The 144,179-nt window shown below is 38.5% G+C and overlaps 2 protein-coding genes and 1 pseudogene across 7 annotated transcripts; 1 reads left to right on the top strand and 2 right to left on the bottom strand.

Moving 5' to 3' along the window:
* Positions 1–34,020: 34,020 nt before the first annotated feature.
* On the bottom strand, positions 34,021–99,368 carry CLINT1 (clathrin interactor 1). 6 transcript variants are annotated; one of them, XM_032626299.1, is made up of 12 exons: positions 99,107–99,368; positions 63,595–63,699; positions 62,961–63,057; positions 61,284–61,392; positions 60,168–60,332; positions 56,921–57,098; positions 53,124–53,370; positions 50,993–51,062; positions 43,659–43,733; positions 39,586–39,878; positions 37,526–37,676; positions 34,021–36,292 (listed from the first exon to the last, which is right to left on the bottom strand). In XM_032626299.1, the coding sequence occupies exons 1-12, from the start codon at positions 99,145–99,147 to the stop codon at positions 35,946–35,948; spliced, it is 1,878 nt and encodes a 625-aa protein (XP_032482190.1). In that variant the 5' UTR covers positions 99,148–99,368; the 3' UTR covers positions 34,021–35,945. The 6 variants fall into 6 exon arrangements, with proteins under 6 accessions (XP_032482190.1, XP_032482187.1, XP_032482188.1 ...); XM_032626296.1 differs by having other exon boundaries at positions 37,526–37,730; positions 99,107–99,363; XM_032626297.1 differs by having other exon boundaries at positions 37,526–37,730; positions 39,586–39,872; positions 99,107–99,333.
* On the top strand, positions 56,314–56,514 carry LOC116752404 (annotated as a pseudogene).
* A 19,636-nt stretch (positions 99,369–119,004) lies between the features above and the next one.
* Positions 119,005–120,137, bottom strand: LOC116751009 (RNA-binding motif protein, X-linked 2-like). The gene is given in 4 exon segments (XM_032626500.1): positions 119,005–119,187; positions 119,189–119,614; positions 119,616–119,993; positions 120,048–120,137. Coding segments are annotated over 4 exon segments (1,077 nt in total).
* Between the last annotated feature and the right edge of the window lie 24,042 nt (positions 120,138–144,179).

The raw sequence follows: 144,179 nt of genomic DNA, 5'->3' as shown, positions 1-144,179 counted from the left end.
TTGAAACATAATATTTTAATGAGACAAGAAAAGGTTAAATATAAGCAGACCCCTATATTAATGAATAATTATTTTGGTGGGTGAAGTTCTGTCGGAGTCAAATGAATCTTTGTTCTTTCCGTCTTTACCAACCCAAGATGGATGCTAATCATGAATGTAAGTGAAAGGAACGTACTAGTGATACTCTAGTATTAAGGAAGAGAGGCGCTGTGAGTTTTGCAGTGAACTTGGACAATAAAAAACCAGTTCTGTGTATCTTTCATGTCCTCGAAGGAGACTAGAAGCCATTTTCCAAGTCTTCATGAAAGTCTATATTTTTCATTCTCATGGTTTTCTCTACCTACAACATGGTTCAAAATAAATTATTCAATTTTTGTTCCATTAATCACTAGTATTGTAACAGCACTATAATCTGTAAATTGTCATTGCAAATGTCTATTTCTGCCATATTGAGTATTAAATAGATCTCTTCTAAGAAAATGAATTACTATAAGCCATTTTTATAGAAAAATTAATTCTGAGTTATAGATGAATACTAAGAAGATTTGGGAACCCAGTCCATTTATGGCTTGGGTCTTCTTTCCTTTTTGAAATTTGGAACTGGAACAAGATGGTTGGGTTTTGAGATCTCCAAAGGACTGTAAAAAACAGCATATGATCCTTCACATGTGAGGGTGACCTCTTGGACACACATCTTTTATTCAAGGGTGGCTTCTTCAGGGTCTTCTGCCCTCTCTCACTTCACCCTTCCTCAGGGATAGATAGGGGTAGAGAGAACAAGCCTGCCTAGAGAAAACAGGTCGCAAATACACCAGTAGTGCAAGTCCTAGATCTAATCAACCCCTTTCTCACATCTGGTAGTAATCATACCTTTTTGGTTGAATGTCCTATTTGTAAAATGATGTTTAGTGTCCCACTCCCAAATGTGTACACTTATAAAATAGACATCTGCTCTTTTGTCAGTCTGTGTATTAATCATTAGCAAATTTATTTTTCTGTATTTTATTTTATTTATTTATTTATTTTTGCGGTACGCGGGCCTCTCACTGCTGTGGCCTCTCCTGTTGCGGAGCACAGGCTCTGGACGCGCAGGCTCAGCGGCCATGGCTCACGGGCCCAGCCGCTCTGCGGCATGTGGGATCCTCCCGGACCGGGGCACGAACCCACATCCCCTGCATCGGCAGGCAGACTCTCAACAACTGTGCCATCAGGGAAGCCCTGTATTTTAGATTAAAAAAATACAAGTAGATATTCCAGCCTTGTCATGCCTTGCGGATCCTCTGGCATTCACCCAGGGCCTGTGTGAACCTACCTTTGAAGATCACTGCACTGAACAATTGATGTAACTTGTGGTAAATAACCAAGGGTTCTTGAAGAAATGTGCCTTATGTTGATGGGGAACAGATCTACTGCTAGGAGCACCTTAAGAAAATTCGGGGCATTTCTTGAATAAGAATCTGGATGGAAAGTGCATTAAACAGAACATTTTGGCCTTTGACCTTCCCTGGAGTTACTTTTGGGATCACTGGTTAAAGCTTTCAGAGATGTGCAGTTATTTCATATGCCAGTGTTTCCCCAAGTTCTGCCCTGCTCATATTACCATCACAATTTTTACCTTGTCAAAGTACCATGGTATTATTATTTTAGAAATACTTGTCTTTAAATTTTCTTATTTTCACTTAATATATTCAAAAAGATTTTTTATATCACTGCCATAAATGGAATGCCAACCTTACTTGCCATAAATAGGAAGAAATTTTTTTAAAAAACTAAGTGTGTAATTATTAAATGTTTTAAAACCACAATGAGATGTCCCCTCACACCTATCAGAGTGGCTATTATCAAAAAGACATGAGATAACAAGTGTTGTCGAGGGTATGGAGGAAAGGGAACCCTTGTGCACTGTTGGCGGGAATATAAATTTGTGAAGCCACTGTGGAGAACAGTATGGAGGTTCCTCAGAAAATTAAGAATAGAACTACTGTATGATCCAGCAATTCTGCTTCTGGTATATATCCAAAGGAAATGAAAATAAGATGTTAAAGAGAGAGCTGCACTCCCATGTTCACTGCAATATTATTCATAATAGCCAAGATATGAAAACAACCTAAGTGTCTATCAATGGATAAAGAAGATGTGGAATATATATACAATGGAATATTATTCAGCCACAAGAAAGAAGGAAATCCTGCCATTTTGAAAGCATGCATGGAGCTTGAGGACATTATGCTAAGTGAAGTGAGTCAGACAGAGGAAGACAAAACTGCATGGTATCACTTATATGTGGAATAAAAAGTCAAACTCATAAAAACGAAGAGTAGAAAAGTGACTGACAGGTGCAAGAAACAGGGAGAGATTGGTAAAAGAGTATAAACTTTCGCCTGTATGGAGAATAAGGTCTGAGGATCTGATGTAAAACATGGTGTCTGTAGTTGATAACATTGTATTGTAAAATTGAAGTTGCTAAGAGAGTAGAACTTAAATGGTCTCACCAAAAAAAAAAAAAGTTAAATATGTGAGGTGATGGATGTGTTAATGAACTAGATGGGGGAGAATCCTTTCACAATGTGTATGTGTATCAAATCACCATAATGAACACTTTATATAACTTACAATTTTGTCAGTTATACCTCAGTAAAGCTGGGGGGAAAAGGCTTTAAAAATGCCCCCCGCAAAAAAAAAAAATCTTCCGTGTGCTACCCCAAATAACCAAACCAACTCAAACAAGCAAAAAACCCAAAGCACCACATGTTGGGAAAGATTGCCTTAAGCTATTTAAAAACTAACAATGTATCTGCTAGACCTTCTTTAAAGGGTTTTGCTGGCTATCTTGACACGTGTAATCAAGCAACAGATTATATCCTCAGCTCCATGACGTGCTTTCCTCTTCCATTTGGAGGCTGTAAAATTTAGTTCTCAGGCTCCTCCTAGCTCTGCCATTGATTGACATGCTGTGTGATGCAGGACCTTGCTTCCCCCAGCCATTCACTGATCTGAATCACTGAGAAGTCAATATTCTCAGCTCTGTCAATGCCAATGGTTCTCCTCCCATATCATAGATTTCTGTTTAAAAAAATGATCTCATTTGGTGTTAGCAGTGCTAAATATTTGAGAATTCACTTGTATATTCTCTGGAAATATTTAGTCCCAGGTTTTCTCCTAGCTCTATTAAGAACGTTATGGGACCTCAGTTTCTCCTTCTGGAAAAGGAAGTTAACGCACTTACTAGTCAGCCTAGGGTAACTGAAGCATCATGGGCAGAAGAGTCCCTTTTTTAAAAAAAAATGTTATTTTATTTATTTATTTATTTTTGGCTGCATTGGGTCTTCGTTGCTGCGTGCGGGCTTTCTCTAGTTGCGGTGAGTGGGGGCTACTCTTTGTTGCGGTGCACAGGCTTCTCATTGCAGTGGCTTCTCTTGTTGCAGAGCACGGGCTCTAGGCGCGCAGGCTTCAGTAGCTGTGGCACACAGGCTCAGTAGTTGTGGCACACGGGCTTAGTTGCTCCGTGGCATGTGGGATCTTCCTGGACCAGGGCTCGAACCCGTGTACCCTGCATTGGCAGGCGGATTCTTAACCACTGCGTCACCAGGGAAGCCCCCACTTTTTTTTTTTGAAAAGAAAAAAGTACGCTGCCTGGTGAAGGAAGAACCAATCTATGTAACACCCAAACACCCAGACAGGCATGAATTCTGGCAGCCCAGCCATCACATTTCCTCAGGGCTGTGTCCCGAGTGCCGTGGCAGGCCAAGTCAACAGGGTCTGTACACTCCACACATTCAGTATTGTGGAGGAAAGACGATGGATAGCCACAAGTCAAGGCAGCATGTGGGAAACATACTCAAGCGCAGCTAGAAGGGGCCATACTCCACACCTTCAGCAGCCTGGTTAGCAGCGTGAGCTTGGGAGTTAGAGCTGGTGCAACTGCGGGGGCTGCCAGAACTGTGAGCCATTTTCTCCAGCCCTGCTGAGCCCCAGTTTGCTCCTAATCTGGAAAATAAGGCGTACACAGTGGATTTGCATGTTACTTCAGTAGCACTTGAAAGAGTATAGGCTCTTTCAAGGCCCTTTCTTCTTCATGCATGTTTGGCCTGGAAGGGATTATGGGAGACCCAAGTCTGCTGTTTCCTCTGCTGGGTTCAATTTCCACCTGACTCTCATGTGAACTTCGAGTGTGTCCTAGTGTTTAAAGACTCAGGGCCGGGAATTCCCAGATGGTCCAGTGGTTAGAACTCCACGCTTCCACTGCCAGGGCCTGGTTTCAATCCATGGTCAGGATTATGCTCCACTTACATATGTTTATTATATGCTGTATATAACGCTATATGTTTATGCATATATAGTTATGTAGGTTTATGTACACAAAACCATGTACAATTTAAGGGATTTTCAAGGGCAATTCTGACCCTACCCAACATCTACCATATTCCTGCTTCTACAGTCAGACCTCCACAGGAGCTGTAACTTCATTGTAAGACCAGCTGACAGGACATCATGAGAATTCAATAGGAGAATGTATATAAACTTTTTAGCATAGTGCCTGACATATAGCTAATACTAAAGGTTAATAGAACCATGATTATAATGTTATTATTGTTTTCCATCCAGAGAGGGAAATATCAGCTGTAAGTGCCTACTGGTTATTATTAATATAATTATCTAAGGAAAGAGAGACAGAAATCACTTCCCCTGGGGTTACTCAGTCTTCTCAGAGAAGTATGGGTATTTCAACTGATAGACACTGAGTCCAGGTGAAGGCCTCCAGGGTCCTGGTTCAGGAGTGGCCTGGAGCAGCAATGGGGAGGAGAACAGGCACTGAGTGTGCCAGGACTGGGGAGCAGTTTCCTTTGGTTGGCACATGAGAGCAGAGCCAGTGGATAAAATCTGGAAAAGTACCCTGGGGTTAGATGGCCTTGAATATCTAGACTTGATTCAGTTGGGAGTGGGGAGCCACTGATGATTTATGAGCGGGGAGAGATGCACAGGATATCTGAAGTGAAGGTTAGTGAAGTTAGAAAGTGAATGTTAGAAACATGGGAACCAGTTAGGAAGCTGTTACAAGGTGTTTGTGAGAAGTCTTTCTGAGCTCAAACGAGAGATGGCAGAAGGAATGGAAAAGATATTAGTTGATTCAGAGCGATTATAATCCTGTATATTTCCTGAGCAGATCTTGGATTTTTTATTGTTCTTTTTTGCTATAAATAGTTATATATTCTCATAGTTTCAACCAATAACAAATTTTTAAAAATCCTTTTAAAGTATAAATATGTAATTTTGAAAGCTGCAATAGGAATTTAAATAATGAATTAACATTACTGAAGAATTTTACCAACCCCAGCACCGATGGCTGAATCCTGAGAATGCAAGTGGGAAGCCCATGGAAAAATCCCCAATGTGGGGACCATACTTGCCATATAACAATAAGAACATAACATATAACCTTGGCAGAGAAAAATACCATCATCTCAGATTACACTCCTAACTGAAACCAAATGAACATATTATCTGCTCCCAAATAATTTTGTAACGTGGTGAGGTAAAGGAGGAATAAAAGAATAATAAAAGGAAGTTGCCTTGCAAATATGTTACAAGGGGTGAATGAATATTATTATTTACATTGTCTAAGTCATTTATTTGTTAGTGTTTAAGATATGCAGGTGTACGTACAAGATGCAGCACAATTTTTAAAGAAATTTTTTCTTTAAAAACAGAAATTTAATTTTTGTAAAACTTGTATTGAAAATGCTACAGGTATGATTGCATCTGCCTAATAGTGTCAACCTGAGTATGGCCTTGGAATTCCTTCAAATAAATGTCTCCCCTCCCATTCAGAGTTAGAGAATATTATTGCATATCCAAATATATGATTTCCTACTAGTTTGTGGTATAGAATATTGTCATAGTGAAATGAACAGTACAGCCTGTCCTTCCCTACAAAACTACTTCCATCCAGCACTGAGCCAGTCCACCATTTGAAATTTTTAGTGTTTGGCTTTCCAACTGTAATGTGAGCATATTAAATGGGGTGGTAGTTGTGGTGTCAATTTTTATAGAGTTTTGGGGGGAAATAGATCTTACATTCCTACAAAAAATGTTATAATTTCTGTGTAGGAATTCAAGGTGATGTTTTATTTAACAAAGGAGTCACTCATACAACTGAGAGATTACAGACTTTTACATTTGTATTTGATGTATGGGTTCTTTCAAAGACAACAAAATTCTCAGCTTATAACAGAATACCACATTTGTAATAAATCATTTTCCTGTTGCGGGCAATGGGGGTGTCTTAATTCCCATTTTTAAACTTATTCCCATGGTGTGCATTTTCATTTATTTTCCAGCCATGAAATGAGAAGAAAAATCAAAGTAAAAAGAATAAAGCCTAAGGTTGTATTGGGCTTTTTCCTTGAAAAGACCAAGGGGAGAAAATGGAACCTGATTAAGGGCCGCATATCAAGGTAAGATGAACAGAAATCCAAAATAAGCCAAATGACACTTCCTAAAACATAGAATTATTACATGATCCAGTAATTTCATTTCTGAGTGTATACCTAAAAGAATTGAAAGCAGAGATTCAAACAGGTATTTGTGCACCCATGTTCATGTTCACAATAACCAGTAAGTGGAAACAGTGTACATTTAATTAACAGACTAAAGGATAAACCAAATGTGGTATGTACACACTATAGAATATTATTCAGCCTTAAAAGAAATGAAATTCTGACATACTCTAAACCTTGGATGAGCTTTCAGATATTCTAAGTGAAATAAGCCAGACGCAAAAGGACAAATGGGATACGAATCCATTTTTATCAGGTCTTTAGAGTGGTCAAATTCAGGCAGAAAGTAGAGTGGTGGTTTCCAGAGGCTGAGGTAGGGGCGAGTGGGGAGTTAGTGTTTAATGGGTACACAGTTTTGGTTGGGGGAGATGAAAACGTTCTAGAGATGGATGGTGGTAATGGTTGCATAACAATGTGAATGTATCTACCAGAACTGGACGCTTTAAAACAGGGGTCCCCAACCCCCAGGCCGCAAACGGGTACCAATCCACAGCCTGTTATGAACCGGGCCGCACAGCAGGAGGTGAGCAGCGGGCGAGTGAGCAAAGCTTCATCTGCCGCTCCCCGCCGCTCCCCATCACTCCCCATCGCTCGCATTACTGCCTGAACCATCCCCCCACCCCCATCCATGAAAACAGTGTCTTCCATGAAACCGGTCCCTGGTGCAAAAAAGGTTGGGGACCAATGCTTTAAAATGATGAAAATAGTAATTTTTATGTTATTTTACCACATTTATACACATAAATTCACCACATTATACACATAAAATATGTATCTTTTACCATAGTTTAAAAAGAGAAGCCAAGTGAAATAGAGAAGGTAGTTGAATTGAATTTATGAGAATTAATGTCCAATTTTCCTCATTGCCCGTAATGTTCTCCCAAAATATATATGTAAGCAAGTACTTCAGTGAGAACAGAGTGATGGGTACACATTTAGTTTTGAAAGTGCCAGCTCTTTTAGGTATAATCTCCCCTCATCTAGGATATAATCTGAAACAAGTCTTCCATGAATATGTCCCTCAAGAAATCTCATTGATAAACTGGGGAAGTATGGTCCTGATCACACAACTATTAATATTAGGTGGGTGTACCACTTACTTGAGGGTCTCATTCAGACAGGTTATCAATACCCGACTGGCTGCCTGCTCGGGGAGTGAAGGGTTCCCTTAGAGAGACCCAGCAGTGCCCAGGTTACCTGCAGACACACAGAATTTTCATTCTAAATAGTTTCTAATTCACTGCAAGTCCATCTTGCACCAACTTGACCCTGATATTTCCTGCCTTTCCCATCTGGAAAAGTCTCCTTTGTTTTAAAAGAGTCTTGGCAAACGTGTTGTTTAGTGGAATAAAACGGAAGACATTTTTGAAACACAGACATTGTAAGCCTCAAATCAGGTGCGTAGGAGAAAGAAGTGGTACACTGGAAACGTGGCCACCAGTTTGGAGAGAGTGTTAGCACGAGTGTACAGCTACAAAGACCTGAGTAGCTAACGGTGGATTATTAACCTCCCAAACTCGATTCAATGTGACAGTGACACTTCACAGCACATTGCATCCAATCTCATTTGAAGCTGACAAAGATTGTTTCTACTTTACATCTATTGGTTTATTAATGGTCTACAGCCTCTTAAGCAGATGCATATTCATTAGGTAGCCAGCTGTTAGGAGGTTCCCAGGTGTCAAATGTAACTCTGTCTTGGAACATTTTTTTTTTCCTTATCATGAAACAAAGTAATTGAGGCCTTATTAAAGAACCAGTTAATTACTAAAGCGATACCTTATGGCACCTTTTTATCATTCAAATTTGAGAGCTCTTGGGACATCTAAAAAATTTGGTAAAGAGATAATATTTAAGAGCCAACCTTTATTATATAATTATAAATATATAGAGACTGATATTGTATGTGTGGAGATATACATACACACCCTTCCATGTTGGAGAAATTAAAAGTAAGTGAAACATTCCTAACAACTGAAAAATTTCAGCTACAATATCCTTTCCTTGGTTCATTATAGGAATTAGGTCCAAAGGACAACACTGATGAACCTAGTAAATTAATTAAAGCTACTTTAATATTTCTTTAATCTTAATCACTTTCCTATAAAAGATGACTTAAAATGGGTTTTTGTGTAACTTATGCTTCAAACTTACTTCTTTTTAATTTAATTAATATATTTTTTATACAATAGGTTCTTATTAGTTATCTATTTTATACATATTAGTTTTTATGCATCAATCCCAATCTCCAATTCATCCTACCACCACCACCATCCCCCTCATCCCCCCGCTTCCCCGCTTTGCGTCCATACGTTTGTTCTCTACATCTGTGTCTCTATTTCTGCCTTGCAGACTGGTTCATCTGTACCATTTTTCTAGATTCCACATATATGCGTTAATGTACAATATTTATTTTTCTCCTTCTGACTTCACTCTGTATGACAGTTTCTATGTCCATCCACATCTCTACAAATAACGCGATTTCATTCCATTTTTATGGCTGAGTGATATTCCATTGTATACATGTACCACATCTTCTTTATCCATTCGTCTGTTGATGGGCATTTAGGTTGCTTCCATGACCTGGCTATTGTAAATAGTGCTGCAATGAACATTGGGGTGCATGTGTCTTTTTGAATTATGGTTTTCTCTGGGTATATGCCCAGTAGTGGGATTGTTGGATCATATGGCAATTCTATTTTTAGTTTTTTAAGGAACCTCCATACTGTTCTCCATAGTGACTGTATCAATTTACATTCCCACCAACAGTGCAAGTACATTCCCTTTTCTCCACACCCTCTCCAGCATTTGTTTTTTGTAGATTTTCTGATGATGGCCATTCTGACCAGTGTGAGGTGATACCTCACTATAGTTTTGATTTGCATTTCTCTAATAATTAGTGATGTTGAGCAGCTTTTCATGTGCCTCTTGGCCATCTGTATGTCTTCTTTGGAGAAATGTCTATTTAGGTCTTCTGCTCATTTTTTGATTGGGTTGTTTTTTTTAATATTGAGCTGCGTGAGATGTTCATATATTTTGGAGATTAATCCTTTGTTGAGTCGTCTGCAAATGTTTTCTCCCGTTCTGAGACTTGTCTTTTTGTCTTGTTTATAGTTTCCTTTGTTGTGCAAAAGCTTTGAAGTTTCATTAGGTCCCATTTGTTTTTATTGCCATTCCTCTAAGAGGTGGGTCAAAAAGGATCTTGCTGTGATTTTTGTCGAAGAGTGTTCTTCCTATGTTTTCCTCTAAGAGTTTTATAGTGTCCAGTCTTGCATTTAGGTCTTTAATCTGTTTTGAGTTTATTTTTGTGTATGGTGTTAGGAAGTGTTCTAATTTCATTGTTTTATGTGTAGCTGTCCAGTTTTCCCAGCACCACTTATTGAAGAGACTGTGTTTTCTCCATTGTATATCTTTGCTTCCTTTGTCATAGATTAGTTGACCATAGGTGAATGGGTTTATCTCTGGGCTTTCTATCCTGTTCCACTGATCTATATTTCTGTTTTTGTGCCAGTACCATATTGTCTTGATTACTGTAGCTTTGTAGTATTGTCTGAAGTCAGGGAGTCTGATTCCTCCAGCTCCGTTTTTTTCCTTCAAGATTGCTTTGGCTATTCAGGGTCTTTTGTGCTTCCATACAAATTTTAAGATTTTTTGTTCTAGTTCTGTAAAAAATGCTACTGGTAATTTGATAGGGATTGCATTGAATCTGTAGATTGCTTTGGGTAGTATAGTCATTTTCACAATGTTGATTCTTCCAATCCAAGAACATGGTATATCTCTCCATCTGTTTGTGTCATCTTTGATTTCTTTCATCAGTGTCTTATAGTTTTCTGAGTACAGGTCTTTTGTCTCCTTAGGTAGGTTTATTCCTAGGTATTTTATTCTTTTTGTTGCAGTGGTGAATGGGATTTTTTCCTTAATTTCCTTTGCTGATATTTTGTTGCTAGTATATAGGAATGCAAGAGATTTCTGTGCATTAATTTTGTATCCTGCTACTTTACCAAATTCATTGATTAGCTCTAGTAGTTTTCTGGTGGCATCTTTAGGATTCTCTATGTACAGTATCATGTCATCTGCAAACAGTGACAGTTTTCCTTCTTCTTTTCCAATTTGTATTCCTTTTATTTCTTTTTCTTCTCTGATTGCTGTGGCTAAGACTTCCAAAACTATGCTGAATAATAGTAGCAAGAGTGGACATCCTTGTCTTGTTCCTGATCTTAGAGGAAATGCTTTCAGTTTTTCACCACTGAGAATGATGTTTGCTGTGGGTTTGTCATATATGGCCTTTATTATGTTGAGGTAGGTTCCCTCTATGCCTACTTTCTGGAGAGCTTTTATCATAAATTGGTGTTGAATTTTGTCAAAAGCTTTTACTGCATCTATTGAGCTGATCATATGGTTTTTATTCCTCAATTTGTTAATATGGTGTATCACATTGATGGATTTGCATATATTGAAGAAACCTTGCATCCCTGGGATAAACCCCACTTGATCATGGTGTATGACCCTTTTAATGTGTTGTTGGATTCTGTTTGCTAGTATATTGTTGAGGATTTTTGCATCTATGTTCATCAGTGATATTGATCTGTAATTTTCTTTTTTTGCTGTGTCTCTCATTTTGGTATCAGGGTGATGGTGGCCTCGTAGAATGAGTTTGGGAGTGTTCCTTCCTCTGCAATTTTTGGAAGAGTTTGAGAAGGATGGGTGTTAGCTCTTCTCTAAATGTTTGATAGAATTCACCTGTGAAGCCCTCTGGTCCTGGACTTTTGTTTGTTGGAAGATTTTTAATCACAGTTTCAACTTCATTACTTGTGACTGGTCTGTTCATATTTTCTATTTCTTCCTGATTCAGTCTTCGAAGGTTATTATACCTTTCTAAGAATTTGTCCATTTCTTCCAGGTTGTCCATTATATTGTCATAGTGTTGCTTGCTTATGATGCTTTGTATTTCTGCAGTGTCTGTTGTAACTTCCCCTTTTTCATTTCTAATCTTACTGATTTGAGTCCTCTCCCTCTTTTTCTTGATGAGTCTGGCTAAAGGTTTATCAATTTTTTTTATCTTCTCAAAGAACCAGCTTTTAGTTTTATTGATCTTTGCTATTGTTTTCTTTGTTTCTCTTTCATCTATTTCTGCTCTGATCTCTATAATTTCTTTCCTTCTACTAACTTTGGGTTTTGTTTGTTCTTCTTTCTCTAGTTCCTCTAGGTGTAAGGTTTGATTGCTTATTTGAGATGTTTCTTGATTCTTGAGGTAGGATTGTATTGCTATAAACTTCCCTCTTAGAACTGCTTTTGCTGAATCCCATACATTTTGGATCGTCATGTTTTCGTTATCATTTGTCTCTAGGTATTTTTTGATTTCCTCCTTGATCTCTTTGTTATTTAGTAGCATATTGTTTAGCCTCCATGTGTTTGTGTTTTTTACATTTTTTTCCCTGTAATTTATTTGTAATATCATAATGTTGTGGTTGGAAAAGATGCTTGATATGATTTCAGTTTTCTTAAATTTACTGAGGCTTGATTTGTGACCCAAGATGTGATCTATTCTGGAGAATGTTCTGTGTGCACTTGAGAAGAAAGTGTAATCTGCTGTTTTTGGATGGAATGTCCTATAAATATTAATTAAATCTATCTGGTCTATTGTGTCATTTAAAGCTAGTGTTTCATTATTAATTTTCTGTCTGGATGATCTGTCCATTGGTGTAAGTCAGGTTTTAAAGTCTCCCACTATTACTGTGTTACTATCGATTTCCTCTTTTATAGCTGTTAGCATCTGCCTTATGTATTGAGGTGCTCCTATGTTGGGTGCATAGATATTTATAATTGTTATATCTTCTTCTTGTGTTGATCCCTTGATCATTATGTAGTGTGCTTCCTTGTCTCTTGTAACATTCTTTATTTTAAAGTCTATTTTGTCTGATATGAGTATTGCTACTCCAGCTTTCTTTTCATTTCCATTTGCATGGAATATCTTTTTCCATCCCCTCACTTTCACTCTGTATGTGTCTCTAGGTCTGAAGTGGGTCTCTTGTAGACAGCATATATATGGGTCTTGTTTTTGTATCCATTCAGCGAGCCTGTGTCTTTTGGTTGGAGCATTTAATCCATTCACATTTAAGGTAGTTATCGATACGTATTTTCCTATTACCATTTTCTTAATTGTTTTGGGTTTGTTTTTGTGGGCCTTTTTCTTTTGTGTTTCCTGCTTAGAGAAGTCTCTTTAGCGTTTGTTGTAGAGCTGGTTTGGTTGTGTTGAATTTTCTTAGCTTTTGCTTGTCTGAAAAGCTTTTGATTCCAGTGTCTTCCTGTCAGTGATTGTTCAGCAGTTAGTTGTGATTCCGTTGCTCTCGTAAGAGGGAGCCCAAACTTACTTTTATATTTCATTAAAATTAGTATTTTTTCCCTGGCAAAAATAAGATAGTTCAGGGCTTCCCTGGTGGCCCAGTGGTTGAGAGTCCGCCTGCTGATGCAGGGGACACGGGTTTGTGCCCTAGTCCGGGAAGATCCTACGTGCTGTGGAGCAGCTGGGCCCGTGAGCTGTGGCTGCTGAGCCTGTGCATCCAGAGCCTGTGCTCCGCAACGGGAGAGGCCACAACAGTGAGAGGCCTGTGTAACGCAAAAAAAAAAAAAAAAAAAAAAAAGATAGTTCAATTACTGGCAATCAAACTAGTGTTTTCAAATCGCCAAGTATTTCTAAATGCCTTTATATCAGTGTGTGTGTGTGTGTGTGTGTGTGTGTGTATATATATATATACATATATAGTTTTAAGTTGGTGATCTGTTGATTTCACATGCACTTTTAAATTTTTATTTATTTGTTTATTTTTGGCTGCATTGGGTCTTTGTTGCTGCACACGGGCTTTCTCTAGTTGCTGCAAGCAAGGGCTACTCTTGTGGTGCACGGGCTTCTCATTGCACTGGCTTCTCTTGTTGCAGAGCACGGGCTCTAGAGCACAGGCTCAGTAGTTGTGGTGCATGGGCTTAGTTGCTCTGCGGCATGTGGGATCTTCCCAGATCTGGGATTGAACCCGTGTCCCCTGCATTGGCAGGTGGATTCTTAATTACTATGCCACCAGGGTAGTCCCTCAAATGCAATTTAAAAACCCTGCATTTGAACTCTCCTCCCTTCATGTTTACTGTTTTTGATATCATATTTTACATCTAATTGTTTTGTGTATCCCTTAACTGCTTGTCGTGGATACAGTAACTCTCCTACATACATACGTTCTGTTCTGAGAGTGCGTTCATAAGTTCAATTTGTTCATAAGTCCAACAAATTTAGCCTAGGTACCCAACTAACACAATTGCTATATAGTACTGTACTGTAATAGGTTTATAATACTTTTCACACAAATAATACATAAAAAACAAACACAGAAAATAAAGAAAACATTTTTAATTTTATGGTACAGTACCTTGAAAAGTACAGTAGTACAGTACAACAGCTGGCATACTGGGGCTGACATTGAGTGAACAGGCAAGAAGAGTTACTGACTGGAGGAGGGAAAGGAGGTAGGAGTTGGTAGAGCTGAAGGATCATCAGCAATAGGAGATGGAGGGCAAGCTGCAGTTTCACTCACACCTGATGTTGATGGCACAGGTTCTGGTTCCTTGCTGGATTCAATTCTATCTAACCTTTTGAAAAAAATGATCCAGTGATGTCTGGGTAGCAGCTCTTTTATTCTCATCATAGATGACACAGTAGCACTGGTTTGCATTCTGAACAGCTGCTGCAACCTTTGTGTACTGTTCTACGTTCGGGTCCTGTGCCTCAAAAACTAACAGTGCCTCCTCAAATAAAGAATATCCCCTTGGGGCTCCCCTGGTGGCGCAGTGGTTGAGAGTCTGCCTGCCAGTGCAGGGGACGCGGGTTCGTGCCCCGGTCCGGGAGAAACCCACATGCCGCGGAGCGGCTGGGCCCGTGGGCCATGGCTGCTGAGCCTGCGCGTCCGGAGCCTGTGCTCCGCAACGGGAGAGGCCACAACAGTGAGAGGCCTGCATACCTCAAAAAAAAAAAAAAAAAAAAGAATATCCCCTTGCCATTTCCTGCATCGTGAATCTCTTCGGTTCTTCAGTTACTTCTTCCTCTTGTCTCTCTTCGTCCTTTCTCTGGGCCTCTAATTCCGTCAGGGCTTCATTAGTAAGCTCCTCATGTTGCACAGCAAGTTCCATCATTATCACTTGGCACTTCTCAGCAGTACCAGCTATATCACCACTGCTTTTACACTTGCTTCTGGACATCCTGGGCTTGAAATAAAGATACTGTATAGAGTACAGTACAGTAAAGTCCACAAAAGCACAACCACTTATAGTAGATGTATATAGTACATCTACTATAGTAGATGCATATGTGACAACATACACCAAACAAGGGAAGTAACTTATGTGATTGGACATGAGAACACAGGTTCCCATCTTTGAAAGTTTGCAGCTTGAAGGTTTGTATGTAGGGGACTTGCTGTATAGATAATTTTACTATTTTTGGATTTTAACCTCCCTACTAGCTTTATGTGTGGATGATTTCCTACCTTTCCTGTATGTTTGCCTTTACTGGTGAGCATTTTAATTTTATAATTTCCTTGTTTCCAGTTGTGGCCTTTTTTTTTTGCCTAGAGAAGTTTCTTCAACATTTGTTGTAAAGCTGGTTTGGTGGTGTTGAACTCTTTTAGCTTTTGCTTGTCTGTAAATCTTTTGATCTCTCCATCAAATCTAAAAGACAGCCTTGCTGGGTAGAGTATTCTTGGTTGTCAGCTTTTCTCCTTTCATCACCTTAAATATATCATACCACTCCCTTCTGGACTGCAGAGTTTCTGCTGAAAAATCAGCTGATAGCCTTATGGGAGTTCCCTTGTATGTTATTTACTGCTTTTCCCTTGCTGCTTTTAATATTCTCTATCTAATTTTTGTCATTTTGTTTACAATGTATCTTGGTGTGTTCCTCTTTGGGTTAATCCTCTATGGGACTCTCTTTACTTCCTGGACTTCAGTGACTGTTTCCTGTCCCAGGTTAGGGACGTTTTCAGCTATTATGTCTTCAAATATTTTCTCAGGCCCTTTATCTCTCTCTTCTCCTTCTGGGACCCCTATAATGCAAATATTACTGTACTTGATATTGTCCCAGAAGTCTCTTAAAGTGTTCTCATTTCTTTTCATTCTTTTTACTTCTTTCTGTTCAGCAGCAGTGACTTCCACTACTCTGTCTTCCAGCTTGCTGATCCGTTCCTTTATATCATTTAGTCTACTGTTGAGTCTTTCTGGTATATTTTTCATTCAATTATTGTATTCTTTATCTCTGTTTGATTGTTTTTTATATTTTCTAACTCATTGTTAAAAACTTCTAACTTCTCTGTGTGTCCAATCTTCCTACGAGTTCTTTGATCATCTTTAGATCATTACTCTGAAATCGTTTTCAAGTAGATTGCCTATCTCCACTTCACTTAGTTCTTCTTCTGGGGTTTTATCTTGTTCCTTCGTCTGGAACATGTTCCTCTGCTGCCTCATTTTGCCTTAGGTGCTATTTGTTTTTTTATGTCTGTGGTTAGTTACATTTCTTGACCTTGGAGAAGTGGCCCTCTGTAGGAGATGTCCTGTGTGTCCCAGCAGTACACTCCCCTCTGGACACCCAAGCAGTATGCTCTATGGGGTCTCCCTAAGAGGGCCGTGTGTGTCCTTCTGTTGTGGCAAGCTAAGTATGTGGGTGGTCTGGTAGGCTTGGTTGGCCCCTAGCCTGGGTGGTTGCCAGGCCCTGCTTTGTGTGGGTGCTGCTGGCTGCTGGCTAGCAGGGCCTGGTCACTAGGCAGCTGACTGTTGAACCCTAGGAGGTCCTGGGGCTAGTGCTGGCTCACTGATCGGCAAAGTCAGGGTCCAGAAGACTCTGGGGCTGTTGCCCACCCACAGGTGGGTGAAGCCAGGTCCTGGGGTTAGTGCTGGACTACTGGCAGAGCTGGGTCCTTGAGTCTGGCTGGCTGCAAGGCTCAGGGATCCCAGAGCCAGTGTCAGATCACTGCAGTAGAGGCCGGGGGAGGGGTCTGGTTCCTGGCACACAGTTGGGTATGGGGTCTGGGGTGTCCTGAAGCTTGCGTTGGCCTGCTAGTGGGCAGGGCCAGAACCCAGCTGGTCTCACGGCAGGGTCTGGCCTGCTATGGGTGAGCTGGGTTCACAGGCTGTGGGATTGTGGTTTTCTTGTGCCTGGTGTCTGCCCCCTGGTGGGTGAGGCTGGTCCAGTGGCTAGTGCAGGCTTCCTGGAGGGCAGGGCTGGTGCCTGCCCACTGCTGGGTGGAGCTGGGTCTTGGCCTTCTAGTGGGCAGGGGCGTGTCTAGGGGTGGCTGCGTGCTTAGGAAGACTTTAGGCAGCCTCTCTGCTGATGGATGGGGCTGTGTCCCCACATTTTGTTGTTTGGCTTGAAGCATCCCAGTACTAGTACCTCCAGGCTGTTGGGTTGGGCCAGGTCTTGGTGCTAATGAGCTAGAGGGAGGATTCCAAGATAGTGGCCACCAGCAGGAGTGTCCATGCAGTAGATAGTCCCCAAATATGGCTGCCATCAGTGTCTATGTCCCCAGGGTGAGTTGCAACCAGCACCCTCCCCCACCTCACCTCTCTGGGACACTCTTCAAAACCAGCAGGTAGGTCTGGCCCAGGCTCCTATCAAATTACAGCATTTACCCTGGGTCCCAGTGCATGTGAGATTTTGAATGTGCCCTTTAAGAGTGAAGTCTCTATTTCCACCAGTCCTGTTGGACTCCCCAAACTAAGCCCTTCTGGCCTTCAAAGCCAAATGCTCTGGGGGCTCATCTTCTTGGTGCACGACCTCCAGTCTGGGGAGCCCGACTTGGGGCTCAGAACTCTCACTCCTGTGGGAGAACCTCTGCAATTATAATTATTCTGCAGTTTGTGGGTTGCTTACATAGAGGAATGGGACTTGATTATATTGTGAGTCTGCCACTCCTACACATCTCATTGTGGTTCCTTCTTTATGTCTTTAGTTGTAGAAGATCTTTTCTGGGAGGTTCCAGTCTTTTTTTATCGATGGCTGTTCTGCAGATAGTTGTGATATCGGTGTGCTCGTGAGAGGAGGTGAGCACACCAAGACTCAGGGTCTTTCTACTCTGCCATCTTAACCCCTGAATGTCTCTAAATGCCCTTTAAAAATCCTATTCTAAAGATGTCAATTCAAATATTCCCTTAAGAGCAACTTAAATCTACAATCTCCACTTCTACTTTTATTTGGTGACTGGGCATCTCAATTCTATTTCTCAAGTGCAAGAATCAAAGGAGCAAATTAAAAATAGCCTAGAGCACATAATCTTTAGAAAACATTGCAGTACTCTTTTTAAAATCCTAAACAAGTAATCCAAGACCATCCAACTGTACTGTGGCTTGCTCTTAATATGTCTTCCCATCCCTTGAGGAGCCATTGTGTTACACTAGTCCAAATCTGCTGGAATTTTCTGCCTTTGAGGTTTTTTTTTTTTTTGCAGTACGCGGGCCTCTCGCTGCTGCAGCCTCTTGCATTGTGGAGTACAGGCTCCGGACGTGCAGGCTTAGCGGCCATGGCTCATGGGCCCAGCCGCTCCACGGCATGTGGGATCTTCCCGGACCGGGGCACGAACCCGTGTCCCCTGCATTGGCAGGCGGACTCCCAACCACTGCGCCACCAGGGAAGCCCTGCCTTTGAGATTTTTTACACATTATTTAGTTAATTTATTTATTTTTGACTGTGTTGGGTCTTCATTGCTGCACATGGCTTTCTCTAGTTGTGGCAAGTGGGGGCTACTCTTTGTTGTGGTGCGCGGGCTTCTCATTGTGGTGGCTTCTCTTGTTGTAGAGCACAGGCTCTAGGTGCACGGGCTTCAGTAGTTGTGGCACGTGGACTCAGTAGTTGTGGCTCACAGGCTCTAGAGCGCAGGCTCAGTAGTTGTGGTGCCTGGGCTTAGCTGCTCCGCAACATGTGGGATCGTCCTGGACCAGGGATTGAACCGATGTCCCCTACATTGGCAGACAGATTATTAACCACTGCACCTCCAGGGAAGTCCCTGACTTTGAGATTTGGTTAATGTCCTGTGCAAGTTATATCACCATTCCTGCAAAAGAAATCAAAGGCTTACTCTTCAGAATAGATCAGTTTTTATTCACTCTGTGGCTCATCTCCAGCTGGTAACCTTTAGAAAATGTAAAAAGACTTCATAAACATTCAGTACTTACTTAAAAAACATAATAGTTAACCATCTACTAGTGGTCTACTATGTGTGGCATCTGGGACAATGTGGTCAGAGATCAGGGATATGTAACAAAAAGCTGACAGTACATCTGTATGGCATGTACAGTCTTTAAATTGAAAGGTCTGAAATATTAATAGAGAAGTAATGAGGGATAGTGGAATAAAACTGGATTTGGATTCCAAAAACCTATCCTAGGAGACATGGCTTCACTGACAGCTTTGCTCTCTTGGAGCCTGTTTCCTCATCTTTAACAAGGGGATAATAACTGTTTTACCTTCTTCGCTTAGGGCTATTGTGAATATCAGGGAGGAAATGAGTGTGAATCCATTCTGTAAACTAATATGCAAAGGCAAGTTATGACTATTTGAAATACTCAACTTGTCTTTATAAATGCCCCTTAGATACCAAAAATTCATATCTTTCACATATAAATTCACTATTAATGTATTTCAGGTTCAACAATAAATATAAAACTTTTGCCATACAATTTTCCACTCAGGTTTTTAAAGTCCAAGTAAAGTTTTTAAACGGAGCCCTGTGATACTCTGTAATGACCTATATGGAAAAAGAATCTAAAAAATAATAGATATATGTATATGTATAACTGATTCATTTTGCTGTACAGCAGAAACTGATACAACATTGTAATCAAATATACTCCAATAAAAATTTAAATATAAATAAATAAAGTGAGCCATATGACAACCATGGCAATGAAAGCAAGGCATGCCTTTAGAACAAACCACCTATGGTGGTCATAGTTCCCTCTGAGGAACTTTTTTTTTTTATATTTTATTTTATTTATTTATTTATTTTGTGGTACACGGGCCTCTCACTGTTGTGGCCTCTCCCGTTGCGGAGCACAGGCTCCGGAAGCGCAGGCTCAGCGGCCACGGCTCACGGGCCCAGCCGCTCCGCAGCATGTGGGATCCTCCCGGACCGGGGCACGAACCCGTGTCCCCTGCATCGGCAGGCGGACTCTCAACCACTGCGCCACCAGGGAAGCCCCCCTCTGAGGAACTTTTGAGGACAGTGGAGTAATCACTTACCTCAGTCCCCAAAGCAGCGATTATTTCTTTTAAGCTTTTAAACTCTAGTACAAATTATTAAGAGTATAGGAGACCTTCAAGATGGCAGAGGAGTAAGATGTGGAGATCACCTTCCTCCCCATGAATATATCAGAGATACATCTACATGTGGAACAACTCCTACAGAAAACCTACTGAACGCTGGCAGAAGACCTCAGACCTCCCAAAAGGCAAGAAACTCCCCACGTACCTGGGTAGGGCAAAAGAAAAAAGAAAACACAGAGACAAAAGGATAGGGACAGGACCTGCACCAGTGGGAGGGAGCTGTGAAGGAGGAAAGGTTTCCACACACTAGGAAGCCCCTTCACTGGTGGAGACTGCAGATGGCAGGGGGTGGAAGCTTTGGAGCCACGGAGGAGAGCACAGCAACAAGGGTGTGGAGAGTAAAGCGGAGAGATTCCCGCACAGAGGATCGGTGCCAACTGGCACTCACCAGCCCAAGAGGCTTGTCTGCTCACCCGCCAGGGCGGGTGGGGGCTGGGAGCTGAGGCTCGGGCTTTAGTCCAATCCCAGGGAGAGGACTGGGGTTGGCTGCATGAACACAGCCTAAAGGGGGCTAGTGCACTGCAGCTAGACAGGAGGGCATTCGGGAAAAAGTCTGGAGCTGCCTAAGAGGCAAGAGACCATTGTTTTGGGGTGCATGAGGAGAGGGGATTCAGAGCACTGCCTAAACGAGCTCCAGAGACCAGTATGAGCCGTGACTATCAGCATGGACACCAGAGACAGGCACGAGATGCTAAGGCTGCTGCTGCAGCCACCAAGAAGCCTATGTGCGAGCACAGGTCACTATCCACACCTCCCCTCCCTGGAGCCTGTGCAGCCCGCCACTGCCAGGGTCCCGTGATCTAGGGACAACTTCCCCGGGAGAACAAATGGTGTGCCTCAGTCTCTTGCAACGTCATGCTGGCCTCTGCCACCACAGGCTCGCCCCCTGCCGCCTCAGGCTCACCCCGCGTTCCATACCTCTCCCTCCCCCCGGCCTGAGTGAGCCACAGCCCCCTAATCAGCTGCTACTTTAACCCCGTCCTGTCTGGACGGGGAACAGACCCCCTTAGGTGACCTACACGCAGAGGCGGGGCCAAATCCAAAGATGAACCCCAGGAACTGTGTAAACAAAGAAGAGAAAGGGAAATTTCTCCCAGCAGCCTCAGGAGCAGCGGATTAAATCTCCACAATCAACTTGATGTACCCTGCATCTCTGGAATACCTGAATAGACAACGAGTCATCCCAAAATTGAGGCAGTGGACTTTGGGAGCAACTGTAGACTTGGGGTTTGCTTTCTGCATCTAATTTGTTTCTGGTTTTATGTTTATCTTAGTTTAGTTTTTCGAGTTCATTATCATTGGTAGATTATTTTATTGGTTTGGTTGCTCTCTTCTTTCTTCTTTTTTTTCTGTTTTTTATTTTTAATTTTTTATTTTAATAAATTTATTTTGTTTTTTTCTTTCTTTTTTCTTCCTTTTCTTCTGAGCCATGTGGCTGACAGGGTCTTAGTGCTCCAGCCAGTGTCAGGCCTGTGCCTCTGAGGCGAGAGAGCTGAGTTTAGGACATTGGTCCACCAGAGACCTCCCGGCTCCACATAATATCAGGTGGCGAAAGCTCTCCTAGATATTTCCATCTAAACGCTAAGACCCAGCTCCACTCAACGACCAGCAAGCTACAGTGCTGGACCCCCTGTGCCAAACAACTAGCAAGACAGGAACACAACCCCACCATTAGCAGAGAGGCTGCCTAAAATCATAATAAGGTCACAGACATCCCAAAACACTCCACTGGACGTGGTCCTGTCCACCAGAAAGACAAGATCCAGCCTCATCTACCAGAACACAGGCGCTAGTCCCCTCCACCAGGAAGCCTATACAACCCACTGAACCACTGGGGGCAGACACCAAAAACAACAGGAACTACGAATCTGCAGCCTGTGAAAAGGAGACCTCAAACACAGTAAGTAAAGCAAAATGACAAGACAGAGGAACACACAGCAGATGAGGGAGCAAGGTAAAACCCCACCAGACCAAACAAATGAAGAGGAAATAGGCATTCTACCTGAAAAAGAATTCAGAATAATGATAGCAAAGATGATCCCAAATCTTGGAAATAGAATGGAGAAAATACAAGAAATGTTTAACAAGGACCTCGAAGAACTAAAGAGCAAACAAACAATGATGAACACCACAATAAATGAAATTTAAAATTCTCTAGAAGGAAACAATAGCAGATTAACTGAGGCAGAAGAACGGATAAGTGACCTGGAAGATAAAATAGTTGAAATAACTACTGCAGAGCAGAATAAAGAATGAAAAGAATTGAAGATAGTCTCAGAGACCTCTGGAACAACATTAAACACACCAACATTCGAATTATAGGGGTCCCAGAAGAGGAAGAGAAAAAGAAAGTGACTGAGGAAATATTTGAAGAGATTATAGTTGAAAACTTCCCTAATATGGGAAAGGAAATATTCAGTAAAGTCCAGGAAGCACAGAGAGTCCCATACAGCATAAATCCAAGGAGAAACACGCCAAGGCACATATTAATCAAACTATCAAAAATTAAATACAAAGAAAAAATATTAAAAGCAGCAAAGGAAAAACAACAAATAACACACAAGGGAATCTCCGTAAGGTTAACAGCTGATCTCTCAGCAGAAACTCTGCAAGCCAGAAGGGAATGGCAGGACATATTTAAAGGGATGAAAGGGAAAAACCTACAACCATGATTAGTCTACCCCGCAAGGATCTCATTCAAATCTGACGGAGAAATTAAAAGTTTTACAGACAAGCAAAAGCTAAGAGAATTCAGCACCACCAAACCAGTTTTAAAACAAATGCTAAAGGAACTTCTCTAGGCAGGAAACACAAGAGAAGGAAAAGACCCACAATAACAAATCCAAAACAATTAAGAAAATGGTAATAGAAACATACATATTGATAATCACCTTAAATGTAAATAGATTAAATCCTCCAACCAAAAGACATAGACTGGCTGAATGTATACAAAAACAAGACCCTGGGCTTCCCTGGTGGCGCAGTGGTTGATACTCTGCCTGCCAATGCAGGGGACATGGGTTTGTGCCCTGGTCTGGGAAGATCCCACATGCCGCGGAGCGGCTGGGCCCGTGAGCCATGGCCGCTTAGCCTGCACGTCCAGAGCCTGTGCTCCACAACGGGAGAGGCCACAAGAGTGAGAGGCCAGCATACAAGAACAACAAAAAATAAATAAAATAAACCAAGACCCATATATATGCTGTCTGCAAGAGACCCACTTAAGACCTAGGGACACATACAGATTGAAAGTCGGGATGGAAAAAGATATTCCATGCAAATGGACATCAAAAGAAACCTGGACTAGTAATTCTCATATGAGACAAAGTAGACTTTAAAATAAAGATTATTACATGAGACAAAGAAGGACACTACATAATGATAAAGGGATCAATCCAAGAAGAAGATACAACAATTGTAAATATTTACGCACCCAACATAGGAACACCTCAATACATAAGGCAAATGCTAACAGCCATAAAAGGAGAAATCGACAGTAACACAATCATAGTAGGGGACTTTAACACCCCACTTTCACTAATTGACAGATCATCCAAAATGAAAATAAATAAGGAAACACAAGCTTTAAATGATACATTAAACAAGATGGACTTAATTGATATTTATAGGACATTCCATCCAAAAACAACAGAATAAACTTTCTTCTCAAGTGGTCGTGGAACATTCTCCAAGTTAGATCATATCTTGGGTCACAAATCAAGCCTTGGTAAATTTAAGAAAATTGAAATCGTATCAGTTATCTTTTCTGACCACAACGCTATGAGACTAGATATCAATTACAGGGGAAAAATCTTTTAAAAATACAAACATATGGAGGCTAAACAATACACTATTTAATAACCAAGAGATCACTGAAGAAATCAAAGAGGAAATCAAAAATACCTAGAAACAAATGACAATGAAAACATGACAACCCAAAACCTATGGGATGCAGCAAAAGCAGTTCTAAAAGGGAAGTTTATAGCAATACAATCCTACCTCAAGAAACAAGAAACATCTCAAATAAACAACCTAACCTTACACCTAAAGCAATTAGAGAAAGAAGAATAAAAATAACCCCAAAGTTAGCAGAAGGAAAGAAATCATAAAGATCAGATCAGAAATAAATGAAAAAGAAATGAAGGAAACTAAAGAAAAGATCAATAAAACTAAAAGCTGGTTCTTTGAGAAGATAAACAAAATTGATAAACCATTAGACAGATTCACCAAGAAAAAAAGGGAGAAGACTCAAATCAATAGAATCAGAAATGAAAAAGTAGAAGCAACAACTGACAGTGCAGAAATACAAAGGATCACTACAAGGAACTATATGCCAGTAAAATGGACAACCTGGAAGAAATGGACAAATTCTTAGAAACTTCCAAGACTGAACCAGGAAGAAATAGAAAATATAAACAGACCAGTCACAATCACTGAAATTGAAACTGTGATTAAAAATCTTCCAACAAACAAAAGCCCAGGACCAGATGGCTTCACAGGCGAATTCTATCAAACATTTAGAGAAGAGCTAACACCTATCCTTCTCAAACTCTTCCAAAATATAGCAGAGTGAGGAAGACTCCCAAACTCATTCTACGAGGCCACCATCACCCTGATACCAAAACCAGACAAAGATGTCACAAAGAAAGAAAACTATAGGCCCATATCACTGATGAACATAGATGCAAAAATCCTCAGCAAACTACTAAGAAAGAGAATCCAGCAGCACATTAAAAGGATCATACACCATGATCAAGTGGGGTTTATGCCAGGAATGCAAGGATTCTTCAATATACGCAAATCAATCAATGTGATAAACCATATTAACAAATTGAAGGAGAAAAACCATATAGGATCATCTCAATAGATGCAGAAAAAGCTTTTGACAAAATTCAACACCCATTTATGATAAAAACCCTCCAGAAAGTAGGCATAGAGGGAACTTACCTCAACATAATAAAGGCTAAGTATGACAAACCCACAGCCACCATCGTTCTCAATGGTGAAAAACTGAAACCATTTCCACTAAGATCAGGAGCAAGGGCTTCCCTGGTGGTGCAGTGGTTGAGAGTCCACCTGCCGAAGCAGGGGTTTGTGCCCCAGTCCGGGAGGATCCCACGTGCCGTGGAGCAGCTGGGCCCATGAGCCATGGCCGCTGAGCCTGCGCATCCAGAGCCTGTGCTCCGCAACGGGAGAGGCCACAGCAGTGAGAGGCCCACGTACTGCAAAAAAAAAAAAAAAAAGATCAGGAGCAAGACAAGGTTGCCCACTCTCACCACTCTTATTCAACATAGTTTTGGCAGTTTTAGCCACAGCAATCAGAGAAGAAACAGAAATAAAAGGAATCCAAATTGGAAAAGAAGAAGTAAAGCTGTCACAGTTTGCAGATGACATGATACTATACATAGAGAATCCTGAAGATGCTACCAGAAAACTACTAGAGCTAATCAATTAATTTGGTAAAGTAGCAGGATACAAAATTAATGCACAGAAATCTCTTGCATTCCCACACACTGATGATGAAAAATGTGAAAGGGAAATTAAGGAAACACTGCCATTTACCATTGCAAGCAAAAGAATAAAATACCCAGGAATAAACCTACCTAAGGAGACAAAAGACCTGTATGCAGAAAACTATAAGACACTGATGAAAGAAATTAAAGATGATACAAACAGATGGAGAGATATACTATGTTCTTGGATTGGAACAATCAACATTGTGAAAATGACTATACTATCCAAAGCAATCTACTGATTCCATGCAATCCCTATGAAACTACCAATGGCATTTTCCAGAAAACTAGAACAAAATATTTCACAATTTGTATGGAAACACAAAAGACCCCGAATAGCCAAAGCAATCTTGAGAAAGAAAAACAGAGCTGTAGGAATCAGACTCCCTGACTTCAGACTGTACTACAAAGCTACAGTAATCAAGGCAATATTGTACTGGCACAAAAACAGAAATATAGATCAGTGGAACAGGATAGAAAGCCTAGAGATAAACCCACGCACCTATGGTCAGCTTATTTTTTGATAAAGGAGGCAAGAATATACAGTGGAGAAAAGACAGCCTCTTCAATAAGTGGTGCTAGGAAAACTAGACAGCTACATGTAAAAGAATGAAATTAGAACACTCCCTAATACCATACACAAAAATAAACTCAAAATGGACTAAAGATCTAAATGTAAGACCAGACAGTATAAAACTCCTTAGAGGCAAACATAGGTAGAACACTATGACATAAATCACAGCAAGATCCTTTTTGTCCCACCTCCTAGAGAAATGGAAATAAAAACAAAAATAAACAAATGGGACCTAATGATACTTAAAAGCTTTTGCACAGCAAAGGTAACTATAAACAAGATGAAAATACACCCCTCAGAATGGAAGAAGATATTTGTAAATGAAGCAACTGACAAAGGATTAATCTTCAAAATTTACAAGCAGCTCATGCAGCTCAGTATGAAAAAAAAAAACCCAATCCAAAAACGGGCAGAAGACCTAAATAGACATTTCTCCAAAGCAGATATACAGATTGCCAACAAACACATGAAAGGATGCTCAACGTCACTAATTATTAGAGAAATGCAAATCAAAACTACAATGAGGTATCACCTCACACCAGTCAGAATGGCCATCATCAAAAAATCTACAAACAACAAATGCTGGAGAGGGTGTGGAGAAAAGGGAACCCTCTTGCACTGTTGGTGGGATGTAAATTGATATGGCCACTATGGAAAACAGTATGGAGATTCCTTAAAAACCTAAAAATTAGAACTACCATAAGACCCAGCAATCCCACTACTGGGCATATACCCTGAGAAAACCATAATTCAAAAAGAGTCATGTACCACAATGTTCATTGCATCTCTGTTTACAATAGCCACGACATGGAAGCAACCTGAGTGTCCATTGACAGATGAATGGATAAAGAAGATGTGGCACATATATACAATGGAATATTACTCAGCCATAAAAAGAAACGAAATTGAGTTATTTGTAGTGAGGTGGATGGACCTAGAATCTGTCATACAGAGTGAAGTCAGTCAGAAAGAGAAAAACAAATACCATATGCTAACACATATATATGGAATCTACAAAAAAAAAAAAAAAAGGTCCTGAAGAACCTAGGGACAGGACAGGAATAAAGACACAGATGTAGGGAATGGACTTGAGGACATGGGGAGGGGGAAGGGTAAGCTGAGACGAAGTGAGAAAGTGGCATTGACATATATACACATATATACACATTTTACACCAAATGTAAAATAGCTAGTGAGAAGCAGCCGCATAGCATAGAGAGATCAGCTCGGCGCTTTGTGACTGCCTAGAGGGGTGGGATAGGGAGGGTGCGAGGGAGACGCTAAAGGGAGGAGATATGGGGATATATGTATATGTATAGCTGATTCACTTTGTTATAAGGCAGTAACACACCATTGTAAAGCAATTATAATCCAATAAAGGTGTTAAAAAAAAGAGTATAAAGTGTTTGTGCATTTTTAAAGGGAGGGACTGTGACTCCTTTTTTAAAATTGAAGTATAGTTGATTACAATGTTGTGTTAATTACTGCTGTACAGCAAAGTGATTGTTATACACATATATACATTCCTTTTTTAAAATATGTATTTTTTTCCATTATGTTTTATCATGGGATATTGAATATAGTTCTCTGTGCTATTCAGTAGGACCTTATTGTTTATCCATTCTATATATAAAAGCTTACATCTGCTAACCCCAACCTCCTACTCCATCACTCCCCTGACCCCCTCCCCCTTGGCAACCACCAGTCTCTTCTCTATGTTAGTGATTCTGTTTCTGTTTCATAGATAAGTTCATTTGTGTCATATTTTAGATTCCACATATAAGTGGTATTATATGGTATTTGCCTTTATCTTTCTGACTTACTTCACTTAGTATGATAATCTCTAGTTGCATCCATGTTGCTACAAATGATATCATTTTGTTCTTTTTTATGGGTGAATAGTATTCCATTGTTTATAGGTACCACATCTTCTTTATCCATTCATCTGTTGATGGACATTTATGTTATTTTCATGTCTTGGCTATTGTGAATAGTGCTGTTATGAACATAGGAGTGCATGTATCTTTTTGAATTATATATTTATCCAGATATATGCCCAGGAGTGGGATTGCTGGATCATATGGTAATTCTAATTTTAGGTTTCTGAGGAACCTCCATACTGTTTTCTACAGTGACTGCACCAACTTACATTCTCACCAATGGTTAGGAAGTTTCCCTCTTCTCTACACCCTCTCCAGCATTTGTTATTTGTAGACTTTTTAATAATGGCCATTATGACTGGTGTGAGGTGGTACCTCACTGTAGTTTTGATTTGCATTTCTCTAATAATTAGTGATGTTGAGCATCTTTTCTTGTGCCTGCTGGCCATCTGTATATCTTCTTTGGAGAAATGTCTGTTTATGTCACCTGTCCATTTTTGGATTGGGTTTTTTTTTTGTTGTTGAGTTGTATGAGCTGTTTATATATTTTGGAAATTAAGCCTCTGTCGGTTGCATTGTTTGCAAATATTTTATCCCATTCTGTAAGTTGTCTTTTGGTTTTGTTTATGGTTTCCTGTGCGAAAGCATGTAAGTTTGATTAGGTCCCATTTGTTTATTTTTGTTTTATTTCTATTGCCTTGGGAGGCTGACCTAAGAAAACATCGGTACCATTTATGTCAGAGAATGTTTTGCCTATGTTCTCTTCTAGGAGTTTTATGATGTCATGTAATATGTTTAAGTCTTTAAGCCATTTTGAGTTTATTTTTGTGTATGGTGAGAGAGTGTGCTCTCACTTCACTGATTTACAGGTGGCTGTCCAGGTTTCCCAACACCACTTGCTGAAGAGACTTTTTTCCCATTGACCCCTTTGTCAAAGATTAATTGACCATAGGTGTGTGGGTTTATCTCTGGGCTCTCTATTTTGTTCCATTGATCCATATGTCTGTTTTCTGCCAGTACCACACTGTTTTGATTACTGTAGCTTTGTAGTATTGGCTGAAGTCTGGGAGGGTTATGCTTCCTGCTTTGTTCTTTTTCTTCAGGAATGCTTTGGCATTTGTGGGTCTTTTATGGTTCCATATGAATTTTAGGACTATTTGTTCTAGTTCTGTGAAAAATGTCATGGGTAATTTGATAAGGATTGCATGAAATCTGTAGATTGCCCAAAGCACCTATTATTACCATGTCCTTGCTTATCTCCCCAGTCCCACTCCTTCTACATCAAGCTCTGGGCACACCCTACTAAACTTCTGATGTTTCTTGTCCACTTGGGGCGTTCACATGTGTAGTTCACAGGGATGGCTCCTTCTCATCATTCTTCAGATCTCTGTATGCATAAACACATGGAAGAATATGTGGGTGGTGGTCCTCTGGTTTAGTGGCTTATTACCACATTGTAGTCTTGTTTCGTAGCTGGGAGTGTTTGGACTTTCTACACTTTTATCATGACTGTTTTGTGATTGTTTTCCTCAATTTAAAATTTTGATGACGGAGAAGTGAAATATCATGAAAAAAATCTAGGAATACTGGAACTCAGTCTACTACCTAATATTTTAGCTACATTTTAGAAAATACAGTCCAATAAAACTGGTTTTTAAATTACCAGACACAAAAGATCAAATCTTCAACACTTCATTCATTAACAAAAGCTGATTCTGTGACTACTATATGCATGTTTCTAAAACAGAGCTCTTCTGATATGGGAGGGAATTCTGCCTAGGATTTCCTTCCTATTTCCATGATTAAAACTCTGCCAGGGGCTTCCCTGGTGGCACAGTGGTTGAGGGTCCGCCTGCCGATGCAGGGGACGCAGGTTCATGCCCCGGTCTTGGAAGATCCCACATGCCGCGGAGCGGCTGGGCCCGTGAGCCATGGCCGCTGAGCCTGCGCATCCGGAGCCTGTGCTCCGCAACAGGAGAGGCCACAACAGTGAGAGGCCCGCGTACCGTGAAAAACAAAACAACTCTGCCAGGCATACTTACTGAAGGCTGACCATGGTGATCTGTTACTGGAAATCTGTTTTGGGGACCCTGCACAACAATCTTTGCAAAGCTACTTTTGGTTAATTTGTTCCTGACATGCCTGTTCTTTATCAGAGGGAGGTCATTGTTCCATAGGTTATGACAATGAAGGGAGCTGATGTATATAAGGACGGAGCTAGCTACCGCCATTTCATGAAGAGGACGGAAATTTTGCTGGATTCCTCCTCTGTTAGGGATAAAATTTATCTAGGATTCATAAGGAACACTATGAATGTGGATGCACTATTTCTATAGCCATATCCTTCTGTGAAGTATTTAACAGAGAACAGTGTACAAAGTTGCCAGGACCCCTTGCAAATAACTCCGAGGCCTTCAGGTTTGATCCATTTTACTCTCTCTTCTCAAAGGATAGAAAAGGAGGTTCAAAAGTCTTATAATTCACAAAGCACTCAACACCCAGTCTCTCAATCTAAGCTTTCCTAAAAAAACCTAAAATGGGTAAGAAACTCACTTCTTCATAATTATAAAAAGCTAGTAAATATGCACTATGTATCAGAATAAATAATGTTGAAAACTGAGCAAGAGCTCTGGTGTCACCAATTTTTAATATTCAGAGTCCAGAGAGCAAGTTCATGACATGCATTTTGCTTGTGACTAAAGTGAAAGGCAAAACTAAATTTTTTGTACCTTAAGCAGATCACCTTATAAACAGAATAAATCAAGTAAATGGATACATAGTTACTAAGAAATACTTATCTGTTAATTCTCAACAGACAGGAGCAGTTACCCGTGGCCTGAGGACAACTGGGGACCCGTGAGACCCATTCAGGGGACCTGCGAGGTTCCACCTTTTCCAACCACATATTTCTGGGGCCGGACTATTTTCATGTATTTCCACCAAAACAACATGGCACAGCAGATCGAATGCAGAAGCAGGTAAGAGAATCCAGCTGTATTCTATTAAGCAGCAGATCGAATGCAGAAGCAGGTAAGAGAATCCAGCTGTATTCTATTAAGCCAGGTAATAAAGAGATTTTCAGAAATGTAAAACAATGCCACTCTTCTCACAGATTTTTATTTTGAAAAAGTTTTTAATAAAACTGTAATTTGGCAGGTGATGGGCTTGTTACTATAAAGCCAATTAATATTTTAAAAGTTTCTCAGCTTTTATTTCAAATTTTAAAGTTCCTCACCTTTTATTTCAGTTAGTATTAACAGATATGACCCACATAAACAAAAGTTCTTTGGGGTCCTCATTAGTTGTTAATGGCATTAAGGGCGTCCTGAGGTCAAACTGTTCCATATACCAACTCCAAGCACTCTTATCTCAAATGGAAGAAATGTGCTTGGAGCATTTGAAGAACACAGATGGACAGTTAAGAAAAATCAAATGGAAATGTAGGGTTCCATAGTCCAGAACTCAGTTATTTAAAGTAATGACATTTATGATTTTTTTTTTTTTTTTTGGCTGCACTGCACAGCTTGCAGGATCTTAGTTCCCTGACCAGGGATTGAACCCCAGGCCATCGCAGTGAAAGCGCCGAGTCCTAACCACTGGACCTCCAAGGAATTCCTGACACTTGTTTTAAAGGGTAACAAATGAAAATTATGTTTGCCCATCAGGACTTTCAAATCCATCCAAAATCCCTGGGAAACTAAGCATCTGAATTGGCTGCATGCTGATTCTTCCCCCACTGGGGTAATCCAGTGCAGTGTGAAGGGGTGCTAGGAGTTACTTATTATGTCTGTGAGAGCAGTGCATTAGCAAGGCTGCCATTTTCATAGAAGGAAGACACATAAGAATTAAGGTCATAATGAGTTAAAAGTAAACATAAAATCTTCTTTTAGGGACTTCCCTGGTGGTCCAGTGGTTGGGACTCTGAGCTTCCACTGCAGGGGGTGTGGGGTTTGATCCCTGGTTGGGGAACTAAGATCCTGCAAGCAGCCAAAAAAAAAGAAAAGAAAAAGAAAGAAAATAATCCTCTTTTATGTTTTTGTTTTTTTAGTTTTTATATCAGATTGCTTCTCTGGATATTAGAATAACAAGATCTTAGTCAAGAAAATTGCAAGAAGTCAATAGAAAAATTGAGATCTCTGCTGCTTCTAAAAGCTGAGAACATTCTGAGGGTTATTTGTGTGGCAAGTCAAGAGCTCACTTTCATAGTTCTCTCCCTCACATCTGCACTAATGTGGTAAGTGTAAGTGACTCAATACATTCACAAAGCAGTTCATTTACAATTTGCTTGTCGGTTAAAAAAAGAAAGTAGAATTAAATACAGGCAGATAGGAAAATCCTCAATTAGAAATCAGCTTAGTAACAGTCTCTCAGGCTTTCTTTTTTTTTTTTTTTTTTTTTTTTGCGTTACATGGGCCTCTCACTGTTGTGGCCTCTCCCGTCGCGGAGCACAGGCTCAGCAGCCATGGCTCACGGGCCCAGCCGCTCCGCGGCACGTGGGATCTTCCCAGACTGGGGCACGAACCCGTGTCCCCTGCATCGGCAGGCAGACTCTCAACCCCTGTGCCACCAGGGAAGCCCTCTCAGGCTTTCTTTTAAACTTTTTTTTTTTAATTTATTTTTGGCTGCATTGGGTCTTCGTTGCTGCGTGCAGGCTTTCTCTAGTTGTGGCGAGCAGGGGTTACTCTTCATTGCGGTGTGGCGGCTTCTCTTGTTGCGGAGCATGGGCTCTAGGTGTGCAGACTTCAGTAGTTGTGACATGCGGGCTCAGTATTTGTGCCTCGTGCACTCTAGAGCACAGGCTCAGTAGCTGTGGTGCACGGGCTCTAGAGCGTAGGCTCAGTAGTTGTGGTTCACAGGCTTAGTTGCTGTACAGCACGTGGGATCTTCCTGGACCAGGGCTTGAACCCGTGTCCCCTGCATTGGCAGGTGGATTCTTAACCACTGCAACCAGGGAAGTCCCTCTCAGGCTTTCTTAACTACACACTCCTTTTAAGAGTATGAGGTTTTGGGGTTTGCTATGCAGATTAAATGACGTGCATGTGAAACGGTTAGCACAGTGACTGGCACATAGGAAGTTCCTGATATGTAAGCACATTTGCATAAATAATAAAAATGAGAGGCAGAGAAACATTTACAGTATATGTCAGTGCTGCTGATCTCACTTATTTTAATTATCCAACACTTCCAGATTTTAAGTTAATTTTAGAAAAAATGTATTAGGGCCCAGAAAAGTCAGATCAATTGATCAAGGTGTCACACAGACAGTGAGGGCTTGAAATAGGATTAGATCTGTCTGCTTCCAAGTCCATGCTCTTTCCACAATGCAGTGCTATCTCCCAGGAGAGCTGAAACACAAAGCCAGTTTATTTCAGAAATCTATTTACCATAAGGTATGTTCTGTGCTTAGGACAGTTAGCTTTATTCTAGTGTTTCAAAAATATTTGAGAAGAAAAAGGTATTAACCCTTCTCTCCAAATATAAGTAACTATAGGCCTCAACTTATTAGTGACTAGCTCCTAACCAACGGCATTATGGGTATCATTCAGGCAATTTATTTTAAACAAAAAAGTAGACATCCCAAGTACTGTACAAGAACACTGTGTCTATTTATGGTTCCTGAAGATCATATCAGAGAAGTAAAAAACATTTTAAGAGGGAAAAAAATGAATCTGGAATGGCAGAGGAGATTCACACATTATATGTAAATTGCAAGAAGAGTAATTCCTTCTCTCCACAAAATAGTAGGCAAAATGAAAAACAGATACAACAGAGAAGCTATTGAAAAAGGAAAGAGGTACAGGATAGGCAAAAGGGAGCCCAAAAGACTATTAAAGAAGAGTATTTTCTTGCCAGCTCCAAACTATTTTGGGGTATACAGACCTTTCTTTAGGTATCACTTAATAACCCCTTCAGAGACAAGTCATTAAATTGAATGGAACCCCAATGAGGCAATTCTTGTTTTCTTCTTTCAAGGGCTCTGAAACAAAAAACACTGGTAAGACAGCAGACTGTATGTTGAGGTACAGTAATAACTAAGGTAGGAGTTCCCTTCTGTCTTCAGAATACAACATTGGAAGAAGGCATAGTAGTAAAGAAAATGCTTTAGAAATAAATCAGTTTTATTGGAAAGAAATTTTAAACACAAAAGTTTAGAAACAAAATATTTATTTCCTTTAAGAACCATACATATTCGAAAAGGTGATGCCATACCTCTCAATTTAAAGAAAAAATTCATTTAAGATTGCGGGTTTTAAATATCAGTGAAGATATTCTCCAAGCTGCCACCAGAGCCTGGCTTGATTGCTCTGAAGTAACAACACTTGAAAGCTCCTATTCTTTGAAACTAATTTAAACACACTGAATTCTTGAAAGATTAAAAACCACAGTCAGCTAATTACACTCTCTCTCATCTCTTATTCAGCAAATGAATCACTTTTCATTACCACTTAGCTGAAGTACATGAATTTCTGCCTAATTAGAAATGTTGTAGATGGAACATTAGCAAGAATGGAGCAGGTCAGGATATCTTTGCTGCTTCATTTTTAATTCCTAACAGCAGTCTGATAGGAAGGAATAGAGAAGTCATTAAATAATTTTAAATTATTTATAAAAATTACTTTGCCCAAATTATAATTATTTCTTCCCCAAACGGTCTCTAATGTCTAACATAATGAAAGAAAAAGCAGTTCAACATTGATTTTAATGAACATTTTAATGTTATGTATAACAGAACTATATTATGAATACAATGGAAACAAAGTTTTATCAATAAAAAAAATTTCAAAACAAAGTGGAGAGGTAATAATTTGATGCCTATATTATAGTATTTCTTTTAAAAAATATTCCCAGCTTAAGGGTGAAACAATTTTGCATTCCAAACTCTAGAATCATGATTTTCATGTGACCTTAATGCAGAATTACAGCAGGAAAACAATTTAATTAATTTCCTTTATTTGCCATTAAATCAATAAAATCTTTGACTGCTACAGGTCTCCTTTAATAATATATATATTTAACTCCTCTCTATTGGAACCATATTGCTAATGCCATATTATATACACTCAAAACCAAAACAATACTGTATAAAAATCTAAAAGCCAACATTGTTGAGTTCTAACATTTATATTTAAGGTCTTAATGGATTTTTACCCTTTTCAAAACTTTTTTGAAGACACCAAAAAAAAAAATATATATATTTTTCTTTTTGACTGTTCCTGACTATTACATGGTGGCTACAGGGATAAACACAGAAGGAAGCCTTGCCAAGTTATCACTGCAAAGTGTAAATAATGACTGCTAAGAACAAATAAAAATACTGGAGGATTTTTTTTTTTTCTTTTCTTTTAAAGGAAACCATAGAGCAGTCCTGAAAAAAATATTTTTCCGAGTTCTGCACAGGATAATTATAGCAGAAGAAATGGAAAAAGTCCCATAGCTATCACCAATTGCTTAAAGAGGTTTTGTTACAATAAAAATTTGGATAGTATAATAGCAGTATTGCTGGAACATCAGCAAAAGTATATACATTCCAGTTACCTTTGATTTAGCCATAATCACATATGTATGCCTTTTTTGGACAAAAATATATATTTTTATAAAAAACTGATCATCCAACTTTAATGATTTCATATATGGACTCAAGAGTGGTAGTAAAAGGAACAGACCCAATTGTGACAAGGCAATTTAGGGACAGAAAAATCAAGTTCTTCAGGAAAAGAAAAGTATAAAATTAGAGATTCAAACACATTTATTCAGCCCTATTCTAGTATTCCCACATATTATGATATTAAAATGAGCTCCTCAATTTATAAAGGCTTTCAGTGGTCTCACTGCCCCATTTGTGGTCTAGTCTCACTGGGAAAAATGATTCTGACTGCCTCATCTGAAGCGCCCTTGCCTGGCCATCTGAAATACTAGATACTTTGCTTTTATAAAACAACCTTTTTGGTTCTTAATGTAGGTTTATTTTAATTAATTGATGAAAGAAAGGGGAGTTGACTAGCATTTTCCATCCCAACATCACCTATCTGCACCACTAAAAATCCTTCATTCAATCTGCTCCTTTACAATCTCTTACTTGCTAAAGTTGGCGAAATTTGCAAAGGCATCTTGCTTGGGTTGCACAGTTCCAGAAGTCATGGCTAAGTTGGGCATGCCCATTCCCATTGTGCCTGTCAGGCCCATCCCAGCAGTTGACATCCCTATGTTCATGTTCATGCCCATCATGCTCTGGTTCATCATTGGACTATTTCCAAGAGGGGCCATTCCCATGGTGCCAGTCATCAAACTGGGCATGCTCATAGGCATGGGTCCCCCCATCAGAGGGTTAGTTTGGGGCCGGACAGGAAGCACGTTCGATGGAGAACTGAGGTTTACAGCTCCGAAACTTTGGGTCATCACATTCATAGGCTGTTGCATATCTAACAGCAGAAAAGAGACAAAAGAACTTTATCACACTGAATTCTTAGATTCACAGAGCAGAAAAATAATACAATCTTCCTGACCATCAATACTTGTAAGCTCCAATAAAATTACTTTGTAGTGATTTTTTTATAAGAGAAGTCAATTAACTTGTATTGTTTACTCTTGAGAAATATTCAGTGGCTGTTAGCTCTGATTTCCCCAAGATGTAGAAACAGTAAGAGTGGGCTGGCAGAAAATATCAGGCACTTTAAAACCATTCCTATAAAATCTATTACTGAATCCGACCTAACAAGTTGTCAAGAGCTACTGTGTATCAAAAACCTTAAAAAGTTTATATCCTTTGACTCGCTCTATTTTTAGAACGTTATAGTAAGGGAAAAAATCACAAGTAAAAAGATTTATACAAGACCATGGAGTTATTTATAACAGGAAAAAAGCTGGAAACAACTGAAATAACCAGCAAGAGAGGAAATGCACACTAATATGATGGATAACTATAAAGATCCAAAAATCACGCTTTCTTTCTTTTTCTTTTTTTTTTTTTTTTGCGGTACGCAGGCCTCTCACTGTTGCGGCCTCTCCCGTTGCGGAGCACAGGCTCCGGACGCGCAGGCTCAGCGGCCATGGCTCACGGGCCTAGCCGCTCCGCGGCATGTGGGATTTTCCTGGACCAGGGCACGAACGAACCCGCCCGCGTCCCCTGCATCGGCAGGCGGACTCTGCATCACTGTGCCACCAGGGAAGCCCCACGCTTTCTTTCTTTAAGAATATTCAACACAGAAAAAACAATAATGTTGAATATGAACTGCAAGAAACAAAATATAGACAGAATGATCTCAAGTATTAAAAATGTGGTTAGAAAAGATGTACTATGAAGAAACATGAATTAATGGTGATTATCCCTGGATTATGGAGTTCAGATGATTTTTGTTTCTTGACGTATCTGCCTATATTAAAAATTTTTTCTCAACAAATACTTTTGTTTTAGTGATCAGGCTCCCAAAACTCACCACCATACAATAAATGTTAACATGTCAAGAGCAGAATACTAAGCAATTCAATGTGCCAAGAGGGATACCAGGTATTATGTGAAAACACAGTTAAGTGTTAAATTCAGTGAATACACAGTTGCTTTCAGTACAGTTTTATTTCATGGCTTGAAGTAGTCCTGGCATAAGGGCAAAGGATTACAAATACACAAAGAAATGGGATGTCTTGCAGTAACTTACTCTGTTGTTGAATCATTGTATTGAGTGATGGCTGCTGGGGTTTGGAAGGCTGCATACCAGGTAGTAAGTTGTCTAGGCTGATGTTTACGCTGGGGTCAGACCAAGTAGAAGGCAGGGTTTTGCTGACTGACTTCTGGACCATATCTGTATTCTGATTATAGAGAGGATTAGGCTTCTGCAGCACTGTGCTAACATTTTGCAAAGGCTGGAAAATAGAAAAATGCTCTAAAAATTAAGCATCTGCTCTATAAAGATTACCAGACGGCAATTTAATCATAGTAACTCCAAATATATACTAGACTTTGTAATAAACTCTTGAAACCAATAAGAACAACAAATGTTCTACATTAAGGTCTTCAATATCCTGAATCACCAGCTTCCCATAATATTCCTCTGAAGTCCAAATCATGTTTGGGGTGGGGAAAAAACATATGTACACTAACAGTTATCCTCCCATCACCCCAAGTCTAGAAGCCACAATCCTGGGGCAACTATTAACTTCGGGTTAGTACAACTTTAAGGAAATATACAAGTGGAAATTTATTCGTACAAAATGGAATTCGGGGTATGATTTCTCAAGTTAAAAAAACAAAACCATCAAAACAGCAAATTATATTCCACATAACCTGACTGACATATCCCTGCTCCATGTATATTTCTATTGCCTAAAGCAAGCAACACTAGTGGAATTTGGTACAGTATGGACCAATACAGAAGAAAAGAGAAATTCAGGAAAAAGCAGCAGAGGTGCCTGGTAGTTACTACCAGAATAATTGTAACAAGGACAGAAAAAAGGGAAATAAATACAAATAGGAAGGATAATTTAAAATGGACCAATGCAAAGACTCACAACACAGTTGCAATTAAGATCGAAAATTAGTAGATTGGCTTTATGCTTAGACCATATGAAAGAAACAGTGAACTGTAGTTCAATTTAATGGTACTGGTATGGCTTTCATGTCCTTTTTCTTAATGTTAGGTCTAATATCTGTTATACAGATCAGTCACCTTTCTGCTTCTTTCTTCTCTTCCTTCATCCTAACACCCAAAATAGGAGATTCTACATATTAAAATGAATAATTAGCATCATAAACAAATATTGAGAATAGCCTGAGTCAAAAATAGCAAGTTCCTGATACAACTCAGACACATATATTCTGCACGTGTTTGAATTCTAAGCTAGTATTAGGTAATTTAGATTTAATTTTAAAAAATGAATTTAAAAGTTCCTGTTTAGTTATTTTCCTTTATGAAAATAAGAGTTGAAAGAAGAGCCTATATAAACATTATATGTAGAGCAGGTCCAGAATAGGGAAGAACATTCATTACTTTAGAGAATAATTTTCTATATTAGCAATATATCTCTATTCCTTCTTCTTCTCGTTCTTTTTTTGTTTGTTTTTTTTTTTGCGGTACGCTCACTGTTGTGGCCTCTCCCGTTGCGAAGCACAGGCTCCGGACGCGCAGGCTCAGCGGCCATGGCTCACGGGCCCAGCCACTCCGTGGCATGTGGGATCTTCCCGGACGGGGGCACGAACCCGTGTCTCCTACATCGGCAGGCGGACTCTCAACCGCTGCGCCACCAGGGAAGCCCCTCTTCTCTTGTTCTTAATGTCTTTAATTTTTTATTTTTAGGCCGTGCTGCACGGCACACGGGATCTTGGTTCCCGAACCAGGAATTGAACCCACATGCCCTGCAGTGGAAACGCAGAGTCTTAACCAATGGGCCACCAGGGAACTCTTCTATTCCTTAATCTTAAAAACAATTTTTTAAACTATTAAATTCCAATTTGTTTATTAGTTCAATAAATGTTCAACAAATGCCTCCTCTGTGCAAGGCATCACACTTGGCTTTGCATGGACAGCAAGATGAGTGAGAAGGCCTTGCCCTGGAGAACCCAAATGACTATTCCAGGGTAGGGACACAAGGTAAACGCAATGTACAAAAGTAATCTATGTGTCACTTGCTTATTTTTCTGTTTTATGTTAATCTGCCATTAGATAGTTAGAGCATCTCAAAGATTATGAATCACAATTTCCAAGGGAGGCAGACAACTTACCTGTGATCTTGACATGGGCAAACCCAGACCTACAGTATTAGTGCTCATCATAGAGAAATTCATACTCTGGGAAGATGTCATTGTTGTCTGCGATGAGCCCATAAGATCAAATAGGTCTGAAGAATTTGAGGCAGCTGGAGGTGGGCCTAAAGCTGGTTGTGAGCTACTGACAAGCTCTACAGCTGGCTGTGAGGCACTGCTGAAGAGCTCACCACTGGCACCAACAGGGCCTGACGGGGCTTGGTTGAAGGCACTCCAGTCACCAAAGTCTCCATTCCCACTTGCTGCTGTTACTGAGAAAGAAAAAAGGGTAAGAAAGTTTCTGAAATGCACAGAACACATATGACAGTCTTCCAAGTGAAACAAATTAGAGCTGATCTGTGTCCATCCAGATTAACATCTGCAGGTACCATCTCCATCTGGACATTATTCTTTCTCATGAATATTCCACCAGTGTTAACAAGGTGGCAAAGAAAAAAAACTTCCACATATAAAGTAAAATCCATCTCTTGGCACTGGCAGGTCTGAGGTGACACAAAGAAATTACAGAAACTAAAACTTTCCTTCAACCTAAGTTTGCATATCAAATAAGTTTCTAGCTAAACAAATATGAACTAGCCTGAGATCCCCAAAAAACAAGAAAAAAACCTCTAAACTGGTTAAACTCTTTGCTGGGAGATCCAGAATCTTCATGCAAGGAGTAACTCAGTAAAATCAGACAGTTCAGCTCATTTTGTTCAATCATTATTTGGAAAGGTTCAAAGAGAAATCAGACTATGATTTATACCATCTCATGTAAATAAAACCCCAAATTCATTAAAAAGAAAAACCCAAAAACTCAATAAAATTAAGACTAGGATTACTAAATTTCTGTAAGGAGTTCTCACCCATTTGGCCATGCTTCCACTGACAACACAAAGGCTACAGAGAGCCATGATATATAACCTTAGGACACTGTTTACTTCAAATGGGACTGTTCAATCTATTTAAGTAAAAAGCGGGGTATAGTCTTAAGAGGGGAACTCATGCTAATATTTAAAAAGAGAAACAAAACTATCACTATGCTTCAAAGTATAATTATAACAAGTTTAAGATTTAATGCATAGAAAAGATTTAATGCATTTAATAATATAAAAATTAATAGGTTAGGGCTTCCTTGGTGGCGCAATGGTTGGGAGTTTGCCTGCAGATGTGCGGGACGTGGGTTCGTGTCCCGGTCCGGGAAGATCCCACATGCCATGGAGCGGCTGGGCCCCTGAGCCATGGCCGCTGAGCCTGCGTGTCCGGAGCCTGTGCTCCGCAACGGGAGACGCCATGGCAGTGAGAGGCCCGTGTACCGCGAAAAAAAAGAAATTAATAGGTTAATTAATAGACTGAAATATTTAAGAGAACGGATTTTGTATTTTACTGGCTGTGTGATCTTACTTAACCTCTGTGCCTTTGTATTTTTATTTTATTTAAAGGAGAGCTTTTATTTATTTATGTGGCCCCACCGTGAGGCATGCGGGATCTTAGTTCCCCAACCAGGGATCGAACCCATGCCCCTGCAGTGGAAGCACGGAGTCTTACCCACTAGACTGCCAGAGAAGTCCCCCGTGCCATACTTTTTAAAAAATCTAAGTTGCGAAGACTGAATAACTTAATATATAGTAAGTGCCATTTGAGGTTTATTGTTACTTTGGATTAATTGTGAAAAGACAGAGGAGAGGCAAAGCATCACACTTTCTTTCTTTAGGTATGCCATATAAAAGTATAAGTCAAGCTTCTATAAATTCTGCATACATAATACTATTTGGAACACAATAAATATAAAGGCAAGTGATACTTGCAAAAAAATTTTTTTAAACTAGGCTATACTAAGTAAACAAATCTTGCTTTAAGAAAGGGACAAACAGATAAATATGAATTAATGGAAGTTGAAAAAAGCAAAGGTGAAGAAAGAGCTACATATAAACTGTCATCTGAAAGCGAACAGTATGTAGCTCAAGTTAATTTCTTTGCACTACATGTTCACTTACAACTAGGAAATACATTTTGTCTAGCCTAAAAGGTAACCACCCACTATGATATTGTGATATTGTGTCTCATTATGCTAAATATCAAGAGAACAATAACATTAAGTCTTTAAAATTATATGTTCTATTACCATTTTGTAATGTAAGCACCCTCAAAAGAGAAAATAATTCACTTAGAAACCCCAAGTTCTACCAACAATTTAATATAAGAACTGGGCTGATATTCATTACTTCCGGGTTTTGCTAAAATATGTCTTTGATCTAATTTACAAAAAAGACTGAATTAAGAGTTTTACAATTAGTTCTATGTATTAAACAATTTAAACTAATTTAAGGAAGACTGCTGGATAAAGGTAAACTTTATGTTGATTTTCTATCTGCTTGATCTAGAAAACAGAATAAGAATGGAAACTGGGGCAAAATGTGTTGCCCCATCTGAAAACTTTATCTGAGATGATTAATCATGGGAGGAAGAGATTTCTAGTGAGGCATATATTGTTCAGCAATCATTAATCATTGTTGCAACAGTTTCAGCCCCTTGCGTAATGGTGATCAGGTTATGTTAATCACGTAAGATGAAGAGATGTTATCACTTAGCAACATTAACATATTTGAATTATTTGCATAGTAGGCAACTTTATATACATAAAAACTTTGAGAATTACACAGCCAGTCTGTAAAATTAGGGCAATGTTCATTTTCCACTTTGATTTGCCTATAGCAAGGTATTAACCCTTACAAGGTATAATCACACTTCTAAAATGAAGCAGTTCATTACTCCACAATCCTGGTTTCTGGGAAATACTTGGAATTTACACAAGTGGTCCAAATAACCCAAATCACATTAAAACCTATGCGTCTTTCTTCCTAAATCCTCACTAACCTAAACTAGACAGTACTAAATATAAATTTTAATCCAATTAATGGGGATAGATGACTCTACTTGAAATGAATAATAAAACTAATTCAGTTAAATATTTCCTCCTTGCCTCACCTCATGTTTATGATTTTTATAGCTAAATTTTTTATATTATCTCTCAAACTTCAGACTGACCAAATTTTATGGAAAAAAACATTAGAACCAACCCCTTTACAACCTAAAAGACACTTAATGAACTCAGACCCTATTCTACACGTCTCTACAGACGTTACTCTATCCTTATAAAGAACCATGACAAGTAGCATTATTCCCAATTTTAGAAAGGTGGAGGCTCAGAGGCTTTCATAAAGTTAAATAGCTACCAAAGTATATGGCAGAGGTAGTAAGATAAAAATATTAATAATAAGGGGGAAAAATACAAGCCCTTCACCTCAGTCCATTATGTTTAAGCCTATATTCTGCTTGGATGTTGGCTTTTTTTTTTTTGCCATTTTAAAAAAATTGAGGGTGTTAACTGACACATAAAGTTATATTAGTTTCAGGTGGACAACATAATGATTTGATCTTTACAAATATTGTGAAATGATCACAACAAATCTAGAGTATTTTAAAATTTCTAATTTAACATGGAATGAGGAATTCTTTTTTGCCTGAGGTTCAACTGCTCACATTTAAGGATATGCCAAAATGAAGTTCAGTTATTTTTCATAAAAATTCTTTTAAGATATCTAAATTATAAAGAAATGAATTTTGGTAAGATGGTCTGCCCAACTCCAATGTCCCTGAATTTCATTCAAGAAAATCATATAAGCTAAACATAAACCATAATATTCTTGCTGCTAAAATGAGATTTATACTTATTCACACTCCCTACGCACCTACTCCCTGCCCCCCCCCCGCCCCAAAAAATAAAACAAGAGTCACTTATGAGTGAGGGCAATTTTATTTAGGTGTACCTGAGTAGTCTGCAACCAGATTAATTCGTCTGGCACATTTAGGATACTGGCCCAATAAAGTACCTTTGTGAATAAATTCTTTGGGAATTGGGAATTATAAATACTACTACAAGTAGAAAATGGCCAAAAGCAGCAGATGGGGGTGGGGTGGTGAAGGGTTGTTTTGTTTTGGTTAACATTTCCACTGCCCCTAGATTTCTGGCCAATCAAATCATATCGTACCTTGGGAAGGGAAATTGCTTGATGCAGCGGCTGAGCCAAAGTCAGCAAAGCCTCCAAATAAATCAGCTGATCCTCCTAGAAATTAAGTATGAGGAAAAAAAACTGTCAGAACCACAGCACAACTGATAGCACTTTTAGGAAGCCATTTTAGCACTGCACTCAAAAAATACCCAATACTAGAGCCCCAAGACCCATCATAAACAGCTAGTTAGTTGATCCAGCTTTTCATGTCACCATGTTCCCTTTAAGCTACCACAGGACAGACTCTCTTACAGTATCCCTCAGTTCTATAACTAGTAATATTAATAGATACTACAACTGTGGTTACAGTTACTCCTTACTCACATTTCACGAACATAATGTAGGCATGTAGTTTATCTGGCCAATTACGCTCTTTATAAGAATCTTCGGTGGATGCTAAAACCTGGGTAAAATGTTGCTGGGTAATCCAATCATCACTCCACAGATTAATTACAAATAAAAAGAGATTAAGCTACTTTTACAGTGCAGAAATCAGATAGATACCACCTTAAACAAGTGCTCAAACTTAATGTCACTAATAATCGGACAAAATAGCATTCATGGGTCTTCTAATATAAAGGGACTAAAAAAGAAATCATCATCCAAATTCTTCCCAAAAATATTTAACCTGACTCCAGTCATGAAGAATGAATTAGACAAATACAAATTGAGGGACATTCTGCAAAACAGCTGTCAAGACTCTTCAGAAAATGTCATCATAAAAGAAAAAGACTAGGACCACTCCAGATTAAAGAAGCCTAAAGAAACATGGCAAGTAAATGAAATGGGTGATCCTTGACTGGACTCTGGATATTTAAGTAAGTGCTATACTGAAATGATGTAATTGAGACACCAGGGAAATGTGAATATGGTCTATTATACAACAGTACTGTTTCACTGTTAAATTCCCCAAATATGATAATTATATTATGATTGTGAAGGAGAATGTCCTTGTTGTAAGGAGATATATACGCTGAAGTATTTTAGGGGCAAAATGTCATGATGTTTGCAATTCTCTCAAACTGTGCACAATAAATAAACAAAACCAAAAAAGAACTAGAGAGAGACAAAGAAAATGTGACAAATTTTCTGCAGTTTGACTTTTTTTTAAATAAAAGGGGAAAAAACCCCCAAAAAAACCCTTGAAGTTGATCTGCATAGTAATCAGTTTTAATAGCTATAGGAAGAAAAATGAATGCAATGATTTAGGTGGACTATTTTTTCCTACTGTTTAGTTGCAAATATTTGCAAAACACTTCCATTTTTAATCCTTGAAAAAAAAACCAGTAGCTTTTTGCTACTTCCAGACTGGTGTTTTTAAAGGGGTGAGATTCAAATCATAAGGCTGCAGATCAATCTGCATGCATAACATCACATTCTCATACAAATTTTCATTTGTAAACACTAAATAGGTACGAATATTTACTTTTATCTATAATTTGAACAGTAACATTGTTAAATTTTATATTCCACTTCTCCTCAATTCAGTTATCAATGAAACAGCAATAGTCAAAGGATCTAAAACCTTAAATAGTTGTCCTTATTTTTGTCCTTAAAGATTTCACCTCTTAAGAGTCACAACCTTAGAAATTTAGAGCGGCAGTTCAATTATAGTGCTTTTACTGTTATGTGAACATTATATAGGTTACATCACAGCTGCTTAGCCTGCAGTGCTTAGAAACTAGCCAGGTGGGACTGGAACATCTGGGCTGCACTCAAATACCACCAGGGACAGCTTCCAACATCTGGTGCCATTTCTGAATTGTCTTATCGCTGCAAGACATTCTGTCCCATCTGCTACACTCAACTGGGTTAATTAAACTAGAACCATCTCCCCTTCTTAATAAATAGCCAGCAGTAATAAAAGGAACAAATCAGTTCCTGACACAGGTGAACTTGGTATTTCTTTTTAAGGCACATTTACTGTAGTCAGCTATCAGCAGGCGTAACAAATTCCTTATTCCTTCACCTCATTACAGATGCACATATTCACATGTATACTCACTCACCGTGAACTAACTTCCACCAAGGCCAAGGTTCTCTACTCCTAGCAACAACTACAGCTCATATGTCTGCTTTTGCTTTATCCAAAGGAAAATATCACAGTGATTTTTCTCTTCTTTAAAGGTACATATGTCATAATAAATGTGACAATAGGTACAAAAGATCAATGAGCTATATTTTTAAACTATATAAACAAGCACATATATTAATAAAATCTAGCAGGGAAATCAATGGTGTGAACACTTGCTGCTTAATATTCATAAGTATGTCTTCTGTAATATTCCTTCCTGTTAAAAATATTGATCAAAGTATACTGTTAGGTAACAGAATGATAGTTCATCTTTTATTATAACATTAAGGGATTTGAAAATAGGGGATTATTTTCATTTTCTTCATCCAAGCAGTGAATAAACATCAATATGTTGAATAAACATCAATATGTAATTTATTATGCCAAATGAGTTTGGAATTTTCAAACCTTATCCAGTCTGGGCTACAAAGAAAATTCATGCTGTGGAGTATAGCACTGAATACTGTGAATCACATCTTCAAACTGGGTGACATATTTTATTTTTGTCCTATCCTGAATTTAACATTTCAAATAATTATTTTGTTATTCTATTGCTCTACATTCTAACATCTAAGCTAAAATTATACTATGTTCATAACTTGTCTATAGCAAATATTATTCTTTCCATCCACACTACAGGGAGTTTAATTTCAAACATGACTAATTTAAGAACACTGGAGGTAAAAGAGTGGAAACACACCTAAGAATTTAACAAACAGAAGCCACCTTTCCTTGAAAAGGATTTAACTTTTCTCTATCTTCTGAAGTGCCACAGATTATACTTCTACTGTGTTTTACATAATGTGATCCTCAACTTTGGAAACTATCTCAGAAATTAAAAATCTCTGATTTCAATTAGGAAAAGTTTCTCCCTCCTAGGAGGGACTATCCAAACCTATATGCATGATGTTATTCATACCAATGCCTTAAATTTAACAGACATTTTCTATACTTAAGCATTTTTCCCAGATAACTTCTATCTAAGGGAATTTAAATAAGAGTCTACCAAAAATTGCTGCATGTGGAAGACTGCTAAATTTCACAATAAGAGCTACCCTTCAAGATTCCCACATGAGAGGTGTCATTATAAATGAACCATTTCCATCTGCCTTTTCAGGGAAGCAAGGAGGTTATTTACAATCACCAGCTGGGAACATGTATTTTCCAAAGCAACATTGTGAACAGGAAAAGTATAGTTGAACTAGACAGTGCTTTAACTATAAATGGAAATATTCTTTAACGAAGAATTTAATCTAGATTACGTTATGAAAACTTTTGCACAAGGAGTTCTAATAAATACAAAATTAATAGAAATGACAAAAAATTGTAAATATATGATGAAGAACTAATATAAATAAGTTTTTAAAAAATCGATAAGGATAAACAACCCCAATTTAAAAAAAAAGGACAAAGGACATGAATAGACAAGTTACAACTAGCAATATAAAACCATGAAAAGTTTCAAAGTCAGTCATCAAACACATGCAAAATAGAATGAAATATTATTTTCTCCTTACCAAAATGGAAGAATTTGAAAGATGCTACTTCACTACTTTATAACAGAGAGAAGTTTGGAAACAAATCAAAACCTAATGTCCAAAAAATAACAGGCTGACTGGTCAAGTAAATTACAGCATATTTACACAATGTTAAGATTATAAAGCAATTAAAAGGTCTGTAAAATACCAACTATAATAAGGAAATGGTCATGAGATTTTAGATGAAAAAGTTTACAAAAAAATATAATAACAATAAAATCTTTATCTAGAAGCCTGAAAAAGATTTGCAACATAATATATGCTTAATTTACAATGCTTGGTGTCAGTTTATTTATCTCTTGTAAAAATAAAATACAGTATGTGTGTGAGTTGTGAAAAATAAATAAATAAATGCTTAAATAAATATATTGACTGATTATATAGAAAATGTTTAAAGAGAGACTATTCACCAAAATTATTAATAGTTAACTTTATGCACCTAAGTTACGGTGAATTACTTTTTTTCCATAACATTTCTAAAATGAGCACACACTACTTTTATATTAGTGAAAACAGAATATGGTAAAACATTTTATTCTTAGTAAACTTAGGTTAAACTAGAGACAACGCCCATGAAAATTCTAATATGTAAGTTGGGTTGTAATAACCAGTAACTTGGCTATAACAAGGTGGTTCACATCCATGTAAATATCCTCAACTAACTTTAGTGATAACGGAGTACAAGGCAACAGGTTCAAATGTAAATGTAATGAACATTTTGGATTTTATACACGTTAATCTTAAAAGATATTTTTTAACAACCAAAAATTCAAAAGATATTGCAAGCCTTGTAAAGTCTTTATATTTTCTCTTCAACCTCATTCATTGTACTAGAAACAACTTATGTAGTAGTATGTTAATCAAGACCTAAATTCCTTAATTACAAAAGGGACAAAAGAAGGCAACGAAAACTCTGAAGACGAGATATACTAAAAATGAAATGGAATGGTTCTTGGCATTATATTTGTAACTGGCTTATTTTCTAAATACATTATTATTCATTTAAAAAATGTTTACTTAGAAACATACTATGTATAAATGTCACCAAAATATCATTTGAGTACAGATTTTAAAAGAACATCACCAGAGTGGGACATTTATCATCAGAGTCTCAAGAAAATCTTGATGAATGGGTTTCACATGTGTACTTTTAAACTTGGTTGATATTCCACAATGATTTTACCACATATACTTTTGAAGATGCTAACAAAAAGGATGAAATAACACATAAAAAAAGAAAATCTGAGCATTTTCTCCAAGGAGACATTTATCTGGTGAATGGTACAGAAGCTGTACCTGCTTAGGTTTACAGTTCATGTCCATATTACTTGCATGACAGCAGTATTATAAATATAGGCACATATGGGAAATGACACCCAAATGGCATACCAAACAGCAATGCTAATATGGTAGAGTCTTAGACTTTCTTACATGTAGGTGCTAAAGATTTAACATCCAATTTTTTTTCCACTGCTGAATTCAATTTAAAATATATTACTACTAAAATATTTAAATAGAAATTCATAGTAATGAAATTCATCTTACTGATTGGAGGGGGTTCTACACAAAGTGGTTAAACTGTTTCAAATAGGAGTGAACTTTAAAAAATAATTATGGGGACTTCCCTGGTGGCGCAGTGGTTAAGAATTCTGCCAATGCAGGGGACACGGGTTCGAGCCCTGGTCCAGAAGGATCCCACATGCCGCGGAGCAACTAAGCCCATGTGCCACAACTACTGAGCCTGCGCTCTAGAGCCCACGAGCCACAACTACTGAGCCCTGTGCCACAACTACTAAAGCCCACACGTCCAGAGTCCGTGTGCCCCACAACAAGAGAAGCCACCTTAACGAGAACACAACGAGAAGCCCGCACACCTCAACAAAGAGCAGCCCCCGCTCGCGGCAACAAGAGAAAGCCCGCGCGCAGCAACGAAGACCCAACGCAGCCAAAAAAAAAAAAAAATTAATTAATTAAAAAAAAAGAGTGACCGTAATAATAAACAGTGAACAATTTTTAAAAAATTATGATGTCAACCCATTTTCGGTTGGTTTTTAGAAATTATTAAGATAAAAACATTAAGGCAAGAAATATTCCAAATTTCATTCAGACTTTGTCTCAATTACTGTATTAATATTAATTGCTACTTCTATTTAATTAGCCAATCTACTGCTTGCACTGGAGAAGAAAAACCACTCAAAGGTTTCTTGCCAAGCAAAGGAAGCATGCTGGTATTTAATAATTCTCTCTGTTCAAAGCAATCTGGCTAACACCAAGGAAAAAAGTTAGATTCACTCATCTGACCTTCCTAGTTAATTCTTCTCTGATTGCTCCATTAAAAATTTTCACAGATGCATGAAAAGGGCTCTTTAATATTTCATACCAGGAAATCCAAAATAGTTGATATTCTGTGACACTAAGTCTGTATTATATGACTACATGCTAACTACCAGTTAATACTACTATGAAAATCTTCAATGTACAAAAAGACAGCACATAAATTGTTAAACAACTAATGTAGTTGTTTGCAAACTTGGGCATGACAGTTCAATAGAGTTTAAGGAATAATTTTACGAAGTTACATTTACAGAAAAAAGGGAGTGGGAACTGAAGAATCTCAGAAATTGGATTGAACCAGACACCCTAGTAAGTTCACACCTAGTCTAAGAATTAATTTTATGATAGCAGACAAGGACAGGGAGAAAATAATAGGAGACTTTAAATTAATCATATGTACTAAGCTATCAGTGAGAAGTAATTTTCATCATAAACACTAATGTAAATTTTTAAAACAATTCAGTTTTGAAAAATTATTACACACAACTAGAAACAACAGATTTACTTTGACATTATTTCTATGCCAACCTCGCCAGTTACATTTTAATGTGAAATGAACTTTAAACATAAGTTTTATTTCTTAAGCTGTTTTGACTTGCAGTACAGTTTATTACGACTCCATAATCATCAAATGCAACCTAAAATAATCAATTTTCTTGAAAACAATTTATAGGGAATTACTCAAAAAAATCTAGCACATACTGGACATCAAACTGAAGAAAGCATTAATCTTCTCTGTGAGAAAATCTTGGTAAATGGACTATTCTTTTGCTGCAGCCCTCTTTAAAATATGTCACACTTTCACAGAATGCCCCTTTCCTCCAAAGCACTCTGTATGTTTGTAACTAGGTAACTATTTGTGACTCTTTGGTTAATGATTACTTCCTCCACTTGACCTTACTGTGAGGGCAAGAACTGTTTTACTAAGCATTATACTGCAAGCACCCAGGCCAGTGTCTGGTTCGATAAATGTTTAGTGAATAAATGAATGAAAAGTTTAAATGAACTGTAGGCGTGGGTAGTTTGACAGCCAGAATTAAGATTTATGGAAAGACAGTGAAATGGGCAGAGCAGTCCATTTTGCTTATAGAAAAAGCAAAGGGACCCCAAATACTCAGTGCCGAAGAAATTGAGAGACATTACTGAATTACCAGTCAAATATTTAAGTGCTCACCTTCCTTATTTAAGGCAATTAAACACTTCCTCCCAAATAATGCTCAAAGTGAATTAATTTCACATTAAAAATAAATCTAATGCAAAAAAAATTTTTTTTAATTTTCATTCCATCTTTTATGTGCCATTAAAAAAAATTACTCTGAAACCAAGAATACTATTGATAAAAAGAAAAAACCAATATGGAAGCTTACCTGTTGATTGGCTGGTGCCATCAAACAGATCAACAAGGTCACCAGATGACTTGCTGCTAGGCACTGAAGTCTGAAAACACACACAGAACTAAATAAGCTTAGAAAACATATTTCTACTATTTTTTAAAAAAAATCTGCTCTACTCATCTTTAATTCCCAACTGAGACACAAATACCTGTAATTATCTTAATAAAGGTAGATTTCCTTTTCTGATAAAAGAGAAGTGACCTTGAATCCTTATGGAGAGATAGTATTTTTAAATGCCTACCATTGTAAAAGTCCCTAACATCCACACTCCTCTTTTCCCTAACTCACTTCTTTTGGGAGATCAGACAAGATTAGGCATGTCCACTACTCCTGGGTTACTTTCTCATTTCTTACTGCATTTCACTCTGAAAAAACATACCTTCCAGATCCCACTCAAATCTTAACACAGAATCACTTGAGAAGCATTAAAGAAATATATACGCCCAGCTCCATCACAACATACTGAATCATAATTGCCCAGGTTGGGATCTTCGTCTGTACAGTCTTAGAAAGCTCCTTTAAGTAATTCCAATGTATAAGAAGGTCTGAGATCTACTGGACTGAAGGCCAACATCCTATCTAGCTCCTATCTAGTTCAGGTCAGTACAATTCTATGTTGGTCTGATATACCTTGACATCTGTTTTATATTTAGTTCCCAAACTAAACTGTGGGGCTGGAGTTGTAATATGATTTTTCTCCTATACATAGTTCTAAGCACCCTAATGCATAGGTCCTCAATGTTCAATACATACATGTTAAATTAGAACAGAAGTGCTAGGCAATAGGAAAACACTGTAAATTCCTAGGCATGTTAATTTGAGCTTTGAAGATTAAAACACTATATACTGTGGTTCAAAAAGGCCTTGAGGTTGAAAGAGATCTGAAGCAGCTGAGTAACTTGCTGAGAACTTCAGAGTTCTATGCATTTTTTTGGTAATAAAAACAAAGTCAAAAAGCTTACACTATAAAGTATTTATGGCAGTGACATACATTCAGGCTGTACTACATATTGATACTTAAAATCCTAAGGTATAAAAGTCTCAGTTTACTGTTAAAAAAAATTATACAGGTTGGATGATTTTCCCCATGCAACCATAAATGAACTCTTCATATAACAGCCATCATGTATTATTTGGGTTTTAATTATGACTATCTACCAGATCTTAGACCGTCATCAGTAAGCAACTGTATCCACAGTAGGGGAAAACTAAGACCACAAGAAAATAACACATCCATTTCCCCCTTTTAACTACAACTAAAGTTGACTTGTAATTTTGAGGTTTTCCTCAAAACTAAAAAGAACACAATATGGGTGAAATTATACACCAGAAGATATGTGGGAAAACTTGACACAGTTCTTGACACTAAGTAGGACTAGCTTTATTTTTAGAGTCCCCTGCAATTTGCAAGATACATTAGAAAAATATTTTCCCTAGCTTTCAGCTACATTTGATGCAAAGATACAAGCTGGGTGAATACTAGTGGGGGGAGAGTAACAAAACAACTATTGAGGCTTTCAGGGCAAACCTCCCTCTTAGGCAGATTTCTGTCCAAAAGACTAGCTTGCAGCCAGGTATCTATCAGGTGGATTTCATTTCTGTGCGGAATAAAAAGTGAAGACAGTTACAAGAATTAGTGCTGCTACTGATCAATACTGACCACAGGGCAAATAAACCTTCTTTTCAGAGGAAAGATCTCTGTATTAAATAAGACCAGTTCCGCTATATAACTACTTGTCATATATACAAGTGGTCATTTCTTACAATTTCCAAACACTACCATGTTTTCCTTAGTGAATCTCACACTTGGTACCAGTGGTGGTGTCTAGAAGGAAACAGATGCACTACATTCTGATTCACAACCTTTCCCAAGTGAACCAAGAGTGTTATTACTATTTTCATAGAAAGTACATAGATAATCATTCAGCAATTGGACAGGTTTCTTCCTCCAAAGAGATTTCTTATTATTAATGACTAATACATGCCAGATGATCTATAATTAATATGATTACCTAGAAATGCCTGAGACTACTAATGCAGTAATTCTAAAAGTAACTTATAAGAATAAAACTGTGTATAATGTGTAAACTCGTGCCATTCCCACCTTAACTGAAGACTGAGGTGTATGAGCTGAAGCATTCTGATCTGGACTTGCTTTGTCCCCTGTGTAATGTGCTGCTGCTCCAAGATCAATGGTTTTGGAAGGATTTGCTGTGCGCTTGTGTCTTGTGGTGGTGGTCTCTGTGGCCTGTGTGATATGGATATGTTTTGTCGTCACAGTCTCCTCTTCATCTTTGAATTCACCTTTGGGAGATCTGCCTCTTCTTGCTTTCTTTTCCTCATCACTGTCACTAAAAGATATTAAAAAAGAAGGAAAATAATAAGACTAGGGATTACTTTAAAATGGAGCCCTCAGTGATTTGAGCTAAAGAATTTCAAATGCAGTAACTCCAAAATTCCACACTTTGACTATTTGACAGGGATCAAGAGAATGTTATCTAAGCTATCTGAATAATCATATGTATGCACTGGGGAGCGGAAGTGGGAACCCATCAAATTCCCCAGTTAAGTCTAAAATACTGCTACAAAAAAGTATTTACATAAATGTGTACAAATAAAAAAGCCTGAAATAATTCAAGTGCTTATTTATTATAGATTTAAAGCTTAATTAAAAAATAAAATAGCAGGGTTATTCTCATATCAGAATCAATTGATTAGAGTCTAGGAGCTCAAATAGCTGCATTTGATAACCATTTTCTTGAAATGGACTGTGCAACAACTACAGTTCCATTTATATAACATGATCCTGTCACTGACTCTCATATACTAATGCAAATATATAATAAAATACTATAATTTCAATGGATATCTTTTAAATATTATCCTATCTGCATTCAAATGATTAAACTCTCATCTGTAAATGCAGAAAAATGAGGTAATGCACTTTACAAGAACTGTGCTCTATTTTACTATATAGAATCACGAGATCAAACTTTCACAAAACTAAGAAAACTGCTTTACAGAAAATTTAAATATATTTAAAATATTTTAAAAGAATTCCTTTTCAGGCACATTCAAAGATTTTTTCCTCTTCTTAACATGCGAAAGGAAAAAAATACAGAACGAGTAAAAGAACTGTGTTTTTCATATGCCCCAAATTAAGTATGTCAGTACTAGTGTGCTCTCCAGTAATGACGCATTGGGTTTTTTTTTCTGGTGCAAGTAGGACAGAGAGAGAAATTGCCTGAAATACGTTCCATTACCTATTATTTCTTAATTTCAGAGTAGGTGGTTTAAATTATAAATATTCTGAAGTAAAATACTTAAAATTCTCCTTAAAACTATGACTATTATTACTGATGCAATTTAACTCGGACTAATCTAAAGCAATTTCTACTTAAATATAAATCAATTTGGAACCTGTATAAATCAAGAATCAAGAAGAATGGCTTCCCACACTGAGCAAAGGGGTTAAATGTATTTTTATCTATAAACATTTTAGGGAATCTACAAGTTCTGATCAAGTGTTCAAAACCCCTTGTCACTTACTAATTTCTCAGCAACAAATGACCTAAAAATTACCACCATCAGTCCTATATCTAAGACTAAAACTTCTTACCTTTCTGATGTCCAATTTGATTATAGTGCAAGATAATTTCTTTACAAGGTGAGAATATAAACCTGACTAGCACACAATGAAATGAAAGCTTCATATATGATCAGTGTTCAAGAATTCCTGAATCTAATAATAAGCTAATAAGTCTAAAATTCTGATAACATGCCAGATAGGTCCCATGCAACTTTGTCTAAAAATCTATTCTTCTCTCACAAATACTCCAAGATGTTAAGTCCCTGGTTTGCTCTTTAGTTACTAAAACAAATAACATACACTACATTTTCACTCTTTTAAACCTGAATATATAAAAGATTTAGGAACTCTAGCAGATCCTGTCTTAGAGGCAAATGTAGAAAAGAAAAAATCAAGGAAGAAACAGAAAAAAAAAAAAAGAATAGGAAGACAAAGCAAGTAAAGAAAAATTGTGGGTGGAGGGCAAAGAAGAGAAAACAAAACAAGAAGGTACACAGTTAGATTTCTAACCAGCCTACCTACCTGATTCCCATACTTCTTCAGGAAATAGCAACAGAATTTGTGGCCACTATGTTTTCTAAGTCAAACCAAAAGTGTGAACACAAAGGCCACAAGAACATTAAAGAGGGAAAAACAGCACAGAGTATTTGAGGTAGGCAGCGTTTTCCATAGTTTAGTTATTTATTATTACCATATGCATATACCTTCAGTATAGAAGAGCTAGAAATATAGTTGTAAAATATATTCAAAGTATTAAAAATAAATTCTGGTTCTTCAAAGGTCATATTCCAGAAACAGACAGGAATTCCACAGATTTAATAAATATGGAAATGTAATGAGAAGACACTAAAATATTTTAGAATCTGAATAGTTTCAAAATTATTTTTATTTCTTTTTAATGACCCCTAAATCTGAACTGTTAAGATTTTTTTATAAGAGAAAAAGAGATGGTACTTAGTTACAAGAACTCACTTGAAGTTTTGGTTGCATCTCTGCATTACTTTAGGCAAGTTCCACACAGCCTGATTGGGCTTCAGTTCTTACTCCCCAAAAATAATGGTAAAATCCTTGCTCTAGACTATCTAATAGAGATACAGTGAGGCACAAATGACAAAGATCTTATAAAACTTGCTTTGCAAATTAAGTGCTACATATATTGCCCTTATAACTGGCAGAAAAACTAGTTAATAGCTATATTGGTAGGTAAGAAAAAGTGAATGCTAAAAGGTTCCTAGTACTGTTCTATGTAAAACTAAATACAAATACCCCACCATTAGAAAATGTAATCTATGAAAATATAGGTCATACTCGAAAACATTTTAGTCCAAATATCCATCTGGATTTTTTTTTTTCTGGTATAAACTGACACAGAATCTTAATGAAATGTCACAGGAAGAATTTTCAAACCCCTAACTTTTGTTTAAATCTAATAAAATAATAAACTTCATTATCCCTCAGCAATACCTTAGATCCCTGGATCATCAGATGCCCAATTGCAAAATAAGCTATCAAAGTTCTTCCTGGGAAAAAAAATTCCAATAAATGGCCTGAACAAAAACATACAGGAAATGTGATCAATTTTAGAAATAAATGGACACAGACAAGGAAAGTGTGTCAATACTAAATGCAAATGTCTGACATAGCATCTTATAAACAGCTGCACTGTATATATGTGTGTGTAAATACACACACACACACTATATATATGTATAAATCAGCAGCAAATATACTAAAAATGGAACAATACAGTGAAAATTCACGTGACCTGGGAATTCCCTGGCGGTCCAGTGGTTAGGACTTGGCACTTTCACTGCCATGGTCTCGGTTCAATCCCTCGTCAGGGAACTAGATTAGCCTGCCCCCATGCAAGGCTGACATGCAAATTCATGAATTTTTCCATGTTTTTGCACAAGGCATTTTTAGGGAAGTGAAACTACTCTGTATGGTTCTGTAATGGTGGATACTATGCATTTGTCAACTATACAACACAGTAAACCCTAATGCAAACTGAAGAGTTTAGTTAATAATATTGGTTATCAATTGTTAATAAATGTACCACACTAATGCAAGATGTTAATAACTGGAGAAACCGTGTGTGTGTGCATGCATTCTTGCACTCGGAGAGGTGGGGTTATGCAGCAACTCCCTGTAGTTTATGCACAATTTTTCTGTGAAGCTAAAATTGCTCTAAAAAATAAATTAAAGAAACAAACAAATAAAGCTGAATTTCAGATAATGCCAACACCCAAGACCCAGCTGTGTCAATTTAGTACCCTTTCCAAGAGACCCAGGAGACAAAGTGTTAATAATACCTGCATCTTTCTGGAGAGTCTTCTCTATCTTTCCTCCGGAACTTGCTGATGGTGTCGTCAATTGTGCTTCCAATTTTATCACTCAGTTCACCTAATTTATCACTGAATGGAAAAGCACTCTTGCTTTTATCCCAGTCCTCATCCCATTTTGATTTAGGCTCAGGATCATATCGTTCACCTATATAAAGCATTAAAAAAAGAAGCAACTCTAAGGACATTAAATTCAAAAGGTGTCTATAGTCCTTATTTCTGAAACTTTTCCTCATAATAAAATAGTTTTCAAAGGAAAACAGAAAGCTCCCACAGTGCTGAATCAACACAATTGCAGCAAGGCACAGCATGTAGTGCCAGTCATTAAGTGGCAGGAATGCAGATTCAAAAGCTTTTGTTTATGAAAACTAACACAACCTTAATGCACAGCACAGCATATCAGGAAGTTCTTAAGGGCTGCTGAAAGTAGAGGAAAACACAAAAACCAACACGAGCTATATAAGCAAAAGAGAAATGGAAATCTTTTGTTTTCACAAAAGTCACTTAATGCATTATATTTCATTCCCATTTCTTAATGGTTTTTCAATTATTAGAAAAGCACTGGACAGCAACAATCTCTTACAAAACACAAACTACAGGAAACACTACTCTGAATGCTACATATCCCAATATACTGTAAAGACTCATAACTGTCATTCTTTACCATCAAACTAGAAAAATAAATGTAATTCATGGCATGGGAAAGCATCCTTCAATTATTTTAAAAAGAAAAGAATATTCTAACTACCAAAAACTATACAGACTAGAATCATGAAATATGCTCAAGCAGTTCAGAACAGTGATGATCTATTCAAAAACCAAGTCCAAACATTATGCTGGGACTGGCAAAACCTAGGGAGCCTGTGTGTGAATTTGATAATGGAGATAGTAGATCACTGGCAGTGAAAAAAAGCCCCAAAATGTCAAGATTTGTTTTAGTCCTTGAATTTGAGGGCCTAAAGAAGAGATAGGAATTACAGGCGCTAAATGGACCCTTTTCCATTTCCATTTTCATGTCCAAACTCAACTTAAGAGGCAAGAGTACAAGGTGCAGAAAAATCATGCGTGGTTAAAAAGAAGACCGAAAATTAAGGCAGGGTGCAGAGAAAAAGGAAAGACCAATGAGAAACAGCAAAATAATCAAAAGGTGGATAACTGAGCTTTTGTTTAAACTTTGATTAACAAGTTCTGATGGCATACATACCCTTTGGAGATCGAACAAAACCATTTTGCTGAATTACTCAGTAAAACTGCAAAGCCAAAATTTTCTGTGAGAGTTTGAGGATTTAAAAATACGTCTACTAAATCTGAAAGTGACCACCAACTTAAAGAGAACATGAAAAAAATGTTTCCTAGACAAAATTTAAGCCAGGATGGTATTATAAAAATGAATGGCTCTCCAACAATATATATGTACACTTCAATAACAATGTGATGAACTAGACTTTGAAAAGAAACAAATTTACAGGATAAATGAAAGCAGGTGAAAACTAAATTAGCACGGTGGACATCATACTAAATGAGTGCCAGAGATACTGGATATTGGCAAAACATTACCTAATGTCAAAATAAAAAGCATGTAAAATAGCTAAAGTTGATTAAGTCTCTGAATAATATATATAACATTAAAAATAATTTATAAAAGAAGGCGATGGGGGCTTCCCTGGTGGCGCAGTGGTTGGGAGTCCGCCTGCCGATGCAGGGGACGCGGGTTCGTGCCCCGGTCTGGGAGGATCCCACATGCCGCGGAGCGGCTGGGCCCATGAGCCATGGCCGCTGAGCCTGCGCGTCCGGAGCCTGTCCTCCGCAACGGGAGAGGCCACAGCAGTGAGAGGCCCGCGTAACGCATAAAAAAAAAAAAAAAAAAAAAGAAGGCGATGCACAGGACATTCAACTCTATCTCTAATGCAGATGATGTAATTAGTTCACTCTAAGCCTAAAAACTTACTCAATTGTCTAAATTTATCTAATTATATATTGTGCTGATTAAAAAAAGGACTACTAGCAAGCAGAATGAGGAAAGGAGTCACGAACAGCTCTTTCTACTCAAAAACACATTAAACTGCTAAAGCTACTTTGAAAAATCTAAAGAATAAAATATTTACTTGGGTAAATAATTGAAAGACTTCTTACTCCCCTAAACAAATAAAAACTCCAAAACATATTTATGTGATTTATTTAAGAGAAACGTTTTTGCCCAATTCAAGAACTGACTTAAATGAGATATGGGACATTAAAAAAAGGAATTTTTCTGCTGTTAGAAACATTAACCAATTAAGTGCAGTATTTTTAATTTGAGGGCAAGAAAGCAGAGGAGCAAAGGAGCGAAGACATTTTATAGATACTCGCAAGGTAAGAAATAGAAGATTTTTACACAGTTACAATGAAGGAGCTACGAGATCTCAGTATAATTCAAATATAAACAAACTTAGATGTGGTTGGGGGGCAGTTAGAGATCCCCAATATGCAGCTGCTAAGTATACGTGGCACTGGCCTGTCTGTGTATATACAAAATGACAAGGGACTGTCAGTGTTCAGAGAAGACAGAACGAGTCCAAAGGAACATGAAAGAGAGTTCTTATTTTCTGTATCTGTTTCAAGCACCTGCCTAGTGATCTATTTTAGGAAAACCATATTATTACATTAAAAATAAACATGAGAGGTGAATGTTCTAGCTGTTCTTAAATATGTTAGAAACAATACAGTGATAGGCCTAGATGAAAAACTGATGGTATTGTCAGTTACCTTTTTCTACATCAAATTAATGCAGTGCTTAATTAAGGGAACATACTCAGGATGGACTAAACTGTAGCTCTATTTTTGGCCAAAAATAGAACTAAACTGGTTTTGAATTAGGAGGATGAATCTCTTCATCAAACTTTTTTTTTAATGCTCTACATGGTAAGTTACAGAAATCCTTTTTTTTCTTAGAATGGGAACCTCAAGAGGAAAGGGCATATATCTATTTTATTCTCTGTATGTCAACTCAAAGTTTCGTCATTCAATAATGCTTAATGGTTAAAATCATATTCTTGAAACACAAAAGTAAAAAATAGAAAGATTCCCAAGATCCACAGGAGCCAAAATGAGTATTACATATATCTCAGTATTGTATGTATTCAAAATAGCATTTTTGTCTTCTGTATTTCAATGATTCTTAAAATACACCCAAGAAGCTAAACTGATGCTTAGGTGCCAGTCTGTCTTTGATACTCACTGTATCTGAATCCTCCAACACTGTCTGAGGAAACCCCAACATATTTGTCTTTGTTCTTCTTTGCTTTCTTTCGCTCTTCACGAAGCCTGTCATCATCCTGGGCAAATTCAACCAATTCTTTCACCTTCTGGCGAATATTTATACCTTGATCCTTGCCATGCTCATCTGTGACGATGGTAAGGGAGAAACAAAACCTTAAGAATTCAGTTAATATGTATCAAACTCTTTAACACACACAAAAAAGACATGAAAATTTCAACACAAGAAACCAACTTCAATAATTTAAAGTGAATAAAAAGAGGCAAATTGTGTTATTGAATTTTGTCATTTCCTCATCAAATCCTAAGTCTTGAGATGCAATTTTGGCTTATAAGAGAGTGCAAAGATGAACTAAAAAGGACCACAGATAACGGTTCTATGCAAAATCAATTAAAGATCCACTAAAAATGATTACTAACAATAACCATACAAAATGGACTAATATCCAAAAATGTTATTTTCTTTTTCTATGGTATTTTAACAAAACAAAACAAAACGTACATTTTAATGACTGAAAAGCACCCAAACGCCTTCGTCTCCCCAATACAAGTTTGGAAACACTAATTACCAGGATTTAGTGTAGCTGAAAAACTGAATTTTTAAAATGCTTTCAACTGGGGTATGCTACACAATGAAATGTGGTTCATTCTGTATCCTCTTTCACATTCAAAACACACTCTGGCCTTGCTGCCTTTGCACAGTAAATATTATTTGGTGGGAGGAAAAAAAACCCCCAGCTTCAAACAGATGTGTGTGTTTTGGAGCTCTAACCTTTTCTTCCCATATGATTAAAGCTATTCCTTTATGGACACCACAGGGGACCAGTCTCCAGTGCATATTTTAATATAAACCCGAACACTCATGTTGTGTTGGTTCTGTTGTTATTAGCCAGTATTTTCTGCAAGTTCTTGTCTTCACTAATTAATACTCTAGGGCCCCACGTCTTGGATTCTGCACTCGTCACACAACCAGCAACAGTCACATTCTAATTAGAGCGGAGAAGCTTCTAAGCTGGTTCAGGTGACTGACAACTCCAGCTACTGTTTTAATTTGCTTATAGGTTTTTCCATTGCTCACCTACAAAGTGGTAATTTTCCAGGGATCGCAAATCATAAATGTGTTCTCTGGCACTTGTAACAACACGCTCTGATCCATTCCTTATGAGGTAAGCTAGGAGCAGCAATGACTGTAAAAATACAAAGCACCAAATGAGATTTAATGAAATAAATTCTGGTAGAGCTCTGGTAAATGGCTAAAAAAAAAAATTCTAACATTAGCAAATAAATAATCTTTGTGTGCGTATGTGTATGTGGGTTCTTTACCTTACATTAGACTTTAAAAGTACATTTAAAAACTCTTATTATCAATTTAAAGTTCCTCTTATACCAAGCGTACTAAGTAATTATAAACTGTCCACTGGATACACGTGTCAAAAGATTAAAAAAAAAACTTAGATGTTAAATATCTGAATGTATGATATAAATGAACACTAAGCTTTTTAGAAAGCTGGTTCAGTTTTAGCGTTAGAAGCATCAGTTTAAAGAGAACAATTATTTGGTAATTATATGACCTCACAGCATTTTTCCCAGACAAAATTTAATTTGGGAGGTTTATGATGTGGCTTTTGTTTAAAAGACTTGCTGCTTGCTTTGGAAAATATAGATATTTTCTGCTAAAAAGGTGATTTATGCTGACACGTAAAAAAAAAGAATCAAAGGAAAAAAAAAACTCGCTGCCAACAAATATGAGAAAAGAATGTTTACGGGATTTCTTTTTGAATTGATGAAAATGTTCTGGTTTAGACATTAGTAACTACTACACAACTTTGTGAATGCACTAAAAACCAATGAATTATGAATTCTGAACTTAACTTTCTTTGGAACAAACCTCACATAAAGATGATTAGATCTATGAAAATCTAGTTAGGTTGAAGAAATTGAGGGGCAAAAAACCCTCATTCTACCAGGAGTTTATTCGTTAAAAAAGTAGTTTACCCAAGAATTATTAAAACAAACAAAAAGCTCTAATTTAAAAAATTAATTTATAGAAATTTAAACTATTTCATCACTACTACTGTATAAGCTAAAGGAATGACAGTGAATGTTTTCAGAGACAAACAACATCAAAAACATGGAACTAAATAAAGCATTGATTTTCAATACTGAAAGCCAGAAATGTTGCTTTCAAAGTTTCAAATATAAATATAATAACACCATTTTGGAAAGCACAGAAAAACTTTCTGAGCAGCAAGAAAATATCGTGGGGATGGAAGAACAGATTACTATCTTGTTTTAGAATTCTACATTATATGATGAGATCAGTATTAAATGAAAAGAATCTAATAAAAGAGTACATATTTGCAAATTTTAAAAAGTTAGAATTTTAATGCTTTAGAATCTCCTGTTATGCTTAAATTTAACACATATTTTTGGTGTACAATACTGTAATAATACTGGCAAATTTTTATGTAGAGATGACAAAGCATATTAGAGGGTGGTTTTCATCTTAATTGCTCATACACTAAACATGCATACTACTATAGATTCATTACTTTCGATATGGACAAATATATGAAGAGTGGTTTATGGTGACTAGAAAACAGAACACAAACAGCAAATCTACTTCTTTTACCTGTTTTAGAATATTCTATTCTAGGATTCAACATCCTTCATAATCACTTATGTATGTACACCTTAAAACTTCAAGCATTTGTCTTCAACGTGTCAAATAATAAATACAGACTAAAACCCATACCTTATAAACTCTTCTCCAGTTTTTTTTGTTGTCTTTTAACATTCGTGACCAAAGCATGTTCATAAGTTCTGGAAATTGTTCGTACATAAATGTAGCCCTGAAAAAAGAATAATTTTCCTTAAGAGTTTGCAGTGTGTTAATTCTGACAGTAGATGGCAGGCTTGTTCTGTGTTTTCCTAAAGAGCTTTAAAAAATTAATAAGCTTAATTCAAAAAACTTTAGATATGCTTCCTTAAAAATGTCTTTCTTATATTTTATACAATATTGAGCACATTCATAAGTCCCACTAATTAATATCATATTTTACAAGCCCTTCATTCACTGGCATAATCGTCCAGATGTTCATCAGGAAAAAATTTTCCTAGCTTTATTTTAAGTCATTTTATATGCATTTGTCAAAATTTTAACAAAGTTTGTCTAAACTTCATTGAAAAAGAAAAATTTTGTTTTACTTTTCTGAGTTAATATCTAAGGGGAATGGATCCTCTGTAAAACTTCCCCCACTAATATATGAATGATTACATGCAAAATTTATATCTGGCAGCTAAACAGTTTAAAACTGAAAGCAAATTTCACATTTCTGGGTGAAGATAGCTGCATTCTTTCTGCACTGCTGAGTCAAATTATCACTTACTTGGCAATCTCTCCCATGAGTTGCCCAGAAGGTCCCCAAGGATCGTCATTCGTTGCTTCTCGAACCTTAGACTCTATCTCTGAATAATTCATAACCACATTGGTGCTGCAGAGAAAAAAAATGCATGCACATACGCACAAAGATTAGCATCAAAACTGAGAAACACATGAAAACTTAATAATGACACTACTGGGTGTCCTAATGAGATACCTCTACAGGGTGGGAAAGAAAACATCTTTTGTGCACAAGCTACCCTGAGGACACTATATAACACATTTAAGTTATCTTTAAGAAGATTTTACTATTCCATTAGGCTTCAAGAATACAGATGAGAGATTACATTAGAGCTGGCGTAAGTCCAGTAAGAAATGGCTTTAGGTCAAATTAAAAAGGAAATTGAACATGCTACAGTCTATTATAAAGCTGTCATTTTGCTGGCCAGACCTGGTTTACATGCAGTCTTAGGTTTCCTGTTCACAGAAATTCTTTAATGAGCAAAATTATATAAAAGCTAAATGTTATTTATACTGTATAAAAAAAGCAATGAAAAATCAAAGATAAGTCTAAAGATGTTTAGAACCACTATGAACATTTAACTGTAGTCCCTGTCTTTTTTCACTTACTGTACCACATGTGTTTTCTATGTCACTGTGTAGTCACTGTAACCCTCAGTGGTTGTTTTTTTTTAATTAATTAATTTATATTTTGGCTGTGCTGCACAGCATGTGGGATCTTAGTTCCCCAACCAGGGACCGAACCCGTGCCCCTGCGGTGGTAGACGCGCAGAGTCTTAACCACTGGACTGCCAGGGAAGTCCCAGCCCTCATTTCTAATGGCTACATAAATATTCCATCTGGAGACTGTATCATAATGTATTTAACTTTCACTTAAGACTTCAGCAGTGGTCAAGAACACGGACTCTAGGAGTCAGAAAGATCTGACTCCAATTAACTTACTTTGTGATCTTTGGCAAAATTATTTTGTGGGTTGGCCAAAAAATTCGTTCGGGTTTTTCCCATAAGATCTTACAGAAAAATCTGAATGAACTTTTTGGCCAACCCAATACTTCTCTTAATGTTTCCTCAAATATAAAATGGGAATAAGGAAGAAAACTACTACTATCTCAAAGGGTAACATACCAAATGATACACAATGGTACAGTGTCTGACATATATAGGAAGTACTCAATAAAAGTTAGCTATTATTATTAGAGATCACCTATTAGAATTTTAAAATATCAATATTAAGTAATATTTTTATAAGAAAGAACTAACTTTGAAAAGAATACCTTACAATTAAGAGATGAGATGGCAAAATGTGTGGTTGTTAAAAAAGAATTTCTCATGCTTATATGGATTGAAGAATTCAAAGACATTCTGAGGAATACATACTGTGGAAATGTGACATATTATAGTAGTACTCATTTGACATGTAACACTCCAATTATTACTGAACAATTGTTATAACAGATGCCTGTAAATATGGTAATTCAAATCTTCCACTTAAAATTGAGTTTTAGAAATAGTGAAAAAATAAGAATTTGGTAACTCTTATTAGTTATATCTACCCCACTTTTGCTGTACGGTTTTTCAGTCATCAAAAAGTTGTTTTAAATAAGGAAGGTTTGATTATAATTGGCACTCGAATCTCTCAAATATAAATTTCAAATTTATTACAAATACTTCAATCAATAAACTAATTTTAAAGGAACCATTATGCATATATATGAATTGACAAATCACAGAATAAATATGGCTTCTAGATTTACATTCAGAATACTGTTCTATTAAGGTAGAAAAGCAAAATCCTATTACTTTCTTTCTCCTAAAATATCAACTGTTTGATAACAAATACAGATTATTTCCATGGCACTAAAATAAATCCCTGGTCTCCACTGCCTCCTTCAAAATTTAAGACTATTAATGAATGGATTTTTATAAAAACCCCATAATCATTCTATTAAAAATTTTATGTATAAATATAAAGAAATAGTAACTTTTTTTCTAATTTTGTTAACAACTGAATCAAAATAAAATTAAGGCAGGCAATGACACATTTGCAATTTAAGATGCCACAAAATAATGGATTTCAAAATGTTGTTTATCCTACTGGCTGAAGAATGCACGGCTTAGGCAGTTAAAAGTGTAGCTGTGGGAATGAACAACAGCAATTAGAATTATAATTCATCCAAGCATTTCATGACCAAGAATGCACTTGAAATTGTTTGCACTGTTTAATTTGTTGGAGAACAAGATGAAGAGTTAATCTCTAGCTCATGTACATGAAATATTTTTACTAGAGCCTTCATAAATGCTGTAGCTTTCCGAACACTACTTTCCTTGTTCAAGCTACAAAAACCTATGGGTCAAATGAGAAAGGTCCTGTTTCCCTAACCCTTCACAAGATTCTTAGCTGAAGGCCTATATGTGTGTTTAAGAGGAAGAGGTGGCAGAGAGCCAATAGCTTAAGAATCTCCCTATTTCCTTGGTTGAGAAACCATGGGAACTATGTAAAAGGACAATTTGCCATTAAACACACAACATAAAATATAAAGTGGCAACAACATGGAAAACTATGGCAACAATAGTAACAAAAAGTAACAAAGTTAGAACACCTCCATGAAGAGTATCAGGCTCTATTTTAAAACCATTTTCTAACAATACCGCTGCTTTCCAGAAACTGGAATGCTCAAGATGAGATCCGATGGCATAAAGAATTCCAAAACAAAGTATTTTTAAGCTGCACTTAATTCAGAAACAAATATAAACTAAAACAAAACAACACTGTATAGTTTGGCCTTATTCCAGGTCATTTAAAAATAACTGTTTCTAAAAAGGTAGAAATGGCATTTTGATCCTTCCTTTCCCATGTTTTCTATTGCCCTCAATCCACACCCTACCCATAATTCCAGTGCCCTTTTTAAGAAAGGAAAATAACTCCTCCCCTCTCCCCCAAAAAAGAAAAGTTAAAAAAAAAAAAGTTATGTCCAGATGTGAAAGGAAAAAACATTCAGCTTAATTCCTAAAACTTCTTATGACTGACACAAATGTTTTAAGAATGGATAATTCAGACACTAGAGGGGGATCTCTCATCAGTTTTTTAAAACACAAAATTCAGACAAAGGTCAAGGATCTGTTCTGCAAACAAAATTAAAGGAAATTACCAGGGAGTGACCAGAGTGAAAAATATAAGAAGCTGCTCATGTTCTGAAGATTTTTACCTTAAAGTAATATTGAACCACTGCTTTTTTTTTTTTTTTGCGGTACCCAGGCCTCTCACTGTTGTGGCCCCTCCCGTTTCAGAGCACAGGCTCCGGACGCGCAGGCTCAGAAGCCATGGCTCACGGGCCCAGCCGCTCCGCGGCATGTGGGATCCTCCCGGACCGGGGCACGAACCCGTGTCCCCTGCATCGGCAGGCGGACTCTCAACCACTGCGCCACCAGGGAAGCCCCTTCTTTTTGTTTTAAAGTTATTGTAAAGACTTTATTCATTCCGAGCTCAGGAAAAAATATTCAGCAGTATTTTCTATTAGGTGGTTAAACTTGTGTTTTTACATACGAACATCCACACTTACAAACACAGGAGAGTCAGAAAAACAGAGGCAGCAAGAGACAGAGACAAATACAGCATTCAAAGTAATGGCTTTAAATAATGTATTTTTTCTTCAAACAGTGTTTTCTTTTTTTCTATATTTTCCAAAATTTCCCCTATGAACATTATATTGTAACCAAGGGAAAAGTATTAAAATGCCATTAAGAATACAAATCGAGTACTGTATCATCATTAGCAACATTTTAACTATTTATAGGCAAATAAGCATCATGGTAGACCAAATTAGTATTATTTGTACTTCCAATGTCTTGTTATCAGGGTAGTAAGTGTAGCAAACTAGTAACTAAAATATATGTATACAAACTAAAATATGTATACCAAATGCTATGTGTGTAAAACCACAGGGACAACTTAGGTACATAATATTGAAATTAATGTGATTAAAAAAAAACTGTATTAGGGAAGAATAATTCCCAACATCAAAATCTATATTTAAAAGTGACCTCTTGATCTTAATGCCACAGATTTCAGAAAATACTTTTACGATACAGGTAAAACTATTACGCTCCCTCTAAAAATATCAATCTTTAAGAAACTTTTTAAAAACAATAAAATACCCTTAAAATGAACAGTGAAAAAGACAGTTTTCTCAGGTAACAAATTACTTATGCCAGAAAAATCTGTTCCTTTTTTGTTTGTTTTGTTTTTTTGCGGTACGCGGGCCTCTCACCGGCGTGGCCTCTCCCGTTGCGGAGCACAGGCTCCGGACGCGCAGGCCCAGCGGCCATGGCTCACGGGCCCAGCCGCTCCGCGGCAGGTGGGTTCCTCCCGGACCGGGGCACGAACCCGCGTCCCCTGCCTTGGCAGGCGGACTCTCAACCACTGCACCACCAGGGAAGCCCTCTGTTCCTTTTTAAAAATGTTTCTAACCAAAAGAGCAGAGAAACAGTTTTAAGAATACTTGCTCTAAAAGCTAGATAATGGACCATGTGACATTCATTTTTCATCAGGGGATGATGGTCTTCACCACATTACCCTTATCTGCAAGGTGAACATTTACAGGTTCAATACTCATATTGCTACCCATCCAAAAAAAAAAAAAGCTTTTTCTTGATCTGAAAATGAAACACAAAGCAATGAATTATGTCTTAACACAAGCAATGGTTCAGTAGAAGAATTAATGTTGCTAAAGCAGATGTTATTATCATATTTGATTATACAGTAACATAGTTATATAGCTACAGTGCTAAAGCAAGGAAAAAACTACAGTACTCCATCTGTATCATAAAAAGAAAACTAATGAAATATTGATAAGTACAGAAGAAACAAATAACAAATCTGATGCTTGCCACTTTCTCTCTAGTGCTACCACACTGCCATTACTAGCAAAAGCCCCCCTACCAAAAAATAAATAATTTAAAAATTTGAGTGAGGAGAGAGAGAAAAATATTTAATAGCATCTCCTTAGTAGAGAACTTTAAATAAACTTACACTCAGGATCACATGACTAGTAAATGGCAATAGATGTCCAAATGTTGTTAGGCTTTCTAATTCTAATTAAATGTAGCCCATTTTCTATTATGCCATAATGCTCTAAAATCAGAGAATTAGTAGTATCATCTGAGCTAAAAGTCTATTAATTAATATATAAGATGACATCACAAATTGTTCTACTAAAAGAACTAAATGCTGAATTAATGTTTAAAAAGATATATTCTCGGTCATGGAAATTACATTTTCTTTGGTTTTAGTAAAATTAAAAACAAACTATCCAGTTGAAAAGAAGGAAATCAATGTACCCCCTCTTAAACATACATATTCTTAAAAGCAAGGTAAAGAAAACAGTTTAAATAGGAAAGAACTGAAATTGAAGACATCTAAAACCTGAGGCTCTCAACCATTCTTCTGCAGTAACAAGATTTCAGAAAAGAATAACCTGCTTACTTAAAAAAAAAATGCCCTATTTCAATCCACTTATAGGTATGTAGTATGCTCATGTGCATATTATTTATAACTTCACCTATTTACACGGAGGACTGTGCTGGATTATGTACCTTCTGTTCTCTTCTTCACTTTTCAAGAGGGAACATTAAAATGCTATAATATTTAATTGCTACTTCTAAAAATAATCAACAAGAATATGCACTGAAATATTACACCTCTTCCTTTAGCTATCACAGTAAAAAAATAAATCAATAAACCCAAATAAATATTAAAGAGCAATCTGCTGCCAGGTTTTATTGAGGGAGGAAGGGGGTCCCATAGTCCTTTTTAAAGCTTCTAACTTAAAATATGACATTAAAACCACAGAAAATGTATTAATGTTCAAAACACCATTTTAATTGTTCCCTCCCCACATATTAGTATGAAAAGTACTCCTAACTGACATAACTATTTTTGAAATTCTAATTGTTTTAAGTTGTAAGAAAATTAAGGACTTTATACTCTTTTCTTAATCAAAAGCTATTCTCACATCAATTCTACTACCAAATTCTTTGATCCATTTTGAGTGATGCTGGCCTTCAATTTCAATAAATACTGCAGACCAGTATTATCACAGGGTGGAGAAATGAACTATAGAATTTTAATCACCTGTGATGTTTTACTATTACTGAACACTGTTGATAGATATGGCTCAATATTCTCGTAATCTTAACTCAAAATTTTACACTGTACTACTTACAGATAAAGTGGAAAGATAAATTGTACAAAACTGTTTTCTATAAAAGTATTTTTCATTCCGGGGGGGGGGACAAGGCAAACAGAGAGCAAAATAAACACTAAACACTACTCTGCAGGTAGAAGGAACGATAATAAACCCGTAGCATTCTTGAAAGATGAGCTGAAGACCTTTGTGTATCTTTAAAATTGTGAAAATAAAAATGTTAATGTAGACTCCTGACAATCTCCCAGATTCAATCAAAAATTAAAGTATCCTGTGCGTATTATACTTCTTTAACACAGGGTAACCAATATTTAGATTCACTAAATTTTATCTCTTAGGTGAGAAACTTTTGCATGGCAGAACACTTTCCATAAATTTCTTTTACTGATTCCATATGGATTTGATTGTGTCATCAGTCCAAGGTACTACCAAACCCTTAAATGTGTTCCTCTTTGAATACACGTAATACTTCTATTTTCTGCCTGTGAATCATCATTTTCTTAGGCTCTGCCACATTCAATACCAGTACCAGAGGTTGGCTCTCTTTTTGAGTCGTTTTTCACACACAAAAAGTTAAGGTGTTACCACAGCCCCAGAACTGGAGCACAACAGGGCTAAGCTGCAAGGTGGATGCCAGTGACTGGCTTATTAGCTAAGTGACTAATTCCCATACTGCAAGTCAGATTTGGATCATGACAAAATTATACATTATTTTCTGTTAACAAATCTTCTAAGATCTGTTATAAAAAGTCAAAACTCTGAACAGAAAAATCTATCAAGACTCTACCGTAATTTAGAAAGGAGAACGGTTACACAGTAGGAAATGTAATGTAAAAAAATTTTATCTAAGAACTTTTATCAGTAACTGACACCGACTTATAACGTACTTTCTCTTCCCATCTCTAAAAACAGCCATTACAGATTATCAGTATTCTAAATGATATCTTTATCTAAAGATTTCAAGCTTAAAAACCAGCATTCCAAATCTACACAATTTCACAATGTGCATTAAAAAAATACTTGGGCCCTTGCTTATGTAACAGTTTACCAAACATTCCATGAAAATTTCCAGTATTGATTCAGTATCAGTTTGCACAAGGCAAAATTAACCAGACCCACATCTAAAATTTCTGAGATTCCTAACTGACTTGTTCATCATTTAAGTATAAAGTAGTCCTAACATGTAACTAGCAGAAATAATAAATCTTATGAATTTCCCCCCCCCAAAAAAACCCCCCAGAAAAATCATTATTTTATAGTTTATGTAGAATTCAAGGTAAGGGTACATAAGATGAATAATCATTAAAGAAGTCAATACTCCAAATTTAATTTCAAATGGCAAACTTTGTACCAGACTAGAATGTATACATAAATTGATCACTCAAGAGAGAATTTACAGAAGCAGTAACTAAAATACCTCATTTTATATGAAAGATCATTAAATATTTATAGTCCAACATAAAGTCTTTTGGGAAACACTAGAAACCACATATAATTATTTCAATTTTCAAAAAATACAGGAATTGATCCAAAACAAAAAAAAAACTTAAATTGGGATAGTAGTTGGATTTCTGCCCCTCAAAGTCTGTCATTTAATTCATTTTTCCAAAAGGTACCAACCCCTTGATCACTATTAAGTGTGACTTAAACTGGCAACTTTTCAAGAAAATAGTTTAGTAATTTATGTAACAGATGTGCAAAGGAAAACTACATGGATGAGATAAGCCAAGAAAAACATCCTGATGTCCACAACTAAATTATGACCTGTGGGAGAAACTATAAAACTATTTCTCTTTCCTTACAACTTCAGTGGTTAGCAATAGCAAATTACATAACCCATTTTATAGCAGCCCTTATTCAGACATTAAAATGAGCCTTGACTCCAGAAACTGTTCCAAAACACAAGGGCCACACTAGAGGAAAACATTGCACATCTATGTATTTTCATGATCTGATTCATCTTTTATGGTTATTTTGTAGAAAAGCAAAGTGATATGTATATTAATTGATCAATAACTTATTAGAAATGAATAGGGCTCATATCTTGTCTCAGATCCCTGGACAAATCAACCACTGATGTGTCTCAGTTTCCCCATCTGAAAGGTAGTTCCTATGTATTACAGAGATTAAATGAAATGACATGTAAAGCATTTAGCACACATGGTTACTTTTCTGCCAGTATTTATCATTTTTAGTTTGAAGATATTCTTTATATGGCTCCTTAGAGTACACTGGCATTAATACTTATTACTTACCCATCTCATTCACTGCTGTGGGACTTTACAGTCATGGTAACTGGCAGCCTATCTGACCCCAGTGTGCACACTGAAATGAATATTATTGTAACTATACAACAAGGCAGGATGGCTATTATTTAAAAATGGCCAAAGATCTGGAAATGAGTTTCACTAAGAGACAGGACAAGTATCAATACAAGCCCTAGCACAGAACTGCCATTTTATGCTTAACAGAGTTTGTATTTTGAAGTTCACTCTCCTTAATCTTGGTACACCACCAACCATGAGCTAGGGTTTTATTTTTACATTAAGCAGCAATTTCTCCTGTAGTGATAATCTGACATCATCTGATAATGTCTCTAATTTTTTTGGATTCATTGAACTAACTCATAAATATCAGCTACTGAAGCCACACATCCCAAAGCAAATTACACAAAAAACAAAGACTTTTAAGCTATTATAAGAAGAAACATATTTAGGATGAAGTTTATATCTACAATTTGGGGATACTGAAAAAGTTGCAGAATTCTGAGCTTCAAAGTACCAAAAATAAGGCCCACTCCATGAGGTGTCTAGCTGAACAAAGAATGTTAGAAAAGCCATGACACCCAGTTTCTCTATCCTGTTTCCTCTGTAACAGCAAAATCATTATACTAGGAAATGTCTGGATGTTCACAGATCTTGATGGTTTATATGGAAGCCCTTCTAATGTCTCTCTAGCATAAGCACTGCTAACATGACCTGGGCAGCAGACGATAGGCTTAGAAAAAAGCTGTCCCAACATAGGCTAGTCCCACAATGCTAAGGAGTTATTATTTTCCAGAGAGGCACTCTGGCAGCAGTAAGGTTTGGGAAGGCTGGAAAAAGGGAAGACTTTTTGAGTGGTTCAGGGAAGCAGAATGAAAAGCTCCTCCCAAGATGTTGCAGAAATGGTGCTTGGAACAATGTAGCAACAGAACAGGCAGAGGCAGCCACCACTAGGAAATTCTTCCTTTCATGGCCATAGGAAAAAAGCTCTCACAACACAAAATTGTATGAACATTAACCACTACCAACTATATAAAAACACATGTGCATGTGGACAAAGCCTAAAGGAAAAAAGCCCATAAGAAGTGTTGGGGTGGAGGCACATTTGTTTAAAATTTCACTTACACAATGAAAAAACATGATCTTTTTTTAAAGAAAAGAAAAACAGTACTTGTATATAAAACTTCTTTTCACTTGCAAGTGTCCATTGGCTGGAGGAGGATCAGCTTGCACTCCCCTGCCTCAGCAGCCTGTGTGTTATATCAATGCCCTGTCTGCACAGATAAAAAGCTTTCTAAGAAGACAGCTATGGATGGAGGGCCAGAAGGTAAAGGTATCAGGTTGCTCTCTGTCCCCTGGCTCCTGCAGAACACTGCTGCCTCAACAGGAGACATACCCAAGGAATGAATGCCAGTCCCAACCCAAAACCATTTTCTTATTTCCAGCAGACTTTTTTTTATCACATATCTCTGTAACTGTTAAGATTTTCATTTTCTTTTGAAACAGTACTCTAGTGTTTTGTGAAAAATACTCTGGGAGACATTAATAGGTGTTGTGTGAGAAATGTGTTACGTGGTAAGGTTTAGGAAATGTTATGTAAAACAAAGGCAACTTTATTACTGCAACACTTGTTGGAGGCTTTACTATTCTCAAGTGCATTATGAATCTCCAACAGGGACTATATTAAACATTTCTAAAACTTTGGGGACAAGACACCTTTTCCCTTGGGACATTTTGAAAGTGTCCCAAGAAACCCACTTTGATGTATTTTTTTAAAAAGGCCCTTTTTTCCAAACTTCCAAAAATACTGTCAGTTGATACCTTTTACCTTACCATTATTTTTAGTATCTGTTATTTCTCATTTTTAACCTAATGAAAACCTTTTATGTTTTTAAACTCTTATCTGTTGACTGGCTTTCAGCCTTTTACCTTGCTTTACTTCTTATTTATTTTTATCACACTTAAAAAAAACTCTTGATTGAACTTTATTGTTGATCTAAGTTATACATATACTTTTTCTTTTTTTAAATTTGGCTGTGCCATGCAACTTGCAGGATCTTAGTTACCTGACCAGAGATCGAACCCAGGCCCTGGCAGTGAAAGCACTGAGTCCTAATCACTGCACCGCCACGGAATTCCCTCAATATTATTTTAAGACTCATCTGTTTTACTCTTTTTGTAAAGTCCTTTCTGCATTGGGTTTTAAAAAACTTTAAAACTTTATTCCAACCCCTTCAAAGTTCTCATGTTATTTCAGCTTCAAGTTTTAATTTCTTAATCCTCATTTAATAACCATATGTTAAACATCTTTATTTCCTATATATTTTACTTATTTTATGATATTTTATAATGCACAGCTGAACAAGAAGAACCACAGCAAAGAGCTCAGGAAAAGAGATGGATGGCCTCTCCCCATGGCCCCTTACTCTCACACTGGTAGCTGCTTTTCTAGGCTCCCTCATGCAGAGCTAACATTTTTCACAAGGATCAATTAAATACATATATGAGATACCCCAAAAGAAAGTCCCAAGAGCGGGAAAAAAATGATTATTCTTACAAATTAGTGCTGCTTTTTAACAATAAAATGTTAGTTCCTATGTATTTGGGAGGTAGCAACATGAAGGTAGCTTCACTGTTTTGCATCCTGATATATAATCTCAGGGCACATCATAAAGCTGGGCAGGCTGGGTGCAGTTGTTGGGATGTCTGGAGTCATCTTCAGGAGTCTTTTCCCTCAATGCCTACTTCCCATTAATTTCCAGAACCTGTTCAATCTGCATTAAAAATACAGGCACTACCTCTAGCCTAGACTCCTACAAAAGCATTTAACAATCTCTCTATTTCAGGTGTATTCTCCTTTTATTCATCCTCCAAAGCACAATCAGATTCATCTTCCTAATATTTAGTGTTGGTCATGTTAGTCTACCACAAACTCATTACCACCTTCCCCTTGAAACATCTTCCTCCTCCTGTACAGTGAACAGTACCATCCTGGGTTATGGCTTGAACATCACTATTGATTACTTCTCTCCCGTCTTCTAGCTAGCATCCAATCCATTCCCAGGTCTTTTCAACTCCATTTTCTAAGTATCTCTCAAATATGTCCATCCACTTCTAGCTACACACACTGCCACTACCTTGGTCCAGGGTGACCACCATTTCTCACAGGGATTCCTGCCAACAACCTTGTAACCAGTCTCTCTGCTTCCCCTCTATCTTCCAACAGGCTAGAAACAAAGTGAACTCTTGCTGAAATACAAATCCTATTTATCTCAGCTCCCATTTTAAATCCAGCAAAGTCTTCCTTATTACCTTCAAGATGAAGTCCACATTCCTTCATATGAGATACCAATTTATTTCTTCAGTCCCATCACTGTTATTTTCTCCAGGTCTCTGCACATGCTATTCCCTCTGTTTCTAAATCCTCTGCCCAAACATCCCATCCCCCCCACCTAATCCCACCTTATCATCAGATTTTAGCTTAAATGCTACTTCTTCCAAGAAATCTTCCTTCAACTCTGGGGATCTGCCTATGTGCTCTACACAGCAAAGCACATTATGTGCTTTCTATTACCTTGAACTAAAACTAAAACCAGTGCACTATATAATGGACGTGTTTGTTTACTTGCCTGTCTCCCCTTCTAGACTGAAAACATCCAGAGGACACAAATTGTCTAACTCACTTAAAATCCCCAGTACCAGGAACAGGCTTGGTGACAGCAGATGTTTAATAAATATTTATTGACTAATTAAACAAAAGGATTAAAATCCTTATAGCTTGTTTCCTCTGACTAAAAAAAGTCCTTGTTGGTCATGCAGGTGATCAGGACCTACATAATCTGGACTCAACCTATCTGTCTAGCCTTTTCTCCCACTACTTCTGTTTCATTTACTTTACAGGATAATCATAGTGTATTACTAGTTGGAATTTAAACATGCCCTTTACTTTCTTACCTGAGTAACTGTTCACTCCTGGAATCCCCACCTCTTCTTTCAGTTAAAATCAAGCCTAGTATTAAACAAAGATGTAAAAATGAAGACTTCCTGACTCTTTCCAGCCCATAGTCTCCCTTTCCTATGAAGAAATAAACATTATAAATTATATTCTGCCCGTACAACGGCTATGTATGAATTTATCTTAATTCCCTTAATAAAATATAAGTTTTTAAAAAGCAAGTAGAGTTGATTATTTGAGGACTCTGTATTTGTTAGTTTTTATTTGCTCACTGAAATGTATTTTTAACACCAAAATCAATATTCACAGTGCTTTTGTGGTCATTTGTGAAGAGTGCAGCAAAACATTTGAGTCATCTGTCATGCATTCCCAGATGAAGTCAAAAAGTTGATGCTCTGTCTTCTTGTTTGAGTTCTTGTACTGTAAACAAACATCCTTTCTCTGGTCTATTCAGTACTGCTTTTTCACATCTTTATGATTTTTCTTGATTTCATTGTTTAATATGGCCCCCAAGCTGACTGCTGAAGAGCTGTCTAGTGTTTCTAAAAGTAAGAAGCTTATGATGTGCCTTACAGAGAATATACCTATGTTAGATAAGACATGAAGTATAGTGTACTTGGCCCTGAGTTCAATGTTAATGAATCAACAATATTAGAGAAGGTGACTTTAAACAGAAACACACATAAAAGAAGGTTACTAATTGGTTGATGAAAATGTGACCAGAGGCCTACAGGAAACTAACCTTGTACTTCCCCTATGAACAAAGGTTCAGTGTTTGCAGTGACTTTTTAAAACATAACTACCTCAAATAATCAGAATTGACTGTACTCCATGTTATGCATTTTTGTTTCCCTCTCAGTGCCTAACAATGAATGCCTCACATAAAATGGGTATTTAATAACTGACCAGTGAATACATAAATGAAATCTATGATCTCCTGGTAACAGAGAGGGGTGGATGGAAGATAAGGAAGCTGAGATTAAGATATGAATAGAGAGGACTAAAATAAACACCCACTGATCAACAAATACACAAAAGAGAATGATATAAGAAATACTACCCTCACAAAATTTCTTTTTTAAAAAGCTGACATAGAATGTTTCAATCTCAGGCTTTTTGGAATCACAGCAAGAAAGACTTGTTAATTTACTATATATCCCTTAAAATTAGCTTACTGACCCCTAGCAAAGACTTAAAAAGTTAAGATACCTTGGCATAGGACTTCTGTGTCCCACAGAAACATGTAAAGAGCTAAATATGAAATTGAAGGCTAAAAAAACCCCCCAAAAAACTTCAAACACTTTAAACTTCCTACTCATGCTCAGTATCAACTACGAATTTGAGACCATCATGAATTTCACTTCTCTAGATGCTGGAATTCTAATACACAAGCAGCCCTCCCTTTGCATGGCACCTTGTTAACTGAAACTCATATATACTGGACCAGGCCCTCACTTGGCACAATCTATTACCACAGAAGAACTGAGCAAAGCAAAGACTGCATAGCAGTAATTCTTGTGTGTTCCTTCCAAAGTAACACAAATGGCAGAGGTAAATGAGCACATTTTATTGCCTGCTTCACATTCTATTCCATAAGATGGCCATATATATTTGTTTATTGGTTCTTAAACACTTATGTAACTCTACAGGCCAGGCAATGTCTAAGCCGTTTAAAAACAATTCATCTAATTCTCCTAACAACTCTATGAGACAGTATTATTATCCCCATTTTACAGATGAGGAAACTGAGGTACAAAGAGGTTATCTCACTCTAGGCCACACAACCATTAGTGACCTCAGTATTTGAACCTAGATGATCTGACTCCAGAGATAAAGGTCCAGAGCTTACACTCCTAACTGCTATGCTATAATCATGACTTTAACCAGTGCCCCCCTCCTACTCTTGTCCCCACCCTCAATCTATTATTCAACTCAGTACCAAGAGTAAGGTACATAAGTGAGATCATTTCACTCCTTTGCTTATCAAAATTCCTCACTGGCTTTATACACTTAAAATAAATCCAAACTCCATGGAATGGCCTACAAGTCCCTGAGCCTATCACTTCTCTTCCACATGCTCTTACCATATTGTTCTCTAACTTTCTCACCAGCTCTTTCCCCACTCTGGGTCTTTGCTCACTCCATAATGCCCTCTCTCTGGAACACTCCTCCTTTACTCTGTGTGCTCTCAATTCTTTAAGTCTTAATGTAGATACCATATTCTCAGGTCTCATCTCACCACCCTAATTAAAACAGCCCCATTCATCATTCTCTACTTCAGCCCCTTTTCTTCATAACACTCAAAAAATACGTAATTATTTTGCTTACTTGTTCTTTTTATTTCTCCCCACCAAAACTTGCTTACAACTATACTTCAAGTATCTGAAAGAGTTCCAGATGATCAGTAAATATTCATTAAGTGAATAAGCCAGGTTGTCCTGTGGCTTCCTGCAATCCTTAGTACAACACCTCATTCTCTTTGTTGTATGGGTATCTGACATGAGAAGCACACCTATAATTTGAGTTTTCTCTATCAGAGATTATCTAAGCATTAAGAATATAACTCATTCATTAAAAGATGATCATCACCATTTATTCTAAAAAACTCATCTGAAAATTATCAGTCTAAAGGGAATGTTAATTATGTAGTTATTATTTTCAAATTATTCCTTATAAATCTCAACATGAACAAAGGGATATTACCTATGTTAAATTCAAACACCAGTGTTGTATCTCCAGCAAATTTCTCAAGCTCTTCTAATTCTTAATGTTCAAATTACTTTTATTTAATTATTTAAAATTGTGTAATTTTGCTGCGTTTTAACATTTATGCATATATAGTTTTTTTTTAATTGTTCAGAAAATGAGACTCTCAACATATGGCCAGTTTTTTCCAATTTAAGTCAAAAGCGTTTCATATTCCAAATGAGTTTTATCTATTTGGTTTGGGGGTAAAGTAGGCATAAGTCTACACTTAAGCTATACATCCTAAGATTATCTACAGGAAATTAATCTTCAATACTTATTTCTACAAATATCACAAACATAAGTATTTTACATTTGCTAGCTAAATAAAGCACCAACATCCAGCATTCTAATTAGAACAGTACTGCCATAATTAAGTGAGACTTAAATTACTCAGTAATCAGCTGCTAGTATAAACAATTCAAAAGCCAAACAGGAGATATAATAAAAAGTATGTGAAGTACAGGTAGATGGTTGTAACATGAAATACCATTAGGAAAAGTGTACTCTGTGACAGCATTTTATTGACATAATCAGATTATCTACAGTGTATATACCTGTATAGCAAGTGCTTTGATTTTCGTCTTTTCATACTTAATTGATTCACTGAAAGCAAATTACATTGCTGGATGTGGGAATAGCAGGAGAGAATAGCAATGCAGCATCCTTCACAAATCTTATTCTCTTAAGGTTTAAAAATACGAAAACAAAATGTTAAACTTTAATTATCCAAAAGAAAAATACCATCACCACATTTCCAAAGAGGTCTTTATCCCACGTGCCACCTCTCTGTACTGTAGGTGTTCCTACATGTAAGAAGTTCTAGCAACATCTTAATTATGACAAAAATCTCTCTAATCTACCAAAAAATCACTTTTTAAAATCTGTCCCACTGCTAAAAAGAACCAAAGCCAGGGGTCCTTGCAGAAATGGCTGACTCCAGGGCTGAAGCAGTGAAAATACAGGACAAGCTTGAAACACCTTGTGCCAGAAAGGGCGAAAAAAAATAAAATGGCATGACGAAAGGATACAGGCCAGCTTCACGGGGCTCTCACTGGCTACATCAGTGACAATTTGAGTCCTGAAATAAGTGGCAGACAGTAATGGATTACAATCCACTCAATAAAATGAAAATCCATGAGAGAGGGATGGAGGAAAGAAAAAAAATAACAGCTCTTGCTTAAAGTAAACTGATAACTCTGAAGAGAAGGGGAGGAATGAGCATCACTATTTTTAACCATTATAGTAAAGACTGGCTCAAGCAATCATCTGTAGATGCTAAATCCAGGGGGGGAGTCTGATGAGGAGGGGGTCTCAGAGTATCTCCCCACAGATTGCTTATTACTTGCAATTAGATAAATAGTTACTATATGGTAGAGGAGTCAAACAACACCTTGACTGAGTGACCAAAATTAACATCACTATTGAGCAACATATAGAAATTGTTTTCCCCCTGAAAAGGACACAGCATCACTTAATGTAATTTTCCAGCTCAGAAAACATAACCCGAGGAAGTATCAGCTAAACTTAAATTGAGGAATATTTTATAAAATAACTGGTCTGTAACCTTCAAAAGTGCCAGTGTCATTTTTGTTAGGAAAGAAAGGTTAAGGAACTCTTCATTAAAGGAGAGTAAAGAGTCATGACAATTAAATACATGATCCCGGATAGAATCCTGTACTGGAGTGGGATAACTGGCAATATTGGAATATGGGCTACAGGGAGATAAAATTATTGTTTCAACGTTAAATCTTCTGAATCTGCTAACTATATCATAGCCATATGGAGAATAAACCTTGTTCTTAGAAAATACACTTAAGTCTTGAGGCAAAGGGGTCATGTAACCTACTTTCAAATGGATCAGATGAGTGAGTGAGTGAGTGAGTGAGTGAGTGAGAGAGAGAGAGAGAGAGAGAGAGAGAGAGAGAGAGAAAGAGAGAGAGAGAGAGAGAGAGAAAGAGAGAGACAGAGAGATAGAGAGAGAGAGAGAGAGAGAGAGAGAGTGAGTGTGTGTGTGTGTGCGCATGCGCAGAGAAATAGACAGTAGAAGGAGGGAAATGACAAGTAATTATGGCAAAATCTTTAAAATTGGTGAATATGGATAAAGGGTATACAAGTATTCTCTTTACTATTCTTAAAACTTTGATTTCAAAATAAAAAGTTATTTAAAAATCTGCCTCACTGCACAACACTGTGAATGTGCTAAACGCTACTGGATTCAACACTTTAAAATGGTTAATTTCATGCTATGTGAATCTTAACGGCAATAAAAAACATTTTTTTCCCTAAAACTACTCCTCTAAGTAACACAAATAACTTGGAACAAAGTCAAACTTCATGAAAGGATTGATTGGTTTATTTCTTTTTCATTTCAAGCTGTCATTTTCTTGATTCTATAATTTGGAGAACATTTATTTCAGTGTCAAATTAGGCAGTAACTAGCTTTCTCAAGTGCAATCATTCCTCCATTAAAGCATCGAAGAGTTTTGATAGAGTGAACACTATACATTATGCTTTTAGATATAGAATGCATCAGTTTTAATGTAAAGGAAGTTTATCACAGTTAAAATGCATTATGAAATTTAGGCTCACCTGACTTTTTATAATTAGTATCATTCTATTTTATAATTAAATTATAGTAAAAAAGAACAATTAGTAGCATAGCATATGCAAATCATTCTTTTGGTACACCAACTACCACACACACACCCCAAACCACATTCACATGTCAAGCAATGTTAAGTACTTGTATGAGTAAAAAATCCTCAAGGTTAAACATTTCACACAACTTATAAATAGGCCAATCACACCCTCAAGGACTCTCTTAGGATTATTCTAGTTACAAAGTTCTCATGAAAAACAGTAATCTATTACCATTTTTTTAATGACAAAAGTTAATAAAAGCTAGCTAAATGTTATATTTAGATACAACAGTAATGTTCTATTTATGACTCTAAATAACTAGGACACCCATTCCCACTTGCTAGAAAAACTTTTAGTTAAATATTTAGCATAACGTATTTATTTGAAAATTGTTCTGGAAATACCAGTCATTTCAAATTCAACTGTATATCTTATGACACACGTTAACAATTCAAGCAGAAGTTCCTCAAATGCAACTTCTAATAAATTTTGAAAGCGTAAGCTCCTGAGGTCCATATTTTTTTTAAAGTATGGGAATATTATTCCTATTCAACAACCAGAAACAGTCCTTCTCTACTTTAAGCAGCTTCAGACTTGCATTGTTTTGTGTGTAAGTTTAATTGTGAAACAATCTTTCCTATTGCTGACGGTTGCTTAAGGTCACTTGCTCAGGTTACTTAGTAAATCAATTTTTTTTTCCAAAAAAGAAAGGACAGTGTGATGTTTTTCTTATCAAGAGATGTCATATGTTAAACTGGTTTCAGAAGCAAATCAAATAACCCAGTGTATTAAAAAGAGTATAGCATAAGAATTGTTAGCATTATAAATCCCAATTCTAGTTTTTACAGGTATAATAAAAGAGTAGCTACTAAAATAACAGTAGAAATTTTACTGTTAAAGGGGTTTAAAGTTTATTAAAATTATTTGCCAACTTTTAAATTCCTACTCTTTAGAACTAATCTAAGGAATGACAGTTTTTGTTCACCTATATCTTATTTACTGAGAACACAATGGTAAACCTTTTCACAATATATTAACTCATTTAATTCTCTCAACATTCCTGGAAGGTAGACTTTATGCCCATTTCATACAGAAATGCACAAAAAGTCTCTTGACTTATGATGTCTGCCCTCAAATTACTCCTCCCACCCCTCATTTAAAAATAAAACTGAAACCCAAAGAAGTTTGCTCAGCTTGGGCATACTCATAACAAATTATCTTTTAAAATATGTGGCACCCTATTTAAAATACCCTATTAAGGTAAGTTTATTAACTGTATTATGAGACTCCTTCAGGAAAAAAATCTAAAAGAAAGTACTAAAATTACTTAAGCTTAAAAAAAAGCATAAAACCCTTCTAAGAGAATGAGAAAATTATGAAACATCCTGCACTGGGACAATATGTGAAAACTACATCTTTGTAGACACAAATGCTTGACGTTGTAGTTTGATCACATCACTTATAGATGTTTTCACTTCTATGTGATTAAGTTCAGATGCACTGCCAAATATCAAACACTAACTGAAAGTATATAACTAAGAAATCCTATCAATAGAATAATAAAATGAGAAATCGTGCACCTCAGCAGTGATAAGTTTGTAAAACTACCTGTAAGTGAACTCAAATAATTTAAAATTTTTAAATAAAATTTAAAACTTAAAAATATTAAGTCAGCAATAGTTTTTTCCCCCATTTTCATCCATGATCGATTAAACTTAGATTTACTCAAATGCATTTCCAAATCCCAAAAACTAGGCTCAATTTTTCTGACATGAAGGAAATTGTTTCCAGAACCTCACTACTAAAATTTTGAAGCCTATATAATTTATTTCCCCTCAAACAAACACAAACCAGCAAACATCTACACTTTAAATTATTTAATCTGGACTATGTGATTGGGGTAGAAGGGCGACCTCCCTTTGCAACAGAACAGCTTCTTAGACAGTATTCAGTAATGTCATCCCCTGCTTGGAACCATTTGGGAGTAGGTTCTTATCAGTGAGCCTACATCGTTTGACCTGTGTTTAAGATTTTTCACTCCATGTTTGATTCCTTATTTGGCCTTATCCTCCTTTCAGCAAACACATATTTTGAAATACCAGGATCTATCTTTTTCATTAAGCCTTTGCTCTGTCTTAATTGTTCTTTCCATTCTCTGAATTTCTACAGTATATATACCTATACCCCAAATTCAGATATCATATCATCTTATATTATTCTGTCTTTTTCATGTGCTTGTCACGTGCATCCACTTCACAGAATCATGAGCTGCTATTGGAACCATAAGGTCTGTCAGTCAGTTTACAGTACTGTACAGTGCTTGTTGTAGATATTTAATAAGCACTCACTGAAAGATCCTTATAAGATATGGCGAAGATTAGTAAGGATATCAGTAATGTATTTTCAGTTATTATATACCATTTAAACAAAACCTATGCCAAAAACATACTCCTTGGATAGGTACATAACGAACTAAGGAAAATTATTCCCAAATTATTCAATCTGAGCATAAGAAAAATTGGGAAAAGTTGTACATAAATCAGGGTAATAAGACATAGCACTACAGGCACATCTAACTGACCACAATATAAAGATCAAAAAATTGTGTGAAACTTATTAAAGTTGTGGAAGCTGGCTACAGGGGACTAATTCTGAAACACATACTACAGCTCATGACTGTCATGACATTTTTTTTTAGGATTAATTACAGTGAGCAAGTTCATTACAAGAAAAAAAAGGTTTCCTTTTTCACCTACAACTGTTTGCTTCTCGATCATTGAGGGGCATCCTACTTACATTATTCAGAGTATTACAAGAGGCCAGAAAAATTTTCTTTTATGACTGGTACATATACGGAAGAAAGGAATAAATACTCATTGAATTTGGTTCAGAAGCTTATTATAAACTTTTTTCAAGTAATTTTTAACTTGTTTAAGGCATACACTAGTAATTCACCTCTATTACAGTGAATAATGTCTTGTACAAGTTAGCAAAAACTGTTAAATATATGTTCTGAAAGCAGACACTAGATTTAAATCTAGACTCTATTTTCTAGATGTGTTACTTCGGGCAAGTTTCTGGACTTCTCTGTGGTCATTTTCCTCAACCACAAATTGAGAATAATAATAATGTTGTCACTATTGTTCTTGGCACATGACAAATGCTCAATAACGATTTGTTTTTATTAGAAGTATCTGTACTTAAGAGATTTCCTCAGTAATATAAAACAACTTATCAAATTTAACATACTCATTCAAAAGAATATTTATTGAACACCTACTCTACGTCACACACTGTACTTGGAGTAAGTAATATAGCAGTAAACAAAACGAAGTCCCCGCCCTCAAGGAGCTTATATCCCAGAGGCAGCAGACGGAACAGATTATAGGATTAAAATTTTTATTTGGCTTCATGAGAAATGAGCCACACTTCAGAAACCCATTCAGTACCAAACTTACAACTATAAACCAAACATATCAAACTAAGGATATTATTTTTAACCATTATGGTTTAACTTCAAGTAAAAAGTTTTAATCATACAATATTAAGTCACTTTTAAAAATTACAAGTGATGAATATGCACTGTTCTTTAATGATTTGCTAAAACTGCTAAAACTGCATAGAAACAAATAGCAAGAAAAGTAAGAAATTGAATTTTAAATATATGTCTTCTTTCTATTATAAAAATAAAAGCTACCTAAGGGAATTCCCTGGCAGGCTAGTGATTAGGACTCCATGCTTTCACTGAGAGGGTCCCATTCAAGCCCTGGTCGGGGAACTAAGATTGCATAAGTCATGAGGCATGGCCAAAAAAAAAACCCTATCTGGACGAGAAATTTTTGGAGTGAAACATTTTTAAATGCATACATACACGTTTATCACATAATGGTGAGTTTGTGTGGAAGTTATAAAAAAATTATTTATATTAGAATTAGGTAGAACTTACTCTCCTAAGAATTTCTAAAGTAAATACAATTTGTATGTCAAGAGAAGACACTCCAAAATAATTGGCTAACTAGACTTCTCTTAAGTACAAAACACTCTTGGCTATTGTTGCACATTAACAAAATCACTCATATTTACTACAGTCATAGTCATGCGGAGCTATCAATACATGGGAATGCATTATGTTATTTTACCTGTATGAAATATTCTGGCTAAAGGGCTCTAGTAAGCCAAAAGAATTTCTTGCCAGTTTGGGAGAGTGTACTGAAAAACTGGAAAGCACACTGCAATGTGCTTTCCTTATATATACTGCTCATCCATTATCAGAGATTATGAACTGGATATCACATTTTAGAGGATTCTTTTTCTTGATTTTGTTCAGTTTCTTTAAGGATACACTGTCAACTTCAAATTGCCCTCACAAAATAAATCTTTTTATATTTTAGAAGAAATATTTTAGATTAGCAGCATCTTTAAAATCTTGAGAAAATACAAAACAAGCTGAATAAAAATTAGCAGATGGAAATGCAATATGTCCTTCCAAAGACTTTATTCCTTACTTATGTCTTTTGAAAGAGTTATTTCTGTAATATGCTTTACAATATTCAAGGCATTTGTGATTTGGTGAACACAACATAAGGCATATATTACAGATATTTTTATAAGTTCTCCTATACATTGCTTAACACGTCTATTGAGGTGAATATACATTGAAAATGATGATTTATGGATTAAGACACAGCTCTTATATACTTGTAAATAATCTACTCTGACATTTTCTTTACTCCTTCAAACACTATATTCCTTTCACTTTTTTCTACACGTTATAAATTGTTATAAATTACTTTTTAAACTATACAATAATGACAGTGTTTCAAGACTTTATTTTATGTCAAGTGCTACGCTAAGTGTTTCACATAAATATAATCCTCACAAGAACCCTGTAAAATAAATACCATCCTATTTTATAGATGGGAAAGTTTGGAGATACTGTCCCAATCCCCAAGATCACTATTTCTTAGTGGTGGACGTAAGATTTCAATCCAGTTCCGATCTCTGAACCACACTTCTTCCCAGATCCAGTAAACATCACATGGAGGTGTCTAAATATAAAAGTGTATATAGGACTTCCCTGGTGGCGCAGTGGTTAAGAATCTGCCAGCCAATGCAGGAGACATGGGTTCGAGCCCTCGTCCGGGAAGATCCCACATGCCGCAGAGCAACTAAGCCTGTGTGCCACAACTACTGAGCCTGCAAGCCACAACTACTGAGCCTGCCTGCCACAACTACTGAAGCCCACGGGACTAGAGTCTGTGCTCTGCAACAAGAGAAGCCACCACAATGAGAAGACTGCACCACAATGAAGAGTAGCCCCCGTTCACCACAACTAGAGAAAGCCTGCATGCAGCAACAAAGACCCAAAGCAGACAAAAAAAATTTAATAAAAAAAGTCTGGAGAGCTAGCAAATCACTATAAAAATATATAGATGGGACTTTCCTGGTGGCACAGTCGTTAAGAATCCACTGCCCCATTGCATCATCATGCCAGCCTTGGCCGCCAGAGGCTCGCCCCCCATTCTGTACCCCTCCCTCCCACCAGCTTGAATGAGCCACAGCCCCCTAATTAGCTGATCCTTTAACCCCATCCTGTCTGAGTGAAGAACAGACACCCTCAGGCGACCTACAGACAGAGGCAAGGCCAAAACCAAAGCTGAACCCCAGGAGCTGTGCGAACTAAGAAAAGAAAGAGAAATTTCTCCCAGCACCCTCAGGAGCAGCGGATTAAATCTCCACAATCAACTTGATGTACCCTGCATCTGTGGAATACCTGAAGAGACAACAAATCATTCCAAATTGAGGAGGTGGACTTTGGGAAAAAGATATATATATATTCTTTCCTTATTCTCTTTCTGTGAGTGTGTATGTGTATGCTTCTTTGTGTGATTTCTGTCTGTATAGCTTTGCTTTTACCATTTGTCCTGGGGTTCTGTCTGTCCATTTTTAAAAATTACTTTTAAATTCTTTTATTTTTAATAATATTTTAAAATAACTTTATTTTATTTATTTTCTTTCTTTTTTCTCCCTTTTCTTCTGAGCCATGTGACTGACAGGGTCTTGGTGCTCCAGCCGAGTGTCAGGCCTGTGTCTCTGAGGTGGGAGGCCAAGTTCAGGACATTGGTCCACCAGAGACCTCCTGGATCCACGTAATATCAAATGGCCAAAGCTCTCCCAGAGATCTCCATCTCAATGCTAAGACCAAGCTGCACTCAACGACAGCAAGCTACGGTGCTGGACACCCTATGCCAAACAACTAGCAAGACAGGAACACAACCCCACCCATTAGCACAGAGGCTGCCTAAAATCATAATAAGGCCACAGACACCCCAAAACACACCACCAGACTTAGACCTGCCAAACAACTAGCAAGACAGGAACACAACCCCATTCAATAGCACAGAGGCTGCCTAAAATCATAATAAGGCCACAGACATCCCAAAACACACCACCAGACGTAGACCTGCCCACCAGAAAGACAAGATCCAGCCTCATCCACCAGAACACAGGCACTAGTCCCCTCCACCAGGAAGCCTACACAACCCACTGAACCAACCATAGCCACTGGGGATAGAAACCAAGAACAACGGGAACTACGAACCAGCAGCCTGCGAAAAGGAGACACCAAACACAGTAAGTTAAGCAAAATGAGAAGACAGAAAATCACACAGCAGATGAAGGAGCAAGGTAAAAACTCACCAGACCTGACAAATGAAGAGAAAATAGGCAGTCTACCTGAAAAAGAATTCAGAATAATGATAGTAAAGATGATCCAAAATATTGGAAATAGAATAGAGAAAATACAAGAAACATTTAACAAGGACCTAGAAGAACTAAAGAGCAAACAAACAGTGATAAACAACACAATAAATGAAATTAAAAATTCTCTAGAAGGGATCAATAGCAGAATAACTGAGGCAGAAGAACGGATAAGTGACCTGGAAGATAAAATAGTAGAAATAACTACTTCAGAGCAGAATAAAGAAAAAAGAATGAAAAGAACTGAGGACACTCTCAGAGACCTCTGGGACAACATTAAACGCACCAACATTTGAATTATAGGGATCCCAGAAGAAGAAGAGAAAAAGGAACGGACTGAGAAAATATTTGAAGAGACTGTAGTTGAAAACTTCCTTAGTATGGGAAAGGAATAGTCAATAAAGTCCAGGAAGCGCAGAGAGTCCCATACAGCATAAATCCAAGGAGAAGCACGCCAAGGCACATATTAATCAAACTATCAAAAATTAAATACTAAGAAAAAATATTAAAAGCAGCAAGGGAAAAGCAACAAATAACATAAAAGAGAATCCCCATAAGGTTAACAGCTGATCTTTCAGCAGAAAATCTGCAAGCCAGAAGGGAATGGCAGGACATATTTAAAGGGATGAAAGGTAGAAAACTACAACCAAGATTACTCTACCCAGCAAGGATCTCATTCAGATTTGACGGAGAAATTAAAGCTTTTAAAGACAAGCAAAAGCTAAGAGAATTCAGCACCACCAAACCAGCTTTACAACAAATGTTAAAGGAACTTCTCTAGGCAAGAAACACAAGAGAAGGAAAAGACCTACGATAACAAACCCAAAACAATTAAGAAAATGGTAATAGGAACACACATATCAATAACTACCTTAAATGTAAATGGATTAAATGCTCCAACCAAAAGACACAGACTGGCTGAATGGATACAAAAACAAGACCCGTATATATGCCATCTACAAGAGACCCACTTCAGACCTAGGGATACATACAGACTGAAAGTAAGGGGATGCAAAAAGATATTCCATGCAAATGGAAATCAAAAGAAAGCTGCAGTAGCAATTCTCATATCAGACAAAATAGACTTTAAAATAAAGACTATTACAAGAGACAAAGAAGGACACTACATAATGATCAAGGGATCGATCCAAGAAGAAGATACAACAAGTGTAAATATTTATGCACCCAACATAGGAGCACCTCAATACATAAGGTAAATGCTAACAGCCATAGAAGGGGAAATCAACAGTAACACAATCATAGTAGGGGACTTTAACACCCCACTTTCACCAATGGACAGATCATCCAAAATGAAAATAAATAAGGAAACACAAGCTTTAAATGATACATTAAACAAGATGGACTTATTTGATGTGTATAGGACATTCCATCCAAAAACAAGAGAATACACTTTCTTCTCAAGTGCTCGTGGAACATTCTCCAGGATAGATCATATCCTGGGTCACAAATCAAGCCTTGGTAAATTTTAGAAAACTATGCTGGTATCAATTATCTTTTCTGACCACAATGCTATGAGATTAAATATCAATTACAGGAAAATACCTGTAAAAAATACAAATATATGGAGGCTAAACAATACACTACTTAATAACCAAGAGATCACTGAAGAAATCAAAGAGGAAATCAAAAAATACCTAGAAATAAATGATAACGAGAACACAACGACCCAAAATCTATTGGATGCAGCAAATGCAGTACAAAGAGGGAAGTTTATATCAATACATCCTTCCTCAAGAAACAAGAAACATCTCAAATAACCTTACCCCTAAAGCAATTAGAGAAAGAAAAAGTAAAAAAACCCAAAGTTAGCAGAAGGAAAGAAATCATAAAGATCAGATCAGAAATAAAAATGAAAAAGAAATGAAAGAAGCAATAGCAAAGATCAACAAAACTAAAAGCCGGTTCTTTGAGAAGATAAACAAAATTGATAAACCATTAGCCAGACTCATCAAGAAAAACAGGAAAAAGACTCAAATCAATAGAATTAGAAATGTAAAAGGAGAAGTAACAACTGACACTGCAGAAATACAAAGGATCATGAGAGATTACTACAAACAACTATGCCAATAAAATGGACAACCTGAAATGGACAAATTCTTACAAAAGCACAACCTTCCAAGACAGAACCAGGAAGAAATAGAAAATATGAACAGACCAATCACAAGCACTGAAATCGAGACTCTGATTAAAAATCTTGCAACTAACAAAAGCCCAGGACCAGATGGCTTCACAGGCAAATTATATCAAACATTCAGAGAAGAGCTAACATGTATCACTCTCAAACTCTTCCAAAATACAGCAGAGGGAGGAACACTCCCAAACTCATTCTGTGAGGTCACCATCATCCTGATACCAAAACCAGACAAAGATGTCACAAAGAAAGAGAACTACAGGCCAATATCACTGATTAACATAGATGCAAAACACCTCAATAAAATACTGAGAAAGAGAATCCAGCAGCACATTAAAAGGATCATAGATCATGATCAAGTGGGGTTTATCCCAGAAATGCAAGGATTCTTCAATATACGCAAATCAGTCAATGTGATACACCATATTAACAAATTGAAGGAGAAAAACCATATGATCATCTCAATAGCTGCAGAAAAAGCTTGTAACAAAATTCAACACCCATTTATGATAAAAACCCTCCAGAAAGTAGGCATAGAGGGAATTTTCCTCAACATATTAAAGGCCATATAAGACAAACTCACGCCAACATCATTCTCAATGGTGAAAAACTGAAACCATTTCCACTAAGATCAGGAACAAGAAAAGGTTATCCACTCTCACTACTATTATACAACGTAGTTTTGGAAGTTTTAGGCACAGCAATCAGAGAAGAAAAGGAAATAAAAGGAATCCCAAGCAGAAAGGAAAAAGTAAGGCTGTCACTGTTTGCAGATGACATGATACTATACATAGAGAATCCTAAAGATGCTACCAGAAAACTACTGGAGCTAATCAGTGAATTTGGGAAAGTAGCAGGATACAAAATTAATGCACAGAAATCTCTTGCATTCCTGTACTCTAATGATGAAAAATCTGAAAGAGATATCAAGGAAACACTCCCATTTACCACTGCAACAAAAAGAATAAGATACCTAGGAATAAACTGACCTAGGGAGACAAAAGACCTGTACTCAGAAAACTGTAAGACACTGATGAAAGAAATTAAAGATGATACAAACAGATGGAGAGATATACCATGTTCTTGGATTGAAAGAATCAACATTGTGAAAATGACTATACTACCCAAAGCAATCTACAGATTCAATGCAATCCCCATCAAACTACCACTGGTATTTTTCACAGAACTAGAACAAAAACTTTCATAATTTGTATGGAAACACAAAAGACTCCGAATAGTCAAAGCAATCTTGAGAAAGAAAAACGGAGCTGGAGGAATCAGACTCCTTGACTTCAGACTATACTACAAAGCTACAGTAATCAAGACAGTATGGTACTGGCACAAAAACAGAAATATAGATCAATGGAACAGGACAGAAAGCCCAGAGATAAACTCACACACATATAGTCACCTTATTTTTGATAAAGGACACAAGAACATATAATGCAGAAAAAGCGTCTTCAATAAGTGGTGCTGGGAAAACTGGACAGCTACATGTAAAAGAATGAAATAAGAACACTCCCTAGTACCATACACAATAGTAAACTCAAAATGGATTAAAGACTAAATGTAAGGCCAGAAACTATCAAACTCTTAGAGGAAAACATAGGCAGAACACTCTATGACATAAATCACGGCAAGATCCTTTCTGACCCACCTCCTAGAGAAATGGAAATAAAACCAAAAATAAACAAATGGAACCTAATGAAAGCTTTTGCACAGCAAAGGAAAACATAAACAAGACGAAAAGACAACTCTCAGAATGGGAGAAAATATTTGGAAACGAAGCAACTGACAAAGGATTAATCTCCAAAATTTACAAGCAGCTCATGCAGTTCAATGTCAAAAAAAACAACCAACCCAATCCAAAAATGGGCAGAAGAGCCAAACAGACATTTCTCCAAAGCAGATGTACAGATTGCCAACAAACATATGAAAGAATGCTCAATATCGCTAATCGTTAGAGAAATACAAATCAAAACTACAATGAGGTATCACCTCACACCAGTCAGAATGGCCATCATCAAAAAATCTAGAAACAATAAATGCTGGAGAGGGTGTGGAGAAAAGGGAACCATCCTGCACTGTTGGTGGGAATGTAAATTGATACAGCCACTATGGAGAACAGTATGGAGGTTCCTCAAAAAACTAATAATAGAACTACCATAGGACCCAGCAATCCCACTACTGGGCATATACCCTGAGAAAACCATAATTCAAAAAGAGTCATGTACCACAATGTTCATTGCAGCTCTGTTTACAACAGCCAGGACATGGAAGTAACCTAAGTGTCCATCGACAGATGAATGGATAAAAAAGATATGGCACATATATACAATGGAATATTACTCAGCCATAAAAAGAAACAAAATTGAGTTTTTTGTAGTGAGGTGGATGGACCTAAAGTCTGTCATACGGAGTGCAGTCAGTCAGGAAGAGAAAAACAAATACCGTATGCTAACACATATATATGGAATCTAAGAAAAAAAAGGTAATGAAGAACCCAGAGGCAGGACAGGAATAAAGACGCAGACGTTGAGGATGGACTTGAGGACACGGGGAGAGGGAAGGGTAAGCTGGGACAAAGTGAGAGAGTGGCATGGACTTACAAATACTACCAAATGTAAAATAGATAGCTAGTGGAAAGCAGCTGCATAGCACAGGGAGATCAGCTGGGCACTTTGTGACCACCTAGAGGGGTGGTATAGGGAGGGTGGGAGGGAGACGCAAGAGGGAGGAGATATGGGGATATATGTACAGGTGATTCACTTTGTTATAAAGCAGAAACTAACACACCATTGCAAAGCAATTATACTCCAATAAAGATGTTAAAAAAAAAAATTAGTAGAGGGCTTCCCTGGTGGCGCAGTGGTAGAGAGTCCTCCTGCCGATGCAGGGGACACGGGTTCGTGCCCAGTCTGGGAGGATCCCACATGCCGCGGAGTGGCTGGGCCTGTGAGCCATGGCCGCTGAGCCTGCGCATCCGGAGCCTGTGCTCTGCAATGGGAGAGGCCACAACAGTGAGAGGCCCGCGTACCGCAAAAAAAAAAAAAAAAAAAAAAAATTAGTAGAAAAGAAGGAAAAGAATAAAGAATATTGTCACCAGTCAGAAAAAAAAAAAGAATCCACCTGCCAATGCGGGCCACACGGGTTCAAGCCCTGGTCCGAGAAGATTCCACATGCCGCGGAACAACTAAGCCCCAGTGCCACAACTCCTGAGCCTGCACTCTAGAGCCCAGAAGCCACAACTACTGAGCCTGTGTGCCACAACTACTGATGCTCGCGCGTCTAGAGCCCGTGCTCTGCAATATGAGAATCCACTGCAATGAGAAGCCCGCGGGCAGCAACAAAGCCCCAATTCAGCCAAAAATAAATAAATAAATATATTTTAAAAATATACATATATGCACACATTCACATAATTAGACTAAACAATGAAAGCTCATATGCAGTGACACGTTAGGAAAAAAAAAGAATAAACAGTTAAATACATTGTCCCAGAATGTTAAGTAATGTCAGCTGAGACTAAAGAGAGCTACATCTTTATACATAAGACCCATTACAAGTACTAAAAATGTACTTTGAATCTATGAAGTAGTCTTGCTGCCCCCCAAATTGGAACTTGAATTTATCAAGTGAGTAGATAAAATTACCAAATTGCAGGAAATACAGAGGTTAGAAAAACACTTAAACAACCCTATGGGATCCAATTAGCAAAAACCAAACTGAGGAAAGTACAAAAAACTCAGTTTCTTTAACACGTAAACCTTAAGAGGGAAAAAAAGAAGACAGAGATTGAGCCTACACATTAAAAGAATCAAGAGATATACCCACCAACTCAGAAACATTAAAGAGGAATCATGAGGCAAATGAGAAACAAATGCTGACTGGGCATTTGATATTAAGTAATCAGCCTTTTTAAAAGGTGTGATAATGGTATTATGGTTATGATAAAAAAAAGTTGACCCTTTACTTTTTGTAGATTGATATACTTATAGATGAAATGATACAGTGTCAGGAATTTGCTTCAAAATAATACGGAGTGGGGGTGGGAGGCAGAGGCACAGATAAAGCAAGACTAGTCAGACTGTTGAAATTAGGTCTGTGTACACATAGGTTCATTACAACAGTCCCTCCAGTTTTGGATATATTTGAAATCTTCCATAATCAAAGCCAAAAAGTAAATTCCAACCAGACAGATCTAAATATTAAAGATAGAACAATAAAATTTCTTCAAGACTAAAAAAAGTTATTTAAGCTGCCTATACTCTTTTTTTCTTAAAGGAAATATTAAATAAACATTGGAAATAAGTAAGAAAATAATACAAGAGCATAGAAAAAGGTTCAACTGTGGAGTCATACTGTAAAACCTAGGAGTGAGTACTATTAAGTGGTACTTAAAATTAAAAAGGCCAAATACTTTGAGTGGATGCATAGTAAACAAATGAAAAACTACTTGAAAACAGGAAGGGCACAGGAAAATGTAAGAGGCAGCTAAGAGCTTTTTAAAAGCACCTTGGCAATGGTACTAAACAGACTAATTTGAACTACAGAAAATCACTCCTAAGAAATGCTGGCAAAGATAAAATCATCTTTCTTTGCAATTAAATTCTTAATATCTACTTGTGTCCAGTTACTAGAAGAGAGGAAGGAAGGATAATGAATTTACTGTTTCAGCAATAACAACTGGTTTAAAGAAAAGTTGATAGGGGGAAACTAGAAAGCTGAAAATCACCTTTGTTTTCAAGTTCTAAGAAGCAAACTGAACAGAGATTTACTGGTAAGATAGGGAAATAGGGGGAACACATCCGAGGACTGAAGTGGAAAACCAATGATAAGTTCAAGTGCACCAATTTACAGTGGCAAATTTCTTGAAGGCAGGTATTGTATTTTTCAAGTTCAGAAAATACAGTACTATTCCAAGAAATAATAAATGTATTATCTGTTGAAATAACTGAATGAAATATTTTCTATAAAAGCAAAGGGTTCTCCCTCTGGAGTCAGCTAGACTAGATCAGTAGTTTCCACAGTTCTATTACATTATGTGACCATTTAGAAACTAAAATGCAAATAACACCAAAAAAATCAACTTATGGGGAAAAAAAATGCAAGCTATGCTTAAGAGAATAACTTAAAATGGAGTATCTATAGCAGTTGCCTTAGGACCTTGGCCAGCCCTGTTTGAATCACTATCATAAAAAAAAATAGGGGCCACTGATGAAATAGATTTACTGTTAATACTACTCCCTGCATGAAAGAGAAGAATTGGCTGGGCTTGAACAGTACGTAGCAGTTTGATTGACCACTACCAGGTTACCTTCACTGCATTTCCAAAATCTGAAGAAAAAAGACAACAGAACTGTAGCAACTTTCAATTTATACGATAAACAGAATAACAAAATATAAAAGTGTTCAATTTTATTACAGCCTCAAATAAAGGGAGGCAGGTCAAAGGATGACAATGGTCAAGCTTTTCCCAGTTGGTGGGAGTGGTGCCACTTATCCTCTCCTGCCACAGCTCTCTTTAATGCAACTCGAGTACAAGTGGGAGGAAACTGGCACTCCAAGCTCTGGCTGGCCTATGGTTTTATCTGCTTTTCCTCAGTTCCACAATGTTCTGCAAAACAGAGCCATTTAATACCACCAGCAGGTGCAACAATTGTGGAAAATACCTCCCCAACCTTCCATAAAATCTCAAAAGCCAGTATTTTAAATATATCATTATACTTAAGAACTGCCACCATGCTGGATCTAATAGTAGCTCCAGAGGACACATTTTGAAAGACCACATTTTTCTTTCTGAAGTAAACCTTATTAAGTAGGGATATATGCTAAATGAAAGTCCTAATTTTCCAGAGTCATGGGTTGCACTTATTACTGCATAAAGCATTTAAATATAACATTTATTGATTGCCACATTTAAACAAAATTCCTTTTTCAGCTGAAACTGTCTCTGGAGGATAATGACTTCCTAAAATTTATCTGCTCTTATGAAATATCTGCTCTGTTTCTTTGCCTCCTGATAGAAATTCATGCCTCCAATATGCCAGTTGGCATACTGGCATATTGTTGGCGAAAGTCTTACTCTAGCCCAATCCCATCAATTTAAAGATAAGGAATCCAAGGTCTAGAGAGTCATATGAGTCTGCCTCAGATCAGACATACGGCTAATTTAAAAGGCAGTATCAGAATCTGAACCCAGGTCTCCTAAACCTCTAGCCAGTGCTCTATCATATAAAGCCTCATTTCTATTCAACAAAGCTCTCAGAGCAGTCCTTAGTCACTTCATTGTTTCCTCATTTGCAAGTTTCCTCATCACCTTATCCCCTTGATAATCAGAACAGCGGTTCTGTGGATCTGCTTCACCTTCATTATGGCAATTTAAGGTGAAGAGTCTAAATGCACACAGTGCCACAGGTACTGGTTCTGTAAAATGCTTTCATTTGGGGGGAACAATTTCTTCTCTCCTGCCAGTGAAAGATGAAAATTAAATTCTGAGTATTCATCAGCAAAATAACCTCATGTTGTAATCCTAATATCATGTGTCAGACACCCACGAAATCTTTAAAAAGTCCTTGGTGGCAACGTTCTTACATGTTCTTGAATAACTTGGTTCAAGTCTCCATTCTAAATTGGGTAGTAAAAAGGAAGAGAGAAGTTATTTTTCAACAGCAGCTCTTCCATTAGATTGACTTGCTAACTATTTATGTGACAAATTTAACCTGAAGCACTTGAAAATTAGTAACAAAGGTGTTAAAAACAATATGAAATGAACAATTAAAGCAGAAATATTGCCTTGATTTGTCTCCTAAAAAATGTACAGTCTCTTCAAATTTTTGAGTACTACAGATTTAGTCCCCTAAGATAAGAACGTGTTTTTTTAGTGGTTTTTCTTCCACTGTCCTCTGGCTAAGAAATAAAGAGATAGTTTTGTAGAGGCTTTTGGATTTTTAAAGACTATTTAAGCTGGTATCTTAGACTTACACCAAATATTAAAAAACCAACGAACCTGGATCTGAAAAAAAAAGGCAACCTGATTTTATTTTACCTTTGGAAAGCAAAGGTTATATAAATAGCAAAACAAACCTAAAATAAAGGACTGAGAACTTAACGGTCAAATAAATAGTTGATAAAGCAAAATCACCAAATCACTTTCCAAACATGGAGCTTCTCTCTTAATGAAGTTTAATCTTACTCTTGATGCAGAACATCTGCTATAGTTATCAAAAGCATACTGATCTAAACCTACTGTATTAAGGGCTTTATATGCTATCTAAGTCCTTAGCCCTTAATTCTCACAACAACACTCTAAGTATCTATCATTATTTTCATACTGCACCTGAGAAAACTGGGGCACTTCAAGGTTAAGTAATCTGCCAAGGTTACAGAGCTTGAATCCAGCTCTGCAGGTTCACAAACCTGTGCTCCTTAGGCACTCTACTGCCTTCTTGGTAGCACAGAAAACTTGAAAATATGGTCAGACTCTAAATTCTATCTGATGTATTATCCAAGCCACTGTGAATTTTTTTCTTATTGAAGTATACTTGATTTATAATATTAGCTTCGGGTGTACAACAACAATTAGATATTTTCATATATTATACTCTGTTGAAAGTTACTATAAAATATTGGCTATATTCCCTGTGCTGTACATTACATCCTTGGATCTAATTTATTTTATACCTAGTAGTTTGTATCTCTTAATGAATTATTTTTTCTGGGGTGAAGAAAGCCTCAAGAATTTGCCATCTACAGTTCCTGATTTTAGGTTGGGCGAGTGGCACAAATGAAATGTTTTTGTCACCACACGTTGTATCATCACTAAAACCCGAGAGGAAGGGGAAAATTCTTAAACTTTATTTCCTGCTGGCCTAGCAGACCTTACTTAACCACTGTTATATCTGATACACTCAATTTAAGTGTAAGATACTAAAGTTACGACTTAAATCTTAAAGAAAATCAACTATATATTAGTCTTTTTACCTGTCAGGGAAGTTAAAAGTAGATCAACAGGATATAAACCTGGGTTGTTTCCTTCTTTAGGGGAAATTTCTTGTTAATTCAATGACTTCTTAATTAAACCAAATGGAACAAGTGGCCCTCCAAAAATGAAGTGTAGTGGAAAAGGAAACAGAGGAAAAGAATCACAGTAAGCTATGTGGTGATCTACTCTCACTGATGTTAGAAAAGCGAAGGATGAGTCTCCTCTTGAGTAACTTCAGTCTGACCACAGTGGCCACTTGTTACACCTACCACCCACTCCAACACTTCAGGTTCATTAGGAATTAAAAGAAACCCAGCAAGGTAAAGGACACCTCCCGACCAGGCCTAAGGTCTCTACACCACACTCTGAGGTGCACAGAGAGCCAGTGAAGTGAGTCCTCCACCCACAAGCTTTCGCTGCTGCCCAGGAGTCAAAGCCCAAAGCCTGGGGCCAAGACAGCTCTCCGGCCAGGGCACTGACCCATCTCTAGACAACCCCGCCCCCTCCCCGACCAAAGTGTCTGTGTCTAGAAGGGTGGGGGTAGGGGCAGGGTGAGGACGGCCTGCATAGGAGAGAAGGGGGCTAAGAGGATGTTTCAAACGAGGAAGGGTCCCTTCCCAGACTGGCGGTTCGGGACGCGGCCCGGGGCCGAGGATACAGCCGGACGCCGCCATGATGGGGCCGGCCGACACGGGGGGCGTGACGCGGGAGGCCCCGCGCGCAGACCCGGCTCCCCTTTCCCCCCGCCCCTCCCCCGCGTGGGCCTCGGCCACAACTGACCCCAGATACTCACGCTTTGTCCACCAACTCCCGCACCTTCCACATGTTCAACATCGTGCCCCGAGCGGGCTGAGCCGCCACCTCCCTTTCCTGTTCCCCACGGACCCCAGAACCCTTCCGCGCCGGGACAGATCCAGGCCGGGGTCGCCGCCGCCTCAAACTCCCCCAGTCAGCGCCTTATCGTGCCACAGCCGCGGCGCCGCCAGTGACACGTCGAGACGCGGGGACAGAGGCTCTGCGTGGAGCGGAAGTGCCCGACTTTCCTCCCTCTGCGCGCGGGGCACGCTGGGACTTGTAGTTCTTTCAGCGCGCCAAGCGGGCCAGTTAAGCTGAGAGAGTTCCTGAGGTAAGATTAGTAGGGCTCCTCTTAAACTCTAGGGGTTCTCCGCACCCTCCCCAGCCCCCGACCCACAGAACCGGAAACTTTAGGGGTGAGGTCGGCAGTCTGTGCCTTAACAAATCCTCCATGCTCACATTTCAGAACCACCGGTATAGAATCTCGTCACACAAACTTGTTTTTCCAATATAAAGCATTATTATGTTATGAATAATGATTACATATAAGGAAGTGTGATTGGTATATGTATTCCTCACTGACAGAAGCAACGCTGAATTTGGTTCCAAATGTCCAAATATACTTCCTTCCCAGGGCTTTAGTTTACATCCTTGTAAATTGAAGAGATTGTATTTTAAAACCTATCCCACTCTAATTCTGTGATACGGGGCTCTTATATTTAGACAGCTACTTGATATCCTTGTTAAATACTGTATTATAAAGCTCAGAAATTCAGTTCATACTCCCTGGGAAACTGTATAAAAACAGCAGTACAACACTATGACAGGCCCAAGAACTTGGCAGCTGTATATTCTTAAAGCGTAAGTATACATCCACGCTGCATTCATTGTTTTATTTAAATGGTTGTTGTCATTTTATTTTTAACTTACTCATTTTTGACAGTGTTCATGTTAAAGCCACAAGCAACCTTAAAGTTCATTTGGTCCAACTGCTTAAATTTTATAGTTTTTTTCATTATACAAATTTTTACAGAGCATTTTCTGTGTGCCAGGAGTGGGGAATACAGCTGGGAAGAAGACAGACAAGGCCTCAGCTCTCTTGGATCTTAAAGGTCCTTTGGAGGAAAACATAGTAATCAAGGGAACATTTACGATAATTGCAGATAGAAAGTGCTTGAAGAAAACAGAAGATAATGTTATGAAGAATGATGTTAGAGGAAAATAACATTAGGGAGTATTTAGGGCCTCTTTGAGGACTTTTTTTTTTGGCATGAAGGATCTTAGTTCCCCAACCTGGATTTGAACCCGTGCCCTCTGCAGTGGAAGCCTGGAGTCATAACCACTGGACCGCCAGGGAATTCCCCTGATGACATTTTATTTAAGCTGAAACTTGAATGATAAAAAGGAGCTGGCAAAAAACAAACAAACAACTGCAAGAAAAGAATTCCTGGTGAAGGGAACAGATGATGACTCTGATTCACAAAGGACACCTGAAATTGATTGCTGCTAGTCATGAAGCTAGGTAACAATGATCTCAAATCAAGAATCTAGAACATGTGACCCCTTAGTTAGTTCTTCAGGTCAAATCACCCCTTCATATTGCATCCACTTAATAACTGGAAGCAGCTCTGAAAAAGGGTTTCAGTAAGACTTCCGGGATTTCAACAAGACAAGCAAGTTGAAAGAATTGCCAGGCAGAAAAGTACAAAAAGCAGAAATCAGGACAAAGCTATCTGAGAGCTTTGTCAAGATAGGATTGCTCAGGCAGACAGAAGTAAAGTGAGTTGGAGAGTGGGTGGGGAGGGGCAGGTAAAGAGATAGGCAGAGAAATGGGCCTTTCGAATGAGAAGTTTGTGTTTCGTGTTGAAAGGACAGTCCAGCTCAAGATTCAAAGGGTGGAATGTGGCCTGGGGAGATAAGAAAGGGAAACTGCTTCCCATAAATAAGAGCTCAGCAAGTTAACTTTCAAACAAGCGGGTTCAGGGTACACCAGCAGAATAAGCCTGGCATAAAAATAACCACCTTCCCTGCCCTCGGCCTGTTTGCACATTCATAGTAATTCATAGTCAGCTTCACCAGAGTTACCCAGAGAGTACAATACTGTTATCTACTTTGCCTGATCCAACAAGTTTGAAAGTGTCTAGATTTATTCCAGAGTCGTCACCTGTGGTGTTTTCACAGTTGACCAATGCCGTCTAGAATATAACACAAAAAACCTGCCTGTCTACCTTTGATTTAAGAGAGCCCTTAATGGACTCAGAAGAGCCAGACAAGGAGAGTTTGTTAAAAAGTGCTCTGGTCTCTAAAGACTAATCATTTGCATTTTAACAAAGTGTTCCATTTTTACCCTTTATCTTGCAAGTTTGGGAGCAGTTTCCATAGTAACTTCTTTGTGGCAATTTAAATGTGTCCACAGAAAAATAAACAAGAAAAAGTCCCACCTACCCCTCTTCAGGAAAACATATTTTTCACTAAATGGGCTTTTAGTAAGGCCAAACCAACACAAGGTTTGAAAGCACATGTACTCAGCAGTGTTATTTATGTGCCAGGAGCAATTGTAAACACTGCTTCTCTCCTATGACTGGCTCCTTGGTGTTTCCTCCAGAGGAGTTTGATTCCTAGTACAGGGCTGTGGCAGCCATGGGAAGGCTCCGGCCAGATCTATCTTTAAGAGAACCAGTTGAGAGGAGTGTGGATGACCAGCAGCTCTGACAGCCACTTCTTGGGGATCAGCCACAGCATTTATGCCAAGGCTGTGCTGTCACTGGGCTGCTCCCAAGCAATGACTGAGCAAGGTGTTCTGGAGTGAGGCTGTTTCTGCCCAAAGCAGGACTCCTCTGCTGGGCCAGCATTGCCTTGGGCTCCCCACTGACCTGGCCCACATTTCCTCGGAGCTTTGCTGCAACTGGACAGATTCTCTTCCAAACCCAATCTTCCGTCTCCTTTCTCTCTTGACAGAACTTCCTTGTAGTCTGAAACTCTTCCCACATACTTCTGTTCCTTCTTCCATTTATCCTTCAATAAATCTCTTATACTTCTAATTCCATCTTGGCTTTTGCTTCTTGCAGTATCCAAATTGACACAAGAGGCAAACAGTTGTACCTTGGTTTCAGTATTTGGCCCAGCGAGGGCTGTTTTTGATCACACCTAACTATTTCTCTCTAGAAGTCAGGATACTTGGTTTCGAATCGTATTATGTGGGTTGCCACAAGAGCTATGCAGATTGTATATTGCACGACCCCAGGACCATTTATGTGGACTACCATGAACTGTAAGACAATTAACCACAGGCAGGAAGTATAAAGTAGTGGTTAAAAAGTGCAGATTTTGGACTCAGACAAACCTAGGCCCAAATTCTGTATCTGCTATTCAGTAGCTTGGTCATTCTGAATAAGTTAATTAAACGAGTATAGCATAGTGGTTGTGAACAGGGACGCTGGAGCCAGATTGCCTGGGTTTGAATCTTAGTGTTGCTGCTTACTAGCTATGTGACCTTGGGGAAATTATTTGACATCTCCGTGACTCAGTTTTCTTATCATAATGGGGATAACAGAAACCTACCTTAAAAGCTTTTTCAGACAATTAAGCTAATGTTTAAAAAGAACTTAGAATAGAATCTAACACAAAATAAACACTCAGTAAATGTTAGTAACCTTGCTGCTACTACTACTGCTGCTGCTAGTAATTGTATTAATCTGTAGAATTTATTCAATATTGCAAGTATTTAGTGAGCTCCTACTATGTTGCAGGCACTGTGCTAGGTGGTAAGGTGGTAGATGTATAATTGTAGATAAAACAGACACAGTAAACAAGCAAATAGATATGGTAAACATACTAAATTCGAAGTGATGTGCTGAGGATTGAATGAAGTAATACATATAACTCATTTCACATTGAGTCCTGCATGTAGTAAGTGCTCACTAAATTCTACCTCATCGTTATTATCAAATCCCTTATGTGGATCTCAGCTTTTATCCTTATAAGCTGAGGGGTTGGTCTATCAGAATATCCTAAACCTAGCCATACATCAGAAATCCCTGCACATCTTTCAAAATTTCAGATTCTCTTTCCTAACCTTGGAGTTATTGACTCAGTAGATGTATTAATCCCTATACTTTCGGTCACAGATGACAGAAACTCTCAAAACTAGCTTAAGCAAAGCAAGAGAATTTGTTGACCCAGGAGACAGAGGAGTTCGGAGATAGAATTTGCCTCGGGAACTTAGCAGATATGGTCAGAGCTCTCTCTGATTTTCATTTTCCTTCATTGCAGATAAGTTTCTTCTAGTTGGCAGGAAATAGGGCTACTACTGTGTGGAGAGTGGGTTGCATTTTTTTCGATTAGGCAACCAGTGGGAAAGGGACACTTTAATCTTTCCTCCACTGAGTCTGATAGCACTGGGAATGACTGATTAGCCCAGTTTGGATCATGTACCTATCTTGGGGCCATGCATCATGGAATTGCTAGTCCTAGGAGAACCATGTAGACTGGGGAAAGAAAAGTTCTCTGAAGAAACGCTGAAGAAAGCCATGCCTCGACAGACGAAAGCAATAGTTATTTACTACTGCAGGTCTAAGGTAGGGTCTAGAAATCTGTATTTTAAAAAACCTCTTAAGTGATTTTGCCAGGGCTTGGGATGCCTTGGGTTAGATGACACAAGTTTCTTTCTAGCTCTGACTTTTTTTTTTGGTCCACATCACACAGAAGTTGGGTTGTGGAGAGCAAAAGAGAAAAGAGTGCCATGGGGATAATTGAAAAGAAAAAGAAGCGATGAAGAAGTAAGGAGTCAAGTGGAGCCGCAGCACCGTGCAGCAGGTAAGCTGGTAGGAGGGCATGCCCTCCCTAACTCTCTGTTCTGCTGACAGTTGGGCTCTTCTTGGCTGAAATTCAGTCTCCTTTCAGGGCTGTTAGAGGGCTTGGGTGGACCTATTCAGAGAGCCTGGTAAGTTCTCTAAAGGGCTAACACATTCCAAGTCCTTCTGCAAGAATGCGCAGGTGCTGGCAGTAGGTGAGATGGAGGCAGAAGTGCTCTTGGAATCATTTTTCTGCCTCCTGGAATGCTCTCTCTCCTTCTGTCCCCTGACCACAGGGGAGCCCAGAGTAGATGTGCTGCTCCCAGTGGCTGGGCCTCTGAAAGCTCTATTCACAGGAATCCAAGTTGCCCTCAGTGAAGCAACTAGGCAGCCTGTGACTGTTGGAACTGATCCTGCTTTGTCAAGTGAGATTCAGGGCTGAACTGGGTGGATGTCAGAAAGGATGGGCTGGCTGGTTTCTGAGGCAGGGTCTTTCTGCATAAGGGCAAGCGTCCTGGGAAAGCCCCCAGGTGTTCAGAGTTCACAGGAGGCTTTGCTGGTCCTTGAACTCTTTATCAGTTCATTAAAAGAATTGTGCTGTAGTGGAAGAGCTCACTGCAGTGGACATCAAAAGAGTCTGACTGAGAGACCACTGTTCTTTAATAAACAGAATGAATGTGGGTAAAGACTGGAGGTGAGGGGAGAGGTCAGTCAGCGCAAGACGTGCTTTTCTGGTAGGAAAGAGTTGACGTTCAGTGTTTATAGAGCATCTGCAATGTGCAGTGGGGTTAAATAGTTGACTAAAACCTGTTGTTACCCAAGGGGCTTATAGTCTAATATGGAAGATAGACTTATAAACAAACAAGCAAAAACCAGAGGGAGATGTTTAATGAGGCAGTATAATGGGGGTGGTGGGGGGAGGAAGGTCAGAGCACCAGCTGTGATATCAGTGGGATTTGGTTCACAACCCATAGCTGTGTGACCTTGACTGAATTCCTTGACCTCTCATGCCTTGGCGCCCTTTCTGGGTAAATGGGGCTGAAAAGAGTCCCTGACTCTTAGGACTTTGTTGTTGGCGGTGAATGAGATGACATACATTAAATTTCTAGCACACTGATTGACATGTAACAAGGACGGATTAAATAAGATCTGTTATCACTGCTAAACCGTTTGTGTTCAGAGATCATGGGTGAGGTGGAGAGGGTATTATAAGAGGTTCGTTAAGTCTTTAAATAAATATGTGTTTGGGCATTTACCCCATTGCCAAAATCATCCTGTGAAAACACACAAATTCCTGTTCTCATGATGTTTAGTCTGAGGGAGTAGGTGGATGTTAAATAACGCTGCGGTAAAGCTATCATTGCACACGATGAAGAATGCTGTAGAAGAAAAAGAACAGGGTGCTATGAGAGAATGTAACAGTGGTGTTTCCTGAAGATGGGATAGGGACAAGGGCAGCGAAAGGCCTCTCGGGGAAAGTGACATCTAAAGTGAAGGTGGAAAGATAATTTTGAGCTAACAAGGCGGAGAGAGGAAGAGTATTCCAGATAGAAAGAACAGACTGTAACCAGGCCCAAGGTAGCATGCAGCTCGGCATGTTCCTGAATGTGAAAGAAGGCTCAGTGTGGGGGTGAGGGGAGGAAAACTGGTCAGAGATGAGCTGGGGAGGTGAGCAAGGGTGTGCTGGTGAATCAGCTGCTCAATCAACTTCCCAGGGATTTCTCTGCCTTTCTCTGTGCCCTCCTGACCTCTGTGGAGTACATCATCTGCATTCTCATGGCTTCTGGTTTCCAGTTGGGTTCAATGTTGTGAGGGTGGATCAGAAAACAGGGGGAGAGATATTTCTTTCTCCTTCCTTCCTGCTTAAGCAACAGGGTTCTGGCCCTCTGTGGCCACTGCTGGTGTCAGGTGGCCCCCCCTTCCATGGCTCCAGCTCTAAGTTTCCTTCCCTTTTCTCTTCAGGCTTTGTGTGGCAATGTTTTCACCCTGAAGCTAACACCTGGGTGCTTCCCCAAATGATGTGTTTCCTCACCCTGCCTGCACGGCTGTAAATTGTCCCATTGCGGTGTTCTCTTCAGCTAAACTCTGAGTGTGCCAGTGTCTGCTACTGGGAACCTGACTGATAAAAGTAGTTATGCTACGGACGGACTTCTATGGCAAGTTAAGAACCTGGCCTTTTAGATTTCTATCTGCAGTGCAAAAGAAGCTACAAACATGCTTTAGTCACTTCCTTGTCACTTTATCTTCTTCCTGCTACTGCCCCGTTTCTCTGCTCCCTTTAACAGAAGGCTGTCTTCTTCACAAACAGGCTCCTCGTCATTACTTCTGAAGCCACAGTTGATCACTTCTTCCTTCTCAAAAACTCCCTCTCTTAGCTTTCATGACCCCACAGTCTTTTAGGTCTACATGTCGACTCCTTCACAAACCCTTTGTTCCTCTCCCTGGCTTGTAGATGTTGAGGGGCTGCTTAGGACTTCTCTCCTTCTCCACTGCCATCGTCAACCATAATCATTTCTCATCTGAACTACTGCAAATGCTTGCTAATTTATTCTTCCAAGATCTTTTTGAATCATAAATCAGACCATGTTACTACTTGCACAAAATACTTTATTGGCTTCCCATGGCACTTCGAATCCAAACTTGAACTGTCTGAGGTCCATCCCTGGTCTAAACAGCTGTATCCTGGAGGATATACTGAAACTGTGACCCTCTTATGGGTTAAGACTCAAGGCCGGTTCTGAGAAAAAGGGTGCTAAAATCTGTCATTGACAGTGTGGCAGTACCCCTTTTTTTAACACTTAAAAAATATGTTTATTCTAGCCAATCCTTCCTAGAATAGGTCTTCATGGTATTGACTGGATTTTTATAGCATCTTGGACTTTCATTTTAAGTTTGGAAAGTTGCCAAGGTTTGGTTCACAATTTGTTTGTAAACCCTCCCTTGCAGTAGGGTTACTTCTGCTACTCTTGTTGATGTGTTGATTTGACTCGTTTCTTCTTTTTCATGCTATGTATCTATTCTGGTGACAACTTGTTATTATAGAAAAGGAGTGTCATGAGTTTTGTTTGGTTTGCAATAAGTTTCTGACTATAGAAGCCACTTTTCCTGTGTGTTAGCAGTTCTCTTGAATTATCATTTGAGTCTTAAGGCTTCTGGTGGGCGTTATCTAAACCTAGTTCCTGTTGGGCAGGTATAACATTAGAATTTCCCCATCTTTGATGATTCATCCTGAAAAGTAGTGGGTAGCTGATCTGGCCTGTGAAGCCTAAGAACTGACAGATGCAAACACCTGTTGGGAGGGGAAGGATGGAGAAAAAGATAGCAAGGATTATTGTCTTTTTGAAGTACAGATTCATCCTCTTCCTTCAACATTTTTTTTTTTTTTTTTTTTTTTTTTGCGGTACAAGGACCTCTCACTGTTGTGGCCTCTCCCATTGCGGAGCACAGGCTCCGGACGTGCAGGCTCAGCGGCCATGGCTCACGGGCCCAGCCGCTCCGCGGCATGTGGGATCTTCCCAGACCAGGGCACAAACCCACGTCCCCTGCATCGGCAGGCAGACTCTCAACCACTGCGCCACCAGAGAAGCCCGTTTTTTTCTTTTTTTAATTACCAAAAGTAAAATATGTTCATATATCCTCATATATCTACCCTTTGACCCAACAATTCAAATACTAGGTATTTATCCAAGAGAAATGGAAATCTATGTCAAAATTCTTGTGCAACAGATAACTATATTCAGTATCCTTTGATAAACCACAATGGAAAAGAATATAAAAAAGGAGGTATGTATATGTATAACTGAATCACTTTGCTGTACAGCAGACATTAACACACTGTAAATCAAATATACTTCAATTAAAAAAAAAATTCTCATGCAAGAATGTTCACTTGCAGCTTTGTTCACAATAGCCAAAATCTGGAAACAACCCAAATGTCCATCAGCAGGATATGGACAAATTGTGATACACCATTTGAATGGAATACAACTTAGCAATGAAAAAGGAATAAACTACCAATGTATACAACAACCTGGATGAATCTCACAGGCACAACAGTGAACAAAAGAAGCCAGACACAAAAAATTATGAATCCATTTATATAAAATTCTAGAACAGTTAAAATTAATCTAAGGTGAAGTAAATCAGAACTGGTTGCCTGAGGTGGAAAGAAGGGTGGGGACAGCAGAATTAAAAATGAAAGTGATATACACTCATTTCAATAAATGAAACAGTCCAAAAATATGTAAAGAAAAGTTGATCCTTTTCCATTTATTTTCACCCCTCTATGGTAATCCTGTTAAAAGCATATGTATTTTTCCACACTGTCTTCATGTTCCTATAAATATAAACAAATATATGTGCACATATGTCACTTTTGCTTTAGGATCATACTATACATGATGCTTGCTTTTTAAAATACCTGCTTAATAATATATTATGGATATCCCTCCAGTTCAATACATATAGATCTAATTCATTCTTTTTAATACTGGTGTGATTCCTTAATATGAATGTACCGTAATTTATTGAACCATTTTCTTATTGATGGATAATCAGGTTGTTCCTACTTTTTATTTTTGCCACTGTGAACAATATTGCAATAAAGTAGATCTTTGCACATCTATCTTTACATATGGTGTTTAGAGTAGATTCTCAAAAGTGGGACCAGGGAAAGATATGTTATATGTTTTTTTATTTAAGGATGTTGCCAAATTGTATACCAAAGAGAGGATAGCAGTTCTTTCTCTCACCAAGCAACATATTGAAAAGCCCATTTTGTCACATCCTCACCAGCACTAGATGCTATTGCTCTTTAGAATTTTTGCCAATTGTATTGATAAAAATATGTTGCCTTAATTTCAAATTACTCCTAACTGTGGGAAAAAAATATGTTTTCATACCTTATGTAAAAGTCCTTTTTAACATCCCTCCCATTTTTTAGTCCTGGCTCACACCCTTCAAACTTGTATTTTCAGGTATATTGGGAGATGAGAGGCAAGCATGGCAGGGAAGGAGCCATTCCCATTCTTTTTGTTTGTCTTTTCTCTACTTCAAATATTCAGCCTAATGGGATGAATGAAATGAGTGATATACCCAGAGATATGAAAGCAGTTGCAAGCCTTAGCTCTGTGGCACAAGACAGAGACACCAGAAAAAGTGACTTGAACCTGAAGTGTATTCCTCAGCTGAGTTTGTCACCAACCTTGCTTCCACTAGCACTGCATTTCCTTCAGCCTCTTTACTGCAGATGTTAGCTGGCTTAAGCAGAGTTAGTTAGAAAGGCCTTCTCTGAATACCCTGCCTGAAGTTGGTTCTGTCATTGCCTATCGTGCAGCCTGCTTATTTTCATCCTGGTACCAACAAGGATCTGTGATTGTCTTATTCATTTATTTACTTGTGTTGGGCAGTGTCTCAGAGCTCAAAACAGAACATAAAACAGAACTCAAGAGGGTTTAATTGAAGAGGATGAAGCCAGTGGACCCTTCATGGAGCCAAGGTCAGGGTTAAGGGTATTAGTAAGGATGTCGAGGCATCTGGGACTAAGCAGCATTGAGGACCCATTACCATCAGTTTCAGGTCTCTATTGCTATGTAACAAGGTGCCCACAACTTAGTGACTTAAAAAAACCAACCACCATTTATTTGCTCACGATTATTCAGTTTGAGCAGGGCTTGGTAGAAATGGCTCATCTCCGCTCTGTACTTGGTAGAGTTGGCTGGGGAAATTCAACTGGAGCTGAGTGAGGGTCCAAGTTGGGTACATTCATACATCTGGTACCTCTGTGCTGGGGTGGCTGGACTGGTGAGTGGTGGGCTAGACTTGTCTCTCTTTCCATGTGATCTCTCCCTGTTTAATAATTTAGCCTGAGCGCTTATTAGGTGGCTGGGTCCCGGGAAAGTCAAAGTGGAAGCTGCTGGGCCTCTTAAGGACTTGTCCCAGAACAGACAGAGCATCACATTTGCCACATTTTTCTGGTCAAAGCAAGTCACAAGGCAAGTCCAGATTCAAGGGGAGATGAACTAGATACTACTTTTTAAGGGGAGGATCAGCTTGAATATATAGGTTGAAATGAATCATTAGTAGCTGTCTTTTCAGATAATCTGCCACACATGCTTCAGTATGAAAAGATAGAGGAAGAAAGTAGAATTTCCAGTGAGATCTGGTGCTATAGAGGAAGTCTATCCTACAGGAGATGTAGTAGTTGAAATTTACTGCCAGAACTGTGAGGCTGAGGCAGGGAGAAGAAATACCCTCATCTCTCTCTTCCTGCTGCCTAATTTCTTGCTAGTAAAAGGGAGCCTGGTTTACACAGTTCTCAGAGGTGAACCCTACCTCTCCAGAAGCAGGTCAGAAAAGGCCATTGAATAGGTTGGGGATGGGAGAGCCGTTGAAGAGAAGCAGCATATTTTTTATTATCCATTTTTCATATTAGAATATGTTTCATCAAGGGAAGGAAGCATTTATCCTGATCACATCTGATTCCCTGGGTATAGCAAGTGCCTGGCACTTTCCAGGTACTCAATAAAATGTGTTGAATGAATTGTTCAGTTATCTGAGAGTCATAAACTTGACGGTCCTTGTTTCTGATACTGCAGAGGAAACACCTGAAAGATGGCAAGATAGAGGTTAATGAGAAATGAAACCAGCTTGGTCCTAAGGCCATAGCTTCACTTTGGGGCTAGTTATCGTATAAAGCATGATGCAAATTTCCTAGAGACTGACATGGAGTGCTACTAGAATACTTATAGAGTCATAACAACCAATCTGACCTCCCTGGTGATTTTCTGAGCATTATTCTTTCCTCACTGGGTTCCCTGATGATGGGCTTAGATGCCCTGAATTGATTTATCTGTTTTCCTTAATGTAGCACCTGTAAGAAGCTGGAATTTATTTTTTTAATTGAGATATAATTCACATATCATAATAGTCTTTTAAAGTGTGAATTCAGTGATTTTTAGCATATTCACATCGCACTAATTCCTGAACATTATCATTAAACCCGTATTTGTTAGCAGTCACTTACCATCTCCCTGTCTTCCCAGTCCCTGGCAACCACTAATGTACTTTCTGTCTCTGTAGATTTGCCTACTGTGGACAATATATATAAATGGAATCATGTAATATGTGACATTTTGTGTCTGGCTTCTTACACTAAGCATGATGTTTTCAAGGTTCATTCATTTGTGGCATACATCAGTGCTTCATTTCTCTTTCATGGCTGAATATTACTCTTTTGTATGAATATACCATATTTTGTATATCCGTGCATCAGTTGATGCACATTCATTCTGCTTTTCAGTTACCTTGAATAAATAGTGCTAGGAACATTTGTGTACAAACTTTTGTGCAGACATATGTTAATTCTCTTGGGTATAAACCTAGGAGTGGAATTGCTGGGTCATATGATACTTCTATGTTTACTTTTTTTTTTTATGTTAACCTTTTTGAGAAACTGCCAGAGAGTTTTCCAAAGTGGCTGCACCACTATACATTCCTAACAGCAATGTATGAGGGTTCCAGTTTCTTCACATCCTCTTTAGAGCTTGATAATGGCCATTCTAGTAGGTGTGAAGTGCTACCTCATTGCGGTTTTGATTTGTGTTTCCCTGGTGGATAATGATGTTGAACATCTTTTTATGTGCTTATTTGCCATTTGTATATCTTTTTTGAAGAATTATGTATTCAAGTCCTTTGCCCATATTTTAATTGAATTTTTTGTCTTTGTTGTTAAGTTGTAAGACTTCTTTATATATTCTAGATACAAGTCCCTTATTAGATATATGATTTGCAAGTACTTTCTCTCATTTTTTTTCCCTTTAAAAATGGTTAATTTTATGTTAATTTCTTCACAATAAAATAAATAAATAAAGTTGTAAGGAAAAGATGTGGAGACATATCAACCAAAACAAAAACAAACAAAAAAAAGTCTACAATTTCAAAAAAGGGGTGGGGAGGTAGCAAGGGAGCAGGTTGATGTTAATCCTTACCACATTCACGGCAAGCTGTCTGAGCCTAGTGAAGCTACACTTCTCTACTCTAGGGTTATACCTGCCAACTGGAAATGTTACTGCAAGGGTTCTAAATATCTCACAAAGACTGGAATTCTAGAATTGCCTGGTATTTCCCCTTCCTGGCCATTTCATCATAAATTGGGGTCTCAAATTCAAGGGCCATAAATGAACCCAAATCTAGGATATATACTCTGGTTAAGTACCAAAAGTACCAAGTATACTCCCAGGGACAATGGATTTTGCTCAAAACTCCAGGACATTTAGCTGTTAAAAACTACAGCTCTCTGAATGATTCTAACACTCAAGGGATTTAAAGAACTCATACTACGCTAAGGCTGCTGCTGCCGCCACCAAGAAGCCTATGTGCGAGCACAGGTCACTATCCACACCACCCTTCCGCGGAGCCTGTGGAGCCCACCACTGCCAGGGTCCCGGGATCCAGGGACAACTCCCACAGGAGAACACACGGCGCGCCTCAGGCTGGTACAACGTCATGCTGGCCTCTGCGGCCGCAGGCTCGCCCCACACTCCGTGCCCCTCCCTCCCCCCCAGCCTGAGTGAGCCAGAGCCCCCGAATCAGCGGCTCCTTTAACCCCGTCCTGTCTGAGCGAAGAACAGACGCCCTCCGGCGACCTACACTTAGAGGCGGGACCAAATCTAAAGCTGAGCCCCTGAGAGCTGTGAGAACAAAGAAGAGAAAGGGAAATCTCTCCCAGCAGCCTCAGAAGCAGCGGATTAAAGCTCCACAATCAACTTGATGTACCCTGCATCTGTGGAATTCATGAATAGACAACGAATCATCCCAAATTGAGGAGGTGGACTTTGAGAGCAATATTTATGATTTTTTCCCCTTTCCCTCTTTTTGTGAGTGTGTTTGTGTATGCTTCTGTGTGAGATTTTGTCTCTATAGCTTTGCTTCCACCATTTGTCCTAGGGTTCTTTTTGTTTTCATTTAAAAAAAATTTTTTTTTCTTAATAATTATTTTTTATTTTAATAACTATTATATTTTATCTTTATTTTATTTTACTTTATCTTCTTTCTTTCTTTTTTCCTTCCTTCCCTCCTTCCTTCCTTCCTTCCTCCCGCCCTCCCTCCTTCCCTCGCTCCCTAACTCCTTTCTTTCTTTCTTTCTACTTTTTCTCCATTTTATTCTGAGCTGTGTGGATGAAATGCTCTTGGTGCTGCAGCGAGGAGTCAGTGCTTTGCCTCTGAGGTGGGAGAGTCAACTTCAGGACACTGGTCCACAAGAGACCTCCCAGCTCCACATAATATCAAATGGCGAAAATCTCCCAGAGATCTCCATCTCAACACCAGCATCCAGCTTCACTCAACGACCAGCAAGCTACAGTGCTGGACATCCTATGCCAAACAACTAGCAAGACAGGAACACAACCCCACCCATTAGCAGAGAGGCTGCCTAAAATCATTATAAGTCTACAGACACCCCAAAACACTCCACCAAACCTGGACCTGCCCACCAGAAAGACAAGATCCAGCCTCATCCACCAGAACACAGGCACTAGTCCTCTCCACCAGGAAGCCAACACAGCCCACTGAACCAACCTTAGCCACTGGGGACAGACACCAAAAACAACGGGAACTACGAGCCTGCAGCCTGCAAAAAGGAGACCCCCAAACACAGTAAGATAAGCAAAATGAGAAGACAGAAAAACACACAGCAGATGAAGGAGCAAGATAAAAACCCACCATACCTAACAAATGAAGAGGAAATAGGCTGTCTACCTGAAAAAGAATTCAGAATAATGATAGTAAAGATGATCCCAAACCTTGGAAATAGAATAGAGAAAATACAAGAAACATTTAACAAGGACCTAGAAGAACTAAAGATGAAACAAACAACGATGAACAACACAATAAATGAAATTAGAAATACTCTAGATGGGATCAATAGGAGAATAACTGAGGCAGAAGAACGGATAAGTGACCTGGAAGATAAAATAGTAGAACTAACTACTGCAGAGCAGAATAAAGAAAAAAGAATGAAAAGTACTGAGGACAGTCTCAGAGACGTCTGGAACAACATTAAATGCACCAACATTCGAATTATAGGGGTTCCAGAAGAAGAAGAGAAAAAGAAAGGGACTGGGAAGATATTTGAAGAGATTTTAGTTGAAAACTTCCCTAATATGGGAACGGAAATAGTTAATCAAGTCCAGGAAGCACAGAGAGTCCCATACAGGATAAATCCAAGGAGAAATACGCCAAGACATGTATTAATCAAACTGTCAAAAATTAAATAAAAAGAAAACATATTAAAAGCAGCAAGGAAAAAACAACAAATGACACCCAAGGGAATCCCCATAAGGTTAACAGCTGATCTTTCAGCAGAAACTCTGCAAGCCAGAAGGGACTGGCAGGACATATTTAAAGTGATGAAGGAGAAAAACCTACAACCAAGATTACTCTACCCAGCAAGGATCTCATTCAGATTTGATGGAGAAATTAAAACCTTTAGAGACAAGCAAAAGCTGAGAGAGTTCAGCACCACCAAACCAGCTTTACAACAAATGCTAAAGGAACTTCTCTAGGCAAGAAACACAAGAGAAGGAAAAGACCTACAATAACGAACCCAAAACAATTAAGAAAATGGGAATAGGGACATACATATTGATAATTACCTTAAAGGTAAATGGACTAAATTCTCCCACCAAAAGACACAGATTAGCTGAATGGATACAAATACAAGACCCATATATTTGCTTTCTACAAGAGACCCATTTCAGACCTAGAGACACATACAGACTGAAAGTAAAGGGAGGGAAAAAGATATTTCATGGAAATGGAAAACAAAAGAAAGCTGGAGGAACAATTCTCATGTCAGACAAAATAGACGTTAAAATAAAGACTATTACAAGAGACAAAGAAGGACACTACATAATGATCAAGGGATCGATCCAAGAAGAAGATATACCATTGTAAATTTTTATGCACCCATCATAAGAGCACCTTAATACATAAGGCAAATACTAACAGCCATAAAAGGGGAAATCGACAGTAACACATTCATAGTAGGGGACGTTAACACCCCATTTTCACCAATGGACAGATCATCCAAAATGAAAATAAATAAGGAAACACAAGCTTTAAATGATACATTAAACAAGATGGACTTAATTGATATTTATAGGACATTCCATCCAAAAACAACAGAATACACATTCTTCTCAAGTGCTCATGGAACATTCTCCAGGATAGATCATATCTTGGGTCACAAGTCAAGCCTTGGTAAATTTAAGAAAACTGAAATTGTTTCAAGTATCTTTTCTGACCACAATACTATGAGAGAAAATATCAATTACAGGAAAAGTTCTGTAAAAAATACAAACACATGGAGGCTAAACAATACACTACTTAATAACGAAGTGATCACTGAAGAAATCAAAGAGGAAACAAATGACAATGGAGACACGATGACACAAAATCTATGGGATGCAGCAAAAGCAGTTCTAAGAGGGAAGTTTATAGCAATACAATACTACCTTAAGAAACAGGAAACATCTCGAATAAACAACCTAACATTGCACCTAAAGCAATTAGAGAAAGAAGAACAAAAAACCCCCAAAGTTAGCAGAAGGAAAGAAATCATAAAAATCAGATCAGAAATAAATGAAAAAGAAATGAAGGAAACGATAGCAAAGATCAATAAACTAAAAGCTGGTTCTTTGAGAAGATAAACAAAGTTGATAAACCATTAGCCAGACTCATCAAGAAAAAAAGGGAGAAGACTCAAATCAATAGAATTAGAAATGTAGAAGGAGAAGTAACAACTGACACTGCAGAAATACAAAAGATCATGAGAGATTACTACAAGCAACTATATGCCAATAAAATGCACAACCTGGAAGAAATGGACAAATTCTTAGAAATGCACAACCTGCGAAGACTGAATCAGGAAGAAACAGAATATATGAACAGACCAATCACAAGCACTGAAATTGAAACTGTGATTAAAAATCTTCCAACAAACAAAAGCCCAGGACCAGATGGCTTCACAGGCGAATTCTATCAAACATTCAGAGAAGAGCTAACACCTATCCTTCTCAAACTCTTCCAAAATATAGCAGAGTGAGGAACACTCCCAAACTCATTCTACGAGGCCAACATCACCTTGATACCAAAACCAGACAAGGATGTCACAAAGAAAGAAAACTACAGGCCAATATCACTGATGAACATAGATGCAAAAATCCTCAACAAAATACTAGCAAACAGAATCCAACAGCACATTAAAAGGATCATACACCATGATCAAGTGGGGTTTTTTTCCAGGAATGCAAGGATTCTTTAATATATGCAAATCAATCAATGTGATAAACCTTATTAACAAATTGCAGGAGGAAAACCATATGATCATCTCAATAGACGCAGAGAAAGCTTTCAACAAAATTCAACAGCCATTTATGATAAAAACCCTCCAGAAAGTAGGCATAGAGGGAACTTTCCTCAACATAATAAAGGCCATATATGACAAACCCACAGCCAACATCGTCCTCAATGGTGAAAAAATGAAAGCATTTCCACTAAGATCAGCAACAAGAAAAGGTTGCCCACTCCCACCACTCTTATTCAACATAGTTTTGGCAGTTTTAGCCACAGCAATCAGAGAAGAAAAGGAAATAACAGGAATCCAAATCGGAAAAGAAGAAGTAAAGCTGTCACTGTTTGCAGATGACATGATACTATACATAGAGAATCCTAAAGATGCTACCAGAAAACTACTAGAGCTAATCAATGAATTTAGTAAAGTAGCAGGATTCAAAATTAATGCACAGAAATCTCTGTCATTCCTATACACTAATGATGAAAAATCTGAAACTGAAATGAAGGAAACACTCCCATTTACCATTGCAACATAAAGAATAAAATATCTAGGAATAAACCTACCTAAGAAGACAAAAGACCTGTATGCAGAAAATTATAAGACACTGATGAGAGAAATTAAAGATGATACAAATAGATGGAGAGATATACCATGTTCTTGATTGGAAGAATCAATATTGTGAAAATGACTGTATTACCCAAAGCAATTTACAGATTCAATGTAATCCCTATCAAACTACCACTGGCATTTTTCACAGAAGTAGAACAAAAATTTCACTATTTGTATGGAAACACAAAAGACCCCGAATAGCCAAAGCAATCTTGAGAAAGAAACATGGAGCTGGAGGAATCAGCCTCCCTGACTTTAGACTATACTACAAAGCTACAGTAATTAAGACAGTATGGTACTGGCACAAAAACAGAAAGATAGATCAATGGAACAGGATAGAAAGCCCAGAGATAAACCCACGCACATATGGTCACCTTATCTTTGATAAAGGAGGCAGGAATGTACAGTGGAGAAAGGACAGCCTCTTCAATAAGTGGTGATGGGAAAACTGGACAGGTACATGTAAAAGTATGAGATTAGATCACTCCCTAACACCATACATAAAAATAAGCTCAAAATGGATTAAAGACCTAAATGTAAGGCCAGAAACTATCAAACTCTTAGAGGAAATCATAGGCAGAACACTCTATGACATAAATCACAGCAAGATCCTTTTTGACCCACCTCCTGAAGAAATGGAAATAAAAACAAAAATAAACAAATGGGACCAAATGAAACTTCAAAGCTTTTGCACAGCAAAGGAAACCATAACCAAGACCAAAAGACAAACCTCAGAATGGGAGAAAATATTTGCAAATGAAGCAACTGACAAAGGATTAATCTCCAAAATTTATAAGCAGCTCATGCAGCTCAATAACAAAGAAACAAACAACCCAATCCAAAAATGGGCAGAAGACCTGAATAGACATTTCTCCAAAGAAGATATACAGAATGCCAACAAACCCATGAAAGAATGCTCAACATCATTAATCATTAGAGAAATGCAAATCAAAACTACAATGAGATATCATCTCACACCAGTCAGAATGGCCATCATCAAAAAATCTAGAAACAATAAATGCTGGAGAGGGTGTGGAGAAAAGGGAACCCTCTTGCACTGTTGGTGGGAATGTAAATTGATACAGCCACTGTGGAGAACAGTATGGAGTTTCCTTAAAAAACTACAAATAGAACTACCATATGACCTAGCAATCCCACTACTGGGCATGTACCATGATACAACCATATTCAGAAAGAGTCATGTACCAAAATGTTCATTGCAGCTCTATTTACAATAGCCTGGAGATGGAAACAACCTAAGTGTCCATCATCGGATGAATGGATAAAGAAGATGTGGCACATATATACAATGGAATATTACTCAGCCATAAAAAGAAACGAAATTGAGCTATTTGTAATGAGGTGGATAGACCTAGAGTCTGTCATACAGAGTGAAGTAAGTCAGAAAGAGAAAGACAAATACCATATGCTAACAGATATATACGGAATTTAAGGGAAAAAAATGTCATGAAGAGCCTAGGGGTAAGTCAGGAATAAAGCCACAGACCTACTAGAGAATGGACTTGAGGATATGGGGAGGGGGAAGTGTAAGCTGTGACAAAGCGAGAGAGAGGCATGGACCTATGCACACTACCAAAAGTAAGGTAGATAGCTAGTGGGAAGCAGCCGCATAGCACAGGGAGATCAGCTCGGTGCTTTGTGACCACCTGGAGGAGTGGGATAGGGAGGGTGGGAGGGAGGGAGACGCAAGAGGGAAGAGATATGGGAACATATGTATATATATAATTGATTCACTTTGTTATAAAGCAGAAACTAACACACCATTGTAAAGCAATTATACTCACTCCAATAAAGATGTAAAAAAAATTTAAAAAAAAATAAAAGAACTCATCCTCAGATATTTTACATATAGAAATAGTAAAAGCATAACTGAATTTCACTGCATTTTAAAAACACAGTTCAGGGGCTCGCCTGGTGGCTCAGTGGTTGAGAGTCCGCCTGCCGATGCATGGGACGCTGGTTCGTGCCCCGGTCCGGGAAGATCCCACATGCTGAGCCATCCCCGCTGAGCCTGCGCGTCTGGAGCCTTTGCTCCGCAACGGGAGAGGCCACAACAGTGAGAGGCCCGCGTACAGAAAAAACAAACAAACAAACAAAAAACACAGTTCATTTCCAATTCTACCATGCAGCTGAACAGGCTGTGGCTTCAGTGATGCCTGTGGTCCCTAGGATTAGAGGACTCCCGGTCCCGGGAGTGCCGGGCCCTTTTATGCCTGTGGGATTTATCTTGACTCCTACTTCTACTTCTGTGACTACGCCCCTCAGAGCGCCCACTGTGCCGGCTGCAATGTGCGTCTGAGCTTCGACCTCTGTCTCTATCTCTGTTCTTGTCTTCTCTCTCTTCCCTCCTGCTTGATGACTTGTGTTCGTGCTTGGGCTTCTCCTTCCTCGGCTCCCTCTCTCGGTCCTCTGTTCCACCATGGCAGGTCGTCCTGATCTCAGGGGAGCTGGGCTGGGGCTTCCACACCTCCCTGGACTCTGACTTCTGACCCCTCTCTGATTTCTTGCCACTGTGCTTTTTAGAGACAGGGTCATCCTTTTCCTTTATCATTTTGCATCTGGGTGATGAAGAGGAGGCTGGCTGCTCTGCCTGTACCTCCTGGTCAGTCTTCTCTTTTTCTTCTCTTCTTTTCTTCCTTTCCTTTCTGTCTTTTTTGTGTTTTCTGGTGGGTTTGCCATGTTCAGAGCCCTCAGATGAACTCAGTGAGGGAGTGTGAGCCCCGCAGCCCCCTCTTCTGCAGCTCTTTGGTCACATCATCCATTTCTTCTGAGTCCTTAGGAGCCCGATAGTTAGACACATGATCTACTCGGATAGTTCTTCCTTTGATCTTGATCCCATTAAAATTGTCAACAGCCAGAATTGTGCTCCTCTGGTCTTCATAGCAGAGGAAACAGAATCCTTTGGATTTCCCAGTCTTCTTGTCCCGTACCAAAACAATGTTAACAATTTCGCCATATTGTGAGAACACACAGATGATGTCCCCCTCAGTCAGCTCGTAAGGAAGCCCTCCCAAGAAGATCCAGGCGCTGTCCTTGCACTCGGAGTGCCAAGACACCTTCTCCGCTACCCCCAGCTGGACCTCATGCTCATTCAGCTCGTTGATCAGCTTTAGTTAAAGGGTTCATCTCTGTGGGTTCACACTCAGAAGCTAGAAACCAACTTCACGCTCAGAACCTAGGAAGCGGCTTCCGGGAGAAGACGTCTGACGCATGCGCAGCCCCGGTGCTGCGCGCGCATTTCTTTCTCGCATTTTGTACGTTGTCTTTGTCACTTAAAAAAAAATATATTTAGGGACTTCCCTGGTGGCGCAGTGCGTAAGAATCTGCCTGACGGGCTTCCCTGGTGGCGCAGTGGTTGAGAGTCCGCCTGCCGATGCAGGGGACACAGTTCGTGCCCGGGTCCGGGAAAATCCCACATGCCGCGGAGCGGCTGGGCCCATGAGCCATGACCACTGAACCTGCGCGTCCGGAGCCTGTGCTCCACAATGGGAGAGGCCACAGTACCGCAAAAAAAAAAAGAATCTGCCTGCCAATACAGGGGACATGGGTTCGAGCCCTAGTCCGGAAGATCCCACAGGCCACAGAGCAACTAAGCCCGTGTGCCACAACTACTGAGCCTGTGCTCTAGAGTCAGCGAGCCACGACTACGGAGCCCGTGTGCCACAAATACTGAAGGCTGCACACCTAGAGCTCATGCTCCACAATAAGAGAAGCCACTGCAATGAGAAGCCTGTGCACCACAACAAAAGAGTAGCCCCCGCACGACACAACTAGAGAAAGTCTGCACTCAGCAATGAAGACCCAACGCAACCAAAAATAAATAAAATTTAAAAATTAAAAAAAATCTTATTTATTTATAATAATGATTTAAGACCAGTCAATTGAGTCCTTTTTTTAAACTTTATTTATTTTTGGCTGCGTTGGGTCTTCATTGCTGCACGCAGGCTATCTCTAGTTGCGATAAGCTCTTGGTTGCGGTGCATGGGCCCTAGGCCCACGGGCTTCAGTAGTTGAAGCATGCGGGCTCAGTAGTTGTGGCTCACGGGGCCTAGAGCACGCGGGCTTCAGTAGTTGTGGTGTGTGGGCTCAGTAGTTGCGGCGCAGGGGCTCTAGGGTGTGTGGGCTTCCATAGTTGTGGCTCATGGTCTCTAGAGCACAGGCTCAGTAGTTGTGGCACATGGGCTTAGTTGCTCTGTGGCATATGGGATCTTCCCAGACCAGGGATCGAACCCATGTCTCCTGCATTGGCAGGCGGATTCTTAACCACTGCGCCACCAGGGAAGTCCGTATTTATTTATTTATTTATTTAGGCTGCACCGAGTCTTAGTTGTGTCATGTGGGATCTTCACTGAGGCATGTGGGATCCTTAGTTGTGGCATGCAGGGTCTTTTAGTTGTGTCATGCGGACTTCTTAGACTTCTAATTAGTCATGCAGACTAATTAGTTTTGGCATGCAGACTCTTTATTTGTGGCGTGCATGTGGGATCTAGTCCCCTGACCAGGGATTGAACCTGGGCCCCCTGCATTGGGAGCTCAAAGTCTTACCCACTGGACCACCAGAGAAGTCCCTCACTTTCTTGATAATGTCCTCTGAAGCACAACATTTTAAAATTTTGATCAAGTCCAATTTATTAATTTTTTTTCTTTGGTTACTTGTCCTTTTGGTGCTGTACCTAAATACTGCATATTCCAAGGTCACAGAGATCTACCTCTATATTTTCTTCTAAGAGTTTTGTAGTTTTAGTTCTTAGATTCAGGTCCTTGATCCATTTTCAGTTAATTTTTGTATATGGTGTGAATTTCATTCTTTGCTTGTGAATATCCAGTTGTCCCAGCACCATTTGTTGAAAAGATTATTCTTTTCCCAATGAATTATTTTAGTTGATTGATGATAACTGTCAGAAGTTATTCCTAATGTCAATAATAATGACTAGAATTATTGCTGGCTCTTATTTTCCATGAAGAATTTTTGTCTCCTTCAATTTGGGTACTTTTGTTTCAGAGGTCATTCCAGTATCTCAGACTTGTATTCTTTTTTTTCCCCCCATATCTACCTTTTAATTTTTTTTTTTTTAACATCTTTATTGGGGTACAATTGCTCCACAATGGTGTGTTAGTTTCTGCTTTATAACAAAGTGAATCAGCTATACATACACATATGTTCCCACATGTCTTCCCTCTTGCGTCTCCCTCCCTCCCACTCTCCCCATCCCACCCCTCCAGGCTGCCACAAAGCACCGAGCTAATATCCCCGTGCCTTGCGGCTGCTTCCCCCCAGCTATCTACCTTACTACGTTTGTTAGTGTGTATATGTCCATGACTCTCTCTCGCCCTGTCAAAACTCACCCCTCCCCCTCCCCATACCCTCAAGTCCGTTCTCCAGTAGGTCTGCGTCTTTATTCCTATCTTACCCCTAGGTTCTTCATGACATTTTTTTCCCTTAAATTCCATATATATGTGTTAGCATATGGTATTTGTCTTTTTCTTTCTGACTTACTTCACTCTGTATGACAGACTCTAGGTCTATCCATCTCATTACAAATAGCTCAATTTCATTTCTTTTTAAGGCTGAGTAATATTCCATTGTGTATATGTGCCACATCTTCTTTATCCATTCATCTGATGATGGGCGCTTAGGTTGTTTCCATGTCCTGGCTATTGTAAATAGAGCTGCAATGAACATTTTGGTACATGACTCTTTTAGAATTTTGGTTTTCTCAGGGTATATGCCAAGTAGTGGGATTGCTGGGTCATATGGTAATTCTATTTATAGTTTTTTAAGGAAGCTCCATACTGTTCTCCACAGTGGCTGAACCAATTCACATTCCCACCAGCAGTGCAAGAGTGTCCCCTTTTCTCCACACCCTCTCCAGCATTTATTGTTTCTAGATTTTTTGATGATGGCCATTCTGACTGGTGTGAGATGATATCTCATTGTAGTTTTGATTTGCATTTCTCAAATGATTAATGATGTTGAGCATTCTTTCATGTGTTTGTTGGCATTCTGTATATCTTCTTTGGAGAAATGTCTATTTAGGTCTTCTGCCCATTTTTGGATGGGGTTGTTTGTTCTTTTGTTATTGAGCTGCATGAGCTGCTTGTAAATTTTGGAGATTAATCCTTTGTCAGTTGCTTCATTTGCAAATGTTTTCTCCCATTCTGAGGGTTGTCTTTTGGTCTTGGTTATGGTTTCCTTTGCTGTGCAAAAGCTTTGAAGTTTCATTAGGTCCCATTTGTTTATTTTTGTTTTTATTTCCATTACTCTAGGAGGTGGGTCAGAAAGGATCTTGCTGTGATTTATGTCATAGAGTGTTCTTCCTATGTTTTCTTCTAAGAGTTTGATAGTTTCTGGCCTTACATTTAGGTCTTTAATCCATTTTGAGCTTATTTTTGTGTATGGTGTTAGGGAGTGATCTAATCTCATACTTTTACATGTACCTGTCCAGTTTTCCCAGCACCATTTATTGAAGAGGCTGTCCTTTCTCCACTGTACATTCCTGCCTCCTTTATCAAAGATAAGGTGTCCATATGTGCGTGGGTTTATCTCTGGGCTTTCTATCCTGTTCCACTGATCTATCTTTCTGTTTTTGTGCCAGTACCATACTGTCTTGATTACTGTTGCTTTGTAATATAGTCTGAAGTCAGGGAGCCTTATTCCTCCAGCTCCTTTTTTCGTTCTCAAGATTGCTTTGGCTATTCGGGGTCTTTTGTGTTTCCATACAAATTGCGAAATTTTTTGTTCTAGTTCTGTGAAAAATGCCAGTGGTAGTTTGATAGGGATTGCATTGAATCTGTAGATTGCTTTGGGTAGTAGAGTCATTTTCACAATGTTGATTCTTCCCATCCAAGAACATGGTATATCTCTCCATCTATTTGTATCATCTTTAATTTCTTTCATCAGTGTCTTATAATTTTCTGCATACAGGTCTTTCGTATCCTTAGGTAGGTTTATTCCTAGATATTTTATTCTTTTTGTTGCAATGGTAAATGCGAGTGTTTTCTTGATTTCACTTTCAGATTTTTCATCATTAGTATATAGGAATGCCAGAGATTTCTGTGCATTAATTTTGTATCCTGCTACTTTACCAAATTCATTGATTAGCTCTAGTAGTTTTCTGGTAGCATCTTTAGGATTCTCTATGTATAGTATCATGTCATCTGCAAACAGTGACAGCTTTACTTCTTCTTTTCCGATTTGGATTCCTTTTATTTCCTTTTCTTCTCTGATTGCTGTGGCTAAAACTTCCAAAACTATGTTGAATAAGAGTGGTGAGAGTGGGCAACCTTGTCTTGTTCCTGATCTTAGTGGAAATGCTTTCAGTTTTTCACCATTGAGGATGATGTTTGCTGTGGGCTTGTCATATATGGCTTTTATTATGTTTAGGAAAGTTCCCTCTATGCCTACTTTCTGGAGGGTTTTTATCATAAATGGGTGTTGAATTTTGTCGAAAGCTTTCTCTGCATCTATTGAGATGATCATATGGTTTTTCTCCTTCAATTTGTTAATATGGTTTATCACATTGATAGATTTGCGTATATTGAAGAATCCTTGCATTCCTGGAATAAACCCCACTTGATCATGGTGTATGATCCTTTTAATGTGCTGTTGGATTCTGTTTGCTAGTATTTTGTTGAGGATTTTTGCATCTATGTTCATCAGTGATATTGGCCTGTAGTTTTCTTTCTTTGTGACATCCTTGTCTGGTTTTGGTATCAAGGTGATGGTGGCTTCGTAGAAGGAATTTGGGAGTGTTCCTCCCTCTGCTATATTTTGGAAGAGTTTGAGAAGGATAGGTGTTAGCTCTTCTCTAAACGTTTGATAGAATTCACCTGTGAAGCCATCTGGTCCTGGGCTTTTGTTTGTTGGAAGGTTTTTAATCACAGTTTCAATTTCAGTGCTTGTGATTGGTCTGTTCATATTTTCTATTTCTTCCTGATTCAGTCTTGGCAGGTTGTGCATTTCTAAGAATTTGTCCATTTCTTCCAGATTGTCCATTTTATTGGCATAGAGTTGCTTGTAGTAATCTCTCATGATTTTTATTTCTGCAGTGTCAGTTGTTACTTCTCCTTTTTCATTTCTAATTCTATTGATTTGAGTCTTCTCCCTTTTTTTCTTGATGAGTCTGGCTAGTGGTTTATCTATTTTGTTTATCTTCTCAAAGAACCAGCTTTTAGTTTTATTGATCTTTGCTATTGTTTCCTTCATTTCTTTTTCATTTATTTCTGATCTGATTTTTATGATTTCTTTCCTTCTGCTAGCTTTGGGGTTTTTTTGTTCTTCTTTCTCTAATTGCTTGAGGTGCAAGGTTAGGTTGTTTATTCGAGATGTTTCCTGCTTCTTAAGGTGGGCTTGTATTGCTATAAACTTCCCCCTTAGAACTGCTTTTGCTGCATCCCATAGGTTTTGGGTCGTTGTGTCTCCATTGTCATTTGTTTCTAGGTATTTTTTGATTTCCCCTTTGATTTCTTCAGTGATCACTTCATTATTAAGTAGTGTATTGTTTAGCCTCCACGTGTTTGTATTTTTTAAAGATCTTTTCCTGTAATTGATATCTAGTCTCATGGCGTTGTGGTCGGAAAAGATACTTGATACAATTTCAGTTTTCTTAAATTTACCAAGGCTTGATTTGTGACCCAAGATATGATCTATCCTGGAGAATGTTCCATGAGCACTTGAGAAAAATGTGTATTCTGTTGTTTTTGGATGGAGTGTCCTATAAATATCAATTAAGTCCATCTTGTTTAATGTATCATTTAAAGCTTGTGTTTCCTTATTTATTTTCATTTTGGATGATCTGTCCATGGGTGAAAGTGGGGTGTTAAAGTCCCCTACTATGAATGTGTTACTGTTGATCTCCCCTTTTATGGTTGTTAGTATTTGCCTTATGTATTGAGGTGCTCCTATGTTGGGTGCATAAATATTTACAATTGTTATATCTTCTTCTTGGATCGATCCCTTGATCATTATGTAGTGTCCTTCTTTGTCCCTTTTAATAGTCCTTATTTTAAAGTCTATTTTGTCTGATATGAGAATTGCTACTCCAGCTTTCTTTTGGTTTCCATTTGCATGGAATATCTTTTTCCATCCCCTTACTTTCAGTCTGTATGTGTCTCTAGTTCTGAAGTGGGTCTCTTGTAGACAACATATATAAGGGTCTTGTTTTTGTATCCATTCAGCCAATCTGTGTCTTTTGGTGGGAGCATTTAGTCCATTTACATTTAAGGTAATTATCAATATGTATGTTCCTATTTCCATTTTATATATTGTTTTGGGTTCGCTACTATAGGTCATTTCCTTCTCTTGTGTTTCGTGTCTAGAGAAGTTCCTTTAGCATTTGTTGTAAAGCTGGTTTGGTGGTGCTGAACTCTCTCAGCTTTTGCTTGTCTGTAAAGGTTTTAATTTCTCCATCAAATGTGAATGAGATCCTTGCTGGGTAGAGTAGTCTTGGTTGCAGGCTATTCTCCTTCATCACTTTCAGTATGTCCTGCCACTCCCTTCTGGCTTGTAGGGTTTCTGCTGAGAGATCAGCTGTTAACCTTATGGGGATTCCCTTGTGTGTTATTTGTTGTTTTTCCCTTGCTGCTTTTAATATGCTTTCTTTGTATTTAATTTTTGACAGTTTGATTAATATGTGTCTTGGCGTGTTTCTCCTTGTATTTATCCTGTATGGGACCCTCTGTGCTTCCTGGACTTGATTAACTATTTCCTTTCCCATATTAGGGAAGTTTTCAACTATAATCTCTTCAAATATTTTCTCAGTCCCTTTCTTTCTTTCTTCTTCTTCTGGAACCCCTATAATTCGAATGTTGGTGCGTTTCATGTTGTCCCAGAGGTCTCTGAGACTGTCCTCAGTTCTTTTCATTCTTTTTTCTTTATTCTGCTCTGCAGTAGTTATTTCCACTACTTTATCTTCCAGGTCACTTATCCGTTCTTCTGCCTCAGTTATTCTGCTATTGATCCTATCTAGAGTGATTTTAATTTCATTTATTGCATTGTTCATCGTTGCTTGTTTCATCTTTAGTTCTTGTAGGTCCTTGTTAACTGTTTCTTGCATTTTGTCCATTCTACTTCCAAGATTTCGGATCATCCTTACTATCATTATTCTGAATTCTTTTTCAGGTAGATTGCCTATTTCCTCTTCATTTGTTAGGTCTGGTGGGTTTTTATCTTGCTCCTTCATCTGCTGTGTGTTTTTCTGTCTTCTCATTTTGCTTATCTTACTGTGTTTGGGGTCTCCTTCTTGCAGGCTGCACTTTCGTAGTTCCCGTTGTTTTTGATGTCTGTCTCCAGTGGCTAAGGTTGTTTCAGTGGGTTGTGTAGGCTTCCTGGTGGAGGGGACTAGTGCCTGTGTTGTGCTGGATGAGGCTGGATCTTGCCTCTCTAGTGGGCAGGTTCACGTCTGGTGGTGTGTTTTGGGGTGTCTGTGGCCTTATTATGATTTTAGGCAGCCTCTCTGCTAATGGGTGGGGTTGTGTTCCTGTTTTGCTAGTTGTTTGGCATAGGTTGTCCAGCACTGTGGCTTGCTGGTCGTTGAGTGAAGCTGGGTGCTGGTGTTAAGATGGAGGTCTCTGGGATATTTCTACCGTTTAATATTATGTGGAGCTGGGAGGTCTCTTGTTGACCAGTGTCCTGAAGTTGGCTCTCCTACCTCAGAGGCAGAGCCCTGACTCCTGGCTGGAGCACCAAGAGCCTTTCACCCACACAGCTCAGAATAAAAGGGAGAAAAAGTAGGGAGAATTAGTAGAAGTATGAGTAAAGAAAGAAGGAAAGGAGGAAAGGAAGGAAGGAAGAAAGAAGCAAAGAAGGAAAGAAAGGAGGGAGGGAGGGAGGGAGGGAGGAAGGAAGGAAGGAGGGAAAGAAGGAAAAAAGACAGAAAGAAAGATGATACAGTAAAAATAAAATAAAGTATAATATAGTTATTGAATTAAAAAATATTTAGAAAAAAAAAAAAGGGACAGATAGAACCTTAGGACAAATGTTGGAAGCAAAGCTATACAGAGAAAATCTTACACAGAAGCATACACATACACCTTCACAAAAAGAGGTAAAGGGGGAAAAATCATAAATCCTGCTCCCTGAAACCACCTCCTCAATTTGGGGTGATTCGTTGTCTAAAGGAGGGAAGGAAGGAAGGAAAGAAAGAAAGAACGAAGGTAAAGTATAATAAAGTTATCACAATTAAACTTAATTATTAAGAAAAAGAATTTTTTAAAAAAAGTCATGGACGGATAGAGCCTTAGGACAAATGGTGGAAGCAAGAGTATACAGACAGGATCTCACACAGAAGCATACACGTACACATTCACAAAAAGAGGAAAAGGGAAAAAAATCATAGATCTCGCTCCTAAATTCCACCTCTTCAATTTGGGATCATTCCTTGTCTATTCAGGTATTCCACAGATGCAGGGTATATCAAGTTGATTGTGGAGCTTTAATCCGCTGCTTCTGTGGCTGCTGGGAGAGATTTCCCTTTCTCTTCTTTGTTCTCACAGCTCACAGGAGCTCAGCTTTTGATTTGGCCCTGCCTCTGCGTGTAGGTCGCTGGAGGGCGTCTGTTTTTTCGCTCAGACAGGACGGGGTTAAAGGAGCCGCTGATTCGGGAGCTCCGGCTCACTCAGGCCGGGGGTTGGGGGATGGGGGTAGGAGGGGCACTACGTGCGGGGCGGGCCTGCAGCTGCAGAGGCAGCGTGACGTTGCGGCAGAGGCCGGCGTGATGTTGCACCAGCCTGAGACCCGCTGTGCGTACTCCCGGGGAAGTTGTCCCTGGATCCCGGGAACCTGGCAGTGGCGGGCTGCACAGGCTCCGCGGAAGAGGGGTGTGGAGAGTGACCTGTGCTCGCACACAGGCCCTTGGTGGCGGCAGCAGCAGCCTTAGCGTCTCCCGCCCGTCTCTGGGGTCCGCGGTTTTAGCCGCGGCTCGCGCCCGTCTCTGGGGTTTGCGCTTTCAGCCGCGGCTCGCGCCCGTCTCGGGGGCTCGCGCCCTCAGCCGCGGCTCGCGCCCGTCTCTGGGGTTCGCGCTTTTAGCCGCGGCTCGCGCCCTTCTCTGGAGATCCTTTAAGTAGCGCTCTTAAACCCCTCTCCTCGCGCACCAGGAAACAAAGAGGGAAGAAAAAGTCTCTTGCCTCTTCGGCAGGTGCAGGCTTTTCCCCGAACTCCCTCCCGGCTAGTCGTGGTGCACTAACCCCTTCAGGCTATGTTCAAGCCGCCAACCCCAGTCCTCTCCCTGAGCTCCGTCCAAAACCAGAACCCGAGCCTCAGCTCGCAGCCCCGCCCGCCCCGGCGGGTGAGCAGACAAGCCACTCGGGCTGGTGAGTGCCGGTCAGCACCGATCGTCTGTGCAGGAATCTCCCCGCTTTGCCCTCCGCACCCGTCGCTGTGCACTACTCCGCGGTCCCGAAACTCCCCCCTCCGCCTCCCGCAGTCTCCGCCCGCGGAGGGGCTTCCTAGTGTGTGGAAACTTTTCCTCCTTCACAGCTCCCTCCCACTGGTGCAGGTGCCGTCCTTATTCTTTTGTCTCTGTTTTTTCTTTTGCCCTACCCAGTTACGTGGGGAGTTTCTTGCCTTTTGGGAGGTCTGAGGTCTTCTGCCAGCCTTCAGTAGGAGTTCTGTAGGAGTTGTTCCACGTGTGGATGTATTTCTGGTGTATCCGTGGGGAGGAAGGCGATCTCCGCGTCTTATTCTTCCGCCATCTTCAAGGTCCCCTACCTTTTAATTTTTATTTTGTTTTATTTATTTATTTTTAATTTATTTATTTATTCTTGGCTGCATTGGGTCTTCTTTGCTGCACACGGGCTTTCTCTAGTTGTGGCAAGTGGGGGCTGCTCTTCATTGCGGTTCGCTGGCTTCTCATTGCAGTGGTTTCTCTTGTTGCGGAGCATGGGTGCTAGGCACACGGGCTTCAGTAGTTGTGGCACGCAAGCTTCGTAGTTGTGGCGCATGGGCTCAGTAGTTGTGGCTCACAGGTTCTAGAGCACAGGCTCAGTAGTTGTGGCGCACGGGCTTAGTTGCTCTGTGGCATGTGGAATCTTCCAGGACCAGGGCTCGAACCTGTATCCCCTGCATTGGCAGGCAGATTCTTAACCACTGCACCACCAGGCAAGTCCCAGACTTGTATTCTTGATTAACACAATGCTGAACCCACTAAGGGAGGTGGCTGAGGGAGGACAATGGTGTAAGTCCCAGTCCAAGTTTGAAAGCCCAAGAACCAGGAGTTATAATGTTAAGGGCAGGAGAAGACAGATGTCCCAGCTCACAGGGAGAGAGTGAATTCACCCTTCCTCTACCTTTTTGTTTTATTCAGGCCCTCAACAGATTGGATAATGTCCACCCACATTGAGGAGGGCCATCTGCTCTACTCATTTCACCAATTCAAATGCTAACCGCTTCTGAAACACCCTCAGAAACATACCCAGAAACACTGTTTTACCAGCTATCTGGGCGTTCCTTAGCCAAGACAAGTTGATGCATAAAATTAACCATCACAAGGATTAAATGAGTTTTAATCCTGTGAAATGCATTACAGATATAAAGAAGGCAAATGTCAATGCTTTGGCAAATGTTGGACTAGGTTGTCCGAAAGCAAGCTTTGCACTTTGATTAATTAACTGGGTGACCTTGCCCAATCACTTAAACTCTCAATTTCCTGTTCTATGAATGCAGGTAATAATGACAAGTTTAAGGACCTTTCTGAGTTATCGTGAGACTGAAACAATGCAGTAGGTGTAAAAGTGCTTTGGAAAACTTCTTATTCTAGGAATTGCTTTCATTCTAAAAACTGCCCTTGAATTGTTTATAGTACCGATTTATCCCTGTGCTTGGGGCCAGCCCCAACTGATGTTTACAATAATAAAACATTAATATGAGATTTCTTACAACTTAGCTGGGTACGGGCCAGGCCCTGGTACTTGCCTCACAGAAAGTAGTTATACAGCGTTTATTAACAACCAAGCTCTCAGGGAACTCTCAACGAATACTTTTGGTGCTGGGGTAAAATGTGACTGAATAATATCAACTATAGTCCTTTATTGATGACTTAGAATATAGAGGAAGTACGTTTTTAAAAAAAAGTCTCAGATGACCTTATTTACATTGTGGTGCAGCTGGAAGACCTAAGTCTTCATACCCTCGTCCACACACCTCCCATCCACCCCAAGTAGTTATGGGGAGGAAGATAGTTTGCTCAAGGGAACCCTATTTGAGGGGAGGGGGACAGTGAACCAAATAAAGGAACCGTAGTAATCCAGAGCACTAACTCCAGTGTTGAGAAAGATACATTTGCAAATTATGAAGCATTTAGGTATGATTCTCTATATTCCTGTGGATTGGTTTAGATTTAACTGCCTTTGATGATTAATGTTAAGTTTTGGAAGATACAAGTAGGTCCAAAAGTTATTGACAGGCCGAGGTAGAAGATCTTTGTCACCTACCATGTCAAGAGAGACACCAAAGAGGACTGGACACCTGGAGTATCAACAACACCCTCCCCTACAGCGCACCTCCTCGACAAATATCTGAGTGTTATGTCAGACTGAGTAACTCAGAATTTGAGATATTTTCCCTAGGGGAAACACCTCCCCTGGTTGGGGAAGAGATATGGCCCTGGGGCAAAAACAGTCTTTGTGAGAAAGGGTGGAATTTTCCAGAGATTAGAGAGGTGGGTGGTGCTTTCATATAAGAATATGAGGGTCCAGAAACAAGGTTAGGATCTGGGGGGATTCCAGGAAGGAAATTCCCTTTATGGAGGGTTTAACCTCTTAGGTGCTTTTCCTTTTAACCACGAAAAGTTATACTTAGTATTTAGTTTTATGCTATTTCCCTGATACTCCATAATTGCCTTTGGCTTCTTCCAACCCTTCAGTAAAGTTTGATACACAGCTTCTTATTAGCTGTGCCTCAATTTCCTTATCTGTAAAATGGAGATAATATCTACCTCTTAGGTGAGGATTAAATTAATTAATACATGTTAATTAATCTGCTAATTAGGGCTTCCCTCGTGGCGCAGTGGTTAAGAATCCACCTGCCAATGCAGGGGACACAGGTTCGAGCCCTGGTCTGGGCAGATGCCACATGCTGTGGAGCAGCTAAGCCCGTGTGCCACAACTACTGAGCCTGCACTCTACAGCCTGCGAGCCACAACTACTGAGCCCACATGCCACAACTACTGAAGCCCGTGCTCCCAGAGCCTGTGCTCCACAAGAGAAGCCACCACAATGAGAAGCCCACGTACCGCAGCAAAGAGTAGCCCCTGCTCGCCACAGCTGGAGAAAGCCCACGTGCAGCAACGAAGACCCAGCACAGCCAAAAAAAAAATAGTAATAAATTTATTTTTTTTTAAAAAGTGCTAATTAACGAGTTAAATTAGGATACCCAGCAGCACTTGGCCCATAAAAATGCTCAGTATGTGTTCACTGTTGTGCCTATTGTTACCATACCTTCTCCTCTTCCTCTTCTCAAGGCCTTTCTTTTTCTTTTTAATTCGGCCACACCATGTGGCATGTGGGATCTTAGTTGCCCGACCAGGGATCGAACGTGAGGCCCCTGCATCGGAAGCACAGAGTCTTAACCAATGGAGTACCAGGGAGTCCCTCTCAAGGCCTTTCAGACAGCGAAAGGAGCCAGAGTTACTTCCATTTTTTGAGGCTACCAGTGTATTAACAAATAAGGAAATTACAAAATATGATTGCAAAATATTGGTATGCTTTAAACATTTATATATGACAAATTAATGCTTTGCAACACACACACGAAAAATACAAGCAATAAAACTGCACTCTTTACGGGGTAATTACAATGGTATACAAATTGCGTACTGTGGACACTGTAGCTCAGGGATAGGATACAAGCCTAAAGCTGAAAGGCAAGGCAAACATCAGTATCTTCCAGTCCTGTCACCTTATCTTCCTATCTTTATTTATAAGCCCATTGAGAAAAATCTTTACAGGAGAACTTTAGTCCTTTCATGAATGGGAGGCCAGACCAAAAGTCCCCTCTGCACCCCTCTACTCCCAATCCTTGTGCTCAAGGCAGATTCATAAAGGAAAGTAAGGGCCCTCTCTCCCCAGACCCCTCCCACCACCTTTGCAGAGAGAAGTGGCCAAAGACCAAGTAGCCTGAAGGATGGGTCAAACGGATGATTCTGGAAGGGACAAATCATTAACGTCCACTTCCACCTTAACTCTTCCCCTAACATTCATGAGGAAGATAAAAATCTAAGGGGAGAGAGAAGCTGACATTCTAGTAGCTTGAGTAATGGCTGGTTGTATAGAATCACAGGTGAGCCAGGCTTCAGCTTCATGGGCTGATCCTTTCACTGTTATCTGTCTTGATGGAAGTCTTTCTAAAATGGAGTCTACTTCCCCACGTTATTAAAAAGAGTGTACTGAAAATAAAAAACAGAACCAAAACATAGTCTACAAATGAAAAAGATGGATGACATTTTATTTGAGATACCATGAGCTTATGAATCATGTCTGAAGAGTTTTATTTTGGCAGAGAGGAATACCTAGAAACTCATAGCAGAAGATAAAAAATGCGCACATGTTTTCCACACTATCTCTGTTTTCTTTATATTTCCACGTTGGTGTCATAGCTGTACATATATCATCATGGGGGTGAAGAAAAGGCTTTGTATTCATTACTGTGAAAGTGAACCTGCAGAGAAATGTGACTGCAAGCATTTCTGTTGGATGAGGACCATTTGAAGTGCTTTTTTTTTTCCTGAAAAAAAAAAAAGAAGAATACTAATAGAGGACAAAGCTAAGAAAGCTCTTAAAACTAATTTCCTTAAGAACAAAGAAAGAAAACAAAGTTTTATTTCCAGATTGAGGCCACTCCCTCTTGACTCAAGTTTTGGCCATTATTTCATTCCCTTTTGAACCCCCAAGGTACAGTGGGATAAGGGAAAGGGGATACACATTGTAGACCAAAGTCTTGGGTGCTGGTTTATCTCAGGCCCTTACCAGTTTATGGTTTCAGGCATCTCTGAATCTTGGATTTTCTATTTGTAAAATGACCCAGTTTGTCCCCTGCTCCAGGAACATTATAAAGACGAAAAGCAGTAGAGATTTGTGACTATACATATAGATGTATGTTGTTGCCTAGTGCTTGTCCTGGAATCTACCTGTTACTCAACAAAGGGCAGTTCCTATTATGTGTTAGTCACATTTTATTCCCAATTGCTTCCCTTAGTATGTTAATCTTCCCTGCTTTCATCTCAGTTGTTTTGCTCTTGCCCACTGGGATGCGTGGTATGACCACCCGTTCGTTCATTCATTTATTGATTTATAAGCTTTTTATTATGGAAAACTTCAAACATACCCAAAAGTAGAGAGCGTGGTATAAGCAAGCCCAATGTACCCATCACCTAGTTGTGAGCATTAACTCATTGCCACTCTTTTTTTCATCTGCACTCTGTCTGCCTTCTTCCCCACTGGATTATTTTTAAATAGATCCCTGACATCATATCACCTATACGTAAATATTTTAGTATGTTATCTCTAAAAGATAAGGACTGTTTTAAAAACACAACCTACATTAATACACCTAAAAACAATTCCTTAATAATGTAAAAAATCTCAGAATCAGTTAATGTTCAAATTTCCCAATTGTCTCACAACTATGTCTTTTAAAAAATTGCTTGGTTTCATTAGGATTCATATGAGGCACATAGATAGCATTTGATCCATGTATTTTTTAGGTCTCTGATAATCTGTGGGTACCTCTTCTTTTGTCCTTGCAATTTATCTGTTGCAGAAGCAGGTCACTTGGAAGTTTGGAGTTTTCCAAATTCTGAATTTTGGGGACTGCACTCCCATTGTGTTGTTTAACATGTTTCTCACCCCCACAACACTGCCCCCTCCACCCCGCCCCGGATTCCCTGTAAACTGGTGTTTAATTGTGATCCAATTCAGATTCAGTTTTTGGCAAGAATATGTCATGGATGTTGTTATGGACTGAACTGTGTCACCCCAAAATTTGTATGTTGATGTCATAATCCCCGGTACCTAAGAATGTGAACTGTTCTTGGAGACAGGATCTTTAAAGACGTAATTTAGTTAAAATCAGATCATTAGGGTGGGCCCTAATCCATTATGGCTGGTGTCCTTATAAGAAGAGGAAATTTGGACACAGACAGTTACAGAGTGAAAACCCAAGAAGATGGACCATCTGCAAGGCAAGGTGAGAGGCCTTAGAAGAAATCAACCCTACTGACACCTTGATTTCAGCCTTTTAGCCTCTGTGAGAAAATTAATTTCTTTTGTTTCAGCCACCCAGGCTAGAAAACGAACACAGGTGGTGTTGGGAATTTCTATCACGAGGCACATAGTGAGGGGTCGTCTCCCTCTATGGCAATATAAGCTATCATTGAGGATTTTTTTTTTTGCGGTACACAGGCCTCGCACTCACTGTTGTGGCCCCTCCCGTTGCGGAGCACAGACTCTGGACGCACAGGCTCAGTGGCCATGGCTCACGGGCCCAGCCGCTCCGCGACATGTGGGATCTTCCCAGACCGGGGCACGAACCCTCATCCCCTGTATCGGCAGGCGGACTCTCAACCACTGCGCCACCAGGGAAGCCCCATTGAGGATTATTGACTAGATCCATTATTTCATTCAGGGTTTGCAAAAATGGTCACATTCTAATTCTATCATTACTTTTTCATTCAACTGGGATTTATTTGTTTTTCTAAAGAGAAATGTTTCCTTCACCAATTGTTTGGAAACTCTGAGAACAAAAATAAATGCTTGATTTTCTCTGTATTCACCAGTATTCAGAATAGTGAGTTGGTTCCCTAGCATCTTTCAGAAATGCTCCTTTTTAAAAATGAACTCATGAAGTTTAGTACATTTGACTTGTTTGAATTAATTACAGTTGTTATTCTATTTAATGTTCAGATTATTCCAACTTTGGCCAAGGGGAACTTTTTCACTATGGCTCCTGAATCTTTTTGACACAACACCAGACTTCTTTAACTGCTTCCTCGCTTTTTATTATTACACGATATCCAGACTTGTCTTTTACATTTTCTGCTTCAACCTCAAGTCAACCATTTTTCCAAGGAAATGGTATTTGGAGGCCATGATCTGAAGATTAGCAGTGCTCATTTCTATTGGGTTTATTATTGTTTTTATGACATTGCAGTGGAGAGATCTTGGCAATATTTTTTTTATTTTAAAAAGGAAAGACATCATGAGTTCATAATAATACAAATTTATTATTACAGGGTGTTATGTAATATCTTTGATTTTCATAGTATTTGTATCTATTTTCTCCTAATCTGAAAATCTTGGTTCCTAACAACATTAACAATTACTTATTTGCTTTATTCTACCATGAATATAATAGTTTCAGAATAATAACAGCAATATTGTTACTAACAATATGATTACTAAACATACTTTAAGATAGTTTTGCAGTTCTTTTTCTTTACTAGGGATACATAGCCAAATTACTATGTTTTAAAATCATGTGAAATAATTCCTTTCAATATACTGTTAGTTTTTGTTTTATTTTGGTTTTATTTCTTAGGAAGTGCCTTTATTTTTATTTTTGTTAATCATATAGACATTTAGGTGGTTAAAAGTCAAAGCTATAAAACAAATTATATGCAGAGTCTAGTTTCTCATCTTATTCCCTCTATCTTGTTCACTCTCTCCCCAGCAGGTAACATTTTGTTTTAAATATATGTAATTTCTTTTATATATATGCATATATATATATATATATATATAATATGTGTGTGTATATATATACCATAGATATCATGTATGTATAAGCATATATGTATTTAAACAGGAGCTTACTGCAATAACTTTTCTCTGTCTTGTTTTCTCACTCATTGTTATACCTTGGAAATCACTTCATAGCATATTTACAGCTTGGAGAACTCCACTGTGAGCATGGACTATTATTTATGCAGACAGCTTCCTACCGATGAACACTTAAGTTGTAGCCAGTCTTTTTCTATTCCAAGTAATGCAATTTGCACTTGGCACAGCATACACAGAAATTTTCCTATTTTTGTAAGTGTATTTTTGGGATCAAAACTTGGAAGTGGAATTTCTGAGTCAAAGAGAAAATGAAAATTTTGTAGATATTGCCAACTAACCTCCATAGAAGTTGTACCATTTTGCCTTCCCACCATAAAGGAATGAAAGGTTCTGTTTCCCCAAAGTAACATCACAGAGTATGTGGTCAATCTTTTGGACTTTTTGCCATCTGATAGGTAAGAAGTGGTATCTCAGCATGGTTTTAATTTACATTTCTCTCGCTATGAGCAAGATGGAACATCTTTTCATATGTTTAAGAGTCATTTGCATTTCCTTTTTTTATGAAAGAATTCCTTCTGACTCCTCCCTTTCTATGATCTCCCTGTAGTTTCCAGGTTCCTGGTGTTCCCCCGTTCAGTCCTCAGGCCTTTAGGTACAGCACTCAGCCTTGGACTTCCTACAGCTGTGCCTGCATCATTGGTGGGAGAACAGTAAGAAAGAAAAAAGCAATAGGTGTTCTCCCCCCCTCCTTAGGCTCAAAGTCCCTCTAATGAGAGAGAAAGGCTCCCCTCCTCAGAAAGTAGACAACTGTAGGCCCTGGCTGCTGTTACTGTTGCTATCGTTGCTGCTGTGGCATTGCCTGAGGGCTGGTGCATGAGAGCACAGAGAAAAGGACAACCCCCAAGAAATTTCCATTCTCCCTTAGCATTAGCCCAGCTCTAGAAGGCTTCTCCTGGACCTCTCTTTCTCTGCCTCCTGACAAGCTCTGGATATCAGGATGTCTAGAAACCAGCTTGGGGATACCAGGGAAAAAAGGGGAAATTCACAGCTGGTTTGGTGGTACTTCAAATTCTGATCTTCTCTAATTTGCCTTCTATGGTTTAAGTTAAGAAAACTTCAGGCTTTCTAGCCATATCTACTGGGAGAGAATGTGCTTACATCATCTTACCCGGAACTGGCACTCCTGCCTCAGGGATTTTCCACTTACTTTCTTCCCTGCTTGAAATGCTTTTCACCCAGATATTTGATTGACCAATTCCTACTCATATTTCAGGTTTTAACTCAATTGTCACCTGCTCAGATAAGCCTCCTCTGACTACTCTCTATAAAGTAGCCTCTTCCAATCCTAGACACCCTTTGCCACAGTATTATGTTGTCTTCATAGCATTTATCATGACCTGAAATTATCTTCTTTACTTACTCCTCGTCTGTATCCCCCTAAATCTATGAAGACAAGGACACATCTTGCTGCTTACTTTCTCACCTGCATTTAGAACATTGACATCTAGAAAGTGTTCAGTAAATAGGTGTTGAATAAAAGAATGCAAAGGAATTAAGCAGTATTGGGGTAAAATGAAATTTGTTGGCTGATGGTCTGAGGAAGTGTAATATCATTACACTGAGGCCACAAGCATGGGGTAGTGGCCATGTGGTATGGGAATAGAAATCAAAATTGTGGCCCTCATCTTGGCTGTGCCACTAATTTGCTCTGTGGTATTGGAAGTTTCTTTGTCTCTTTAGGTTTTAATTTTCTCATCTGAGAAATGCTAGATTGAGATTTGTTGAACATGAAAGACCTTCCAACTTCAGCATCTTAAGCTTTTTAAATATTTAAGTCAACAGTATGCCTTTAAAATTTAGTTACATGGTCCAAAAGGATCAGTTATACCAGAAGAACCTGTCTCTCCACAGTACGAAATTTTCCTTTGGCAAGAAAGTATGAATGAGATAATGATGGGAAACGAGGTCTCGGTAGGTTCTGACACTGAAATGATCTGCTCGCTCCTGGCAGTATACATCTATTTCAATCATTATTTTTTCTTCTCCAATCCTCCAGTTAAATCTGGGTTAGTAGAGTTGCACCTCCCCTTCCCACTGTAACAGGTGTGGACCCAGAGATCCTATTATTACTAGCTTGCAGCAGACATCCTGGGCCCGTCCAATTTGGCTTAAATATTTTGGTTTCCCTCAAGTTCCTTGGGAGTTTGGATTTGAGAAACCTCAGGCCAAATCCAAACACATCGAGGCCCTAGAAGTCTGTACCAGGAATGTGGTGGTATGTAAATGAATCACTTTGCTATTTATATTTCTCTCTAGTGTTGGTGTATGAATCATATCCAAATTATTTGCCACAATGGAATCAATAGCCTTTTACAGAGAAGTCTGGAAAAAGGGCCTATTTTCTCCTTTTCTCTAGTTTCTCTCATGTTTTCATCTAGTTACTGGTATTAGATGGATACTCATTCACAAGACATTTGCTACATTCTAGACACTGTCTAGCCTTTGGGATGAACCTAGATGCAAGGAGAGCTTTTTATTCCTTCATAAATATTTTGACCTTTTATTGCTATTCAGTTCTTCCTTTACTGCATCTATGAATCTCTGAAGATAGTGCCTGTGGTTTCCTTAATGCAAAGCTAATAAAATTGTCACTCAGAATATTTTTAAATGACATGTACAATTATTAGATAGTCTTGCTGCTGGGCAGTGGGGCATAATTAGATTTTGCTGTCATAAAGTATTAAAGTGAGAAAGTTTATGGAGTGTATGTACTGTTTGGATAGAGTTATTCTTCTTTATTTATGTGCGCCCATGTTTAAGAGTGATTCAGGGACTTCCCTGTTGGTCCAGTGGGAAAGAATCTGCCTTCCAATGCAGGGGACACGGGTTCAATCCCTGGTCCGGGAACTAAGCTCTCACATGCCACGGGGCAGCTAAGCCCGCGCACCACAACTACTGAGCCCATATGCCTCAACTAGAGAGAAGCCTCCACACCACAATGAAGATTCCGCAACTAAGACCCGACACAGCCAAAAATAAATAAAAATAAATAAATAAGAGTGATTCAGAGATTCAAAACTGAAGTGCACGATTGTCACACTTTAAGTTCAGAGATATTCATTACCGTGTTACCATACAAAACACTGGATATGATCTGATTGTTCAATATAGAGAACTGATTAAATAAATTAGAAGAGAATTCAGTACAGCCATTACAATTATTGTAGAGTTGTAGTAATATTGGAATTTGTGTACAATATATTATTAAATAAAATAATTAGGTTATAGCAGCATATGACCCAGTTTTATTTTTTAAATTGTAAATAAATGTATTTGTAAAATATATAAAAATAAGTTAAAAATGTAAAAACTATTACGATTAGTTACATATAAATAAATAAATTATAAATAAGTAGTTCATCAATATATTATATACACATATACACATATGTAAATGCACAGATATGTGTGTATATTTATATATGTTTATATATATTTTATCAACCTCAAGGAAAATTCTGAATTCTCTGTAAATATTAATAGTCAGTGATTATCTCTAAATTATGGGTGATTTATGGTATAACATGTTTAATCTCAAGAATTTTGGAGCTAGACCGCATGGATATAAATCCTGGCTCTACCAGCCATGTGACATTTGTTTGGCAAGTTACATAACCTCTACATGCTTCAATTTTCCTTCTGTAAAATGAGGATCATAAAAACTATACCTGCCTCATGGGATTGTTTTGAGTAATAAGTTATTTAAGATAGGAAAAGTGCATAGAATAGTGCTTGGTATATAGTAACACTATGTAAGTGTCATTGCAATTTTCAGTATTATACATATTATTAGCAATGATCATGTAGTCTTCTATACTTAGAAAACAATTCAGTAAATGTTATTTTTAACCAAAAACATATTGCATTATTGATGCAATCTTTCCAGCAATGTACCCCCCTTGTATCATAAATATATCAAGTCAAAAGGAAATGACAATGAAAATAATATGCATTAGGGTTTTTGAAGACATTATTTAAAAGCCATAAATACATTCACCCTTTTCTGTCCATTTAGTGTCAAATATAAGCAGATGATGAAGAGCTTCTCCTCCAGCAATGATGTCTAACTTTGGCACACATCAGAATTTCCTGGAGGTCTTGTTAAAACCTAGATTGCAGGGACTCACCCCCAGAGATTCTGATTCAGAAGGTCTAGGATGAAGTGTGAGCATTTCTAACAAGTTTCCACTTGATGCTGGTGCTGCTGGTTCTCAGGACCACACTTTGAGAACCACTGACCTAGAGTACCTAATGCCATAATCACGCGGAAGGGCCTTTTTTCAGTCACTCCCAGCTGTATGATGTTCCTTCTCTCTTCCCTCCCTTTCTTCCTTCCACAAACGCATGGAGCATCTACCATGGGCCAGGTACTGTGTTAGGTGCTGGGGATAAAAAAAAATACCTTGCTTTCTGTGAGCTTATAGTTTAGGGGGAAACTTAAGCAAGTTATTTAATCTGACCTCTGATATCTTAACCAGAGAATGAAGAGTTTAATCATTAATTCCTTTTATTGGCAACTATTGGACATTTACTATGTCCCAGGCTCTATGCAAAGCAAAAACAAAACAAAGCTATTTAATTATATAATGTTTTCAGTATTCATAAATATTCTAGTTAATCCTCACACCAACCATTCATGGTGGATAAGGTACGATTCACCCTGTTCCACAGATGAGCCAACCAAAGCTCAGGGAGGTCACGAGTGCCTGAGCTGGAAAGTAGCTAAGACAGACTTGAACTCAGCTCCTTGCTTCCCATTCCAGACAGAGTCTTTCATCTATATGCCATTGTGAACTAAATTTTCTCCAAGGTCTCTTTGTGCTCTTTTAGTGACTGTGATAAATACTGGTTGAATTAAATGGTGGTCAGTTTTAACATTGTTTCAAAGCTGTGGGTAATACTTTTAGATAAGCATCTGGAAACTCACTTAACATTGTAGAAAGTACAAGTCAGCAAATATTTATTGAGTCTCTCATACACAATAGGGAATGTATGACGTGTTGGAGATTAAAAATATATATAAAATACAAATGTATCATAAAATATAACGTTAATGTATATAACAGGACATATGTATATATATGTATATATTTATATATATATAAATACCATTTACCTGATTGATATACAGATACGCTTTAGTATTTTGACACAGATACCGTGTCATTTCATCTGTGCTTTAGTTAACAGTGGCTCAAGGGACTCATATATATTATATATAATATATATTATATAAATTACATATGACTGTATATTATATAAAAACATATGTTACATAACTCTTGTTTTTGAAGTCTAGTAGGACAGATAAATAAAAAGGAAATATAATACTACAACATGATGTGGTAAGGACAATGACAGAAGAATGCCTAGAGTGCTAGGGGACAACAGAGTGAGGACACAAACCCAGCCTGGGGAAAGTTTCCTGGGGAACTTATGTCTCAGCTGATTTGTGTGAGATGAATGAGCAAAAGCGGTGGGGAGCAGGTGATCCTAGCAGAGTGATCCATAGAAACTGAGGCTCCAAGGTGTAAAACAGCAGGTCATGTTCAGGGAGTTGTATGTTCTTTGCTGGACCTGAAATGTGATGTGTGGCTGTACAAAAGTCTGGAGAGGCGGGCGGGGGCTTAGTAAGCCACGCTTGGGCATATCCTGTATGTGGTAGGAAGACTACGTATCCTTGAGGTTCAAAGCTTGGGCTCTCAAGTCAGACAATGTATCCTTGACCCCACTTCTTGTATGTATTAGCTAGTGATCATGGGCAATTTAATCTTTATGAGCTTTGATTTTCACAGCTGGAAAATGGGGATAATAATGCCTGCTTCTATGGGTTGTTCTGAGGATAAAATGAGGTAATGCAAGTATATCTCTTGACATAGTGCTTATTACAAAATAATCTCCCAATAAATGATAATATATGATAATGTTAATGATGATGATGATAATTATCATCATCATGATGATAGGGATCATTATACATAACTGCCTAGTTGTGCATCATATTGTAATTATACTGGAAAGTAAACAATTGGTGATGACTCCCTGGGAATTGACTGTCTTAGAGACCACAGTAGCTTGGACAGAGAAAGCATGGACACGTTGTGTAAGTGACTTTGCATTTCTTTGTCTATCAGGAAAGGTTTACTGTTATTTACCAACAGTGGAAAGACAGAGAAATGACCATGGTTCAGCATCAGGGAGGCTGTCATTAATAATTACTTAGTTTATGCTTTGTTTTATTCATTGTGGTGGACTCAGAGCCAAAGAATGAGGAGGTAGATTTTCCATTCACATCTAAGGAAGGGCAGGCAGCCTTGAGTTTCAGGTTCCTGGTCCACGGGTGCATTGACCACCTTGTTTATTTTCCAGATAAGAGCGCTGTGCTGAAGTTCTGTCCTGAAGACGGGGGCGGGATGGGGATTGTAGACTCCTGTGTAGGGTGTCTGAAATCTGGGCTGCCTCTTGTACAAAACCCTTCAAAAATCACAGGCCCTTGGCCAGCAGGTGGTTGTGTAGCTGCTGTGCTCTTGGGAAGAATGTCTCAGCCCCTGTGGCCTAGGGACTTAGGGAGAGGAAGGCTGAAGGAGTAAGCACACAGAGTGGCCAGTACCAACAAATGGAGGGAGCAGCTCTCAACACTTGCGCACATATTAGAAGGCACAGTGGTGATGATAGTGACCAGCAGAGACTGACCAGAGCTCTTACCTCCATTTTTTCTGGAAGTGCACCACACCCATGCTCTGATACAAACCAAGACAGAGAGAAGCCACAGAAATGACTGATGACAGATGTCATCTTCTCACTGACCTTGTCATCTGGGACATGAAGGTGGATTTTGTGTGGTTTATAAAAATAAAAATATGTGACATTGGGGCTTCCCTGGTGGCAGAGTTAAGAATCCGCCTGCCAATGCAGGGGACACGGGTTCAAGCCCTGGTCCGGGAAGATCCCATGTGCCACGGAGCAACTAAGCCCGTGTGCCGCAACTACTGAGCCTGTGCTCTAGAGCCTGCGAGTCACAACTGCTGAGCCCACGTTCCGCAACTACTGAAGCCTGCGCACCTAGAGCCTGTGCTCAGCAATGAGAAGCCACTGCAGTGAGAAGCCTGCGCACCACAATAAAGAGTAGACCCCGCTCACCGCAACTAGAGAAAGCCCTCATGTAGCAACGAAGATTCAACGCAGCCAAAAATAAAAAAAAAATAAATTTATTTTTAAAAAAATGTGACATTGCTCAAATTGGGAGTATTGAGTCACAATTTCTACTCACTAAAATAACTTTCATACAGACTTCAATTCATTGCAAGTATTGGCAAGCATCAACTCATATGCCAAAGAAAACTGGCATAGGAGTAACCTTCCCCACCTGATTGTGGGGCTTATTGACTTTCTCACTTCCTCCCTTCTCTGTTCTCAGTCCCCAGCACCCACAGCACCCTATATATGGGCACAGCCTCCGCGAA

The sequence above is a fragment of the Phocoena sinus genome, chromosome 3, assembly GCF_008692025.1.
Source record: "Phocoena sinus isolate mPhoSin1 chromosome 3, mPhoSin1.pri, whole genome shotgun sequence".
NCBI classification, from domain to species: domain Eukaryota; kingdom Metazoa; phylum Chordata; class Mammalia; order Artiodactyla; family Phocoenidae; genus Phocoena; species Phocoena sinus.
Note: the sequence above shows the minus strand (reverse complement) of the source record. Positions and strands in the feature narration are given on the sequence as shown.

Coding starts and splice junctions, on each gene's coding strand:
- CLINT1 (XM_032626296.1), bottom strand. CDS start 99,147: ATGTTGAACATGTGGAAGGTGCGGGAGTTGGTGGACAAAGC. Junction 63,700..99,106: donor CGGGAGTTGGTGGACAAAGC/GTGAGTATCTGG, acceptor TTTTCTCTGCAG/CACCAATGTGGTTATGAATT. Junction 63,058..63,594: donor CTCATGGGAGAGATTGCCAA/GTAAGTGATAAT, acceptor TTCTTTTTTCAG/GGCTACATTTATGTACGAAC.